The sequence below is a fragment of the Pisolithus orientalis genome (assembly GCF_024613125.1).
Source record: "Pisolithus orientalis strain OTSU chromosome Unknown F5J12scaffold_39, whole genome shotgun sequence".
Lineage (NCBI taxonomy): Eukaryota > Fungi > Basidiomycota > Agaricomycetes > Boletales > Pisolithaceae > Pisolithus > Pisolithus orientalis.
This window is the reverse complement of record NW_026260820.1, coordinates 28,823-160,035: the sequence shown is the minus strand read 5'-3', so window position 1 is coordinate 160,035 and position 131,213 is coordinate 28,823. Positions and strand designations below refer to the sequence as shown.

At 47.6% G+C, this 131,213-nt stretch overlaps 39 protein-coding genes and 1 pseudogene across 40 annotated transcripts; 19 read left to right on the top strand and 21 right to left on the bottom strand.

Annotated features, from left to right (window-relative positions):
• Positions 1-345: 345 nt before the first annotated feature.
• On the bottom strand, positions 346-2,399 carry F5J12DRAFT_785554 (uncharacterized protein; the record flags this gene model as incomplete). The annotated part of the gene is made up of 6 exons (XM_051743261.1): positions 346-903; positions 979-1,135; positions 1,191-1,409; positions 1,501-1,615; positions 1,649-1,815; positions 1,996-2,399. 6 exons carry the CDS (start codon positions 2,397-2,399, stop codon positions 346-348), a joined length of 1,620 nt encoding a protein of 539 aa, XP_051596413.1.
• A 9,308-nt stretch (positions 2,400-11,707) lies between these two features.
• F5J12DRAFT_t178 lies at positions 11,708-11,780 on the top strand (annotated as a pseudogene). Its single transcript has one exon. The product of its transcript is annotated as a tRNA-OTHER (tRNA).
• A 3,272-nt stretch (positions 11,781-15,052) lies between these two features.
• Positions 15,053-18,888, bottom strand: F5J12DRAFT_785553 (uncharacterized protein; the record flags this gene model as incomplete). Its single annotated transcript, XM_051743260.1, has 12 exons — positions 15,053-15,142; positions 15,164-15,223; positions 15,278-15,358; positions 15,619-15,851; positions 15,899-16,183; positions 16,233-16,411; positions 16,593-16,642; positions 16,689-16,894; positions 17,234-17,410; positions 17,680-18,113; positions 18,560-18,632; positions 18,834-18,888. The coding sequence occupies 12 exons, from the start codon at positions 18,886-18,888 to the stop codon at positions 15,053-15,055; spliced, it is 1,923 nt and encodes a 640-aa protein (XP_051596412.1).
• Positions 18,889-24,556: 5,668 nt separating this feature from the next.
• Positions 24,557-25,393, top strand: F5J12DRAFT_726017 (uncharacterized protein; the record flags this gene model as incomplete). Its single annotated transcript, XM_051741688.1, has 3 exons — positions 24,557-24,722; positions 24,777-25,003; positions 25,310-25,393. Coding segments are annotated over 3 exons (477 nt in total), but the record flags the coding sequence as incomplete, so codon positions are not given.
• A 477-nt stretch (positions 25,394-25,870) lies between these two features.
• Positions 25,871-26,227, top strand: F5J12DRAFT_907142 (uncharacterized protein; the record flags this gene model as incomplete). The annotated part of the gene is made up of 2 exons (XM_051748881.1): positions 25,871-25,930; positions 25,985-26,227. 2 exons carry the CDS (start codon positions 25,871-25,873, stop codon positions 26,225-26,227), a joined length of 303 nt encoding a protein of 100 aa, XP_051596410.1.
• Positions 26,228-27,143: 916 nt separating this feature from the next.
• Positions 27,144-27,521, top strand: F5J12DRAFT_726000 (uncharacterized protein; the record flags this gene model as incomplete). Its single annotated transcript, XM_051741686.1, has 1 exon — positions 27,144-27,521. A coding segment is annotated over one exon (378 nt), but the record flags the coding sequence as incomplete, so codon positions are not given.
• Positions 27,522-33,182: 5,661 nt separating this feature from the next.
• F5J12DRAFT_896409 (uncharacterized protein) lies at positions 33,183-33,958 on the top strand (the record flags this gene model as incomplete). The annotated part of the gene is made up of 3 exons (XM_051747938.1): positions 33,183-33,357; positions 33,410-33,530; positions 33,592-33,958. 3 exons carry the CDS (start codon positions 33,183-33,185, stop codon positions 33,956-33,958), a joined length of 663 nt encoding a protein of 220 aa, XP_051596408.1.
• A 4,110-nt stretch (positions 33,959-38,068) lies between these two features.
• F5J12DRAFT_896407 (uncharacterized protein) lies at positions 38,069-40,852 on the bottom strand (the record flags this gene model as incomplete). The annotated part of the gene is made up of 7 exons (XM_051747937.1): positions 38,069-38,645; positions 38,707-38,741; positions 38,804-38,962; positions 39,065-39,147; positions 39,192-39,900; positions 40,329-40,649; positions 40,700-40,852. 7 exons carry the CDS (start codon positions 40,850-40,852, stop codon positions 38,069-38,071), a joined length of 2,037 nt encoding a protein of 678 aa, XP_051596407.1.
• A 1,805-nt stretch (positions 40,853-42,657) lies between these two features.
• F5J12DRAFT_785549 (uncharacterized protein) lies at positions 42,658-43,872 on the bottom strand (the record flags this gene model as incomplete). Its single annotated transcript, XM_051743259.1, has 6 exons — positions 42,658-43,022; positions 43,059-43,137; positions 43,193-43,460; positions 43,533-43,603; positions 43,737-43,772; positions 43,816-43,872. 6 exons carry the CDS (start codon positions 43,870-43,872, stop codon positions 42,658-42,660), a joined length of 876 nt encoding a protein of 291 aa, XP_051596406.1.
• A 126-nt stretch (positions 43,873-43,998) lies between these two features.
• F5J12DRAFT_726019 (uncharacterized protein) lies at positions 43,999-44,205 on the top strand (the record flags this gene model as incomplete). Its single annotated transcript, XM_051741689.1, has 1 exon — positions 43,999-44,205. A coding segment is annotated over one exon (207 nt), but the record flags the coding sequence as incomplete, so codon positions are not given.
• An 8,284-nt stretch (positions 44,206-52,489) lies between these two features.
• F5J12DRAFT_854957 (major facilitator superfamily domain-containing protein) lies at positions 52,490-54,500 on the top strand. Its single transcript, XM_051746659.1, has 12 exons — positions 52,490-52,559; positions 52,625-52,693; positions 52,747-52,775; positions 52,824-52,866; positions 52,917-52,983; positions 53,037-53,096; positions 53,157-53,223; positions 53,288-53,408; positions 53,459-53,715; positions 53,766-53,854; positions 53,911-54,012; positions 54,064-54,500. Exons 1-12 carry the CDS (start codon positions 52,527-52,529, stop codon positions 54,453-54,455), a joined length of 1,329 nt encoding a protein of 442 aa, XP_051596404.1. The 5' UTR covers positions 52,490-52,526; the 3' UTR covers positions 54,456-54,500.
• A 180-nt stretch (positions 54,501-54,680) lies between these two features.
• Positions 54,681-56,470, top strand: F5J12DRAFT_854947 (uncharacterized protein). Its single transcript, XM_051746658.1, has 13 exons — positions 54,681-54,825; positions 54,875-54,898; positions 54,958-55,014; positions 55,067-55,091; positions 55,144-55,191; positions 55,247-55,273; positions 55,323-55,357; positions 55,408-55,486; positions 55,536-55,646; positions 55,708-55,787; positions 55,845-56,047; positions 56,100-56,177; positions 56,238-56,470. The coding sequence occupies exons 1-13, from the start codon at positions 54,801-54,803 to the stop codon at positions 56,388-56,390; spliced, it is 945 nt and encodes a 314-aa protein (XP_051596403.1). The 5' UTR covers positions 54,681-54,800; the 3' UTR covers positions 56,391-56,470.
• A 1,539-nt stretch (positions 56,471-58,009) lies between these two features.
• Positions 58,010-58,485, bottom strand: F5J12DRAFT_854938 (uncharacterized protein; the record flags this gene model as incomplete). Its single annotated transcript, XM_051746657.1, has 1 exon — positions 58,010-58,485. Exon 1 carries the CDS (start codon positions 58,381-58,383, stop codon positions 58,141-58,143), a length of 243 nt encoding a protein of 80 aa, XP_051596402.1. The 5' UTR covers positions 58,384-58,485.
• Positions 58,486-59,124: 639 nt separating this feature from the next.
• Positions 59,125-59,989, bottom strand: F5J12DRAFT_907140 (uncharacterized protein; the record flags this gene model as incomplete). Its single annotated transcript, XM_051748880.1, has 6 exons — positions 59,125-59,213; positions 59,238-59,370; positions 59,398-59,544; positions 59,569-59,579; positions 59,601-59,638; positions 59,670-59,989. The coding sequence occupies 6 exons, from the start codon at positions 59,987-59,989 to the stop codon at positions 59,125-59,127; spliced, it is 738 nt and encodes a 245-aa protein (XP_051596401.1).
• A 152-nt stretch (positions 59,990-60,141) lies between these two features.
• On the bottom strand, positions 60,142-60,889 carry F5J12DRAFT_907139 (uncharacterized protein; the record flags this gene model as incomplete). The annotated part of the gene is made up of 4 exons (XM_051748879.1): positions 60,142-60,303; positions 60,361-60,648; positions 60,699-60,782; positions 60,830-60,889. 4 exons carry the CDS (start codon positions 60,887-60,889, stop codon positions 60,142-60,144), a joined length of 594 nt encoding a protein of 197 aa, XP_051596400.1.
• A 118-nt stretch (positions 60,890-61,007) lies between these two features.
• Positions 61,008-62,222, top strand: F5J12DRAFT_785546 (uncharacterized protein; the record flags this gene model as incomplete). Its single annotated transcript, XM_051743258.1, has 6 exons — positions 61,008-61,064; positions 61,108-61,143; positions 61,277-61,347; positions 61,420-61,687; positions 61,743-61,821; positions 61,858-62,222. The coding sequence occupies 6 exons, from the start codon at positions 61,008-61,010 to the stop codon at positions 62,220-62,222; spliced, it is 876 nt and encodes a 291-aa protein (XP_051596399.1).
• Positions 62,223-62,433: 211 nt separating this feature from the next.
• F5J12DRAFT_785545 (uncharacterized protein) lies at positions 62,434-63,130 on the top strand (the record flags this gene model as incomplete). The annotated part of the gene is made up of 3 exons (XM_051743257.1): positions 62,434-62,460; positions 62,513-62,885; positions 62,934-63,130. 3 exons carry the CDS (start codon positions 62,434-62,436, stop codon positions 63,128-63,130), a joined length of 597 nt encoding a protein of 198 aa, XP_051596398.1.
• A 1,758-nt stretch (positions 63,131-64,888) lies between these two features.
• F5J12DRAFT_854936 (Alpha/Beta hydrolase protein) lies at positions 64,889-66,596 on the bottom strand. The gene is made up of 4 exons (XM_051746656.1): positions 66,226-66,596; positions 65,736-66,166; positions 65,474-65,676; positions 64,889-65,366 (listed from the first exon to the last, which is right to left on the bottom strand). Exons 1-4 carry the CDS (start codon positions 66,414-66,416, stop codon positions 65,160-65,162), a joined length of 1,032 nt encoding a protein of 343 aa, XP_051596397.1. The 5' UTR covers positions 66,417-66,596; the 3' UTR covers positions 64,889-65,159.
• A 1,707-nt stretch (positions 66,597-68,303) lies between these two features.
• On the bottom strand, positions 68,304-69,637 carry F5J12DRAFT_854928 (Alpha/Beta hydrolase protein). Its single transcript, XM_051746655.1, has 2 exons — positions 69,467-69,637; positions 68,304-69,384 (listed from the first exon to the last, which is right to left on the bottom strand). The coding sequence occupies exons 1-2, from the start codon at positions 69,508-69,510 to the stop codon at positions 68,361-68,363; spliced, it is 1,068 nt and encodes a 355-aa protein (XP_051596396.1). The 5' UTR covers positions 69,511-69,637; the 3' UTR covers positions 68,304-68,360.
• Positions 69,638-71,197: 1,560 nt separating this feature from the next.
• On the top strand, positions 71,198-72,828 carry F5J12DRAFT_772879 (uncharacterized protein; the record flags this gene model as incomplete). Its single annotated transcript, XM_051742274.1, has 3 exons — positions 71,198-71,241; positions 71,297-71,965; positions 72,023-72,828. Exons 2-3 carry the CDS (start codon positions 71,491-71,493, stop codon positions 72,826-72,828), a joined length of 1,281 nt encoding a protein of 426 aa, XP_051596395.1. The 5' UTR covers positions 71,198-71,241; positions 71,297-71,490.
• Positions 72,829-74,277: 1,449 nt separating this feature from the next.
• F5J12DRAFT_896400 (Alpha/Beta hydrolase protein) lies at positions 74,278-75,559 on the bottom strand (the record flags this gene model as incomplete). The annotated part of the gene is made up of 2 exons (XM_051747936.1): positions 74,278-75,286; positions 75,369-75,559. The coding sequence occupies 2 exons, from the start codon at positions 75,557-75,559 to the stop codon at positions 74,278-74,280; spliced, it is 1,200 nt and encodes a 399-aa protein (XP_051596394.1).
• Positions 75,560-76,005: 446 nt separating this feature from the next.
• On the bottom strand, positions 76,006-77,761 carry F5J12DRAFT_367035 (alpha beta-hydrolase). The gene is made up of 2 exons (XM_051739071.1): positions 77,462-77,761; positions 76,006-77,392 (listed from the first exon to the last, which is right to left on the bottom strand). The coding sequence occupies exons 1-2, from the start codon at positions 77,647-77,649 to the stop codon at positions 76,396-76,398; spliced, it is 1,185 nt and encodes a 394-aa protein (XP_051596393.1). The 5' UTR covers positions 77,650-77,761; the 3' UTR covers positions 76,006-76,395.
• A 442-nt stretch (positions 77,762-78,203) lies between these two features.
• F5J12DRAFT_367008 (uncharacterized protein) lies at positions 78,204-80,076 on the top strand. The gene is made up of 13 exons (XM_051739070.1): positions 78,204-78,353; positions 78,414-78,437; positions 78,497-78,553; positions 78,612-78,636; positions 78,691-78,738; positions 78,793-78,819; positions 78,869-78,903; positions 78,958-79,036; positions 79,086-79,196; positions 79,258-79,337; positions 79,393-79,595; positions 79,658-79,735; positions 79,790-80,076. The coding sequence occupies exons 1-13, from the start codon at positions 78,329-78,331 to the stop codon at positions 79,937-79,939; spliced, it is 942 nt and encodes a 313-aa protein (XP_051596392.1). The 5' UTR covers positions 78,204-78,328; the 3' UTR covers positions 79,940-80,076.
• Positions 80,077-80,164: 88 nt separating this feature from the next.
• F5J12DRAFT_854896 (P-loop containing nucleoside triphosphate hydrolase protein) lies at positions 80,165-81,635 on the top strand. Its single transcript, XM_051746654.1, has 6 exons — positions 80,165-80,573; positions 80,638-80,766; positions 80,817-80,912; positions 80,969-81,136; positions 81,187-81,378; positions 81,441-81,635. Exons 1-6 carry the CDS (start codon positions 80,214-80,216, stop codon positions 81,501-81,503), a joined length of 1,008 nt encoding a protein of 335 aa, XP_051596391.1. The 5' UTR covers positions 80,165-80,213; the 3' UTR covers positions 81,504-81,635.
• Positions 81,636-81,741: 106 nt separating this feature from the next.
• F5J12DRAFT_854886 (serine incorporator/TMS membrane protein) lies at positions 81,742-83,804 on the bottom strand. The gene is made up of 10 exons (XM_051746653.1): positions 83,660-83,804; positions 83,537-83,598; positions 83,342-83,473; positions 83,183-83,286; positions 82,998-83,116; positions 82,387-82,933; positions 82,241-82,334; positions 82,119-82,183; positions 81,907-82,059; positions 81,742-81,852 (listed from the first exon to the last, which is right to left on the bottom strand). The coding sequence occupies exons 1-10, from the start codon at positions 83,754-83,756 to the stop codon at positions 81,840-81,842; spliced, it is 1,386 nt and encodes a 461-aa protein (XP_051596390.1). The 5' UTR covers positions 83,757-83,804; the 3' UTR covers positions 81,742-81,839.
• Positions 83,805-84,360: 556 nt separating this feature from the next.
• F5J12DRAFT_854884 (kinase-like domain-containing protein) lies at positions 84,361-86,298 on the bottom strand. Its single transcript, XM_051746652.1, has 5 exons — positions 85,914-86,298; positions 85,625-85,854; positions 85,355-85,570; positions 84,944-85,305; positions 84,361-84,892 (listed from the first exon to the last, which is right to left on the bottom strand). Exons 1-5 carry the CDS (start codon positions 86,206-86,208, stop codon positions 84,772-84,774), a joined length of 1,224 nt encoding a protein of 407 aa, XP_051596389.1. The 5' UTR covers positions 86,209-86,298; the 3' UTR covers positions 84,361-84,771.
• Positions 86,299-87,218: 920 nt separating this feature from the next.
• F5J12DRAFT_854882 (uncharacterized protein) lies at positions 87,219-88,475 on the top strand. The gene is made up of 5 exons (XM_051746651.1): positions 87,219-87,581; positions 87,628-87,777; positions 87,800-87,936; positions 87,980-88,182; positions 88,369-88,475. The coding sequence occupies exons 1-5, from the start codon at positions 87,433-87,435 to the stop codon at positions 88,402-88,404; spliced, it is 675 nt and encodes a 224-aa protein (XP_051596388.1). The 5' UTR covers positions 87,219-87,432; the 3' UTR covers positions 88,405-88,475.
• Positions 88,476-89,098: 623 nt separating this feature from the next.
• Positions 89,099-89,450, top strand: F5J12DRAFT_726031 (uncharacterized protein; the record flags this gene model as incomplete). The annotated part of the gene is made up of 2 exons (XM_051741690.1): positions 89,099-89,186; positions 89,278-89,450. The coding sequence occupies 2 exons, from the start codon at positions 89,099-89,101 to the stop codon at positions 89,448-89,450; spliced, it is 261 nt and encodes an 86-aa protein (XP_051596387.1).
• Positions 89,451-91,201: 1,751 nt separating this feature from the next.
• Positions 91,202-96,170, bottom strand: F5J12DRAFT_896395 (Ca-transporting ATPase; the record flags this gene model as incomplete). Its single annotated transcript, XM_051747935.1, has 10 exons — positions 91,202-91,424; positions 91,475-91,793; positions 91,889-92,888; positions 92,939-93,780; positions 93,842-93,921; positions 93,973-94,126; positions 94,172-94,523; positions 94,579-94,701; positions 94,754-94,888; positions 94,944-96,170. 10 exons carry the CDS (start codon positions 96,168-96,170, stop codon positions 91,202-91,204), a joined length of 4,455 nt encoding a protein of 1,484 aa, XP_051596386.1.
• Positions 96,171-97,256: 1,086 nt separating this feature from the next.
• On the top strand, positions 97,257-99,319 carry F5J12DRAFT_929251 (uncharacterized protein; the record flags this gene model as incomplete). The annotated part of the gene is made up of 8 exons (XM_051749486.1): positions 97,257-97,316; positions 97,341-97,646; positions 97,836-97,967; positions 98,196-98,446; positions 98,725-98,880; positions 98,983-99,038; positions 99,067-99,137; positions 99,170-99,319. 8 exons carry the CDS (start codon positions 97,257-97,259, stop codon positions 99,317-99,319), a joined length of 1,182 nt encoding a protein of 393 aa, XP_051596385.1.
• Positions 99,320-102,593: 3,274 nt separating this feature from the next.
• Positions 102,594-105,213, bottom strand: F5J12DRAFT_854852 (glycosyltransferase family 20 protein). The gene is made up of 5 exons (XM_051746650.1): positions 104,176-105,213; positions 103,916-104,123; positions 103,695-103,862; positions 103,413-103,640; positions 102,594-103,345 (listed from the first exon to the last, which is right to left on the bottom strand). The coding sequence occupies exons 1-5, from the start codon at positions 104,856-104,858 to the stop codon at positions 102,887-102,889; spliced, it is 1,746 nt and encodes a 581-aa protein (XP_051596384.1). The 5' UTR covers positions 104,859-105,213; the 3' UTR covers positions 102,594-102,886.
• On the bottom strand, positions 105,214-106,630 carry F5J12DRAFT_854850 (60S acidic ribosomal protein P0). Its single transcript, XM_051746649.1, has 4 exons — positions 106,455-106,630; positions 105,683-106,401; positions 105,420-105,548; positions 105,214-105,363 (listed from the first exon to the last, which is right to left on the bottom strand). The coding sequence occupies exons 1-4, from the start codon at positions 106,519-106,521 to the stop codon at positions 105,343-105,345; spliced, it is 936 nt and encodes a 311-aa protein (XP_051596383.1). The 5' UTR covers positions 106,522-106,630; the 3' UTR covers positions 105,214-105,342.
• A 77-nt stretch (positions 106,631-106,707) lies between these two features.
• On the top strand, positions 106,708-107,960 carry F5J12DRAFT_854846 (uncharacterized protein). Its single transcript, XM_051746648.1, has 2 exons — positions 106,708-107,883; positions 107,938-107,960. Exon 1 carries the CDS (start codon positions 106,887-106,889, stop codon positions 107,475-107,477), a length of 591 nt encoding a protein of 196 aa, XP_051596382.1. The 5' UTR covers positions 106,708-106,886; the 3' UTR covers positions 107,478-107,883; positions 107,938-107,960.
• Positions 107,961-109,266: 1,306 nt separating this feature from the next.
• Positions 109,267-109,653, bottom strand: F5J12DRAFT_854844 (uncharacterized protein). Its single transcript, XM_051746647.1, has 2 exons — positions 109,497-109,653; positions 109,267-109,441 (listed from the first exon to the last, which is right to left on the bottom strand). The coding sequence occupies exons 1-2, from the start codon at positions 109,555-109,557 to the stop codon at positions 109,323-109,325; spliced, it is 180 nt and encodes a 59-aa protein (XP_051596381.1). The 5' UTR covers positions 109,558-109,653; the 3' UTR covers positions 109,267-109,322.
• A 606-nt stretch (positions 109,654-110,259) lies between these two features.
• F5J12DRAFT_896392 (uncharacterized protein) lies at positions 110,260-114,021 on the top strand (the record flags this gene model as incomplete). Its single annotated transcript, XM_051747934.1, has 4 exons — positions 110,260-110,478; positions 110,937-111,540; positions 111,592-112,067; positions 112,126-114,021. The coding sequence occupies 4 exons, from the start codon at positions 110,260-110,262 to the stop codon at positions 114,019-114,021; spliced, it is 3,195 nt and encodes a 1,064-aa protein (XP_051596380.1).
• Positions 114,022-114,323: 302 nt separating this feature from the next.
• On the bottom strand, positions 114,324-116,011 carry F5J12DRAFT_915049 (uncharacterized protein). The gene is made up of 4 exons (XM_051749140.1): positions 115,103-116,011; positions 115,007-115,045; positions 114,577-114,951; positions 114,324-114,512 (listed from the first exon to the last, which is right to left on the bottom strand). Exons 1-4 carry the CDS (start codon positions 116,003-116,005, stop codon positions 114,414-114,416), a joined length of 1,416 nt encoding a protein of 471 aa, XP_051596379.1. The 5' UTR covers positions 116,006-116,011; the 3' UTR covers positions 114,324-114,413.
• A 375-nt stretch (positions 116,012-116,386) lies between these two features.
• On the bottom strand, positions 116,387-118,344 carry F5J12DRAFT_915048 (Phophatidylserine decarboxylase-domain-containing protein). Its single transcript, XM_051749139.1, has 4 exons — positions 118,122-118,344; positions 117,296-118,053; positions 116,969-117,245; positions 116,387-116,910 (listed from the first exon to the last, which is right to left on the bottom strand). Exons 1-4 carry the CDS (start codon positions 118,258-118,260, stop codon positions 116,885-116,887), a joined length of 1,200 nt encoding a protein of 399 aa, XP_051596378.1. The 5' UTR covers positions 118,261-118,344; the 3' UTR covers positions 116,387-116,884.
• Positions 118,345-119,843: 1,499 nt separating this feature from the next.
• Positions 119,844-121,469, bottom strand: F5J12DRAFT_785531 (uncharacterized protein; the record flags this gene model as incomplete). The annotated part of the gene is made up of 5 exons (XM_051743256.1): positions 119,844-120,167; positions 120,198-120,317; positions 120,374-120,502; positions 120,558-121,181; positions 121,326-121,469. 5 exons carry the CDS (start codon positions 121,467-121,469, stop codon positions 119,844-119,846), a joined length of 1,341 nt encoding a protein of 446 aa, XP_051596377.1.
• A 556-nt stretch (positions 121,470-122,025) lies between these two features.
• F5J12DRAFT_726048 (uncharacterized protein) lies at positions 122,026-123,251 on the bottom strand (the record flags this gene model as incomplete). Its single annotated transcript, XM_051741691.1, has 6 exons — positions 122,026-122,130; positions 122,190-122,404; positions 122,455-122,727; positions 122,791-122,853; positions 122,906-123,100; positions 123,155-123,251. The coding sequence occupies 6 exons, from the start codon at positions 123,249-123,251 to the stop codon at positions 122,026-122,028; spliced, it is 948 nt and encodes a 315-aa protein (XP_051596376.1).
• Positions 123,252-124,779: 1,528 nt separating this feature from the next.
• On the top strand, positions 124,780-125,229 carry F5J12DRAFT_896388 (uncharacterized protein; the record flags this gene model as incomplete). The annotated part of the gene is made up of 2 exons (XM_051747933.1): positions 124,780-124,887; positions 124,942-125,229. The coding sequence occupies 2 exons, from the start codon at positions 124,780-124,782 to the stop codon at positions 125,227-125,229; spliced, it is 396 nt and encodes a 131-aa protein (XP_051596375.1).
• Between the last annotated feature and the right edge of the window lie 5,984 nt (positions 125,230-131,213).

The window sequence follows — 131,213 nt, the reverse complement described above, 5'->3', positions numbered from 1 at the left end:
ATACCAAGGATCCACTGAGCCTTGCCTAAGTCAGAGAGGTCATACTTGGCTGATATTTGGACTTTGAGGCAGTCAATGGCCTCATGGCTCTTCAAGAGGATTAGTTTGTCATCAACATAGACAGCAACTACAATTAGAATTCCATTTCCATTTTCATCTTTGTAGAAAAGACTGTGGTCAGTGTCACTGTGTGTGAACCTCCAGTGAGAGTGTCTCTGGCCCAGCAAGGTCAATGTCATCAGCTGTGGACAAGAGTGGAGGCACCCATGTAAAGTTTGCCTCCAAGTCCCTTGCCACTTCTAAGTCAATCCCAGGTTCATTTCTTGTGTGCATGTGAGCATGCTGTCACTGTGTTGGCTTTCCAGATGCCATGTTTTGGGTATGGATGTGGTAGCAAAGGTTTGCATGAATTTTTCCAAGTGTTTCAAAAGTATTGATGGACAAGTTGCAGTGTCTTTGTGACTGTATGCTACCAAGGTCAGAAAAGAGTTGTTCAACATCCCCAGCATGTGGGAAAATTGAAAGGATTGTAATAGTGAGTGACTTGAGTGGATGTGTGTCTGAAGTGACTGGTAGGCTCTCCCACCAGCTGAGGCCATTAGCATGCCCCCCTGCGAATGGGGCATGGGATATATTGTAGTCTTGCATGTCCTTGATGAGTTTCTCTGCCTTTCCCTTGTCCCAGTTCCACAATTTTACAATTTCAAGTGCAACCTTGACCATGAACTCAATTGAGTGACCACTTGCCACTTGCCCAATGGCAAATTTATGACACATGGGGTGCAAGAACAGGGCAAGTGAGTGATGATCAGTATTGATTGCATGAAAGTGTCTGTTGAACACAGACTTTGCATGCATCCAGAATCTTGTGTTGTCTTCTTCATCCAGTTGAAGTTGTGACATCTGTTCTGCATATCAAATAAGCTCAAGCATGCAGTCAGCAAGCAAAGCCTGGTGTGATTCCAAGTTTCCAATTACATTGACAAGGGGTTTCACTGTCTTGATCAGCTGTTCAAGGTACATCCAGTAGCTCCACTTGTGCAAGACAATGTCAATGACATCAGAGGCCACAGGGCTCTGATTATTGATTTTCCTCTGTGCATTTGGATGGATGCAAATCTGGAATAGAGGGTTTCTGTAACCAGTCAGTCAGGCCCATTGCACACATCGAAGATTCGAGATTGACCCACTTGTGTGCCTTCACACTCAAGCAGTGCAAGATCAGTGCATAACAACATGATTCACAGTTTTGCTTCAATCTCTGCCTGACACCCAACCCCTTGGTTTCTTCATTGAGCTGCCCACCCCAATAGTGAGATGAGTTGAAGAATGTCACAATATGAGTGGTCTTTCTGATCACTTTCTTCATCAGAGGACAGGTGATGATATCACCAATCAGTGTGTTGGGACTGTGCAAGAAGCATGCAAAAGTCTATATAGTTCACCAGAGGATGTAATCTGAGACTTATGCAGGGTACTCATGAGAACCTATGGATATACTGTATTTCCTGGAATTTCTGGCAGAATGCTTGCATTACTGTTGGGTTATCAGTTGTGACAGCAATGAGGTTCTTCCCATCATCGATCTCCAACTTCTCCATGGCCTTCTGTGAGACTGCAAGGAGATTGCCAGCTGTTCCTCAGCAACTTGTCATGTCCTCCAGTGCAAGAACAATTGGATGGTGATTGACTTCCACTGCAACTGAGCCATAGAGACTCTGCTTCAGCTGATCCTCCCACCCATCCAAGAGTAGTGTAAGCTTCTTTCGAGGCTTTAGCCTGAGTAGGTCTTCCTCCTGTACTTGAACAGCTTCACTATCAAGAAGATTGTGGGACAATACATATCAGGATGGTGACTCATATGGGGGGCATATAGCATCCAAGAAATAATGGAAGAAATTGTCATCTGCAGCCATGGAGGGTATATTGGCATGAATAAACCACCTGGATGTCACCACTAAGTGTGTTGGAAGCCCAGGATGTGAGTAGACATACTGAAGGAGCCTGGTATTTGCATCTTCAATTTGCTTTGTCATTAGGGGGTAATCAACATAGTCATCAAGTGCCTCCTTGTGCTTCCTGATGGGGGTAATCTTGAGATCTGAGGCTGAAGATTCACCAATGGTGGCCTGAGAGTGGGTGGATATGGACTGAGTTTTCCCTTGAATAAAGGTATGTGCTTCTTGGAAAATCACTGGTGGGGCCACCTTGCAGCAAGAAACAATGTGCATGGGGAGATTATTGTCCCAGCCTTGAATGCATGCACCTTCAGAACCTTCATCATCACCACAGTGATTGCACTTCCAAAAGTAATGGCCAGATTTATTCTGGACTTTATCAATGCATGTAAAGTTAGCTTCAGAGAAGCCTGCAATGGGGTGCCCACCAGTGCTTGCCATCATCAATTGTCAACTCATTAACCAAGCAGTAGCCTACTACCACATAAGCTGTTTTTTAATAAAGTAAAACAAAATTTTATTTAAGTGGTGTGCCAGGTTCTGCCAGCTCCAATCTCAGAGGTTCTGCCAACCACACTAGCCTCACTGTTGCCACACCCTCTCATGTGCTTGCCTCTGTCTCACCACCCTCACCCTCTATCTCTGCATCACAGTTGGTAGGCTTTGTTTTTGATATGCATTGACAAAATAGCATTGCTTGTCATCTCAAACAGGCACTTTCCTGGCTTGGGATGACCTTCAAAGTGCCAGAGGAGGGATATGGATTGGATAAGGACCAGGAGGCCCAGGTGTCGAGCCAGAGCAATGAATGGCCACAGATGGTGCTTGTTGTTGACTTCCTGAGGTCTGTTCTTCTTCATTCTGTTCATGGTTTGACCTACTAATGTTTTTCTCTGCTTTAATATGAGTGTTTGGCTCGAACATCAAGCAGCTGTGATCATCAGGGATCTGCAAGCCATCATCAGCTGCCATCTCATTGTTTTGACTGCCCCAGGTGTGTCCTTCACCATCTCCACCATCTGACTCATTTCCAGGTTCATCCAAGCTTGTTTTGCTCTCTGGTAAGGCAACCTCCCTTTGAATCCCTTGTGCATGAGCTGCAGGCATTACATGCCTTGTTTCCCTAGTTACCATGTCTATCTGGACTCAAGACATGTCCATGCTATCCCCTTCATTGAAGACAGCATCATTTATTTCAACAATATGCCTGGTGGACCAATGTATGCACAGGGATGCCTTTTTATTCTTTGAGTATCCCAAGAGCGCACACTCAAGGGACTTAACATCTAGCTTTTGATACTTTTCCTCTAGAACATGGACATGCACCATGCATCCAAAAATTTGAAGATGGGTGACTGATGGCTTGTTCCTGGTGTATGCCTCATAGGGGGTAATGCTTTGCTTGAGTGCTTTAGTCAGTAGTCTATTTATTATGTGTGCTGCATGCAGTATGGCATCCCCCCAATATTTGTTGGGTTGACTGGCATTGCTGAGCATAGCACACATGGACTCAACAAGTGCTTGGTTCTTTCATTCCACTATGCCATTTTCCAGTGGTGTGTAGGCATTTGTAGTCTCCACTTCAGCTCTAGCAAAATATTCCTTGGTTAGTCCAAAGACTTTGTCCTTCATCTTGATTAACCTAACCACCAGATGGTGTGAGTGTCTGTCAATGAATGTTATGAAGTACCAATGGCCAGATTGTCCTGTAGTTTCCATAGGTCTGCACATGTCCATGTAGGTTCTGTGCAGTACACTTGGATTTTCTATACCTGACTTCAACCAAATAGGTTCCCAATGTTGTTTGCCATTGTGGCAGGCCTTGCACAAAGTTGTGTTGTGCTCCTTTAGTCCTGTCAGCTCCACCATGCCATTCTCAGATAGTCTTAGGACATTTCTGATGTTCGAATGTCTGAGTTGATGATGCCAGATGGTTAATGTAGCCTTAGATGTTGTCATACACAAGGTGAGAGTGGTGAAAGGTTCATTTGGGTTGAGCACATCAGGAGTACTGACAATGTATGCAGAATGACTGCCAGATATGATGCTTGCTTTGAGTATGTACAGGGATGTTTGTTTAGTAGCCAGAGCTACAACCTTGCCATCAATGTGCACCCTACACTCCTGCTATCCAAAGGTGACTAGAAGTCCCTTTGAGGCTAGTGCAGGCACCAATGCAAAGTTTGTGTCCAGGTCCAGAACATAGTAGACATCTCAGAGGATAGTCCCACTCATGCAGCCATCCTCAAGGTGCATGGAGACTTTGATTCTCCCTTTCCTGATAGCTTGTATGGTTCTACCATCACCAACAATCACTGGCTGCAAGGGCAATATTTTTCTGAATGTTGCAAACCACAAGCATTGGCAGCACATGTGTGCTGAGGCACTGGAGTCAACTACCCACTCCAATGCACTGGTCTTAGGGCATGCACATGCTATGAACAGATGAAGAGGTCCATTATCCTCTTCTGCAACTGTCACAACCTTGGCTGTGAACTCTGTTCTCTCCTTGGGTTTATCCTTGCTCCCTTGTGCAGATCCCTGTGGCTGCTTCATCTGCCTTCTTTTTGTAGCATTCATCCTCCACATGTCCAGTTTTGCCACAGAGGGCATAGTTACACTTCTTCTTCTTTTTCTTCTTGTCTGTTGCCTTTGACTTTTTACATGGGTTAGTCTTAGCAGTGAGAGCAGAATGCACTGTCAAAGTTTGTCATGTTCTTTCTTCTACCAGGACTTAGGATATGACAGTCTCAATGGTGAGCTTGTCATTCATGGACATAAGGATTGTCTGGAGTGTAGAGTATGACTGTGGGAGAGAGATTACCATTGCAATTGCTACCAGCAAGTCATCAAGGGGTTGGCTGAGCAATGAGAGGATATGGACTTTTTGCTGCATGGCATTTAGCTGTGTTTCCATAGGCTGGTCATCAGCAAGCATGCCACAGAACAGTTCTCCTATAGGATAGGCTATGGATTGCTTTCCCTTTCCTTCATACTGTTTGCTAAGCTTGGTCCAGGTCTCCACTACAGTACTTGCATACAGAACACTGCTAAGAGGCTCATCTTGAGTGTTAGGGTAATCTGTGCACATGCTTCTTTGTCTTTGATTAGCCATTCCTCATATTGGTCTGGGTTCATGTTCGCATCTGGAGCCTTCTTCTCCATGCCAGCAACTAGGTTCCAGAGGCCTTGTATACCTAGGACTTTCTGCATTTGAAACTTCCACATTTGATAATTAGCTCCATCATCTGTGAGGGGCATTATATCATAGAGTTGGCTCAAGCCTTGGGTGACCCTAGCACTAGTAGATGCAAACACTGATGTGTTTGTGCCTGTCAATGGGCCCAGTTGCTGGGACATTGACACTGACACTCCAGATGACATGTTTATAGGTTATTTGGTGGTACCACTCACATAATGTACCTACCTTGTACCATATCATGACCAAATGCGGTTGACAATTGGCCATGTTGCATGGACTGGCTAAGGTTGAACCCACCTCTGAGTTGTCATTGTGTCACACAGCATAGCCATGATCATTGGGTGTCACCATACTGCACAGTGTGGCTGAGGGGTTACTGTACTATATACACCTGTGGGGCAGACTGCACCACTGGCATTTGCCTGGCATAAACTGGGCATGCTTGCCAGCCCACTGGCATTGGTGTGCCTGCTATGTGTTCCAGCCAAACAGCATTATCCTGGTATTGACCTTGCATTCCTGTTGAGATCTATCCCAACCCACTGGCATAAGCACAGAATCTGTGCCAGTCATCTAGCATAATCCTGGCATGGGTTCCAGCCAGTTGGGATAGGCCTTGAACTAACCTGGTCTGCCTGCTGGCTCACCAGCATGAGCCTGGCATGTGTTGGCCATTGCCAGTGGGTCAGAAGGCATTCCATTGTAATTCTATTGGGCTGGTTTGAATGCCAGGCTAATTCCAGTAAGATGGGATAAATGCCAGGAAACATACCATTCTTATGCTAGTGGGCCAGCACAGATGCCAAGGTGGTGATGGTTGGTTGGCAGGGATGCTAAGCTAATTCCAAAGCTAATTCCAGTTGGCTGGTATGGATCACAGCCACCACACTATTTCTAGTGGATCAGAAGGCATGCAAGTGGGATTCTATTGTGTTCCTTTTGTGGGGTTGTTTCTGAGTAGGGACAGACTAACAAAAGGAAGATACTCAGGCTTCTATTGGGAGAAGACTGAAGTGCATGAAGGAAAAATAATGTGCCAAAATGACTGTGCTTATGTAAGATATTACTTGTGGAAGAAACATAATTAATGTGCATCAACAGTTCCACCCAATGTCAGTAAGCTGGGACAACTGCTGGGCAGGTGCCAGTGCACTGGGACACATACTAGCATTATGCTAGTGTGCCAGGATACATACTGACACTATGCTAGTGCACTGGTACAGATGCTAAGCTTGTGGTGGTGTGTTGGCATGGATGCTCAGCTAATGCCAGTTTTCCTGGGTGGATCCCAGAATCCAAGCTATTTCCAGTGGGTTGGAAGGCATACCAGTGTAAATCCATTGGGCCAGTATGAGTTTCAGCCACTTCCAGTATGCTGGGACAAATGCTAGGCTAATGACAGTGATCCAGGACACAGACCAGCCTTATGCTAGTGGGCCATGAATGGATGCCAGGCTTATGGTGGTTGGTTTGCATACATGCCTAGCTACATTCCAGGCCAATATCAGTAAGCCAGGACACATACCAGTATTATGTGAGTAGGCCAGAATAGAAGCCAAGCTGGCAGTGGTTGGTGGGCATGGATGCTCAGCTAATTCCATGAGGGCTGGATGGATCACAGCCTCCAGGCTATTTCCACTGGTTCAGAAGGCACACCAGTGGGATTCTATTGTGCCAGTATGAATTCTGGCCAATTCCAGTCAGCTGGGTCAGATTCCTGGTTAATGCCAGTGAACCAGGACATTGTAGAATATATACTACAGGACTATTAGCAGAGTGTAAAGACAGAATGTGGAAAGTGCTCACCTCAGTTGGGTTAAGAAGCCAACTGAGGTGTGACTATGCTACTTGAGTGCAAAAATGAATGTGATTATGTAATATGGCTAAATGCATACCATAATACTAAGTGGATGAAAGCATAATGTGAAAGGCAGAATATACAACACTCCCCCTCAAACATCACAGAGTCCAAGCTCATAAGCAAAGTGCTTGGCTTTGATGTTTGGAAGAGCCTTGGTAAGGGTATCTGCAACCATCCTGCCAGTAGGACAGTAGATGAGGCAAAGTGAGCCATTATCAATAGCATAGCATATAAAATGATAATGAATGTCTATATGTTTTGTATGGGCATGGTAATTGCTGTGGTGAGCAAGCATGATTGCAGACTGATTGTCACAATGGATTATGGTTGGGAGCAAGAGTGGGTGGAAAAGTTCTTGGATAAGGTGATGAAGCCAGATGGCTTCTTTTGCAGCATGAGTAGTGGCAACATACTTGGCTTCTGTAGTAGATAAAGTAATGAGTTCTTGTTTCTTTGAGGCCCAGGAGATCACTCTGCCATTGAGCAGGAAGGCATAGCCAGAAATGGCATGCCAGTGCTGCTGTGAGGCACTGTCTGCATCTGTATAGCCCTCAAGGCCATACCTATCACCTCCAAATGTCAATGCAAGCCCTTTTGTGCCTAAAATGTATCTAAATATCCTTTTTATGCCCTCCCATTGTGCTAACCCAGGATTATTGCAGACTTGCAACAATGTCACAACAGCAAAAGCCATGTCAGGGCATGTGGCAACTGCTAGGTGCATCAGCGAGCTGATGGCTTCGTGATATGGCATGTTTTTCATGCATGCAGCCTCAGCATGTGTTTGGGGCACTGGGCAGTCAAGAACTGGACTGAGGGGTCCATAGGCATTGTGAAAGGCCATAGATCTATAAAATTATATTTTAACAGCATAGAATTGATGTAGGATGCCTGGGAGAGTGAGAGAGCATGCATGCTGAGTGATTATGCACAACTTTTATTCTGAGTAGGGACAAGATGGGGCCTAAATCTGTTAATTTGAAATTTGTGGCCACTTCAGATTTGAACCTTTTGATTAAGCTAGGGTTATTGCCAGTAATGGTGCAGTCATCGACATGTGATGCAAGGAGTAGGATGTCCTGGCCTGTGTGCATGAAGAAAATGCCCCAGTTGGCTTCAGCACAATGCATACTGAGCATAGCAAGTGTGGTGCACAGCCACTCATACCACTTCAATACTCCTTGCTTTGATCCATAAAGTGCTACATGCAGTCAGGTGACAGGATTTTTATATTTGCTGTTAACTGAGAGTAACCCTATCGCATTCTCTCACATTCCTGCTCCTTCTTCATCAGGAGCACCCCCAACCCTCAGCACTCATCTTTGAGTGTTGTAGCTCACAAAAACCCTCCCAAAGAACAGGTTTGACCATCTAGGTACCGCATAGGCACACCACCACTCACTTTTTTTGTCTTTTGTGTTGGTTTTGGTCAGTTTTCACCACTGAACCACACTTTGACTCACACCAATAGGAATGGTGACCTCCTGTGAGCTGAATCAGACATTTCATTTGACACCCACATGTCATGAGTCCTTGAAATAAATTCTGTGTGCATTTGTGTCCTTATCAAAGCCCACCCAGCAACCATCTTTTGCATGCATGTCTAGTTTCAAACCATCTGCTGTGTGGACTTCGACATAGCAGCCCCAGATCAGTAGATTAGACAGATCTGGTTTCTTTTTATCCAGCATTTCATTGGGTGTCACTTTGTCGAGTGTGCAGGTGGAGGTTTGGTTCTTTAACCAGTTTGCATGCATTATGGCTTCTCCCCATAGTGACTCTGGGAGGCCACTTGCATTTAGCATGGCACATACACATTTGACAAGTGTGCAGTTCAGCCTTTTGGCAACACCATTATGCTGTGGTGTATCATGCACTGTGAGCTTCCTCTCTGTTCCTTTTAGCCCAAGATGACATGAAAACTCTTTGCTTAGGAATTCCCCACCCTGGTCTGAGCAAAGCCTGTTAACCTTTGTGTTGAACTGCATCAGTAACCAGTCTTCATACTTCTGGTAGGACTTGAAGGTTTTGTCCTTTGACTTCAGGAGGTACAGGCTTGTAAAGCAAGTATGGTCATTGGTGTATGACACAAAATGCTGACTCCTTCCTTGCATTTGTTTGGACAGGGGATGGTCTCCATAAGTCCATATAGATTTCATTGCAAACCTTGTCTTGGTGCAGGGGGTCTCAGATTTTTCCTATGTGTTTTCAGGTTGCCTTGGCATACTTGCATGTGTCACAAGATTCAATTGTTGCATGGGAAGGGTCTAGGCTTATTCTGGTTACAATGCTGTCCTTTAGCATTTGTTTAATAGTGTCCAGTGATATATGGCCAAGCCATGCATGGATGTCTTCCATGGTAGGGGTTACTCTTGAGTTTGCCAAGCCCACATAAACCTTCTGCATGGCTTTGGTTGTGTGGAGGCTGCTGCTGACTGGTACCTCCCCAAGGAGCTTCTTTTGTCCATTAAAGATCTTGCAGCATGAGTCATGGAAGAGTATGGCATATCCACTTGTGTCCAGGCAGCTAATGGATACCAGGGTCATGCCAATCTTAGGTGTATGCAGAACATCCTTCAAGAGGATACAAGTGGGCAAGTTGCCAATTTTAGGGATATGTACACATCTCCTTTTCCAATGGCTTTGAAGGTTTGTTTGTCTGCTGCAGTAATGGGTTTAGGAGTAATGAGCTTATAGTTGACAAAGTTTTCCTTGTATGATGACATGTGACAAGATGCTCCAGAGTCATATAGAGTAGTGTAGCTCAGTGGTCTCATGTATGCACTAGTAGTGAATGTCTCTGGGGATGGTTGAGCTTCATCAACCTTAGCTTCATAGCTGTTGTTGATATGTGTGAGCCATACCCCATCTGGGTCATTGCTACTGTCATCCTTGGCCACTGCTGCATGCTCTTTTTGCTTCCCTTTGTTTGGAGACTTCCCTCCACTTCATGAGTCATCCCCACTTGATCTGCATTCATGAGCTCATTGCCCATGTTTTCCACATTTGTAGCAAGTTCCAGTGAACTTCTTCTGCTTTCCTCCAGCTGAGTATGCTGCATCATCTGCATTGTTAGACTGCTTCTGCTTTGTGGCACAGCAGTCATACTTGTCTTGGACTGCATCCATGAGAGCTGCAGTTGTTAGGGTAGTGGAGGTGGAAACATTTGTGAGTGCAGACATTGCTCCAACAACAGAGTCATAAGAGCTTGGGAGAGATGTCATGACCATAGCCACTTCAGGTAACCATTTTTCAAAGCATTTAGGCTGAATAGTTTCTCCAAACTATCTAGCCTAATAGCCTCCCAGACCAAGGTCTGCCCAGGGACATCTGGTCATGTCCCAGGGCTATGCAGATTTTTAGGCCCTGGGACAGATGGGATTTCCCACATAGCCATCCATTCAAATGCAATTATTTGGGATGTCCCAAGACTGCCTTGGGTGACTGGGGTCCCTACTCCTGAAAGTGCAGCTTATATTAGCATTGAAATAGCTGCAGAAATCCTAGCCCCCTTGCTCCTCTGACAGATTTAATCCACAAAGTGTCCTTTGACCTATACATCCCCTTCCATCCCACCATGCATAGTAGTATACAATAGTACTTTTCATGTACATCTTTGCAATGTGATTCTGCTGTATTGGGACATCTCACTGGTTGCCAGGGAGATGACCCACCTGGGCCTCCACATTTGCCTTGAAAATTGCAATAATAAATTCAATCAATTTGTGTCTATACCTCATGCAATTTGTACTGTATGAAGGAAGAAGTGAATGGCTTTTGAACACTTGTGTGACAAGCCAATATCTCAAAGTCCCCCACATAGAACATGGGGTTGGTCACCTTTGCAACACCATCTGCAGAGGGCAGAATGTCCCAGATGAGCCTCTGAGGTTGTCATGGGGCATTGTGCTGGTCTGCAAAGGTAACTTAGAAGGATGTGCCATCATAGCCCTCTGAGGCTGGGATGGGACATCCCACTGTTCCCTCTGCCAAGCAGTGGGATGTCCCACAACAGCCTCCAAGCCTACATTGGGACATCCCACCCTCCCCACTGCCAACCAGTGGGATGTCCCCCAACAGCCTCTAAGGCTACATTGGGACATCCCACCCTCCCCTTTGCCAACCAGTGGGATGTCCTACAACAGCCTCTAAGGCTATATTGGGACATCCTACCCTCCCCTCTGGCAACCAGAGGGATGTCCCAACACAGCCTCTAAGGTGTTGAAGTAGTAATCTGCACTAATCCTACAAGCACCATAGAGAATCCAATGCAAGGTAGCTCCATGGTCAGAGCAGCTGCTTAACACTGAGAGGGTCCTGGCTCAATGCCAGCTCTGGTCACATTTTCATCAGGTTATCAGCTGCAGCTGGAACCCATGCATGCTCATTACAATGGGTCATGCAGCATCCTTAGTAAGTCCAGATCATGTGAGTTACATGGACACAAGGTGGCTGATAGTAAGGCCTCCTGGAAACACAGCAGTAAATCCTGATCCATCACATGACACAAAGTCAAAAGGCAATCAGACCATTTAGATGACCCTAGGGGGTGTGCACTGTTTTTACACTCCAAAAGTGGCCAGATGAAGGGACCACATTGGAGATGGTGCATTCTGTGCATTAACTCCATGGAGATATGTTCCCACAGTGCTAGTCTAAGCCCCAAGCTACTGACACTAGTACCCAGACCATATGGCTCAGTGGTTGCAGCACCTGGTAAACACCTAGGAGGTCACTGGTTCAATCTTAGGACTGGTCACATTTTCCTCATAAGACTACATTGGGACATCCCTCCCCCCCCCTCTGGAAAGTGGTTGGATGTCCCACAACAGCCTCTAAGGCTACATTGGAATATCCTTCTCCCCCTCTGGCAACCAGTGGGATGTCCCACAATAGCCTCTAAGGCTGCATTGGGGCATCCCACCCTCCCCTTTGCCAACCAGTGGGATGTCCCACAACAGCCCCTACACCTACATTGGGACATCCCTCCCCACCATCTGGCCAGCAGTGGGATGTCCCACAGCAGCCTCTAAGGCTAAGTTGGGACATCCCACCCCCCTGTCTGGCCAGATGTCCCACACCACTCTCCACATAATACAAGGCCAAAATGCTATCAGACCATTTGCATGATCATAGGATGCATGCACCCTTGTTGCACTCCAAAAATTTCCAGATTGAAGGACCATGTTGGAAATGGTGTATTCTGTGCATTGCACTCCACATAGTTTTGTTCCCACATCACTGGTCCATGCCCCATCCTACTGATGCTATCACCTAGACAATATACACAGCTGAGGAGTCAGAGCACCTGGTTAACACCTAAGAGGTTGCTTCAATCCCAGCTCTGGTCACATTTCCATCATAAGGCTACATTGTGACATCCCACCCCCCCCCCCCTCCAGCAGCCAGTGGGATGTCCCACAACAGCCTCTCAGGCTATGTTGAAACATCCCATCCCCCTTCCATAAACCAGTGGGATGTCCCACAACAGCCTTTCAGGCTATGTTGGGACATCCCAACCCCCTTTCCAGAAACCAGTGGGATGTCCCACAACAGCCTTTCAGGCTATGTTGGAACATCCCATCCCCCCTTCCAGAAACCAGTGGGATGTCCCACAGCAGCCTCTCAGGCTATGTTGAGACATCCCATCTCCCCCTCTGGACACCAGTGAGATGTTATACAAATGCCACAGAGGCAAATGTTGGACATCCTACCCTGTATCTCTGACATCCACATTGCCCTCTGCCCACAATTGGGATATATATTGTCACATTGTAACAGGCTCAATCAATGGCACCAATCAGTTCAAGTCTGATCACCATGATTTTTGGAGATTCAGAATCAGGGCAATGAGACACAGGTCTGCCTTGCAGATGTCCATTTCACATATAACCAAGATTGTGAGCCCATTATTGCATAATTCTTCACACAAGATTCATATCCTTTGAGCCCTGTGTAATTTCTAGAGAACAGTACCAAAAAATATGTGCAGAGATGAAAAGTCAGTGACCAGATGAGCAGTGAGCAGTGAATAACTGCATTTGAGTGGGTGTAGCCATATGCATGAGTAGTTGCTGACATGATCAGGTTCACTCAATGCTGTGCTCCAAATGTCCTATACATATCATTGCTTGAAATAGTCATGGCACCCAAAGAATGCTATTCAAATTGTATCCAGCAATCATACTCTGCAGGTCTCAAGTGTTGTATTATTTCTCAATCTCATGTCCTTCTACTATGATTTTATTTGAAGCAAGTCTTGAGATGTGAGGCAAGGGGACACAGGTAGGGGGTAGCACATGATTGGTAAGCAGCCACCAAGTGTAGATAAGACAATACTAGGTGTAGAACTTCAGATCACAACAACACACTGCATAATTGCATAAATTTTTGGTACTGTTCTCTAGATGATACACAGGGCTCCAAGGATATGAATCTTGTGTGAAGAAATATGCAATAATAGGCTTCCAATCTTACTTATATGTGCAATGAACATCTGGAAGCAGAGGGCTCTCTACTGCCCAAAAAGCATTGAAAGCCTGCTGGACAATTGATGTATAGAAGACCACTATTGGTTTGCTAAGGTGTACAGATGCCTAGATCACTTGCAATTTTGATTGTATATGTGAAATCAGCCTATGCTTTTTCATGCTTATACCGTGCTAGAACTAGTCTAATTTTTACACCAGGACCTACATCTAATTTCCCTGATTCTGAATCTGCAAAAATTGCGGTGATCCAACTTGAATTGATTGAGATATCAAAGTTATAATACTTAGCTACTACATGTGTGTGATTTTGGTTATTTGGCCTTGCTCTCAGTTTTGAAAATAGCTGTAACACAAGGAGCAACAAGGCACAAACACAGTAGCTAGGACTGCAGGAATTGTATATACAGATTGAGGCATCATGTACAGTGCCTAACAGCAATGGACATGTGATGGACATTGGTACCATATGTGATTTGACCCTGAACCACCCCTAACAAAGAGTTGATAAGTGGCCAGTACTGAAATGTAACAGTAACAGCTGGGGAAACTGACACGAAACTATGGGATGCAGTAGAGGACTCCCAGGCAATCAGGGAGAAAGAGGGAAAATGCCAATTGGATCACCCAATCCTGGTGTATACACTAAACCACCTCAAAACCCTTCAAACACAAAAGTGGGAATATCTCAACAATGAGCAAGCAGAATTGGGTGAACAAGGGCACCCCAGAAATGGGTCAGTGAGAGGGATTTGTGGCTCAAAAAGCGAGAGAAGCAGTGTGGATATGCATGAGGTATGATGAGAGGACCTCAAGGGGTGGGCCTTGCCACAAAAATGTGAACATCTCCATAACTACTGCACCAATCACAACAATCTAGACATCTCTGGGGAGTCATCATCTAGTAGTGCAGGTCTGCAAAAGAGTGAGAGATGTGTCAGAGAAACCACTGAGATACAGCCCCAAGATGATAGGGGTAACTCCAGGCAAGCGAACAAGCAGGTGACAACCTCAGGACAACAGCTGGGGTGATCAACATGGGCCTCAGGAAGGCAGTCAGGTACTTGTAGATAAACATGGAAAAAAAGGAGCCACCATGATCAGACCATTGGATCCTGAGCTATGCATGAAACTGTCTCACTGCCATCCAAACATGAAAACAGTGATATCTCAATAGCAGCTCCATGGAATTAGACAAAAGAGGCCCCCCAGAGAGGTCTCAGTGAGGGGAATGAGTGGTGTGAAAAGCGATAGGAAAGGCACAGGACTGAGTGGAGAGCCACAGACTTGTCCCCCAAATCTGATGGTAACATCATCACTGACACCAGTGACATCAATATACAAGTGGCACATGACAAATATGTTGTAGGGGAAGCAAAAACTACACTAGTAGTAATCTTCATTTATATACTCCTCAGTGAAGTCATCCCCATATTGTGCAGCATTACTCCTGTTAACCCAATGAGGTTCATCTGACTGGGTTGGAGGGTAGTAGTCATCAGTATATGGACTGTTGTAGTAAGGATGGTTGGTTTGAGACAGATCATGATGGAATCCTTGGTGAGACAGAGGAAATTGATTGTGGTGGCCAGAAGGTAATGCCTAGAGAGAATGCAAGTTGACAGTAAAACCTCTGCAAAATTGAATTACTCACATGATATGGGATATTAGATGGGCCAGGATCACGATAGTTTGTACAGTCACCCCAAGAATCCTACATAATTTTTCCTTAGTCTTGTTACCAAAAGTCAGAGACCTGGATACTCACTTGTTGTCTGGGAAAAGACTGCTGGGCTGGGCCAGCCTCCCACACGTGAGGACAGCTTGGAAGATTATCCTGATGTAGATCCTATATGATGCTTCATTAGTCTTGTTATCAGACCATAGGAACCAAACCCTACCCCATATTGTGGAGCCAGCATGGGAGGCTTGGATGGGCCAGGCTCTCAAGTGTGCACATTGCTTGGAATTGTGGATGGGTCACAACGCGAATCTTGTGCAATGGGGCACACATCCTGGCATTGATTGCATGGCACAGTTCAACAGTCAGACTGTAAAGCCTTGCAAACATCAGCAGATACCAGATATTGAGTAAAGAGCAGAATTCACCTGGGGACCAATAGTATCATGATTTGATGCCTCCATGCAGGGTTGCTTCTGAGAGGGAAAAGGGAGTTGTTGCTGTTGAAGGACCTCCGTGCCTTGCTGCTGGTGATCCATTTCCTTGAGGGACTTCTGCCACTCTGGATCATCTGAGATCTGCCACAAAACAGTACCATCAGTAGCTTTGACAAGTGTGATCTCACCCTTCAAAGGGTCAGCATCCAAAATATTGATCACCTCTACACAGAACTTCAGCATCCAACTGGATGACTAAAATGGGGAATACCTTTGTTCCAGCACTTAATCTCAATTTCCAGCACATCATCCAGACTATCTTGTTCTTCCTCATCATCAGTTTGCCTGTCATACAAAAGACCCAGTTTTCTCTGAAGGTAAGGTACTACAAGTTGATGAAGAGGGCCAGCCTTAAGTTTCTTGTACTCAAAACCAGGGCCCAGTGGAGATACACCATGGGACCAGTTGATGATAGTGAGGTGGCTCTTCTGCAAAAACTCAAGAAGTTGGTGCCAGGAAACTTTCTGGGGATCACCAACTTCAATGCCACATGTGACTGAGCAAAGGATTGAGATAAATGCATGTACAGCACAAGAATAACTCACCATGAAGATCTCTCAATGCAGCCAACATCTTCTCCTTCATCATGCTTCTGAATACTCTGTGGTTGCAGTCTCTTGGAGTCTCCTTTGTATGGCAACATAGTTCCAGTGCAGAATCCACATCTCCAATGGAACTGGTGTTGGCCACCCTGGCATCCACACCATCACTGTTCCTGAGACACCTACAACAATCCAATGAGGTTGAATGAAACATGCAAGAAATAAACTTACTTGAAAATCACAGTATACTTATCCATGAGTCACCAGACATTGATGCCACTTTCATTGATGAAGTTTCTTATCATCTTAGAGCCTCCAAATATGCCAGAAGTTTGACATCCTGCAGGGTCCTGTCCAACATACATTACTGCTCCAACTATCTCAATATCCTCAAGATTGGCCCACACCTCCACCTGTGGAACAATCAGAATCAATGGCTGCACAGTTGCAACCACATACCAATCCAGAAAATTGTGTCTTTGCATTGTCCACTCTAGCTGCAATAGATTTGACAGATTGGTTAGTTGGTACAGTGGAGGAGCTCTCACTCCACTCATAGACAGCTTTTAACTTTTCCCTCCTTGCTGCAAAGTCATCCTTTGGGATGCCTATCATGAGGGTGTTGTACTCCTTTGTAATCAAATTGTTGATTGAATTTTGATCAGCTGGTCAGGATGTTAGAATGGTAGATGTGAGAGGGAGGAAAGCCATACCACCATCTGGTTTGGGCTGTGTGGCCCAATACCACAAGTGGAAGAGGTTGGCCTCATTAATTTTGGTATGACAAGTTTTAACACTAAATCCCACAGCAATGAGTATGTCACATGTAGACCACCCATGCTGTCAGCCAAGTTCTTCTGCCATCATCTTGACGTCCTTTGCAAAAGCATGTATTTCATCTAATGCTGCTGTGGACAGATTCCCTGGCTTCTGGAGGTTTGGGAGTTGGGTGTCATGGTCACTGTGGTTTGCAGCATCAATGTCCTCAGCATCTATAGCCCTACCTTTGTCCTTCTTCTGAAGTCTAGTATAGATTGGGCCACCTTCTTGCTGAGGATGGACAATGTCCCCTACAGGATGGGCAGAGTCATGAGACTTGTATGCAGGTAGCAAGGATGGGGGAAGTGGGGACTGGGCACAAGAAATGGTCTGAGCATTGCAAGCATGTGCATCATCATCATCTAGGAGTCAACATGTCAACATGAGGCAGATGCATATATAGATGGTAACAGAACAGGATCACAACAATTTTTTATCTATTTAACAACCGAGGGAATGATGGGTGGCAGGAAACAGTCACAAGTATCCAAAGCACCAAGCTTTGAAACACAAGTGGGCACCAAGCCCACCATTGCATGACCAGAGAGGCACCAAACTCCAAAATCAAAAGAAATGAGAATTATCTGAAAAAAACATGAGAGAACAAGGGATACGAAATGGAATAACCTACCATGGGAGTTGCTTGAGCTCTCTGTCTCCTTGTCATCATTGCTACCAGGCAACCAGTCATCCTCTTTCTTGCTACTGGATGGAGGGTCATCCTTGTTCTTGCTACCAGATGGCTGATCATCCTCATTGTTGTTACTGGAAGGCTGGTCATCCTCATTTTCATTGTTGTCAGGATTCTCCTCCACCTCCTCCATTGCAGAGTCCTCATCATGGATTTGGTTGTCCAGGTGCAGGGAAGGGGAAGGGAGCATTGGGGTGTTCATGATGGAAGGATGAGGTGTCAAGGAGTGTCTTCTATCTCTCAGGCCAAACATGTGCTCTTCCCAGCCTTTGGGAGGCTGGACTGCATGCCATGATTTTGGTTTTCCAATCATATCCTCCAGAGTAGATTGCCATGAGTGGAAAACAACATTAGAGTAATGGATGAGAAATATACTACAAGATGTACCTCTGAGTGTTGCACTCCATTGTTAGAGACAACAGCACCACCTTTTTTTACTCATTTGGAAACTGGGGCATTTTGTGAGGATGGAATCCTTCAGTTGTGAAGAATGCGAGTGTTCAAGTCAGCAACAGAGTCCCTTGAAGGCTCCAGGATATCAGCAGAGCAGGGCATGGTTGTATGGGGGTGTTGAGAAAAGGGGGGAGGCAAGGTGAGTATTTAAGGTCAGAGCATGTCAAGCCAAGATGAACCACATGGGAAAAAAAATCCATCTAGAACATGTTGTCTCAGCATGCAAAGTTCTGGGTATAGCATCAGCAAGGACATATGTAACAATGAAAAGAGGACATGACATAAGGGGGATGAAGGAAAAGCATGCAGGAAAGAAGTGGTTGTAATGCATAGCAAGGATGACACACCTATTAAAATGGAAACATACAGGTGGAATTCCAATTGAAATCCAGAATGGCAGTATTCCATCTGTGTGACCCAGAAAGTGGGTTTCCTCAGGACTGAAAAACCACAAGAGTTCATCAGTATCCAGCAATAGAGAAAGGAATGGGCTTACTAGACAGAAAATGAATTGTTCAAGCCCCTAAGGGTGGTCACTGATGAGAGCAGGGTTGATGCAGTCTGATAGATGCAGTCCCTTTGATGTGATCAATAGCCAAATTGAGCATATAATGTAGACCAAATGTCAGAGGTACAATGACCTTTGGGCAAAGTTGTTGCTGAAATGAATCTCTGGTACTGAGTGATGAGGGTCATTGTTGTCTGTGCAATTGATCACCAGATCAACACCAAGACCACCCTTGAAGGCTCCAAGCCTTCAGGGGCTGTCAAGGGCACCAAGCCCATGACATTTAGCAGAGAGACACTCCAAGCATTCTGCTGCTAAGTGGTAGAGATTGAATGGTAGAAATTTATGAAGGATGGAAAGTGCTGAGTTGTGACTTGCTTCACAATCAGGCTGCCATACACAATACATGGCCTGGGGATTTATACTTTGTAGTAATTAATTGGAGACTACCATGAGAAATATTTGCCAACAGATAATACAATAGCTGTTAGTCTTTACATGGATATGGTAAAAAAAATTCTGGTGGGAGTATGCATGCAGTCATCTGCTAGATATGGAACCCTTGCTTCATGATCTGGGTGGCTGCAGACAAGAATAGTGGAGGGATCAGTTGAGTTAGGTGGTGTTAGATGTATCAATACTGGCAGTGCAGGAAATACCATGTAAATGGGGATTGAGGGGGATAAGGTGGCAGGTGTACACTCTGCAGGACAACAATCCTGAAACCCCCAGACTCGATGGGCATAATGCTGCTGTGGAGTATTTGGGTTGCAAGCTGGATGACCCTATGAAGGCTGCAATATGATCAGTCCAGAAATGTCACTTAAGAACATACTCACCTTCAGTGCAAGATCTTAGTAACAAAGCACTTGCTAGCATTTCAGTGTCTGCTGCATTCAATTCAAGGTTTCTGATCAGAGTAATTAGAGTGCCTGTGCCAAAATGTGTTAGTTGTCAGGAGTTAGTTAGAAAAACATGTACTAAGGTTGCTAGAGCTTATATCCAATCCAGTACTGGGCGAAGGTATTTTGGACATGGTGGGTCAGGGAATGGGAAGGAAAGGCTGGAGAGTGAATGCACAGAGAATTGTTAGTATGATGGCAGATCTCCAGCAGCAGGCTACCTTGATCCCTTTCCCCATTTGTTGGAAGCCATTGCAGGAAAACCAGAAGTTTGACCATGATGAATCATGCACTTAGATGTGACACATTAGAACCTTGCATGGTTGATCATGAGGAAACCTGGAGAAAATTTGTAGTAGAAAGGAGAACTTGAGATCAACAATCAGAATCACTGCCCTTGAAGGTAACATTGCACCAAGTCTCCAATACTGTAGAGGACCATGCCACATATTTGATTGGCAGGGATGGATATGAACAGATGTGTTGCTAACTCAAATCTTTGGGACTAAAAGGCAAGGGGAGAACTGCACTATTATCTATGCAATTGATCACTGAATCTGTACCAAGGGTAGATGAGTGGGGAGACAAGGGTGTCACTATAGAAGGCATATACTGGCCAGGCAGAATGATGGAGTGCAGCTGGAGGTGGGGAGAACAATGGACCTAGTACATGTAGTATGTGCTGGTAAATGGGTCAGTAGACTGCAAAGCATAATAACACATAACTTAAGTTGAAAGCACTGACCTACAAAACCTTCATTAATGTCACTGAAAGATGGGGGTCAGTCTTGACTGTCATTGTGTGATTGATTGTTGGATCCACTGGACACCAAGGCCACCCTTGAAGGCTCCAAGCCTTCAAGGCTGTCAAGGGCACCAAGCCCCTGACATATGGTAGAGGAATGCACTGAGCATTCCCCCAATGCCATGTGGAGAGCATACAAAAGATGAGAGTGTTGCTAAGTACTAGCTGCAGGTGGTGCAAATGTTTGTTTTGGCTGTGATGATGTAACAATTGTGCAATTGTGAAATGACATGTTAAAATTCTGTCATTCATCAAAACTTTAGTCACATTGGTAAAAGTGGCCAAATCTATTAACAAAGTAGCAACGGTGCACTAGTACTTGTAACTAGGACTTGCTATAAGTAGCTTATCAACATGTCATTACTGTAATGCATGAATGCATCTCCTGTGAATATTACAATAGGCAGTCCAGAACATTGAGGAATGAAATATGGAACACAAAACTTATATCTAATCACTCAATTATTTGACAATTTAGAGCCTAGACTCAATGTCTTCCTCAAGCACGCTGTAAGTCAGGTGTTGCATTCATTTGTGGTGCAGGTCATGTGCACAGCAGTACCCATAATATTTCTCACTACTACTAGTAAGTGCTACCTACTACTTCAAGTTGTTGACACCCCTCTGTATAAACCAATTCAGTGCAAGGTAAGTTTCCCTCTATCTTTTCCATCTTACTTTTCCAGATGGCCTGGTCACTCTTTCCATGAATGTTTGGAGTGTCTGTCTGTCAGGTCTTGGGGGTTTGGTGCCTGCAAGTTCTTGATAGGCTTGGGGCCTATCAAGATTTATCCTTGCAGTTTCTTGGGCATTTCTTCATTGAAATTCAGGTGTTAACATAGTCTATACATGTGCAGAGTCAATACACCAATCATCATCACCTCTTTGTCAAGAAGACATTTTTTGAAAGTAAGTTTTTATTCTCTTTCATTCATACTTTTCTTTCAAACATCCAGTCAACTTATGCTGTACTCAGAGCCAAACATTTGGAGCATTTGTCTGCCAAGTGCTCTGGGGTTTGGTGCCTCGCAAGTTCTCAACAGGCTTTGGGCCTATTGAGGGCAACATTCTCATTTCATTTCAGTTACACTGACCTTAATGCTACATGATTCATTTTTTTCTCCCCTCATCATCATCTCTGTCAATTTAAGTAAGTACTGACTGACTTCTTTTGTTTCCAGGATGAATGTAGCTAGCATTTGCCCTTATGAATTGTCATTGTGCAACTGCCCTGGTGATGGTGCATTCTTGCTGTCCCTAACTCAGCTCAAATTGATTATCATTATTTTCAGGGAGATGGGGTGCACTCAATGCATGTGTCCTAGCAAAGTGTGATGACCACTGGATCACATCACCAAACACTGACTATGTCCCCAACCCTTCATCTTCGATGGAGAAACAATCACACCCCTACATGATGGATGGTTCAGCCATATAGACTGTTTTCAATGGCCACAGTTGTTCACAGAATGCTACACATGGAATCCATGTGTCCCCTGGAAAGTGGCCATGGAGACAACCCAATGTGGAAGTGGCTGTGGTGGAACATTACCCAGTCAGTAGAGGATTTTGTGCTGGAAAGAGGGTCTGCCTTCAAAGTTGGCAGCATTCATGCTGACAAGTGGAAGTCAATGGAGACTGTTTATAATCAACTAGACAAACATTTGCAAGATTGGCTAAAGATGCACCCCCACTACAAAGGTCCTCTGAGACCTGATTCATGGCTGGGGTCATGTTGGTGATGTCTCCTGCAGCTGAAGGTATGATTTTTTTCTGGTTCAGATTTCATTAATTAAAATTTTCTCTAGCAAATCCCATTCACATTTTGAGACACAGTCATATTGGTCACTTTTTGTCAATGCCTCCTCCTAGATGTCTTTGGCATGCTAGAATATCTGGACACAGACCTCGACCCTGCTATGGGCACTTTCATCAATTCATTTGACTGCTGGATCTGGGCATTCATGACAGACCCCAACATTTGCCAGCACCTTTTGAAATACATGTGCCTGTCTGGATGGTCTGGAAACCCAATCATGTACCCCCAGACATGCAAGTGTTGAAGACCATCAAGATTATGTGCCCTCATGACATAGTCATGGATCCAGAGGTTTTTGAGGTTGGGCAGATGCTGAAATGGCACAGTGCCTGATACCACCCTGGTGAATTGCACCACAGGCACACTCAACAAGGCCCAGCGATTGGGCTCAAGCAATTTGTGGCTCCCTGGCCAGAACCACCACACACCAGCAGTGGTGTGGCCTTGACTCCCACAAGCACAGGTCCCATGGCTTCCAATGCTGCAAGTTCCAGTGGTGAAAGTTCAAGTATGGGAGCTGTTAGGACAGGCAGGGCTTGACAATGTAATCAGCCATGTACATATCCTATTCATTTTGTCTCAGTGTGTTTAACATTTTGCTCAGATCCCCCTGTGGGCTTGAGAGGAGCCAAGCCATTGGTCATTCTGAATCCCAAACTGTGGGAAGACCTTGGTGATCCAGCTGCTCCCCCTGCTATGTCCACATGGCACACTGCCCTGAAGGACATGAATAAGGATGCAAAAAGGGTTAGTCCCAACACACCCAAGGTAGCTTACTTCTTTCCCAGCCTGAGTCTGTTTGTGAGGGGTGAGTCCTCCAATCACTAGCAGAGGTGCCTGAGGAATTGGCTAGTCTCTCGAGCAGGTTGGATCACTCATCTTTCTGCCTCAGATGCATCTCCTGTTATCCCTCAGTCCTGGTGGGATTTCCTGAACACAATTCCCAAGCAGATTTCATCCACATTTTCTGGCAACTGACTATGCGAATCTGCCACCCTCTTCAGTCCCAAGCTTGTCAGCCTCCAACATGACATACCTAGCCATGTACAATTCCAGGATATTTCAATTTCCCTCACAGACCTCACTACCATCAATCAGATGATAAAAAGCAAGATTTTATGGGATTTATATGAACACAACTTCCAGTTCAAGTTGGTCACTCTTGACTGTGTGATGATGCCTAGCTTGTGGTCAAATTGGGATTCAGAGTGGGTCAATCATGTCTGGCAGGTATGTACAATTTTACCTCACCAGGAATGTGCTGTTTCTGAACTCTATGCAGATTTTCCCTGGTGATTTGGAACTCACCATGTGTGCTGAGCCTTTCCCTCAGAAAAATCAAGGCCTCAGATCATCCAACTTTCAATCAAAATGGGAGTACATAGAGAAGCTCTGGGCATTACTTGCTGTATGGCCAGGATGCCCCTTGGACTTGGCAGAGCCAATTATGCCATTAGTGGCATTGTCACATGTCTGGGCAATGGAAAAGAAGTTGGCTATATTTTATGTATAGTCATTCTTTGATACTTTTGGTTATCTGCCCCTTCTTCCCCACCTCATTCCAACTGCACTGTGTGGCTATGGTTCAAATAGTCAGTAACCTGCTTCATCATTCCCTGATACTATTTTTACTCTGTACATTTCCTGAATGATATTCATAGCATGCCACAATTGCAATCTCATTTTGTTCATCACACACTTGCTCTGTCTCTTTCCTCATTGCCCTTGCTAGTCATGTGCAAAGGTCAGTCCACTTTTCTACACTGGAGGCTAACTATTGGAGATGTGCTGGTGGCATCTTGGGGTTTCCTTCCAGCAACCAGGATTCAGTGTCCTGGTCACAGTCCTGTAACTTGGTGTTGCAGAATCATCATCTACCACCAACTCACCCAGACAGTTTATGCATCTGACCAAATTTCATAGATGTCTTTTTGTCAACCAAAACAGCTTACTAGGCATGGTCCCTCTGTACAAGTTACTGCCCCAATGAACCAGATTCCTGACTCACTCCATGTGGATGATCTTGCAGTCCTTGTTGACCATCAGACTGCTGAACCTTTGTGCTGTGTTCCCAGATCTGTGGGGCTTTACCTTCCTGTTGAGCACTTGCTCACCTCACCTGGCTGTAGCACTTTCACACAACACCCCAGTGATTCCTCTGACCCACACATCTGATGCCACTCTGCTTCAAGCACTGCTTGCCTGTTAGAGCCTTCTGTGGGTAATGAACATGACCTCTCCCATGATGCCACTTTTGACTGCTTAACTGATGGGCTACATATTAGCCAAGACCCACTCTTGTCACTGTCTAGGAATGCCTGAAAAAAAATGAAGCAGTGCAGTGGTGGTCACACACTGTCATCCCTTCCCTCCTTCAGCCATACCTTGCATATCAACAACTATCCAACCACTTCTGGAATCCTGTTGACTATGAACTGCCAACATATGGTTGTCACCAGACTCAAAAACTGAGAGTCATTTGCATTGATTTCAATGGTGAGATTTCTGTGTTCATTGTCATTTTCCTCTGCTTAGATGCATTCATGGCAGCTCTGCAATCAGTTGATCTGGCTGTCTGTCCTTGTGCACCTGCAGCCCTCCAACTCCTTTGGATGGGCTACTTCCCCTGTGCCCCACTGGGGCCAACACTTGCTGTTAGCCTGCAGCTTCTCAGCTTTGTCCAACAACTCTTCATGCACATACCTCCAAACACTTCAGCATGGTGTGAGTCCCTTGAGGCATACCTTGCAGTTATGGGTTATGAGGTGGACACAAAGGTATGGAATTGTCATGTTTTGTATCATTACCCCATTTTTTCCACTTTGTAAAACATACATTACTGCCATAGTGACTGTAGTACAGATGACTCTGCTATGTAGGTAGTATATCTTAATCTGATGCATGACTATTTCATGGTTATAAGTGCATGCATGTGTGACATGTTCTGTTTCTTGGGACTGCTGTAGTGTTATGTTGATAGGGTAGGATGTTTGTTGGTATTGTGTGTGGTGATGTTGCTATATTATTAATGCATACTTTGGTTGTTCTTCTCAGTCATGGATCATTGCTGATGATACTTGCAGGAGGGTATACACTGGAGGTTCAGTAATGCATATCACTGGTATTGTATTCTGGAAACATCCCTTGATGAATATGTCCAACAATAACTGCAAGAATCTGCTAGTCCACCATCAAACATCCCCTCTGCAATCCCATTGCCAAGTTCCCCAGACAATGATGTCCTCAGTTCAAAGATGAGGCCATCAGAATACCTATGACAGTGTTGTCCTCTATGCTTTGGTGGCCAGAGCTGGCAGAGCAATAATAGTGAACATGGGTATGTCACTTGGTGGATATAGTTTTGTCAACTGCTAAAATTTCCTTTGCTCTAGCTTTTCTGATGTTGATGCAATTGTTTGCATTGATGCTTGTTTTACTCAGAAGTGCAGAAGTGGGCATCCAGATGATCCAGTAAACCCTACAGCTACAGTCTTTCTTTCACAAGAAGATATTTGTGCTATGGAGCATGAGGTTAATGAGTTGTCAAAGTCAAAGTCTTCAACCCAAGGAGGAGTGGACAGGCTTTGAAAAAGAATTACCTTGGTGATGGGGAGGATGAGTTTGAAGAGGGAATGAAGATAACAATGTCAGTGCTGAAGGGTTGTAATGAGTCCTTTACTGCAGCTGATGAGAGGTGCCAGAAAGTGAGTCTTAATCATTTATTCTGACTCCATTGGTCTGATGACAGTGTGGGCAAGTACCAAGTTCTTTTCAGATACTGGTGGAGGCAACATTATGCACTTGCCCTCATCAAATCTCTTTTTGGCCATCTCCCAGATAATTTTCATATTGGGCTGTTATGTGACATAGGTTGTCAACTGGAACAGAGCTGCAGGAAGTGGGGTTTTCTCAAATCATTTCTGCCACATATTTCTTTTGCCATCTCAGTATTTCATGCCTTTGGTCATCAATGGGTGTGTCGGCTTATCTATCACCCCTGAAAATGTGAAGGATTTGGGCTATCTGATGGAGAGGGATGTGAGCATTTTTGGAGTTCAATCAAAGGGCTGATACCATCTCTTCATGTTTCTGGGGTATGTGTGCAGTATGCCACATCTGTTTCAAGCTAACATATTATTCAGTATCACCAATGCCTCTTTGTTATTGACTCCCAGGTGTGCCACCTGGACATGAAGAGTCTCACTGGTTTGGGCCAGTGGCTTTTGTGTCACTGGAATCATTTCCAGGAAAAGAAGGCTGCTGCAAACAGAGGCCTAAGGAGATGTGGAGTTGATATCCCAACTCTTCAAGCTGAATGGGTTGCTCAAGTCTCTGCACAGACAAAGCCAGCTCCTTGTAAGCTGCTGATATAAATAATGACTCCTGCTCACCATCAAATTAGGTCACAGCTCTAAAGCTGCTGAGAATATGATATTGCAAATCATAGCAACTCAGAAATCATTGGCAAATTATGAGGCCAAGCTAGAAGTGCTGGAGAAAGATCTTCTCCATGGGGTTTCTGACATGACAAGCTTGAATATCCAAATGGCAGAGTGTCATCAAAAGGTTAAGTGTTTTAAAGAAGCTTTGCAGAAGCAGAGGGCAACCCTAGGCATAAATGGGCATTCAAATCTTGCTAGTATCCAAAAGAGTGCTTATCTTCAAGTTAGTGGCAGTGTATTTTCTACATGGTTTCATCTAATTGAGACCATGTTCCATAGCTTTGCATGCATGCATTAGCAATCAAGAAACATATCAGAGATCATCTGCACCAATGAAAGTTTGAGTTAGAATGACTGGAACACTCATATTGGCAGACTCTCAGTGGTAAGAGGTCATCATTCATGAATACCCTTGTATTTGACTTGCCTTGAAGAACAAAGACTTCAAAACCACACAGAAGCATCTGTGAAGTGACAAGAACCAGGAATAGCCAAGCTTGCCAGTAGCTACAATAATCTGTGTCTGCAAATTGTAGGCCTCATACACAAGGGAAAAGCTCCTCAGGGGTCAATAGCCCCACTCCTGATCCCAAGGGACTCTTTGTTTGAACTGGATGTGGATGATGATATTTGGCAGGATATTGGCCTTGGGGATGATTCAGATGGGTTACTACCCCCATGGTTAGCTGATGAAAAAGTGCACTCAGGGATCAGATCACTCCTTGAGCTGAGGTGTTGTGAAGAAGAGGAAAGGTGCCTATTGCAGGAAAGAAGAGCTTTGACAGAGTGGTTTTCTGAAGAGTGGGGTCATGTGCAGAAAACCAGACAGAGTGCTGGTAAGAGACATGTGTAATTGCATTACCATGACTAACACACATTGCAGATGTTGATCTTGCATATGAACTTGACTGCAGAGCATTGAAATTAGCAGGTCTGTGCATCTTGTGGAAGAGGCAACTTAGAGGCTATCCTGCAACACCTAATAAGAAGTGGGGTGCAAGTGATGAAGAACTGCACAGCATGGTGCAGGGTGATCATGTTATATATCTTGATAGTGATAATGAGGAGAGGTTTGATGGATTGGAGTCAGAGGGTGAAGAGGATGAGGATGAAGTGATGAATGATGAGTTGCTATGTGTTGCTGAAGAATTTGCCCTGGCAGATGAATATCACCAACAAAGTGATATGCCACTGGAAGAATTCTGTTGGGGAGAAGAATGGGAGAATGACCTACTGGATATGGATCCACCATCATCTCCAAGTAAAAGAGTTCAATACAGATAAGGGTGATAGAGACATATTATAATCTATTTGGTGTGTTTAAATAGAATTTTTTTTGAGCATCATGTTTGCAAGACACATGCTGGGTAAAATGTAGAATATCCCACTGGTTGGCAGAGGGGTAGGTGGGATGTCCCAATGTAGTCTTAGAGGCTGTTGTGGGACATCCCACTGCTTGCCAAAGGGGAGGGTGGGACATCCCAATGTGGCCTTAGAGGCTGCTGTGGGACATCCCACTGCTTGCCAGAAGGGGGGAGGGATGTCCCAATGTAGCCTTAGAGGCTGTTGTGGGACACCCCACTGGTTGGCAAAGGGGAGGGTGGGATGTCCCAATATAGCCTTAGAGGCTGTTGTGGGACATCCCACTGGTTGGCAAAGGGGAGGGTGGGATGTCCCAATTTAGCCTTAGAGGCTGTTGTGGGACATCCCACTGGTTGGCAGTGGGGAGGGTGGGATGTCCCAATGTAGGCTTGGAGGCTATTGTGGTACATCCCACTGCTTGGCAAAGGGGAGGGTGGGACATCCCAACATAGCCTTAGAGGCTGTTGTGGGACATCCCACTGCTTGGCAGAGGGAACAGTGGGATGTCCCAATGTAGCCTTAGAGGCTGTTGTGGGACATCCCACTGGTTGGCAAAGAGGAGGGTGGGATGTCCCAAGGCAGCCTTAGAGGCTGCTGTGGGACATCCCAAGTCCCCTTATGAAAGTCAGTGGGATGTCCCATCCCAGCCTCAGAGAGCTATGATGGCACATCCTTCTAAGTTACCTTTGCAGACCAGCACAATGCCCCATGACAACCTCAGAGGCTCATCTGGGACATTCTGCCCTCTGCAGATGGTGTTGCAAAGGTGACCAACCCCATGTTCTATGTGGGGGACTTTGAGATATTGGCTTGTCACACAAGTGTTCAAAAGCCATTCACTTCTTCCTTCATACAGTACAAATTGCATGAGGTATAGACACAAATTGATTGAATTTATTATTGCAATTTTCAAGGCAAATGTGGAGGCCCAGGTGGGTCATCTCCCTGGCAACCAGTGAGATGTCCCAATACAGCAGAATCACATTGCAAAGATGTACATGAAAAGTACTATTGTATACTACTATGCATGGTGGGATGGAAGGGGATGTATAGGTCAAAGGACACTTTGTGGATTAAATCTGTCAGAGGAGCAAGGGGGCTAGGATTTCTGCAGCTATTTCAATGCTAATATAAGCTGCACTTTCAGGAGTAGGGACCCCAGTCACCCAAGGCAGTCTTGGGACATCCCAAATAATTGCATTTGAATGGATGGCTATGTGGGAAATCCCATCTGTCCCAGGGCCTAAAAATCTGCATAGCCCTGGGACATGACCAGATGTCCCTGGGCAGACCTTGGTCTGGGAGGCTATTAGGCTGGATGGTTTGGAGAAACTATTCAGCCTAAATGTTTATGAAAAATGGTTACCTGAAGTGCCATAGCCATGTAGCTTTCATCTGTCAGGGCTTGGCCCATTGAGGCAAGTTGTTCATGTATTTGCTGCATTTTGTCAAAGTGTTCCCTGTTGTTTCCTTTCTCCATGCATTTTATAGTTTGGAGCTTCTTCAGCAGTTCAACTGATACAACATGAGAGCACTTCTCACAGAGGTTGGATAGGTATGTCCAGATGTTTAGTGCAGTAGCAGGACTCTTTATTTGGATGAACAGTGTGTCAGGGATCATGCTGGCAATTTGTTGCTTGACAATGGCTTGGCCAAGCCTCCATTCTTTTAGGGCACCTTGGTAGTTTATCACTTCCTTTTTTTCCTCTGCAGAGATAGGTATCCAGTTCTCACTCCAGTTTGCTAGTGTCTTGGGGTTGACTGGCATTGTCTCAGTACCATCTATGTACCTGAGCAGCCCATGAGCATCCAAAGACCACATTAGCCTGTCCTTGTATGTTACCCAGTTCTCTCCATCTGCTGAGAGCTTTGGTACCTTAAGGAAATCATCTCCAAGCTTGGATGTGAATGACATGTTGCTACAAGCTCCCAGTTAGTGAGCACCAGGGCTCATAAGCTGTAGAATATATACTACAGGACTATTAGCAGTGTGTAAAGACAGAATGTGGAAAGTGCTCACCTCAGTTGGGTTATGTAGCCAACTGAGGTGTGACTATGCTACTTGAGTGCAAAAATGAACATGATTATGTAATATGGCTAAATGCATACTATAATACTAAGTGGATGAAAGCATAATGTGAGAAACAGAATATACAACAGACATCTACCAGCCTGGATCTAATCCCAAGTGAGTGGTGGTTGGTCAGCATTGATGCTGAGCAAATTCCAATTTGCCAGGATGGATCACACCCTCCAGGCTATTTCCATTGGTTCAGAAGGCACACCAGTGGGATTCTATTGGGCTGGTATGAATTCTGGCCAATTCCAGTTAGCTGGGTCAGATTCCTGGTTAATGCCAGTGAGCTGGGACACCTACTGGCCTGAATCTAGGGGACCAGTACAGATGCCAAACTAATGGTGGTTGGTTGGCATCAATGCTGAGCTAATTCCAGTTGGCTGGGATGGATCACACCCTCCAGGCTATTTCCATTGGTTCAGAAGGCACACCAGTGGGATTCTATTGGGCTGGTATAAGTTCCAGCCCAATCCAGTCAGCTGGGCCAAATGCCTGGTTGATGGCCATGAGCTGGGACAGATGCCAAGCCTATGGTGGTTGATTGGCATGGCAGCAAGCTATTGTCTGTTGGGCTTATATATCAGTGTCCCATGTAATATGGCTCAGCTGGACCTGCAGTGTTCTGTTTGGAACAGTGGGAGCATATTGCAGTGTATCATGCAGATTGGACTCATCCCAAATAGGAGTGCTGATGTACTATGTAGGGCCCATATTTCATTGTACCATGTCCTTGGGGTGGGCCCAGATATTATGATCCTGTTGGACAGGCTGGACAAATATTGCAGTGTTTCATGGTGTATGGTAGGCCCATGATGTGGTGTCCCATATGTTTTGAGTCAGCCTGTGTATCATAATCACTGACCATGTGGTCTGGCACATATGCAATGGTCTCATGCATAATAAGGAAGCCAATATCCCAGTGTGCCATCTGACTGAGGTTGGCTCAAGTTGAAGTGTTCCAACAATTACTGGCCAAGCCATAGTCAACATGTGGGAGAGGTAGATGGAAAATAACTTGGTGTGGGGCAAAGTCCAAGGTCTGGATGCCACCTGAGAGACATACTCCTGAGGTAATGAAACCATACCATATGCCCCTGTTGATGCCTGGCTGAGGAAAACTCCAGGCACCCCAGTGACCATGAAGTTTGATTGAAATATTTGGCATTTTTATGCCAAGAGCCACTTGTCATACTCTTCAACAGTGCATGGTGAAGGGGGTCCAGAGTGGCAAGCATATGTGTCTGCAGGGAAGCCTGAATGATATAGAGTGTAAATGAAATGCTCAAACTGACCTGCAAATCATTGGTGATGGCACCAGGAAGGTACCACAATGCAATGGTATCACTGGCACTGTCAAGTCCATGATGTCTGGGTTTGAGACCAGACTGGAGACCAAAGAGAGTGTGAGGCCAAGGGGTCAGGGAACAGAGGGTAGCAGGGAGTGGAGGGTGGACTGATTGGACTTAGCAACTGAGAGTGCAGTGCTATTCCCTTGCATCGGATGCAGTCCAAGACAGAGACAGAGGCAGAGGTTCAGGGTGAGACTTAGTTGATTTCAGACTGAGACTACAGGCTAAGTAGATACAAATTTATATACTAATGATGAAGTGTAGTACAGAGACCAGTAATGCTGGTCTTGTAAGGGTTAGTAACATGACTGAATAGTGGGCTGTACCAGGGAACATGACAAAGACCAAGGGACCAGGACAGAGGAGAAGGTGGGTTGGGGATGAGGCTGGAGCAGGCTTGACTGAGTTAGCACCTTGAGTGTACACTGCTTTGCAGTGATGTCCAAGCTAAACCAACTAGAGGTTAGGCCAGGTGAGTCTAAGACCAGGATGAGTAGCTGTGAGGCCAAGTCCAGTTGGGGTTAAGACACAGTTATGACAGTATCCCCCTCTTGGGGGTCAAACCCATGAGACCCTTGTGAGAACAATGGGCTGAGTCCAAAATGTGGCTGAGTTTGAAACACCTGGTACTAGTGGCTCACTAAGCCCTTTGTGACTTTCTTTCACATTCTAACCATCACGTCTGACCTGCAACTGACCACCACAACTGACAACAACAATGAAGGCCAGGTCATCATTGACTGGACCCAGGAGTTGGACACTGCTATCAAGTATGACACTGATGATGAGGAGGGAACAATGCAGGTGAAGGTGAAGGAGAGAAAAAGACAAAAGGTGGCTGAGCAAGCTTGACAAGAGGAGCAGGCTCAACTAGAGGCCAAGCAACAGGAGAGGGAGTGAGCTGAGGCCAAGAGGGCAGAGTGGGAGGCTGAGGAAAAGAAGGTGCATGAGGAAGAAGAGAAATGTGAGGCTGATGTAGGGAGTGGTATACTCCCTGAGGCCAAAATAGGGATGCCAACACCAAAATTCTGCTGTTACCAAAGTCAACCCCTATCAGAGTTCCATGTCTGTTGTCTTCAGAATTATTGCATCAGCCTTGTGCACCACCTCACCTGTTGAAACTTTGGAGCTCCCCTGTCCATCAATAACACACACCAGTCATTGTCCCAGAATTCCATGTCAACATCAACCTGAAATATGGCTATCCAGAATTCCACAGTCATGTTTCCTCATCCTTCACCTCACCATGTAGCCAGAAAATCACACAGATCATCAGTAATAAACTCTGGTTACCTCTCTCATTCCATTCCTACAAATCTTTCTCCACAATGCAAGAACCCCTTTGCATCTATGGCCTCTATCCTTCACATATGTTACTCTATGGTATGTGGTATGGTTCTGTTGAAAGATACCCATCTTTCCCTTTTGTTTCTCTCAGTTACTGCTTTTCAGTTTGTTTTCACATGATTCTGTAGTGTGTTGACATCTGTCATGTCTCCCTTTATTTTTTGGAATTTTTACTTCACCTGCCCCACATTATCCTGATCAGTACCTTACTCTCCATGTACTATATAATTCTGCCTCAGCAATGGAAAAATACCACCCATCTTTTGGAGTCACTATCTGAGTCGTCTGTGTGTCTAAGTGTTCAAAGTGTCTGCTGTGTCATCTGCATCTACTGTGTCTTTTGTATCCCTTGCATATCTGTGTCTTGCCTTCATGTCTCATGAGTCTCAAATTACTTCCTCATGCCAAGATTGTCACTTGGAATTTTGTAAACAAGTCTATTCAGACCCAAATTGTCTACAACACTGCAGAATTAAATTCCACACCCTACATTCAACTTCCTGATCGACTCTACCATTGTATTCTACATCTCCTTCCTACTCAGCACCCCTTGGGTCAAGCCTAGGGATTACCCTACAGCTTTCCCCCTAATTGCATACTACCCAGAGGTAGTGTCCCACACCAAGCATAAACACCAGGCTGAGGCTGAGAAGGGTGATGAGGCTGGGGCTGAGGCTGGCAGTAGTGAGGCTGGTGGTGAAGTGGGAAAGGTGGTGATGGACCCTGGGTAAGTACCTTAACAAACTAGCACACATTCCCTTAACCTCTTTTCTTTCTTCTTTTTACAGTTGTACTTGCTGTGCCTGGGCCAAGGCTGTCTGTAAGTTTCTCATGGATGGCAACAAGAAATGGGTTGCCTGCATCCAGTGCAACCTGTCAAAAGGCAAGTGCTGGTGGCCTGGGGATGGGAAAGATGTCAGGTACTCAGGCTTGGAAGACAAGCTCAAGCACCTGATCAAAGCCATGGGGCTGATCACCAACAACCTGGCCAGCCTCTTCAATGTTCAAGAAAATGTGGTTGCAAACTCAGGCTGGATCACCAATGCCCTGGAGACAATCATTGACAAATCGTATGGGTATGGGTTGCTGGCCACCCCCTCAGACTTGGGTCTGTCTGAGCTCAATGCCAACAAGTTGCATGAGGAGGTGGAGTGACTGCAGGCTGGGGGTGAGGACAAAGAGGCCAAGGGAGAATACAAGGCCATGGCCAAGACTGAGTAGCCTAGACCATAGTAACTTGTCCATTTTTTCCCTCCACTGATGCCAGTGTCCAGTCCTGGCTTCATAATAGAGTGAGAAAAAACAAGAAAGGAAAGAAAGGAAAATACAGTAAGTATGAGATCAGGAGAAAACTAGATATAGAGAGAAAAGAAACTGAGGCCAGTTGAGGCCAGTCCTCACTTGAATGGGCTGGGTTTGTTTGGATAGTGGTTGTGGTACTCTTGTACAAGCTCTGATGCATTGTCTAACTCAGTGGCTAGTACCCACATGGTTTCTTCATCTGTTCCTTCATAGCCAGACCACCAGACTAGATACTGTAACCAGCACTTGCAATGCCAGTTGACCTTAGTGTCAAGGATTTCTGCTACCTCAAACTCTAGTTTGCCATCAACATCAACTGGTGGGGGCAGTGGTTGAGTCCAGTTTGGGATGATGTTAGTTATGGCCAGCTTGAGCTGAGAAACATGGAAGACTGGGTGTACTGCATGCATGGAGTTTGGTAGGTGCAGGGTGAACAAGTGGGTACTGGCTTGAGCTATGACTGGGTATGGTCCAAGGTTCCTCTTCAAGAGCTTCTTGGAAGGCTGGGTTGACCAGAAGTATTTGGCCTTGACATATACTTGGTCACTGACCTTGAAGTCCAGAGCTGGCATGCATTTGGCATCAGCCAGTCCTTGGTAACACTGTTGTGCAAGGGTCATCTCCTCACAAAGGTACTGGTGCAGTGAATTGAAGTTGACTGCATATTCATGAGCCCAAGCAGAAGTGAGGTCATGCTCTGGGTACACTGAGATGTTAGGATGATAACCCTTATTGGCAAAGAAAGGTGAAACACCAGTAGTAGTGCTAGGGGCATTATTGTAAGAGAACTTGGAAAGGGGTAAAAGGTTGGCCCAATTGTCCTGCTGGTAGTTGCAGTAGATTCAGAGGTATTGTTCAAGGGTCTGGTTGATTCTCTTGGTCTGGCCATCCCCCTCTGGGTGATAGCTGGAGGTAAAGTGAAGGTGCATGTCCAATGCCTTACCAAGAGACTGGAAGAAATGGGAGATGAACTCTGAGCCTTGGTCTGAAGTTACATGGGCTGGGACTCCATGCTTAGAGAAGATGTGGAGTAGGAAGAGTTTTGCAAGTTCAGGGGCTGTGATAGTATCATGGGTGGGGATGAATATGGCCTGCTTCAAAAGCTGGTCAACTGTTGGAGCATAAAGTGCCCCTGTGGTACTTGACCACTGTGCGATGTTTTGGCTGCTTACATAAGCTGAAATAGTGCACACACTCATAGTATTTTCTACTAGTATTCCCTCAGTAGTTTGTTCACTACTGAGGGTAAATCTGTTCATATTACAAGTATTCTACTATACTGACATCCTGTAGTAGCCTACAGGTACAGTAATACACTCAGTAGTTCATTCACTACTGAGGTAGCCTACAGATATTTCTACAGGTCAACAATGACAAGAATGGAGGTGAAGCCAGTTGAAGCCAGGAGTTGTTCTATGAAGTCCATGGATATGGAGTTCCAAGGTGTCTTGGGAATGGGTAGTTGTTTAAGGGGGCCATAAGGCTGATGCCAAGGGACCTTAACCTGAGCACAGGCAGTGCAGGACTGGACATAGTCCTTGACAAATGTCCTAAGGCCAGGCCAGGTATACTCATGCCAGATGAGTTCTAGAGTATGAGTTTGGCTGAAGTGGCCAGACAAGGGATGGTCATGTTCAAGGCACAAGACTGTGAGGCAGAGGTCATTTGAGTCTGGTACATAGATCCTTCCATCAAGCTGAAGGAAGCCAGTGTCATCTAAACTGACCACTGGGAATTGGGGGTACATCAGTAAATCACTTTTGCTGTCCAGAGCTGTCCAGCACTGGACAGATTCCCTAGGACTGCCAGCACACAAAGTGGTTTACTGATGTACCAGACAGGTGGGTGTGTGCAACTGGGTCATCAGGCAGCACCACTAGAATATTGTTGTGAAGCTTTTCAACATCCATTAGGGCTACTGCTCATAAGACTGGGTACTCAAGGTAGGTTGTGCAGAGTGAGACTGCAAGTTGCTCCTGGGTGAAGACTGGTCTGAAGTTCTTCAGGTTTGCTTGGACATAACCACCATCCCCCTCCTTGGGGTAGACATCCCACCATCTAGTTAGGGTGTCAGGCTTAGCCCTGAGCTTACCAGGCTGGAAATGGATGATCATATTGAACTGGGAGAGAAACTCAGACCAGTGAGCTTGGTGGCAGGTGAGCACCTTAGAGGTGGAGAAATACTCCAAGTTTTTGTGGTTGGTCACAATGTCAACTGGAGAAGCCAAGCCCTCAAGGTAATGGCACCAGGTCCAGAAAGCTTCAAAGATTGCAAGAAACTCCTTATTGTGGGTGTCATAGTTCAACTCTGGGGTGGTCAAGGTACAGGAGTAAAAGGCAACCAGATGTATCTGGCCATCACTGCAGGTAATAGATAGGATACCAGTGACAGCATAGTCAGATGCATCAGTCTCAACTGTAATAGGCGCCTCTGGAGTGAAGTGAGTCAAGACTGGTGCAGTAGTAAAAGCAGCTTTGAGATTATTGAATGACTGGTGGCACTCCTCAGAGAAGTTCCAAGGAGCACCTTTGCAGGTGAGCCAGGTTAGGGGTAAAATGATGTCTGAGTAGTTAAAGATGAACCAGCAGTAGAAATTAGCAAAGCTGAGGAAAGACTGTATGTCCTTAACCTTGTGGGGTTCAGGCCAATTGCAGATGTACTGGACCATTTCCTGTGACATTGTGAGGTCAGCTGGAGAGAGACAGTACCCAAGGTACTCTACCAAGTCTGAGTGGAACTCACATTTCACTGGCTTGGCATACAGACCATGTTGCCAAATCCAGTGGAGTACCTCCCAGACTTGCTGTCTATGGGACTCCTTATCTCCAGAGTAGATCAGGATGTCATCTAGAGAGACAACCACTGTAGGAAGATGATTTAAATGAGGAGAGAAGTTTAGTAGGGATATCTGAGGGGAATGAGTAGGCCAAAAGGGGCTTCTATAGCCTGGGAGTGGATCCTGGTAGTTGTCCAAAGGCTTCTATGGCTGTCTTGATGCAGGGAACAACCTGCTCAAACTCATCTCTTGTTTGTGGTAACTCATCTCTTTTTTCTAAAGGAAAAAAACCATACACAAGTAGCACTACTGCTGACTAAGCAACCAGAAATGCAAAATCTAAGTGCAACTCATAGAAAAAAGTATCTAGAATGAAAATGAAGTAAAACAAGCAAAATAAGGCAATTCCCCTGGTAGGGAAATTACATTTCCTACATCCCAGGGGTACTCGAGATCTTGACTGTCTCCAGTCAACCCAAAGGTGGCTCGACTACACAGGAACCCAAGGTCATGAGGGAGGGGGCGAAACAACAACTCATCGACGAAAAACGGGTGGTCGGAATGCCGCGATACGAGACATGACAACAGAAGGGAATGCAGTGAGCACCTTGCAAAATGAGTGGAGGGAATCCGCGTGCCTGATCCTGGGATATCCACAAATCTGCCCAAGGGTACCCTCATTCACCAAAAACCAAATGTGGCCACGAGTTCTGCAGCGACGACGGAAAAGGTACCATTCTGAAGCTGTCGAACAGTAGCATCGGGATCCCGAAAAGCGGGAGATCCGGTCGAGAAACGGGCGAGATAATCAAAGAGTCGTCCGAAAGTATCTCCAACCACAAAAATGGGCAGATCTCGACAATAGCTGCGCGGAATTTGACAGAAGAGGTGTCCCCAGAAAGGGATGCGCAAGGGGAATGGACTGCCGGGAAAGCGAGAGGAGCAGCGCTCAGATGCGCGAGATACGGCGAGAGGACCGCAAGGGCAGGGAGAAGGGGTCGACTCGCACAACAACGGCTGGAACGATCAACACGAAGTTCCGTGAGATGGTAAAGGACTCGTAGTCGAATAGAGAGAACGAGGAAACACGCCGATTGGATCAGCCGATCCTGAGTTATATGTGAAACTGTCTCGAAGCCCTCTGGATACGAAAACGCGGATATCTCGATAACGGTTGCGCGGAATTTTACAAAGTAGGCATCCCCAGGAAGGGTTCAGCGAGCGGGATGAACGACCCGAAAAGCGAGAGGAGCGACGTAGAACTGCGCGAGCGACTATGGCAAGACCTCGAGGATGGGCCTTCGCACAAAAACGCAAATATCTCCGGAGCTACTGGACCTATCAGAACAATCCTGATATCAACATGGAGCATTCGTCGTGGAATACAATCCTCCCCAAAAGCGAGAGGCGCGACGCGGGAACGAGCGAGATACGACCACAGGACCCTGAGAATGGACCTATCCACAAAAACGCGAATATCTCCTGAACGGCTGGGCGCATGTAAACGAGCTTGGTACCGACAGAGAGCTGACGTCGAGTAGTACGAGCCTTCCAAAAAGCGAGAGGCACGGCGCGATAACGAGCGAGATACGCGCTCGGTACGAGGGAGGTAGTATCCACCTTGACGAGCGACAAGCAGTGTTGATGGTGGCCTCGTCGACAGCGTGCCTTGCCGGAACTGTATCTGCGGATGGGAGGAATCATGTAGAGTGTGGGAAGGCGCCGGGTGCGATGCTAAACGGCGTTCCGTGGGGAACTCGAGCCTGGGGGGGGGGGGTAAAAGATGAAGGGCGAAACAAGAAAATTCGAACATATCTAATGTACCAAAAATTCCGCGTTACGATGTAGGTAGATCCATACTAGATACTGTAAGATCCATAAGCAAAAGAAGTAAAAAACAACATAATGGAATTCGTGCGACATGCAGCGTTAACGCGCTCTTCGAGAGCGCCGGGGCATGCGACTGCGGCTGCGCGACCGCTTCGGTTTGGAATGGATGTATGAATACGCCTTCCTCGAACGTGAACGAGAGCGCCAGTGCAAGGACGACGACGACGATGACGAGGAAGAAGGGAGTGAGCTATTGGTCGAATATGAATATGAGCGCCTTCGAGTGTGATAACGCATCGAGCTGCGGGCATATGACTGGACTGGTATGAAATCATCTTTCGAATGTGTGTACGAGCCTGTTCGAGTCTGCGAGCGCGAGCGTGAACGAGGATGCGAGGGCGACCGGCCTCGGCCACGTGGCGACCTCGACTGTGGCTGCGCGTGCGGTGAGCTACGAGAGTGCTCGGCTGACGAGCAACAAGACTGAACAGGTGGTGGGTCGGGTACTGCTGGCTCGAGCTGGAGAGTAGGTAGGGACTGAGTAGACACGATGCTCGTCTGAGCGGGTATGTGCGATGGTGCGTTGAACACGCATCGAGAGGGTGCGGCTGTGAGTGAAAGCGAGCGAGCGGGCGATGAGCCCATACAAGCCTCGAACTGGCTTGTCAATGAAGACCAGTTGGCGAGACGGTCTCGTAGAGTCCGTCCGGCAACTTCTCGCGGGATTTCCAGTCCTGTAGGTAGAACAACGCGACCGTTTACAAGTAGACACTTTCCCGAAGCTAAATATGACTTGAATGAATGGCAACCTGCCCGAATATGTCCCGAAAGTCCGCAGAAGAAGCAGAACGAGTACGATCGGCGGGGGGAATGATTGTCTGAGGCGCGCGATGGCTGCGCGCGTGAACTGTTGGCCTCGCTGCACTTCCAGACGCCATTTCCGAGTGCGAGAACCTGTTTAACTGAAGCCATAAGGCTAGACACAGTAACCCTTCGACTTGGCGAGTCAAGATACTTGAGTACCTCGCGTCTGAACTTGGGCGGGAACCCACTAAAAAAGCCGAAGCTACATAGGATGATGGCTTCTTCTGCTTTTCGAGCGACACCAAATAATGACAATAATTGCGAAAATACTCGCCCAGAGAAGATATCGAGACGATGTCCGAGCCTTCGAACGCACTTCTGAGTCTGAAAAACCGGTCCCTGCAGGATTCCTCCAGCTCCGGGTACAGCTGGACTACGGCCGAGGTAAAATGAGCCCAATCTCCATCATTACTATCCACAAAATGTGACCAGAGGTCAGCTGACTCGAACGACGCGTATTTGAGAACAAACTTGATTCGCGTGGGCCCATCTGCATCTGCAAAACTACGCGAGCAAGTGAGCAGGTTATACCACTCCCCATTTAGAATTTCTCCATTTAGCTCGCTTGTGAATTATGAGAAGTGTACGGCTTATTTACCACGGCCGTATCGAGATCCTAGCGCCGATGTCATCTTATCAGTGTTGTCATTGGAGACAAGAACACTGATTATCATGTGTAGTACTAGTCATCATAGATCATTACGAGCTTATGTACACTGGGAGTAGTGTTCTATGAGTTCCCTTCCACGCACCAAAATGCTGGCAGTAAATTCCGAGAAACGGTCTAGTGTAGTAATAGGTCCCTCGCTCCTAAGGTCCTGAATATGTCGAAGGGCATTGTTGTAGTGAGGTTCATATACATCTGCCTCGAACTTGGCCTCACGGCCCCTGACAAGGTTTGTGAGCCCCCACTGAATGATGGTGATGGTGAAGGTGATAAGATGATCGAGATTTTCTGTGTTGGGGGGGATGATGGAGGACAGTTTGCAACAAGGTGAGAATACAGCTTCATGAATGATGGTGCTCATGGTGCAGCAGTTGAAGAAGCCAGTCACCATTTGTCCTGTTGGAAGCTACCAAAAATGTTAATCTGCCATAAAGTTGCACATGGGGAAAGACATACCAGAACCTCTTCATCAACAAAATCCCATCTGACGAGGAGGGGTTCCACACTGGTTCTCCATGTCTCAGTGATCTGAGTCATATGTGGTGCATTAATGGGAATGTGCAAGTTATATGAATCCTTGAGAGTTAATTGAGTGACAGTCTTGAACATACTGGTGACCTCATGAAGTGTGTGTTTTGCATTATTGTGGAATGTCTTCATATTTTTCTTTGAATCCAACCAAGTTTCTACTCTGTGTCAGTAATGAGTCGTTCCTGGTATCTGGTACTCACTGCCTGAGGACCTGAATATGCCTTCCGCAAGATGAATTGCTAAGTCTTTGATATACTTGGAATCGGCAGTCATCCATATCAGTCACTCCATCATGAAGTATTGACGAAGTTCTTTCTTGGCTTTGTCCTTGAAGTGCTTCACAACATAGTCAGGGATATGCATAGTTGTGGTTGGCTGGAGATCAATGGGGACTAATGCCAGGGCATTGGCTGCAGGGGGATTTCTGGTAGGGAGGATGGGTAAATGGACATGCTTGGTCAGCTGGGTTGAGTTTTGAACTGGTCATTCCCTATCCAGAATGATGTGAATATGGTCAAATTCCTCACCTCTGGCAACTTCCCCCTGCCAGTTTGGCCTGTCCCCTGCCATTGCAACATTGTTATGCCTGAGTGCAGTGACTTCTTCAAATGGAATAGGCACGAAGCACGTGAGGGGGAGTCTACAGGCCGAACTTATCGTAACCCCTATGGCTCAGTTATCTCTGAGGTCTGACAAAGGTTCTGTCTTCTGGTGGTCCCTAAGGTTGTCACATGGAGAGAGAACAAGGATGAAAGAGAAGGAAGTTAGCTGAGTTGCAAGCTATCGAAAAACTGAGGATACATGGTGTAGTACTCAAGTTTATATACCTCTAAAGGAGAGTACTGTACCAGTTGCAATGCATATCTGCAGTAATCAACAATACAATCAGTCAAATAAATAAGAGGGGAGGAGTCATACGGTGTCATATGATGGGGGTAGGGAGGCAATGAAGGCTACACCAGCTGCGCAATCAATGCGCAGCAAGGAGCCTGACACTGGATCTATAGTACAACATATGAGCAATGAAACTGAGTCATTCAGAACAAGAAAGAAACAAGTCATCCATCAGAGAGGGCAGTGGGACACCAGATCACGAGGCCATGACATTGACAGGTATTGGAAATACCTTGACAGCAGGGGATCCAAAGGAGCCCTCCAGCATATGAACCCCTAGGACAGTGATGGTTATGAGGGATGCAATGAGGCACGTGATGCACATGACCATGAGGAGTTGAAAAAGGAAAGACCCCTGACAAAGGCGTAACAAACATGAGCAGACAATACTCTGTCATGTGGCATCCATGACTGTGTGTTGTGGGTGGAAATCACCAGTTCCAGGTGACGTGGGTTTTTGGTAAGTTGTTTGATCTCACGAGGTGCAAAGATTGATGATGGATCAAACAGAGATGCGGGAGGATAGCTGATATCCATAGATGGTGGGTGATAGACATTCACTGATGGGGGATGATATGTGGTATTTATTGTGCTAACATTGTAACAATTGATTTGAGTGTCAAGCTCTGGGGGAACATGGTGGCTGATGTCAAGACCATTGTGACTTCCTTTGCCTTGGCCAGTCAATTCCAAGTATCCCTGTGATAGAATGTTCATTAGTTAGTGAATCGGTGGGTCTATCAAAGCTTACCTTGTCTCTGAAAATTTGCCAATCCATGGTGGTGGGAGCGATGGAAGAGGGAAGAAACCAGATTGAGGCACACAAGATATCATTTGATCATCATATATCAAATGGAGGGTAAATAGTACATTTGAGGCACTACATAGCCACATTTTTGAATGTGTGAATGGCAGAGCTACTGCAAGGCAATTGGCTAATGTTCATAAATAAAATGTGCAGGCCTCACCTTTCGTTTCCAAGTCATCAGTTATGTGCTATCTACTGGACCCATAAGGCCATCCTTGCTGTCATTTACACCTGACTCCACATATCTGTCACTGGCATTGCAATCCAATGAGCCATCAAATTTGCTTGACAAGTCGTGAACACAGCATTGCACTTCCTCTTCAAGTTGATCAAGCCAGGTGTTCATAGTCTGAAACATCATAATATCCTTGTTGTACACCTCACAGCCAAAGGCTAGGAAGTTCTCTGCATTGTCTATTTCCACTGCATGATCCAGATCCACATCACCTTGTCCATCCCCCAGATACTTCCCATACTTCTTACAGTTGGCTTGATAGATATATTTCATAAAATTGCTGTAGTGCTCAGCTTCCCTGAGCTCCCAGGCTGATGACAGCACTCAATAGTGCCTAGTCTTGCAACCTGCATGTTTCATCAAGACTGCCTCTTTTATCACCATGTCTAGAAGGTCCTTGATACTGTTGCAAAAAAGGAATTTCCCCTGTGATGCAATGAATTAGGATTCCATGATGTTAGAAAGAGCAAGGGAGTAATACATCTCTAGCATCATTTGGGTGAATAACTCCTGCTCCCCCTCTCAGAGACTTCCTCCCAAAGCAGAGCTCCAAAGCCTCCCCAATGTCCAGCTTGGGATAAGGTGAAAACTTTATGCGAGCAATCTTTGCAGTCTGTGGACCCCTCCCTGTGGTTCTCTCTGGAGCCATAGTGGTGTTGGGAGTGTCCTCAGGGCTGCCAGGTGATGATGGAGCAATGCTTGAGGGTGGGGGGGAGGAAAGCTGACTGCTGAGTGGGGCTGGATAAGCACTGCATGAAAGAGGTGATGAGGGCTGAGTGCTACATGGGGAGGACCCAAGGGGTTTGTGAAAACTGGATCACATTGATACAGGAGTCATGGGGGGTTCAGCTTGAATCATAAGAGGCAGTACTTCCTCAATCTGCAGCTGGCTCTGGTGGGCAATTGCAGAGGTGCAAGTTGGTCAGAGTTTGAAGGACTTGGCAAAATTTCTACACTCATGAGCCACAGACTGGTCACAGAGTCTGTCTGTCTTCGAGTTACAATGGCAGAGACAGGATACATACTGCCAGAACTGGCTCATATCTTGGAAGTTCCAAATCCTGGAAGGTTTGTATCGATGATATTGACTCAGTTTCTACTTACAAGAGTTCTAGATATTGGTGTCCAAAGGTAGCTTGCAAAGTGTTCTTTGAGACCCATGATATGTTGATCCAGCATATCAGGACATGTTATCCACTCATTCCATTTCATTCCTTGATAGCACAAGATGCTCGTCTAGCTTCATTTGGTTGATTTTCACACTCAAGGGCTAGGTACCATGAATGATCAGGGTATACTTTCAGGAACAAACCAAATACATTTGAGCAGTTTCACAATGGTCCTTTAAAGCAAGAGCAAGAGATCAATGTGTACTATCCATTTCAGTCTCGGGCAGAATGGTCTTTAGCCAAGTTTCTTGTGGAGAACCTCACACAAACTCAGATCAAGAGATTCCTCACTTTGCCCTGGGTACTACCGGTTTTACCTCAATAAAACCATATCTCACTTATTTTCCTTAGTTCCATGATAATCCCCGGCCATCCTTTACTTCAGTAGAAGAATTGCTCAGGTGGATGGATACCCTTCCCTCAGGGCCAAAGTGGTGGAGTACTGTTCTAGAAGTCGAAGGTTGCAAAACAACTGATTCTATACAGCTGATTTGGCATGATGCAGAGGAGGTAGCAAGGTCCTTGTTTGGAAACCCTATCTTTGGTGCCAATATGATGTTTGACCCTATTCTGATCACCAATGCTCTTGGATGGGAGTACAGTGAATGGTTCTTGGTGCATGAAGCCCATTGCATCCAAGTATGTTCATAGAGCAATACAACTTCACTATGGAAACTAACAATGGTCTTCTGTTAGGATTCCCTTCCAGAGGGTGCCATAATCGTACCTATTCTCACTGCATCTGACAAGACTCCTGTGACAAGGATGACTGGAGGACTAGAAATGCATCCCCTCTTAATCAGTATCAGCAATATTCCAGGGAACATCCACATGGCAGCCACCTCACATTCATGCTGATACCAAAGTTTGATGTCCCTAAGGGAATCCAAATGATCCTGCAAATGCATGTCTGGCACAAATGTGTTGATATCATCACCACAGGCCTGAAACATGTTGCAGAGATTGGAACCATGATGCCAGGCCCCCATAGATACTGATGCTATTGTTTCATGCCACTAGTGACATGGACTGCTGGCCTCCCTGAACAGCTAATGATCACATGCATCTCCAAAAGCACTTCCCCTGTCACAGAAGCAACCCATAAGCAGTTCAGTGACAGTCACTCCCATTCATCTTGTACAGGCGATCTCACTCTCCAGCGCATCAAACAAGTTGCTTGGGGTACTCACCCATGGAATAATCTGAGCTGCTTTCAAAGAGAGGCAAAGACAATACAGCTTAGCAGTGTCCACCTTCCATTTTGGAGAAACTGGCCATTTGCAGACCCCTCCATCTTCCTTCTGCCTGAAATCCTTCATACATGCCACAAGTTTCTTCGACCATGTCCTCTCATGGTGTAGAGAGTTACTTGAGGATGACCTCAATGTGCGATTCAAGTGTCACCACAAACATGTTGCAGTGAGGCACTTTGTAGGTGGTGTTCCACACACCAAGCAAATAATGGGCAGAGAACACCACAACATCCAGCATACCATTGTTCCCATGATCACTGGTTGTGTACCTCCACAGTTCCTCCATGCCATGTGTGCTATTATCAGTTTCATATACCAGGCACAGAGTCCCATACACACAGATCTTTCTGTGAAGGAAATGGAATCATCGCTGCAGGAGTTCCATGTGCACAAGGATGCCATTATCGAGGTGAACACCAGAAAGACAAGATCAGCTGGTACCAAAAATGACTTCCACATTCCAAAGTTGGAGCTTTTTCACAGCTTTGCAGTGGCAATTTGTAATAATGGTGGACTAATACAATATACTGCAGACATCAGCAAATGCCTTCTTATCACCCACTGCAAGCATCCATTCAAACATACTAATAAGAATAAAGACTTCACAGAACAAGTCATCTGATTACTCGATTGTGAAGAATCTATGCAGCAGTTTGATGTATACTTGTTGATATGCTTGAGTAACATACCCCTCATCAATGCTGTTTCCATGGAAGAGGAAGAAATCACTGCAACAGATCCAACATTTGCATGGGTAGGGCATCTGCTTGTTCAAACTGCAGATGTGAGAGCCCAAATCCATCACAGAAGTTAATTATGTCATCGAAATTGTAAGTCCTTGGGGCGCCCAGAGAAGCTTGGTGCTTCGGCCAAGCCTCGACACGGAATTTTGAGGCCAAGCATGATGTCAGGGGAGGAATGCGAGTGCGAGTACTTGATAAGTGAGTGCGCATGAGTGGGAAAACACAAAAATGCAAGCAAAGTGACTGCAAAAATGAGACTGACAGGTGAAATCTGCTAAACTGAGCCTGAAAATTGCAAAAAGAAAGCTGGAGACTGCAAAACTAAATCTGGGAAGGTTGGGATGAGTGCCAGGCTAAGACTGAAGCCCCTCATGGTGGGCTCCAGATGTAGGAAAAGGAATTTATGTTAGATTTGGCAAGTCGCACATAGCCCATTCCGAATGCATCTGCTCTGGGTCGTGAGAACTAATTTCCGCTTTAGACCCTTTTCTTACTCAACACTATTACTGAATGCGCAAACTAACTCTCTGCGTCCTTATGTTTATTGTATTTACAGTGTCTTGCACTTATGTGCAAGTCCTCTTGTTATCCACAAAGACCATAGCGCATCTCAGAACAAGACAATACTTATTGTAAATGGGTTCAACACCTGGTGTTTCACTTCTATTGTTACATTACAGTATTTAGTTCTGCACTGTAGACCCCATCACCTCAGATGTTGTTGCTGTCTGCATGTGACTGAGGTGAGTACGATATCCTTCTGCTTACTTTACTATGCTTACCGCGCACCTAGTTACTTGTATAGGTAAATATATACAGACGTTGTTGCTGTCTGCGCATGACTGAGTTACTTGTATAGATACTTCTGTGAGGTTATGAGCCCCAAGCTCTAATAGCCTACAAACGTCTCACCATCGTTTCGATATTCTCGCTGTTAAATCGACCCTCATCTCCCTGCAATGACCACTGCTATCCCCATCACCACCGATACACTCCTGGGCAACGTTCCGAAGCTCGATATCAAAGGCACGAACTGTGCGATCTTCTCCCTTCGCTTCCAGACCGCTGTCGAAGCTAAGGAGCTATGGTCCCACTTCGATGGAACCTCTCTTTGCCCTGCCGGTATGACCTCCACTGATCAGGATGGATTCGTGACAGTAGTCCCTCCTGACACTGATGAACTCACTAAGTGGCAGAAAAGCAAAAATATGGCGAAACATTTACTTACTCAATGGATCCCCAATTCCACTGCCCTTCGGGTGCATAGCCTTAGCAGCATCACTGCCATGTGGAATGAGATTGTTTGCAAGTACACTGAGAAGGGAGCTTATGCTCAAACAGATCTGCAAACAAAGTTTTTAGGCATGCAATGCCCTGCCGACAGCGACATCCACCAATTCCTGGATGATCTGTGTATGAAGAGAGATGAGTTGGCAGCCATTGGCGTACAGATCGAAGAAAAGGACTATCGATCGACCATCATCCAATCCTTACCCAAATACCTCGCCAGCTTCGCATCTGGTCAGCTCGCAACTGCTCGTTTGTACAGCCCAATGCAAACTGTCAACCCCAATATTCTCATCTCCCTTATTATCGAAGAATCAGAAAGACGAAGCTGCAAGGAGATGCAGCACTCATGTCCTAAGCAAAGAACCTGTGAAGGCGATGTAGCCTTGGCCATGACCCCTGGAAACTCCTCTAATCGAGGACGAGGGAGTTGGAGAGGTCGAGGAGGAAGCTCCAGAGGGCACACTCGCCAGTGTGGACCCTGCTGGAACTGTGGGTTGAGGGAGCACTACAAGTCTCAATGTCCTGATCCTGATAAAAAGAAAGAAGCTACATCCACTGCTACAAATGGATCTGCTCACGCTGTGACGCTTGACTCTGATGAAGAGGGCGCCTTCTCGGCCCACGCCTTGGACGAGCTGGATGATGAGGTGATGCTCCCTGATCTATTGAGCATATCCTCAGACAACGATGATGAATGTTGGCAACACTTCACCACCTGCAACAAGGACTGGTTCAGTGAGGTGGAGGAAGTGGATGGTGAGGACTCACCTTGCAGAAACAGCTCGAGTCCTGATGAGCCCACTGAAACCTCCCCAGAGTTCACAAACCTTGTAAACGACAGCCCTATTAATGCGCGTGTCATCGAACTCTATGATTCTGGATCCACTCGTCACATCTCCCCCTACAAGGAGAGATTTGAGGCCCTAACGAGCATACCACCTAGGTCATTCTCAGCAGCAAACAAACAACTCTTTGATGCCACAGCTATGGGGGAGATGGTCATAGAAGTACCAAATGGGTATGATGTGACTAAATTGAGACTTACAGAGGTGCTATATTTGCCCAAGGTAGGATACACCCTCATATCCATCGGCCGCCTTGATCAGCTAGGGTACTCCACCACCTTCGCTGAAGGCACCTGCATCATCAGGAACCCCACCGATGACATTGTTGGACATGTCCCCAAGTCCAAAGCTGGTCTCTATCACGTCATTCACAACAACAATCGCAACCAAGCAAACTCCATGACTGAAACAGTTACTGTCATGGAGCTTCACCGAAGGATGGGTCACATATCTCTGACTGCTGCCTGCCACTTAGCTGAAAAGGGACTCGTGTCAGGACTGAAATTTGACTTGTCAAAGGACAAACTGACCTTCTGCGAAGCTTGCATATATGTGAAGGCGACCAGAAAGCCTGTCGCAAAGGAACACGTCAGAGACTGAGCTACTGAATTCACAGAAGAAGTGCATACCGACCTCTGGGGACCTGCACCTGTTGAAACTCTCGGAGGACGGCGTTACTACATCTCGTTCACCGACGACAAGACATGACTCACCTATATCCATCTCCTCCATCAGAAATGTGAAGCTTTCTTGGCCTATAAAGATTTCAAGGCCTGGTGTTGCACCCAACATAATGCCTGCATGAAGACTCTTCATTCCGATCAAGGCAGCGAGTACCTAGGAAAAGAATTTGTGATGTACCTCAGGGCAGCTGGTACAAAGCAAAAACTCACCGTACACAATACCCTGCAGCACAATGGCATTGCTGAGTGCCTTAACCACATGTTGCTGGAGAAAGTACATGCCATGCTACATGAGAGTGGATTACCTTGTGCCCTTTGGGGCAAGGCAGTATGTCATGCTGTCTGGTTGAAGAACAGAACCCCCACTAAAGCACTTGATGGAGGAACACCTCTCAAAGCTGCGACTGGGAAGAAACCTGACCTTAGTTGAGCCCGCACATGGGGCTCAAATGTCTGGGTACAAATTGAGGGTGGAAGCAAGCTGGGAGGACGCATTGCTGAAGGTCGATGGGTTGGAATAGACGATAACAGCCCCAATGGATGTCATGTATACTGGCCTGAAAAGAAGTCAGTCACTGTCGAAAGCAACGTGTACTGGGACCCCTCCTCAGCTGAGCCATTACCTCGCGAGGGGGAGGAAGAAGATGTGTACTTACCAAACGCGATGCTAATGTCTACAGCACCCATCACAGAGATTGCTGCAGCTCCATCACCTCCACCAGTCACTCCAGCTCAACCTGTGCCTCCACTGCTTCCAGCTGATCCACCTGTCACGAAACGAATCTGAAAACCCAGCCAGTGCCTCGCAGAGATTCTCACTGGAAAAGGTAGTACCAACCATCGTGGTACACCTGAAGTACCAAAAGGAGTTCAGTTACCTACCATTGTCAAGGAACATTCAAACCCTGTCAGGCTCGAGGGGGAGCAAGAGACTGCTGCAGCCCTACTCGCATCTATCATTGAAGACTCAGATGACGACCTATGTCGGATTGACCTTGCTATGGCTATGGACGAGATTACTGCCGAAACAGAAGCTCTCGAGCCCAGCTCGCTAGCTGAAGCTTGTCGCTGTCCTGATTGGCTGCAATGGGAAAATGGAATAAGAGAGGAGTTAGTGACATTACGGGATGCAGGAACTTGGGAACTTGTCAACTTACCCCCCAGTGCAAATGTCATAGGTTCAAAATGGGTGTTCCAGGCCAAGAAGGATGCCACAGGAAACATCATGTGGCACAAGGCCAGACTTGTCGCCCAGGGGTACTCACAGGTCGAAGGTGTCGATTACTTTGATATGTTTGCACCAGTAGCAATGCTCGCATCCATCCATGTTGTACTTGTGATGGCTGCTCACTCTGATCTACAACTCCATCAGATAGATATCAAAGGAGCGTACCTAAATGGCACACTCACCAACAACGAAGTCATTTACATGTGCCAGCCTCCCAGATTCAAATCTGCCAATCACCCACACAAGGTCTGCCACCTTCGCAAAACTTTGTATGGCCTAAAGCAAAGTGGTTGTCGCTGGTACCAGAGGCTAGTCAAGATATTAGTAGACGAGCTCAGGTTCACCCAGTGTTCTGTCGACCAAGCCATGTACTTCTGACGTCGCAACACTGGCGAGCTCATAATCATTGTTGTACACATCGATGACTGCACTATCGCCGCCACACTTTCAAGTGAGATTGATGAGTTCAAAAGGGACATCAGAAAGTACATCGAGATAACTGACCTTGGCGAGCTCCATTGGTTGCTCGGGATAGAGGTCACCAGAAACCGAGATGAATGCACTATCTCACTGTGCCAGCATCCCTACATCGAATCGATCGTCCAACACTTTGGCTTTGATGAGTTAAAACCTGTATCAAACCCCATGGAACCTAGCACAAAGCTGCACTCTGGTCAGTCACCCTCCACCAGCACTGAATACACTGCAATGAAACACATACCATATCACAAAGCCATTGGCTCACTGATGTATGCCTCCCTGGGTACCTGTCCCGACCCCCATGGAACCTAGCACAAAGCTGCACTCTGGTCAGTCACCCTCCACCAGCACTGAATACACTGCAATGAAACACATACCATATCACAAAGCCATTGGCTCACTGATGTATGCCTCCCTGGGTACCTGTCCCGACATCTCATATGCCGTGACCACCATCTCCCGTTTCTCTGGAAATCCTGGGATTCCCCACTGGGAAGCAGTTAGAAGAATATATTGTTACCTTCTTGGAACCAAGAATTTGAAGTTGACATACAGTGGGACACCCAACGCACTTGTAGGATACACAGATGCAGACGGAAGTATGGCGGAAGACTGCAGAGTGGTCTCAGGGTACACTTTCTTGATAAACAGTGGCACTGTGTCATGGTCCTCAAAATGACAGGAAATCATCTCACTGTCAATGACTGAAAGTGAGTATGTGGCAGCCACCCATGTGGCCAAGGAAGCCTTATGGCTTTGGTCGCTCATCGGAGAGCAGTTTGGGCCACTCACTGAACTGACCACGTTGTTCTCAGATAATCAATCAGCTATCATGCTCACCAAAGATCATCAATATCACGCACGCACCAAACATATCAATATCCGTTTCCACTTCATCTGCTAGGTTGTTGAAAACAGCAAGATCTGCTTAATCTACTGCCCCACCACCTATATGGTCGCCAACACCCTGACTAAAGCTTTACCGTCGCCCAAGGTGAAGCACTTTGCCATCAAACTCGGTCTACGTCCTACTTGAGGGGGAGTGTTAGATTTGGCAAGTCACATGTAGCCTGTTCCGAACGCATCTGCTCTGGGTCGTGAGAACTAATTTCCGCTTTAGACCCTTTTCTTACTCAACACTATTACTGAACGTGCAAACTAACTCTCCATGTCCTTATGTTTATTGTATTTACAGTGTCTTGCACTTATGTGCAAGTCCTCTTGTTATCCACAAAGACCATAGTGTGTCTCACAACAAGACAATACTTATTGTAAATGGGTTCAACACCCGGTGTTTCACTTCTATTGTTACATTACAGTATTTAGTTCTGCACTGTAGACCCCATCACCTCAGATGTTGTCGCTGTCTGCACGCGACTGAGGTGAGTACAATATCCTTCCGCTTACTTTACTATGCTTACCACACACCTAGTTACTTGTATAGGTAAATATATACAGACGTTGTCACTGTCTGTGCATGACTGAGTTACTTGTATAGATACTTCTGTGAATTTAAGAGTGTGAAGACTGGGTGATGGATTATCTGAGGGGATGAGTAAGCCAAAGGGGCTTCCATAACCTGTGACTGGATCCTGGTAGTCATCTGAAGGCTTCTATGGCTGTCTTGGTGCAGGGAATGACCTGCTTGAGCTCGTCTCTCATCTTAGGGTAACTCGTCTATTTTTATTAAAGGAAAAACCTATACACAAGTAGCACTACTGCTGACTAAGCAACCAAAAATGCGAAATCTAATTATATTCACCATTGCTTGCCGAGCTCGCAAAGAATTCAAAAACTGTCTAATGTGCATGCTGTAATTTGGCTGAATTTACTGATGAAGTACATCTGCAAATCGCTTAGTGCTCTAAGAGCAACGTTAGAGCGCTTAGCATCGGTAACAGTGCGTGCCGAGCTCTCAAACAATTCAAAAACTGTCTGAAGCGCATGCTGTAATTCGACCGTCTTGCAGATGCTACCCTGGAGACGAAGTCGAGAGATCAATCCTTCTCATTCCCAGACCGCATGGACGCCCTCGACAATCCTACTCAGGACGACCTCTCTGAGCAGGATTCTGCTATCCTGGAACGCGTTGTCTGGAGGAAGCTTGATAGATGTGTTCTCTTTATGTGCGCCATGTTCTACTTGATGTCTTCCCTCGTAAGTCGTGCTTATGCGTGTCGTACATTCGAAGGCCTGCTCAGTTTAGCTTCCCGGACATTCAGGACAGGAATAACATTGGGAATGCGCGTATTGCCGGTATGCAGACAGCACTGAAAATGTCAAACTACCAAGTAAGCTTTGACGTTGAATGATGTCTTTGTGGACTGTCTGATCCTGTCCACAGTATACCCTGGCTTTAACAGTCACTTATATGTAAGCACGTTCAAGGGAAGTTGCGGAATTTCTATTTGAACCACGTAGCCCCTACATTGCTATGGAGTTACCTTCAAACTTGATCTTGAAAGTTAGTCCTTAATTCTGATTGTATATTGTTCTGATCTTTATAATTCGTAGCGTGTCGGACCGAATCTCATGTTACCTGCTATGGTTACCCTGTGGGGCATAGTTTCTGCAATGCAAGGTACGCGACTTTCGGGTGATCAACATCTTACTCTTAATTGTGATTCTATCTAGGACTTGTTACTAGTTACACTGGACTCCTTTTATGTCGGTTTTTTCTGGGCTTGACCGAAGGTAAAATTAGAAATGTATAAGATACCAAATCTCTCATGAACTGTCATGTCCCCGTAATAGGCGGCCTCTTTCCCGGGCTTGTCCTTCACCTTTCTTCTTTCTACCCCAGAGAAAGATTGCAGATCAGGTTAGTCTAGGGATTTTACTACGCCAATGATAGTGCCCATGAGCTCATGATGTTTCCCTTCCAGGATCACGGCTTTCTTTGCCTCAGTGTCATTAACAGGCGCTTTCTCTGGCTTACTAGCCGCTGCTATACTGCAGATGGACGGAATAGGTGGAAAGCCAGGATGGGCATGGATATTCATTCTCGTATGTCTTCCTTTCAATATGGCCGGGTATGATATCCATGGGGCTTCCAGGAGGGATTGTTCACCTTCGTATTCGGTATCTTGTCATTTTTCGTTTTGCCTCGGTCCCCAGAGACCGTGCGCTTTTTATCTTTAAAGGAAAGATCGTATGTTGTCTCGAGACTCAAGAGCAGCAGGGCCATCTCCGATGATGATAGGCACGGCGACTTCAGCTGGATGGAAGTGCTAAGAGCAATTCGTTCACCGCAAGTTTTAATGCTCTGTGTTCTCGTATTCTTTGGAGGGATACTGTTTGGCGGGCTTTCATTGTCAGTCTCCGTATTTAATGGTATCCTTCTGCCTGACATTATATGCGCAGCTTTGAGCCAACAATCGTTGCTGGCTTGGGGTACACAGGCAATCAGGCACAGCTAATGAGTGTTCCCCCTTTCGCCGCTGCATTTTTAGGTAAGCATAAACCAGCGCTGTGAGTTGCTAATTACCAATGCATTGCCAACATGCAGCCTCCATGATTTCCGCATTCGTTTCTGATCGGTACGGATGCCGTGGCTTTACGGTGATATTTTTCGCAATCTGGTCCGTAATCGGGTTTTCCATGTTCTATGGTATAGTTAAATGTTCTGTATTCCCCCCAATATACTGACTCGACAACTCAGCGGCCACTTCTCAGCGTGTTCAATATGCCTCACTCTTCTTCTCTGTGACTGGTGCATATGCTAGTGCTCCAGCTGGCGTCACATGGCTCGCCAATAACAGCGCACCTCACATCCGTCGAGCAAGTAGCATTGCCTTCGCAACTGTTTCAGGTAATTTAGGTGGCGTTCTCGCCATCTGGTTGCTTGGTTTCCTGTCACCTGCTCCAAAATATACGGCAGCCACGATCATATTCATTGCCATGTCCATTGGCCAGGCTGTGGTCTCATCTCTCAATTTGTTTTACCTTTCACGGGAGAACCGTGCGAAGGCAGAGATGAGGCTTTCTATGGCGAAAGATGATGAATCCGACCATTTGGGAGATCGCAGCGCATGGTTCGTGTACGCTTTGTAGGTCAGGTTCACGCACCGCGCGTATATTCACAGTAATAGTGTACAGCTATATGGCTTGTCCTAGTGGTGCATTGTCATCTTTGTTGTCGTACATTCAATTGCGGGGTGAACATAGTTGAACCAATGTCTAGCGTAATGCCCAGCATCTGGTTCTTCCTAGGCGCGTATACGTATAGGTGACGGATCCGAATAATATCGGAATGATAACAAAACTATATTGGTTAGCCAAGGTTAGTCTCACGAAGAGTTTGCACAACGGCTAGGGTTGTCGAGCGGCTGGAATATAATAAGGCCAGACGCAGAAGTTCTTCTCTAGATCCAGTCCTTTGTTCCCCGGTGTTCCCCTATGGGCCCATATGACCAGATTCTAGGTAAGTTATCCTGTTGGGCTTGTCGAACTGATCAAGTTGACACAATCAGGTCCTCTTCTAATAGGCATTCTTTGTGCGTACCATGTTTCTGTTTGTAGTGCCCACTGCAACGCTGACCGCTCACCACTGAAGTCAATACATATTTGTATGGAATCGTCACATACCAATTCGCGTCATATTACCGAGCTGGTGAGTATGATTCCTGTTACAGGCGTTCCTATCACCCATATCTTTCCCATAGATTTCAACGATCGACTTGCCGTGAAGTCTCTGTCATTCCCCGCTGCTATGCTGCTCTTGCTCACGTCCTATTCGCAGATGTGCGGTGGCATTCTTGCTCGTCCTTGACACAGTTCATAGTATAGCGTGAGTCTCATGTCGTAGGGGCTGTGTCGGTAAGCATCCTCACAGTGTTCGGCAGGTTAATCTATATGGTTTGGGTATACATGTGTGTCTGGGTCCTCTTATGCTTCAAGGGGTACTAAATCTCCTGTTAGGGTCACGAACTACACAAATCCAACCGCGTTGCAGTGTCAGGAGTTGTCATTCTTCCATTGCGCTGCGACTGACCAATTTCTTAAGACTTTGCATGGCCATATCCCTTCACGCCCATCGGCACCGCGCTTGCCGCACTTGTAACACAAATATTTCTCGGTGACCGGTATGTGTCCACAACAGCATTGCCAAGCTGCTTATAGTCGTTGGCACAGGATATACCGCCTTACCCACAACAAAGTAATTTACGGTATTGTCATCATGATGGCTCTCCCCGCATTTGGTCTTGGAATTGCTTGCGGTATCGAAGCATGGTTCATCCATGTGTAGGGTGTTCTTGTTCCGATTGCCGTGCAGAATGATATTGACACGGTTATTTTTCCAAAGGCTTGCTGATGTGCCACGTGTCAATGGCCTTGCGACAGCCTGGGTTGTGATGCAAGTGATCGTGGACACATTCTTAACCGGTCAGCATCTGTGTCCCGTCCCATGACTTTGCCATCAATTTTCATCGCACCTCCTAGTTACATTATCTATTATTCTCGCTCGTGCGAAGACGGGTTTGCCCATTACGGACGGCGTTCTCAGGCGTTTGATACGCGGGGCTATCCAAACTGGCGTGTTTGCAATTATATTCTGCTTGGGCGAGTTGATCACTTTCCTGCTGCTTCCAAATGCAAGCTTCTATGGCATGTTCGGCGTTCCAGTTGGTCGAATCTACTCCAACGTGAGTTTCTTTTTCAGGCCTGTATCATCATACCAATAATGAACATGGACAGACTTTACTGGACACGCTTCTGGTGCGTGAGAAGCTTAAAAAGGAACTGTCGAGTACTGCATTCCAGAGGGCATCACAGGTATGTCGGCGTTATATCGGAGCAGCATCGACCGTCATCTCAATGGGGACCGACCAATAGGTGATGGGCTGGATACCGATGACAAGAGTGACGCCGGGACCTGCGGCCACTAGCCTTCACCTTGAAGTCCACCGCAGCTTGCATGATACAACAGACGTTACAAGTACATACGATGAGGGACAGAAGAACACCAGCATAGATCAGCAACATTAATCGTAGTTCGTACGGTACATACATATTTTAGGTAATTTTAGCTATTGACTCATGTAGTTGAGATGATTATAAATACGGAGTCCAGAAAGTGATGATGCTGCTTTGAAGAGAACAATCATGTTGCTGTTGGTCTGTCTAGATCTGTTTCGCGTCTCGGCGACGATTTCACTAAAATAATGGTAACCGACCGTGTCTGTTGCCTCTTTTCTAGCGCTCGTCGGCTGGGAAAACTGGAAATGCTTCTTTCCAGTGGTCACTGAGCGCTGATCTCCCACGTTCCGACAGATGAACCTCTTCAAGGTCTATGAAGACTGGACCGAAGGCCGCCATCCCACAATTGGAGGTTGGAAAACTTAGGCGTAACTTTATAGGAAGAGTTTCGCTCCGTCACGGGCATTTTGTGCCTTAGACCGGTATGTCTCATCCATTTACAGTCGTCTAGGCATTAGGTGAAGATATTAATCGGCATCCTCAGTTTCGCCGATCTGCACAGCTCACCTACAATATGATACATCCATACGCCCTTCTGGTAACATTTTCACTTGACGCGTATCAGGGACCAGGACAGGTTTCCCCAGCAAATTTGCGTGTTGAGTCCATGGCAAGTTTGTTTGATATCACATCATTGATGCCACGCATGCAACTCGTTTCATTATCCATCCTATGAAATCGAAAGCGGAATGAAGAAGTCAAGAACGTCCAATAGGAAAGAGTCGAAAACTAGTACGAAGGCGCTCGTGGAGGATACCTTCTGCTCCAGTCTAAGCTGGACAATCGGGCCTGTACCCCTCCGCTTTTTCAGGAAAGAATTGGGCCATGGGACGCGGAAGGCAGTCCTTGCAAAAGTCAAAAGTGCGATAAATGGTAGATCTATGGTATGGTCTTGCAGAGGGTATGGGTGACGGTGGTAAGTGGCTCTTTTCCTTTTTGCTGGAGCCTCGCATACTACATATGACTTTTCTCGTTATCACCGTGGTGCGATGTGCCAAGCTAACGCCAACGGCTTCGTCTATCTTCACACCCTTGAACATTGTCGTCGACCCAACTGACGGTACCAGTTCGAAAGTCAACGGTGCGTGTGCCATCACGGCTAGCGTCTGGTTCTTATGTACGTATCTTCTTTTCCCGCAATCTGTTACAGTCCATTGCTACGTTAGACACATTAAACTGGAATTTTCTGTCTGTCCTTATTCTTTCAGTCAATATCACCTGATAAATTGACGTATCCAGAGTAAGTTACTAGAAACACGGTAGGTCGCGCGATCGCGCATATAAAGAAACCCAAGTGACGAAGATGAAGGAGAGGGAGACAAAGAAAGGACGGAAGTGAGGCGACAAGTTGAAGGACGGCGTCCCAAAGCTCCGAGCCATCGCCATGATCAGAGCGACAACCTGCCAATCACGAGAACCAAGCTTCCACGCCTATCGCGCCTCTCCGTTGAGGGCTGTCGTCGGCAGTACCAGTGATGTCACTCGCTGAGGAACAACATCTGCAGTTTCGAACAAGCGGGCCGCTTGGATTACCGGCGCCTAATCATTTACGATACTTACGTTCCATGTGAGAAACACATCTGATTGGTCAAAAGTCTGCCTGGAGGATGGAGATCGTCTACCTAACATGATAATGGTACTAGTGATAATGATTACTATGATTATGACAGTGATCTTATCCAGATGCAGTCAAACTGATCATGGTTTGTAGGATTCTAATACATCATAGTGTACCTACTATGCTACCCCATCAGAATTACTAGCAAAATGAGCCCCCCCTGTGGAATGTGTTGAGTATCTCTTTGTCTGCAAAGTGATTGAGGAAAAAACAGTGGTAAAGCTCTTGTGATGCAGCAGATGATATGCTAGGTGGCACCTTTTCAGAACCAAAAATGGGGACAAGCTCTAGTGCATGTGAGATCCAAGTAATGGGCATGACCAGTCCCTCTTGTGTCTCTCCACCTTCCTCCATATGGGAGAAGCACCTTTCCAGGGTCCACATCTGCAGCTCAGGTTGCTGCTGCAGGGTGGCAATAACACAGAAGGGCTGTAGATAAATGAGGGGATGGTTGAGATACAGAGGGGTTTCAACCTTGGAGTGTGGACATGCACAAGGCTGGAAAATAGTGTGAACTTGTGCAACATAACTGGCAGCTGTATGCAGTACACGTATTAATACAGATCAATGCACATGTGAAAGCTACACACTGTCATTTGAGGGGCTGATTAAAACAACATCATAGCATCCATATGGGAAATCCTGAGAGGGGCACAATGCCCAAACAACTTGACTCAGAAGAATCATAGAATTGTGGAATGTGGAGTGCAGCTGAACACAGAGCTTATGCCACACAGCAATATGATTGAAAGTACAAATATCAAACTGGAGGTCAAGGGAATGCAATTGAAGAAATTCTAAATAATGGTCTTGAAAGTAGGGGAGCTGATATTGTTCAGCAATGTTGTTCAGTGACAGATTAGTTTCATCCAAATGTGACATGACATGGAGGGCAGTTTGAGTATGATTGGCGAGAATGCCATCAGCAAAGTAATTGCAGACTGGGCAGGGACCATGGAGTTGCCATTGCTCCTCAAGTAGGACATGCCCTACCCATGTGAATGTTGGATCTGTTGCAGTGATTTCTTCCTCTTCCATGGAAACAGCATTGATGAGGGGTATGTTACTCAAGCATATCAACAAGTATACATCAAACTGCTGCATAGATTCTTCACAATCGAGTAATCAGATGACTTGTTCTGTGAAGTCTTTATTCTTATTAGTATGTTTGAATGGATGCTTGCAGTGGGTGATAAGAAGGCATTTGCTGATGTCTGCAGTATATTGTATTAGTCCACCATTATTACAAATTGCCACTGCAAAGCTGTGAAAAAGCTCCAACTTTGGAATGTGGAAGTCATTTTTGGTACCAGCTGATCTTGTCTTTCTGGTGTTCACCTCGATAATGGCATCCTTGTGCACATGGAACTCCTGCAGCGATGATTCCATTTCCTTCACAGAAAGATCTGTGTGTATGGGACTCTGTGCCTGGTATATGAAACTGATAATAGCACACATGGCATGGAGGAACTGTGGAGGTACACAACCAGTGATCATGGGAACAATGGTATGCTGGATGTTGTGGTGTTCTCTGCCCATTATTTGCTTGGTGTGTGGAACACCACCTACAAAGTGCCTCACTGCAACATGTTTGTGGTGACACTTGAATCGCACATTGAGGTCATCCTCAAGTAACTCTCTACACCATGAGAGGACATGGTCGAAGAAACTTGTGGCATGTATGAAGGATTTCAGGCAGAAGGAAGATGGAGGGGTCTGCAAATGGCCAGTTTCTCCAAAATGGAAGGTGGACACTGCTAAGCTGTATTGTCTTTGCCTCTCTTTGAAAGCAGCTCAGATTATTCCATGGGTGAGTACCCCAAGCAACTTGTTTGATGCGCTGGAGAGTGAGATCGCCTGTACAAGATGAATGGGAGTGACTGTCACTGAACTGCTTATGGGTTGCTTCTGTGACAGGGGAAGTGCTTTTGGAGATGCATGTGATCATTAGCTGTTCAGGGAGGCCAGCAGTCCATGTCACTAGTGGCATGAAACAATAGCATCAGTATCTATGGGGGCCTGGCATCATGGTTCCAATCTCTGCAACATGTTTCAGGCCTGTGGTGATGATATCAACACATTTGTGCCAGACATGCATTTGCAGGATCATTTGGATTCCCTTAGGGACATCAAACTTTGGTATCAGCATGAATGTGAGGTGGCTGCCATGTGGATGTTCCCTGGAATATTGCTGATACTGATTAAGAGGGGATGCATTTCTAGTCCTCCAGTCATCCTTGTCACAGGAGTCTTGTCAGATGCAGTGAGAATAGGTACGATTATGGCACCCTCTGGAAGGGAATCCTAACAGAAGACCATTGTTAGTTTCCATAGTGAAGTTGTATTGCTCTATGAACATACTTGGATGCAATGGGCTTCATGCACCAAGAACCATTCACTGTACTCCCATCCAAGAGCATTGGTGATCAGAATAGGGTCAAACATCATATTGGCACCAAAGATAGGGTTTCCAAACAAGGACCTTGCTACCTCCTCTGCATCATGCCAAATCAGCTGTATAGAATCAGTTGTTTTGCAACCTTCGACTTCTAGAACAGTACTCCACCACTTTGGCCCTGAGGGAAGGGTATCCATCCACCTGAGCAATTCTTCTACTGAAGTAAAGGATGGCCGGGGATTATCATGGAACTAAGGAAAATAAGTGAGATATGGTTTTATTGAGGTAAAACCGGTAGTACCCAGGGCAAAGTGAGGAATCTCTTGATCTGAGTTTGTGTGAGGTTCTCCACAAGAAACTTGGCTAAAGACCATTCTGCCCGAGACTGAAATGGATAGTACACATTGATCTCTTGCTCTTGCTTTAAAGGACCATTGTGAAACTGCTCAAATGTATTTGGTTTGTTCCTGAAAGTATACCCTGATCATTCATGGTACCTAGCCCTTGAGTGTGAAAATCAACCAAATGAAGCTAGACGAGCATCTTGTGCTATCAAGGAATGAAATGGAATGAGTGGATAACATGTCCTGATATGCTGGATCAACATATCATGGGTCTCAAAGAACACTTTGCAAGCTACCTTTGGACACCAATATCTAGAACTCTTGTAAGTAGAAACTGAGTCAATATCATCGATACAAACCTTCCAGGATTTGGAACTTCCAAGATATGAGCCAGTTCTGGCAGTATGTATCCTGTCTCTGCCATTGTAACTCGAAGACAGACAGACTCTGTGACCAGTCTGTGGCTCATGAGTGTAGAAATTTTGCCAAGTCCTTCAAACTCTGACCAACTTGCACCTCTGCAATTGCCCACCAGAGCCAGCTGCAGATTGAGGAAGTACTGCCTCTTATGATTCAAGCTGAACCCCCCATGACTCCTGTATCAATGTGATCCAGTTTTCACAAACCCCTTGGGTCCTCCCCATGTAGCACTCAGCCCTCATCACCTCTTTCATGCAGTGCTTATCCAGCCCCACTCAGCAGTCAGCTTTCCTCCCCCCCACCCTCAAGCATTGCTCCATCATCACCTGGCAGCCCTGAGGACACTCCCAACACCACTATGGCTCCAGAGAGAACCACAGGGAGGGGTCCACAGACTGCAAAGATTGCTCGCATAAAGTTTTCACCTTATCCCAAGCTGGACATTGGGGAGGCTTTGGAGCTCTGCTTTGGGAGGAAGTCTCTGAGAGGGGGAGCAGGAGTTATTCACCCAAATGATGCTAGAGATGTATTACTCCCTTGCTCTTTCTAACATCATGGAATCCTAATTCATTGCATCACAGGGGAAATTCCTTTTTTGCAACAGTATCAAGGACCTTCTAGACATGGTGATAAAAGAGGCAGTCTTGATGAAACATGCAGGTTGCAAGACTAGGCACTATTGAGTGCTGTCATCAGCCTGGGAGCTCAGGGAAGCTGAGCACTACAGCAATTTTATGAAATATATCTATCAAGCCAACTGTAAGAAGTATGGGAAGTATCTGGGGGATGGACAAGGTGATGTGGATCTGGATCATGCAGTGGAAATAGACAATGCAGAGAACTTCCTAGCCTTTGGCTGTGAGGTGTACAACAAGGATATTATGATGTTTCAGACTATGAACACCTGGCTTGATCAACTTGAAGAGGAAGTGCAATGCTGTGTTCACGACTTGTCAAGCAAATTTGATGGCTCATTGGATTGCAATGCCAGTGACAGATATGTGGAGTCAGGTGTAAATGACAGCAAGGATGGCCTTATGGGTCCAGTAGATAGCACATAACTGATGACTTGGAAACGAAAGGTGAGGCCTGCACATTTTATTTATGAACATTAGCCAATTGCCTTGCAGTAGCTCTGCCATTCACACATTCAAAAATGTGGCTATGTAGTGCCTCAAATGTACTATTTACCCTCCATTTGATATATGATGATCAAATGATATCTTGTGTGCCTCAATCTGGTTTCTTCCCTCTTCCATCGCTCCCACCACCATGGATTGGCAAATTTTCAGAGACAAGGTAAGCTTTGATAGACCCACCGATTCACTAACTAATGAACATTCTATCACAGGGATACTTGGAATTGACTGGCCAAGGCAAAGGAAGTCACAATGGTCTTGACATCAGCCACCATGTTCCCCCAGAGCTTGACACTCAAATCAATTGTTACAATGTTAGCACAATAAATACCACATATCATCCCCCATCAGTGAATGTCTATCACCCACCATCTATGGATATCAGCTATCCTCCTGCATCTCTGTTTGATCCATCATCAATCTTTGCACCTCATGAGATCAAACAACTTACCGAAAACCCACATCACCTGGAACTGGTGATTTCCACCCACAGCACACAGTCATGGATGCCATGTGACAGAGTATTTTCTGTTCACATTGTGATGGCAGGGGACAGGCCAAACTGGCAGGGGGAAGTTGCCAGAGGTGAGGAATTTGACTGTATTCACATTGTTCTGGATAGGGAATGACCAGTTCAAAACTCAACCCAGCTGACCAAGCATGTCTGTTTACCCATCCTCCCTACTGGTGATCCCCCTGCAGCCAATGCCCTGGCATTAGTCCCTGTCAATCTCCAGCCAACTGCAACTATGCATATCCCTGACTATGTTGTGAAGCACTTCAAGGACAAAGCCAAGAAAGAACTTCATCGATACTTCATGATGGAGTGACTGATACAGACAACTGCTGATTCCAAGTATATTGAAGACTTAGTGATTCATCTTGTGGAAGGCATATTCAGGTCCTCAGGCAGTGAGTACCAAATACCAGGAACGACTCATTACTGACATGGAGTAGAAACTTGGTTGGATTCAAAGAAAAATATGAAGACATTCTGCAATAATGCAAAACACACACTTCACGAGGTCACCAGTATGTTCAAGACTGTCACTCAATTAACTCTCAAGGATTCATATAACTTGCACATGCCCATTAATGCACCACATATGACTCAGATCACTGAGACATGGAGAACCAGTGTGGAACCCCTCCTTGTCAGATGGGATTTTGTTGATGAAGAGGTTCTGGTATGTCTTTCCCCATGTGCAACTTTATGGCAGATTAACATTTTTGGTAGCTTCCAACAGGACAAATGGTGACTGGCTTCTTCAACTGCTGCACCATGAGCACCGTCATTCATGAAGCTGTATTCTCACCTTGTTGCAAACTGTCCTCCATCATTCCCCCCCAACACAGAAAATCTCGATCATCTTATCACCTTCACCATCACCATCATTCAGTGGGGGCTCACAAACCTTGTCAGGGGCCTGTGAGGCCAAGTTCGAGGCAGATGTATATGAACCTCACTACAATAATGCCCTTCGATGTATTCAGGACCTTAGGAGCGAAGGGACCTATTACTACACTAGACCGTTTCTTGGAATTTACTGCTAGCATTTTGGCATGTGGAAGGGAACTTGTAGAACACTACTCCCAGTGTACATAAGCTTGTAACTGATCTATGATGACTAGTACTACACATGATAATCAGTGTTCTTGTCTCCAATGACAACACTGATAAGATGACATCAGCACTAGGATCTCGATAAGGCCATGGTAAATAAGCCATACACTTCTCATAATTCACAAGCAAGCTAAATGGAGAAATTCTAAATGGGGAGTGGTATAACCTGCTCACTTGCTCGTGCATAGTTTTGCAGATGAACATCAGTAAATTCAGCCAAATTATAGCATGCACATTAGACAGTTTTTGAATGCTCAGGCAAACACTGGCAAACATTAAGCACTTGAAAACCCAGGTTTTTGAACACTTAGCTTTACTGATGAAGAAGGGAGGGAAACCTCTGGTGGGAGATGGACTTTCCCCTCACTAGACCTTGACTGAGGTCCAGAGGCTTGGTGTGGTGGCTGCCCCACTGCCTATGAAGTGAGTTATATGGGTGAAATCCCCATCAGGTGTTCAAAGTGAAACTAGTCCACCCCCTCCATCCAGAAGGATGGGCATCAAGCCTCCCTGAGCCAATGCTAAAAACAATCAGCAAGCCTTTAGAGGTATGTACAGCTGGGGGTACAACCCCATGGGCACTGGAGGGAGCTGTTTGGTCTAGGCCCTTCTGCAGGAGGTTTCCATTGGCACAGATATTTGGCCAGCCACCTCACTTAATCCTGACACCTTCATATACAAATCAGAGGTAATCCCCCAAAGAGGGTGGCAATGGCACACCAGGAAGCGTGGTGTCTGGCTGTTTTGACCCCTCTGGATTGGCTCCCTGTGTGGTCAGCAGTCCCCTTGTCAGGGTCTGTGTTATTGACCAGGGAGGTTTTTAGTCAGTCAGGGCCCCTTCAACACCTTGAGGCACAATGCTGTTTCTAGCATGGGTAGCCCAACCTGACATCACATGGGGTTGACAACCGGTACTCACTTATGAGTTTTCCTCCTACCTAAACAAAAAAAAAAAAGAAGGGAGGGAAAAATTCTACCGAGTTACCCTGACTCTATGATATGCGAAGTACAGTCGCGAACACACTACCAAGCATGGAACAAATTAGGTATCAAAACGTGCAGACCGTACACTGCGACACAGTCGGTAGAGCAACATTACTATAGTAAACCCCGTTCAAGGAACGGCGAACCTCAGTTGAACCATACTGCGGGATAAAAAGATCCGACAGTATTAGAGTGTGGGTACTTTCTAGGTTCTCGGGTATAAGACTGACGAACAATGTCAACCCAGCGGCCTAAGCGAGCCATTCCTGGATCGCTTTGAGTACATCAAAGCGCCCAGGATGCCAAGTGAAAATGAAATAATCATGGATCGCATCCGTCCCTTCGTAATATCCCACCTGGCTTGCTTCCATATCCTTGGCCATCTTATCTCTCAGCGTACGTATCTGATCGACGAGCCTTTCGGCGCCACCAGCAATAATAAACGTACGCGGGAATCCCTTTAAACCGTGCCTGGACAAACGGGCTCATGGACGCGGGAGAAATATAGCGATTATAAAATGCCATTCCCAGACCGAACGGGCCAAGATAGGCAAGCGCGCTGTACGGCGGATATCCCCCTACCCGTGTAAAAACTGCCGATAACGTCTGCGTTGTTAGTGAAGGCCGCTGAGCCTGGAGTCGCATGTGAGTTACTCAAGTCTGCCCAGGGCGAGACGAGTAGGAGATGCCCGGGAGGTGAGGGTAAAGGCACGTCCGCAGTGCCCTTGTTCTCGACGAGATATCGCGCTAGGGCGAGGGCGAGGTTTCCTCCAGCGGAAGTCACCTGCTACGATGACATTGCGCGGGTCGTATCCAATGGTACTGACGAGGTAGTTGTATCCTGCGAGCGCAGTCAAGCAATGCGGCTGGGAAGGGATGTTGATCGGGTAAAGGAGAAATGGACGAACGACGGTACTCTACTGAAAGAGCGTGTGTCGCATTGTCTGATAGTTCTACGAGACTCTGTGGGAGGGTGGATGTCATACACTTAGGGTGCGCAGAGAGTTGCGTGAACGCTCCCCCGTGTATGAGTAAGAATACTCTTTGGTTGGGTTCGACTGGGGAGGCAGGTTTCCGGGGGAAACCTTTCTTGGCATACCAGTACCCTGGAATGCGGACTGGCGCAACGTTGGCGACTGCTGAGAAGACCTTGAGCTCTGCGGTGATGAGATCGGGTACACCGTCTATCCAGGCTCCTTCTGCGTTCGACGTGGGTTCAATCGCACGATAGTCCGGGAAAGGCAAGAACGCTCCGACGCTGGGGGTGAGATCGTTGTTGTTAGTTACTCTTGTGTGACGACGTTAGTGACCACTTACGCGTTCGGCATGTCGGCGAGGCGTCGCACGACTGCTACGAGCATGGACTGGGTCCACGACCATGTTGGCCGCGGGCGCGTGAATAGAAAAGTAACTGCCCATACTGGCAACAAAGTAATGATAAGGAGCACTTCGGAAGTAATGTAAATGGTCTTCCATGGCTGCCTGGCGTATGGGGCGACCGCGGCCATCAGGGGGAGTGACTGAACCCACACCTTCGAGGTGGTATTAGTATGCGCTCGGGACTTGTGCCTAATACCCAGGGGATCGGCCGGGGAACTTGAACTTGCCCAAATCAGGCATTATAGCATCACATGACCGTGGCGCGATGACGCGCGACAGCACGTCCAGCGTCTGTCAGAACTCGGCCGAGAGGAGTTACCGGAAGGTTAAATCGCTGGCTAAGCGCGTCCTCAGCGCTCAGCGCCCAGCTGCAATCGGCTCCGATGCGAATACAAATGAACTCCACGTCGCGGCAGCCCTAGCAAGGCTGATAGGCTCACCAAATTTAAATGATACATGCTTCTGGAACCTTGGAGTACGGGTATCGAGTGACATTGTCAGATGCCTAAGGCACGAGAGACGTAGAGCAGACTATTATGACGGTGAGGGATTTAATCGTGGCTCACCATCTTCGAAACATGATAGTTATTTCACCGTTCTTTTCATACAGGTCGCATTCTCCGTAAAACCATCGAACGCGAATGCCTAGCGGAAAATGTTCTGTCCTCTTGTGATGGCCCGGGTTCCTTGGGTCCGGATATCAGGCATTCGAGCTTATGGAGTCTCGCATTACAGCGGCCGAAGCTTTGTCAGAGAAGCTGAAGCACTTGTCGAATGCTTGTTGACACCAGGAAAAGTGCTCAGCGAGTCTCCGCTTAGGTGTCCCACCGAGTTCATCTTCCTCACCGACTGAACGTGAGCATCTCAGTTAAATCTCCTCTCCTTTCTCGCCAAGAAGCCGGCCGAGGCACGCGTATGGGCGCGGCCTTCGGTATACTTCATTGGTGCCATCCACCATACTCTCAAGTGTGTTGGTCAACGGACGACGGTGCGAGCTTCTTTATACGACTACTTACCTTCAGACGCTCATAGACAGAGCCGTTACTTGCTTAACTATTTTTTATGGTTCTTCTGTGGTTGGTGGTACTAGGAATCGGTTGCTCTATGCACATCCTATTGCAGCTGATCACCCCAGTTGACACGTTCCGTCGTGAAGCTCGCCGGGCGCCTACTTGAGGACACAATATTCCACATCGCAACATCATCTCAGCTGGTTTTCATTTCGCCGAGAAGGTTTGGAACGTCAACAAAGCAAAGAATCCTCAGACGTCGCAATGCGAGACACGAAGGAAAGAGATTAGCCAGTGACTTGCATACTGATCATCTCACAAGGGTTTCTGACACGTCGAGATAGTTTATTTCTACAAAATATTTTGAGGAAAACCATGCTCTCTAGAGTAGCATCGAGCCGCCCTTGCCTGGACGGGATCCTGTCTTGCCTGGCTTCGCAGGGGCCATTGGATCGCATGTTCATAATGCTTGATTAAAGATCTTCGAACGAGGCGGACGAGTAGTAGAAGATCTACGAAGAAGACCCGTTCTCGGTAGGAGCATGCAGTTCTAATCCCACCGCTCAACAGAATGTTCCAGATCGTCCCAAATCATGCCTCATGTTATAATTCCCAACGAATCGTCTAATTTCACAACACGAAGTGGTTTGGAGGCGCTGACGTCTTGTGATGTACTTTCCAGAGTGCTCTCCACAATGGAGGTCGGCCAACGGAAAGATAACCACCACTTGCATGCGAAACTCGTGACAAATGCGCAGTCCATTTATCGTCGAGGATAAGTCAATCATAAATTGGGCGTGTACACGGGCGGAAGACCAGAATTGATCATACCTCATACCTCTCTGATCATGCATTTCACAGCCCGAGCCTGAATGGCAGCAGAACGCTTATTGGAAGACCTGTTCGGATAGAGAAAAAAATTGCAGCTGAAGTTGTACCAGGGACTGATCGCAATGACTACCGACTCGGATCCAAGGACATAGCATTTCAAGGATAATGTTGTGGAGTTATAGGCGCCAAGACTGACCAATACATTAAAAAAGCGTCCTGACAGCTGTTGTCTCATCCTGACATCAGCCACTGCTGGATTGCTTTGAGAGTCGTAGGACGATCGGGGTGCCAGGGGAAGATGATATAGTCGTGTACCGCATCGGCCGGTTCATAATATGTTACCTGCGCTTCCCCCATATCCCTCACCATCTTATCTCTCAACGAGCATATCTGGTCGCGGAGCACCTCCATTCCGCCTGCGATGATAAAGGTACGCGGAAATCCAATGAATCGGCATTGCATCAATGGGCTCAAAGATGCGGGAGAGACATAGCGGTTGCACGATGCGATGCCGGCTCCAAATGGGCCGACGTAGGCAAGAACTTGGTAAGGAGTGTCATGGTAAGGAGTACCATGTGAGTTTCTGTAGAAATTACTGATAATATCCTTGTTGTTCGCGACCGCCGAAGAACCGGGTGTTACATGCGAATTGCTCATGTCTGTCACAGGTGAACTGACTAAAAGATGTCCAGGTGGTCCAGGAAGAGAGACTTCGGTACTACCCTTGTTCTCTACGAGGTACCGAGTCAGAGCGAGGGCAATGTTTCCGCCAGCGGAGTCACCAGCAACGACGATATCTGAGGGATCGTATCCCATGGTATTGACCAGAAAGTTGTATCCTGTGAGTGCGTCGAGGAGAGCAGCCGGGAATGGATGTTGCTCGGCATATGGATATGTCGATGAGAGGCGGTACTCGACTGCTAGTGCATATGGAGCGTCATCAGTCAACTCCACTAGACTACGGGGAATAATGGATATCGGGGACCTAGGATGCGCGGACAGGTGGGTAAACCCTCCCCCATGTATGAATAGAAAAACCTTTCGACCCGCTTCAATAGGTGTGGGAGGTCTCGGATTCAGACCTCTTTTCGCATACCAGTACCCTGGGATGCGTATCGATGTAACGTTGGCCACCGATGACCAGATCTTGAGTTCTGAATTTATGAGGTGGGGTACTCCGTCCATCCAGACCCCTTCCACACCAGGCCCAGACTCCATGGTGCGGTAATCTGGATCGAAGGGTACCTTCGGTAAGCTAACAATTTTTAGCATATTATCGTGAAGGATCAGTAAGTTTCGCAGTCTCCAAAACAGCGAACAAGAAGTGTGCTACTTACAATGCACCGACGGAACTCAGCCTCCGTGTGAGGGCTACTCTCATCGCATGCCTCCATGACCAAGTCGGTTTCGGGCGTGTGAACGAGAATTTTACTGCGTGTATCGGGAAGAAAACGAAGACAATAGTGACCACATGGAAAGTAAGATAGAATGTTTTCCACGGTTGCTTGATCCACAATGCCAACGGCATAGCGACGGCCTGGAGACGAAGTGGCTACCAACTGGCTAGGCGAGGACACAGAAGTTGCTAAGGACGTTGATATTTGAGACGGATACCTCATCATTTATGATGACCAAGGGGATCATGGATGCTGTGCAGCTTTGATTTGTTGCGACCGTGTAATTAGTGCTGGCAAAAACTATTATTCCCATGGTTATAAACTCACCCTAATTTCAAGGAAAACGGCGTTAGTACACCCAGGGCATGCCACATGCATTCCGGGAAATCTCACTCCTCAGATGTTGGCCATCTTCGGGGGATAGTGATCCCGGAGCCGCACAAGGCGGACTCTGCATGGCCTAGGCTGCCTGTTACCCTTTTATATTATCCAGGACCACTAGGTTGGGTTCCATCGACTAGGGTAAACACTGGCTCGGGCGAGTACACCGAGTGCCAAGGTTTCTGTCGCGGTCCGTTGGATTTACATGGCATCCGCTAGCTCCACGACTCTCAAACGGAAGTACTTGCCGCTTTTCGGGCTATTAGTTCTTCTCGGCGTCGTCGCAAACAATGCCACACCAGGATACTACAGTAGTGAGTGATTTAGTCGTGGCTGATCATCGATCATCCTCGGAAACTTGACACCTACTCCACCGCTCTGCTCAGGAGCACATCCTCCAGGAAAACATAGAGCGGTTCGCGCAAAATGGTCTGTCTTGTGATGGCCCTAGTCCAGGTATCTGGCATTTGGGCTTATAGTCTCGTGTTATTGTGGAAGCTCTGTCAGAGAAGCTGAAGCACTCGTCTAATTAGGGAAAAGCGCTCAGCGAGTCTCCGCTTAGGTGCTCCACCGGGCCATCAGAGTTCACCACCCCTCACCGAAACGTGAACGTATCTCAGGTAACTTCCCATAACTTTTCTGATTCTTCTCCCGTCGAGAAGCCAGTCGAGGCATGTATATGGGAGCTGCCTTCGGTGTACTTCATTGACGTCAACCACCTTACTCTCGAATGTGTTGGTCAGCGGACGACGGTGCGAGCTTCTTTATACGACTACTTGCCTTCGTCTGTCGCGAAGTTCGTCGGCACCTAAGTCGCGTGACTGATCAGCAACTAGACCGTATCACGTGATGCACGCGCATCGATTCCTTCCCCTTTTTCTCTTTCTCTCCTCACCGCGTTATTGCACGTCACCCCTGCCCAGGTTTTTTTTTGTCTCATTAATGCCATCCAAGATCTGGTTTCTTTATCATAATAATACACAGTTGAAATGTACGTTCATCCCGAATGACGAACAGGTTCAATCTGCCAGTTGTTTGGAGGAGCTCTCGGTCTTAATTGCTGCCCGCCTGTCGACATTACTCGCCAGATCAATCGCGCCAGGTAGCATCAACTTTTGGAAGGTTAGCTTAGTCTCAGATACTGGTCCGCGAAGGCTCACGCATTCACATGCAGCTTCACGAACCTCGACCACGCACGATTTTGCCCCCCAGTGTTCACCTGGAGGATATCGCTGAAATGGTGTTAGACACCGGCGAATCAGCTGACTCATATATTTCTCTTGGTGAGAACTTGGTCAAGTTAGCCATAGAATGGACTTCTCCTGTGCCCAAAGGTCAGCTTCACTCTTTCTCTGCTAACACCCTCTTCCTCGACTGATGACTTGAAAGGGGAAAAACGTACTCATGCTGAAGATAACATAGTGGATGCCGTGAAGCGCGCCAAAATCACGCAGGTGTCACCACCGCAGCTGGCAGACCCAAAATATTACAGATCCTTGAACAAAGACCCGGAGGAATGCGTCATCGAACACCGTCGTGTCTATAACTCCAAGGAACCTCTTGATCGCGAGCTTTCTCACTTCATGGATGACTTCCCTCCGATCTCACTTCAGTATGAAGGATTTGGTTGCTTCCTTGACATCTTCCGTGGGTACAAGGGTGTTCTGGGCACGGAGAACGTGTCATCCCAACAGTTACGATCGGCTGTCGACAAATTCGCGGAATTCATGTCGCTTGTCTACGAGGATGAACAAGCCAGAATGGAGGAAGGCTTACTTGCTTTGAATAAGATATTTTCTGCGCGTACCGATGGCCTCTCTTTTACGTTAATGGCCACCAACATTGACAAGAACAGCCACTCAGGTGCGTGTGTCCTCGGACCACACGGAGCAGGGTACTGCATCACCGAGTTCAAAAATGAGGCCAGTGTCTCAGCTATCCCGCACGTAGAAATGGTTGGCTATTTCGCTCAGACAATCAAGACAGCAGTGGAGAATGGTCTTTCTCCTTTAGTGATGAGTGGTTGGAGCTTACCATGTCTTGGGCTAACCATTATCGGTATGTCGTATCTTATCTTTGCATTTCATCCACAGCTGAAATCATGCATTGCACCAGGTTACACTGTCACGTTTTATGCTATGATTTTTCTCGGTCGATGGCGGGTGGTTAACCTGACGCCGGGACTGTCGTGCCTTTGGGCTTCGGGTGACGGTGACGACCGGATCGCACTCTACAACGCCTTCACAGCGGCCTCTGTCCTCCTTGCTCGCATCAGCCAAGAGGCCATGCAGGTGATTGACAATCCCCCCCCTGCGATTGAAGAAAGCCGCCGCAAACTACCTCCTATTACTAGCCTGCGCAGTCCTGACTCCGGCTCCCAAATCGAGTTCAAAATTGTCGATTTTTTTTACGACCGAGCTCCTGACCGCCACCTGTACGTCGCAGAGACAACTGAGGGCCAGCAAATCTTGGTCAAATTTACACGCCGTTACTCGTATGAATTGCACAAGTTTTGTGCGGATCGTAAACATGCGCCCGCTCTTTTGGGCTTCCAGAGGCTCCCCGGAGGCTATTTCGGCATTGCAATGGAGTATCTGAAGACCGCTACACCGATTTCGTTATTTCGACATGTCGAAAAACACAGTGAATGGGCTAAAGAGCTGTGGGAGCTTGTTAATTCTTTCCATGCCGAAAACCTTGTTCATGGGGACTTGCGGTGCCCGAACATCGTCGTCTGCGATGGAAATAGGGCAATGTTGGTCGACTTTGACTTTGGTGGAAAACAGGGGGAGGTATTTTACCCAGAAGGTCCGCTTAACATTGACCTAACTGCTGGACGGGGCAGCACAGATCTGAAGATTACCAAGGATGATGATCGTCGGGTCTTGACAAACACATTGAAGTGTGTGCGGATGAAATGAAGTTGCAAACTTATTGACGCGAGGAGGTGTACATGTGTGCCAGAGCAGCGGCCCCGAGACGTACTTACAAATTGAAACGAGACTTCAGACACAGATCAAACAACGGCATGTATATGTAAATTTATTCTCGTCTCCTACCGTATGATGTAGCCACGGTTAACGAGTGATTAATCTAATCGATACTGATTGGCTTTGAATAGTCCAGTTTTTGTAGTACTCTATAATGTCGGATAGGAATTACGGTCGACTCCCTCCCAACAGACCTCTGGTATAACCCATACTTCCTCACAGCTCACACATTTTCCATCTCCCGGATTGGTATGCAGGGATTTCTTATTTCTAACAAGGCAGCATGGGGTCACAATATTCTAGTAGACGGCCAGTTTTCTTTTCCTCGAGAAGATTATGAAACAATAATAGACCAAGAAGCCCTCAGGCGTCGTAATGCTAAACCTGAAGGGAAGAAAATGCAGGCGGTGACTTGCATGCTGATCATCTCCCGAGAAGTTTCCGACACACTGAGATAACGCGTTTCTACAGAAGATTCTAAGAAAAAGCCTGCTCTGTAGAGTGGCATCGAGTCGTTCATTCCTGGACGGAGTTCTGTCCCCCCTAGCTTCGCAGGGACCCTGGGTTCATATGCTCGTAGGAGAGATTCGGGATGTGGCATGATTAAAGATCTCCGAACAAGGCTGACAAGTACATAGTAGCGGATCTATGAAGAAAACCCGTTCACAGCAAGAAAGTGCAGTCGTAATCCTATTGCTCAACAGAACGTTCGAAATCATCCTGACTCCTGCCTCACGTTATAATTTATCACTCACCCCCTGACAAAAGGAAGGCATCTATTGCAAGTCGAGCCACTGGGGCATCGTGCTGAGAGATTCCTAACGAATCGTTTGCACAAAACGGGGTGGTTTGGGGGCACTACCGCAACGCACCAGCAGCAAACAGCAAATTCCGAAAATTGCGCCTCAAATCCGTGTGTTCTGCAATTTCCTATCAAACATACAACCTTTCTACCTGCGTGCAAAACTAGTGGTCAATACGTAGGTCCCTCTGTCGTCGAAGATAGATCAATCATAATTGGCCAATCATTGAATATGTACACAGGTACAAGACCAAAATTAATCATACCTCCCTAGTCACTGTATCACGTCGTGTGTACAACGCAAACTGCAGGAATGATATAATATTGCTGTTCACATAAGGCATATGATAGCATTAAGATCTCGTATTTCATGCATTTCACAGTTCGAGTCTGAACGACGGCGGAACGTTCATTGGAAGCTTCGTTCGGACGGAGAAGAAACTTGAGACCGAAAATTGCACCAAAGGCCGATTGCAGTGGTCGTCACTGTAGCCACCAAATTGGATCGAAGGCACAGCAATTCAAGTTATAGGCGCCAAGACTGGCCAATACATAGAAGCACCCTGGCAATCGTAGTCTCATCCTGACACCAGCCATTCCTGGATTGCTTTGAGAGTAGCAGGACGATCGGGGTGCCAGGGGAAGACAATGTAGTCATGTACCGCATCGACCGGTTCATAGTACGCCACCTGCGCTTCACCCATATCCCTCACCATCTTATCTCTCAACGAACGTATCTGGTCACGGAACACCTCCATTCCGCCCGCAATGATGAATGTACGCGGAAATCCAATGAACCTGGATTGCATCAACGGGCTCAAAGATGCGGGAGAGACATAGCGATTGCACGATGCGATGCCAGCTCCAAATGGGCCGACGTAGGCGAGAACACGGTAAGGAGTGTCATGTGGGTTGTTGTAGAAATCACCGATAATATCCTTATCGTTCGCGAGTGCCGAAGAACCGGGTGTTACATGCGAATTACTCATGTCTGTCACGGGTGAACTGACTAAAAGGTGTCCGGGTGGTCCAGGAAGAGAGATTTCGGTACTACCCTTGTTCTCCACGAGGTACCGAGTCAGAGCGAGGGCAATATTTCCGCCAGCGGAGTCACCAGCAACGACGATATCTGAGGGATCGTATCCCATGGTATTGACCAGAAAGTTGTATCCTGTGAGTGCGTCGAGGAGAGCAGCCGGGAACGAATGTTTCTCGGCAAATGGATACGTCGATGAGAGGCGGTACTCGACTGCCAGTGCATATGGAGCGTCATCAGTCAACTCCACTAGACTACGGGGAATAATGGATGTGGGGGACCGAGGATGCGCGGACAGTTGAGTGAACCCTCCCCCGTGTATGTATAGAAAAACCTTTTGACCAGTTATAGTGGGTGTGGGAGGTTTCGAGTTCGAACCTGTTCTCGCATACCAGTACCCCGGAATGCGTATCGATGTAACGTTGGCAACGGATGACCAGATCTTAAGTTCTGCGTTCATGAGGTGGGGTACTCCGTCCATCCAGACACCTTCCACACCAGGCCCAGGCTCGATAGCGTGGTAATCTGGGTCGAAAGGTACCCTCCCTAAGCTGATGATTTTTGGAAGATTATCGTGAGGGGTTGGTAAGTCTCGTGTCCTCCAAGACGGTGGACAAGAGGTGTGCTACTTACACTGTGGCGATAGAGCCCAGCCTCCGTGTGAGGGCTACTCTCATCGCATGCCTCCATGACCAAGTTGGTCTTGGGCGTGTGAACGAGAATTTTACTGCGTGTATCGGGAGGAAAACAAGGGCGATAGTGAAGACGTGGAAAGTAAGATAGAATGTCTTCCATGGCTGCTTGATCCATAATGCCAACGACATAGCTAGGGACTGCAGGCGAAACAACTACGGAACGGTAAGGCGGGGACACAGAAGTTGCGAAGGGCGTCAATGTTTGAAACGGACACATGATTTATCACAACCGGGGATCATGTAGCTTCGATACCGGGTGCGACCGTCGGGTGTGCAGTACAAGCTACATTATCAGTACTAATGGCAACCAAAACTATTACTCCGACGGATATAAGCTCACCACTGCTCACCACCCACTTCAAGGGAAACCCTCGGCGTTCATCCGTTGGGTCGCAAATAGTAGTCTGGATACCAGACTGTCTATGAAGCGAGTACTGGTTTGAATGCGATAAGCTCTGGTAAGCTTGTCCGAATCGGTAGTCACCAACAGACCAAATCATAGAGATGAGTAGCTGCGTGGCATGTGCCATCACCATCCGTGAGCCGAATACGCGTTAAATCCCCCGTAAAACATTCTGAAGCAATAGGCCGAGGCCTTGAGGGACTAGCTGAGAAAGTTAAAAATGAGACGAGAAAAATTCCTTCAACAATCCTTCGAAAAAGGCCAAGAACGATAGTCCACAACAACTCGATCTAGAAATGAGACTAGATACATATCGTAATGGCCAGAGATAGAACGCGAGATGCACTACAGTAAACGATTTTTCATATACTACATACTGAGCTACAGAGGAGCGGCGAACGGTGAGACTGACTGAAAGAACTATTATATTCACCGGGGTCGAGACGTCGACGCATCACGTCCAACGAGTCAAGGTAGGTGTGTGATAGCATTGCAAACCTACCACAAAGCCGAAGTCGATGGAAAATCGAGGAATACTATGCTGTCCTACCAGTGACCAACCTCAGGTAAGCCACTTTTGCACGGCTGTAAGAGTAGCGGCACGGCTAGGGTGCCAGGGAAAGACGAGATAATCGTGTATCGCATCGTCCGCTTCGTGATACGTAACGTGGGCTTCGCCCATATCCTTGACCATCCTATCTCTCAGTGTGCGTATCAGGTCAAGGAACCTCTCAGCTCCTCCCGCGGCAATAAACGTGCGGGGGAAATTTTTGAACCGTACTTGCATCAATGAACTCAGAGACGCCGGTGATATGTATCGGTTACACGACGCCATACCGAATCCGAAAGGACCAATGTAGGCGTATGTGCGATATGGTACGCGTTTCGGATCTCCATAGAAGCCCCCGAGGATGTCCATGTCGTGAGTGAGTGCAGAAGAGCCGGGAGTCAAATGAGAGTTACTCAAATCTACCGAGGGCGAGCTGAGGAGGAGGAGTCCGGGTGGACCGGGAAGAGGAACTTTGGTAGTACCCTCGTTTTCTACGAGGTACCGTGTCAAAGCCAGTGCGATATTTCCGCCAGCAGAGTCACCAACGACAATGATGTTCGAGGGTCTGTATCCCATGACGCCGACAAGGTAATCGTACCCAGCAAGTGCATCGAGGAGAGCAGTCGGGAACGGGTGCTCTTCAGCAAACGGGTAGGATGATGAGAGACGGTATTCAACTGCGAGCGCGTACGGCGCATCATTGACCAACTCCACGAGACTGCGAGGTAAATTAGATGTCATGGCCTTGGGGTGCGCAGACAACTGAGTAAACCCGCCCCCATGTAGGAATAGGAAAACCCTTTGGTTAGGTTTGACTGGCGCAGTAGGTCTCGGGTCCAGACCTTTCCTTGCATACCAGTATCCTGGGATGTTTATCGAGGTGACACCAGCCACCGCTGACCAAATTTTGAGTTCTGCAGTAATGAGGTGTGGTACCCCGCCTATCCAGACACCCTCAGCGTCAGGGTCGACGGTTCGGTAGTCTGGTAGGTGATCAAGTTTTCCTACACTGGAAAACCCGAAATACGGGGAGTAGTTTTAGTACTTTGCAAGGAGGGATTGAAACGATGCTACATACACGACTGACAAAGAAGTCAGGTGTCGCAGAAGCGCAACTACCATAGCATGGCGCCACGACCATGTGGGCCGAGGCCGCGTAAAGAGATACGTTATCGACCACGCTGGCACTAGCAGAAGGATGGTAGAAAGCTTGAAAGCGAGATAGAGCGTCTTCCATGGCTGTTTGGTGAACAATTTGAGGGTCATTTCCGAGTCAGAATTTGACAGATTATGTCGAAACTGACAGAGTGCTCAGTGGTTGTTGATTATCTTTCCTTGTTGCTGTTCAGTGGGCATCGTAGGTCGCAACATGCCGAAGGATTCGGCGTTATGTAAGTTGGTCCTGTGAGAAGATCATTTACATACCATTTCATTTTGACTGGAGGATTCCCAAACCACGACACCCCTTGGCACCCCCTGGCTGTCACAGCGAATGAAAAGTCCAAGCTATGTAGCTAACTTTGGATTACCACCAGTCCACTTGCTGTCCAGCACAGACGGACCATGTGATACCCCCGAGCTTTGTGTCCCGGTAAAGAATGACCTACCGGATGGTCGGAACTAAGGTTAGTCTCTTGAAATTTTTATGTACATACATCTGCAAAGCGGTCGAATTACAGCATACACTTTTGACAGTTTTTGAGTTGTTCAAGAGCTCGGCAAGTACTGTTATTCAACTCGGCAAATGCTGAGTGCTCTAAGAGCACTAAGCGTTTTGTAGATGCAGCGACTCAGGAGTGTGGTGTCAAAATGGCAACTAGCGGTCTGCCGATGAGAAAATGCGTCATCCAGCATTCAGGGCCGAAAACTTGTTCGGAAAAGCATAATAATATAAGGTCGGGGGACCATATAGGCTTCATTCTCGGCTAGAGTCACGTCTTCTCCCATGGGCCTGTACGATCAGACTCTCGGTGAGTCGTCTGCCAGTCCGCTCAGCTGGACTCACGGAACTAATCAAGTTGGGCAATTAGGCACTCTCCTAGTGGGGATTTTCTGTAGGTATTGTATTCGTATTCGTATTGCCCACTGTGACAATGACTACCCACCCCGAAAGTCAACACCTACTTGTATGGAATCGTCTCGTATCAATTCGCTGCATATTACCAAGCCAGTAAGTGAGATTCTTGTTGCAAGCGGTCCTATCACCCACTTCTTGTCTCTTGTCTCAGAATTTAACGACCGACTTCCCGTGAAGTCTGTTTCTTTCTCCCTCGTGCAATGCTGCCTTTGTTCATATCCAGTTTCCAGATGCATGGTGTGGTTCTTATTCTTCCTTGACACATTCCACAGCATAGCGTAGGTAGTCTTACCCTGTGGAAACGAACCTTCATGCATCATCACGTTTGACAGGGCAATCTATATGGCTTGGGTATATATGTTCGTTTATGGTCCCCTTGTGTTTCGTGGTGGATTAAATTTCTGTTAGGGTTACGAATTACGCAAATCCAACCGCCTTGCAGTGTCAGGAGTTGTCACTCATCTTTCCGCTGTACTGTAGCTGACTCATTTTTCAAGATGCTGTATGGCCATATCCCTTCACACCCATTGGCACTGCAGTTGCCGCATTTGTAACACACATGTTCCTTAACGACCGGTATGTGCGCAACAGTGTGGCAACAACTTCTTAACAGCTGTCGATGCAGAATATACCGCCTTACCGACAACAAAGTGCTTTATGGTATCATTACCATGATGGCTCTCCCCACGTTTGCTCTGGGCATTGCTTGCGGTGTCAAAGCATGGATCATCTTCGTGTAAGTTATTTTCATCCCAGGTGCCGTGCAGAATGATATTGATACGTTTGTTTTCCCCAAGGATCGCTGATATGCCACTTATCAGTGGCCTCGCGACGGCCTGGCTTTCAATGCAAGTGATTGTAGACACTTTCATAACCAGCCAGTATCTGCGTCTGGGCCCATTATTTTGCCGCAACTGTTGACACGTTTCTAGGCACACTGTCCATTGTCCTCTGGCGTGCAAAGACAGGTTGTGCGGCGACAGACACCCTTCTCAGGCGTTTGATACGGGGAGCTATCCAGACCGGCTTGTTTGCAAGTATATTTTCCTTGGGCGACTTAATCACTTTCCTCGCCCTTCCAACCACGAATTTCTATGGCATGTTTGCAATCCCGATTGCTCGAATTTACTCAAACGTGTGTTGTGTCTCTTCCTGATGACTTTATCATGCCAGCGATATTCGTAACGAATACGACAGACCCTACTGGACACGCTTCTGGTGCGTCGGAACCTCAAATCGCAGATGACGAGTAGTGCATTCGAGAGGACATCGCGGGTGCGTCATGTCGCGTCAGAGTGCATCAGGCTGTCATCTTATTGCGGGCAACAGGCGATGGGCTGGATGCCGGGGGAATCGGCGATTCCAAGCCCTGCGGCAACTAGCATTTACTTTGGCGTCCACCGGAGCTTGCAAGACAACTCAGAAGCTGCCTCACTTGATGGTGAGCGGAAGAATGTCCTTGGCTTGGACCCAGTATGAAATGTGCGTGACGAGGCAAAGATATGCGCGAGAAGGAAACAGATACCCGGCTTTGGCGAACTACGTGGAAACTCTCAAAGTCGCATACCATAGAGCTCCGCGAACTTGTTATGATGATTCGTACTTGGCTCCCAAAAGGCTATTCAATTGGATGGAGGCTTGGTAACTTACAATGCCTAAGGAATGCCTAAGTAGACAAACTTGCCCTGTAAAATTAAGCACCCGTTTGTAGCTTCTTTCCACAATCGAATGGTTGGGAAGAGTTCTTCGTACGATGCGACTACACACACTCATCCCGACTCTTCCAGCTGATCTCGTCTCTGCGTTTGAAAGCTGCGGAATCAAGACAGATACGGATCTCCTTTTCTTCGATGGGTCTAACATTGAGTTATTTGCAAAATTACCCCGTGGGCTCGTAACTTGTGGGGAACTCGACAAATACGTGTCGCTGGTCGCGGAGCGGGCATCTGCTCCTGGCATCCGCGGTGACGAAGAACTTGAGTCGGCACTCCGCAAGCAGCGTGAATATGCTTTAGAAATATCTTCTGGAGTGAGCGAGTTGGATGAACTCGTTGGAGGATTTGGTAGTGGTCGAGTATTCGAGATTTCCGGAGAGAAGGAATCGGGCAAGACGGTGAGATGAACTTCAACGGGTAGTATGATCTTTCACTTCTCAATGCCCTCACGAATCCTATTAGGCGTTGGCGTTGCAAATTTCGCTACGACTACTGATCGCATATCCTGATACATCTGTGCTTTGGATGGATACATGTGGCGACTTTTCCGTGGACAGGACTACTCGAGTGGCTAATCAGCTCGGTGCAGAGGTGACGCCTTTCATCCGTAAACCCAAGCCTTTGAGCCAACACCGCGAGAGGATGTTTCAGCTGTCCTTGAACGACTACAGGTGGCTCTCGTGCTGAATATCGGGGATGCCCAAGGCCTTGTTGCAGACCTTCGCGAGAGAGCAGACGTAGGTTATGCCTTGCTAGAGAGACCTGTTTTGGCGTCGAGCTGATGAGAGGGTAGGCTGGTTCCAGGGCAGGCGGACCCAGGGTGCGATGCGTGATCATCGATTCCATTACGCCTCTCCTCGCACCTTCTTTGAGCAATATTTCCGCCCATGGACACGCAACGATGACGACCTTCATGCAAGACCTTCGCGATTTTGCTCGCACGCACTACTTCACATTTCTGGTAAGCTTCTGGCTTGCTGATTCCATGACATCCATCCTACATGTCTACAGGTCGTGAACGACACGTCCGCGGTTGTGCAACAAAATTCCAACTCTCCGTTCGTATCTGCGATTCGGAAACCAGCTTTGGGCCCTTCGTTTACTTTCCTCACTGATTGTACTTTATGGCTCGTTAAGCATGGGGATGTCGAGGGAGAGCCCGCTAGCATGCATGAGGCTGAGGTCATTAGGTCAAGAATGATGGTAAGATGCATTGAGGAAACTGTTCCGTTTCCCGGTTCTGATAAGTGCGGTACACTTTTTAGCAGTCTAAGACGTGGTGCACGTTCAACATCCGTGAAGGCATCCTGTATTCGGCAACCTCTTAGTCTTCCCATCGACGTCCATGAATCTCTGGTTTGCATATTTGGTAAATCAACAAGTCTTGTAAGGTCTCGCACTGACCCTGCGAACGAAACATTTGATTTTGTGGACGCGTGCCTATGACTTGGGACAATCAGCAAATGTGGGATACTGTATTCACTCGATTTGAGGGAAATTGAGGTGCCCCCTGCCCCATGTCTTCTGATCTCGCCGTTTTCTTATGTCCATGGAACTCGCGCCCAACAAGGGACTACGACATCAGATCAGATAAATATCGTGTCATTGCATTTCCCAACAGCACAAAACAGAAGTAAAATAGTGACACTCCGGGAATCCAACAGCTAATCTCCAAACCTGAATGACATAACGATTAGGAGGTGCTCGTTTGCCGCCAAAAACCTCACTCACCGATCAGGCATAAGTACCGGTGCTATTAAGCTCCAAATATACAAAAGCATGCACACCCAACTACTCACGATCCGCATCCACATCGCGATGTGTGACTGACCGATACGGACAATCTGGTCTGAGTTGCTACCTTCTTCCTGCGACACCACGTTCCTTAAAAAAATCATTTGCAGATTGGCGGGAATGTGCTGGAATTTGATACCCCAACTTACCAATCCGTGAGTAGCATTGCGACGTACATCGCACCGATCGCAAATATGACGTGGAACCATGAATACTATTAACAGGGGACTACCGTCAACAGAGATAGGGACACAAGAGAACGTAGACGTACATTGTATCGAGTGCCAGTGCGTTCATCATCGACCGTATCCGCTTCGTCTTCGTCTTCATCCTCGTCTTCCCTCAATGCTGACGCGGGGATGGCACTAAATGGATAACATGTTAAAAAAGCACCTTGGTGGCGTCTGAGTGACGTACCCTGCCTCGACGGCAGCCAGTAGAGCCTGGTATCTTGGTGATTCCATGCGCTCCGGCTGGGTACTCACAACACCCATTTCCGACTGAGTGCCGTCGTCGATTGGAAGCTGTATACTACCGTTTTTCCTTCCCTTTCCAACTAACGCTCGACTCTGCGTCGCCGCCCGTGAAGTAGAATAGGCGATTGCCAAAAAGGTGAATACAGCACCCAGTACGACGGTCGTCATCCTCGTTGTGCTCGCCCGACTGAGGGGGTTGCACGTGCCATGCCCGTAGTTCGAGACGGCGGATACGATGAGATACGTGCAGTACGCAGCCACCATACCTGCCTGAGCGAGACCCGAGCGTGGGTTACGCTCCTGAACGGCGGGGTGTACACATAAAATCGTGATGAGGACACACAGTGCAAGGTTGAATGAGATGAAGAATTGGTTGAGTGTGCATCCCGGTCCTGCAAAATAGGCGTAGAGTACGCCTGTTAAAGAGATAGTCGCAATGTACATGATTGCGGTGGAGCCGACAAGAATGCATTGCCATGAGGTCGAGTCTGTCGCCTCCCATTTCTCGAGGCACATTTCTGACCAGGTGTGGGCGAAATCAACCAGGAGAACAAGACCGAGCAGGATAAATAGAGTAGCACCGAATGAGGGCGATGTAATTTCCCCAAAACATGAAAAAGCCATTGGGAATGAAGAAGTTGACGACGACCAGAACGAATCCATAGAAGGACCTTCGGGCCCCACCACCTAACGTCTTCGTGATGAGCGGGCGAGGGTACGGAGGAGACCTAACTTACCCATTCTGAATAGCCGCACGCTTGTCTTTAGAGTCATTGACTCCAATCAGGGAGAAACTTAAAATGGCATGGAAGAGAGTAAGTGCGAAACATATCCGATGGACCTATGGTGTCAGGGTGAGCGACAGCGAGAACAGGAGGGCGAAGCATGACACTGACTGCAAGTACTCCGTAACACTTTCCTTCCGCACAATCCATCTTGATGTAGTCATAACTCCACTCTTCGATCTTTCGTATAGCGAACGGCGTCTTCATGAGCCACGCCAATAAGGAGTTCAGAATGAATATGATCTGAAGGGGAGGTGGAGGACATCATTATGTATTCCGATAGAGAATAATGAGAGTAAGGCTCACCGCAAAGCCAACGCGAGTAGCAATCGAGGAGTTGCAGTTGCATGACTTGCAGAACATGGACGCTGCCATGTGTTGCATACATAGGTTACGACAGCATAGTAAATGAATATTATCCAGGCTCACCTGCTGTACTAGTGAAACAAAACGCCAGACCACCGAGGCATGACGATGCTATGGTCCCCAGTGGCCCAGCTAGAGGAAGGGAGAATAACAAACCCATTGCTGCGAGCTGAGCGTTGCAGGATCGCAACGCTAATAGCTCGATGGAGCACTTGCCTCCTTTTAGCAAGTCTTTCGCACACGCTTGCTTACCCATCTACTATCTGATCTATGTAGTACTGTGTAGTGGTATAGCCATCTATCCATCCAAGGGGAAAGTGTCCTTTCAGTTTCAACTTGGATGTCCCTTCCGTCCATCAGCATCACCTCTATTCTCACCTCCCGTTCTGGTCAATAGAGTGAAAATAGTGCAGAGACATTGTGTTGACAAGTGTAAACCTTTTTGTTCCCGTCCATGGCACCATATAGTATATGCAAGTGCCGCACCTATGGTGTTGGATGCCAAGTGTACCTTGACTTGCCAAGAGTGCCTTACCCTAGCAAAGCAGGTGGTGTATACTGATGTCTATGTATCATTAAACTTGATCAAAATTCGCTGAAATCCACGAGCCGACCTCATTGGTTCATTCGATCAGCAGGCTAGCTCCTCTAGCTTTTACTTCCTGTATGCCTGCGGTCGAACAGGGGGAGGAATAGAGTGACACCTTATGACTTCGCGACGCTTCAGTGAAATTACACCTGACGAATTTGCAGGTGTCGGTAGGCCACGTAATACCACCTACTCAGCTTGCCTATCAAAAAGGAAAAATCGTGGGCGTCAAGAGAGTTGTGGTTAATGAAGGTTGGAACATGCCGGGGCAAGTTTATGGATGAGACGTGTCCGATTGTAAACGTAAAAGTAACCAATCAGGTCTTACGGTTGTCGCTGGCCGCAAGTACCACAAGGTAAACGAGGGTAAACGCCGCGGGGAGTACAGATACTCCACGGTTATCGTTACCATAAGATATCTAAGGTGTTGGGTGACAATATTCTAATAGCGGAACACGCAATGCCAAGACATATATGCCGTGCAGGAGGGCGATACATAGATAAGTAAATTAAAACACGGCCCGACACTCACGGAATAGAGAACACCAAGTGTTACATTCTAGCACACCTCATGCAACCCCCCAGATTAATAATTGGGATATTTTGTTGGGCAGGTATATTCGAAATCGGGGAATTCCAGTGCGTGGGGATCGAGCGCTGGTTTACCATAGGTCAAAGCCACATCTTCTTCGAGGTATTTTTCAAAGCTTCATGATCTTTAGCATATACAGCTGCCGAAAACGAATAGAGAAACGTACGCGCTGGCATCCCCCTCGCCCTGTAGTTTAGGACAGTAAGGTGCCGTTATTTTCCGGTCGTTGAGTCTCTCCCAGTTGACTTCGCTGAACCAGGGATGTATGAAGACATCACCAGTCCCATACCCCGACTTTCCGTACCGCTTGACGGGGTCACTCTCCATCAATTTTAGAATCAAATCCACAGTCTGTGGCGGGAATGCTGGCCAAGAGATGGATTTGGGTCCTCGGAGGATCCGTTCATATAGCATGCTCGTGTTGCCCGAGGGTTGGTAAAAGGGTGGGAAGCCAGTTAACATCTCAAAGATGAGTACGCCGAGGGCATACCAGTCAACGCTCCTGGTATATCGTTGTTGGAGGATTATCTACGAGGAGGTGAGTTGTGGATACTTGGTACAAGATGAGCAGCCATACTTCAGGGGCAAGATAATCTGGTGTGCCACAGAGCGTCCATGTCGTAGTCGAGCAACGCTTTGCGAAGCCGAAGTCTGCAATTTTGATATGACCGTCTCCATTAAGGAGAATATTTTCTGGTTTGAGGTCGCGGTATGTGATATCGAGTCTGTGCAAGTAGTTCAACGCAAGAGCTACTTCTGCTGCGTAAAATTTGGCAACGGGCTCGGGGAACCTCTGCAAAGATCCTTCAGCCATGCCGACCTCCATAAAACATGCCACAAGACGCACCCCCGATTTGCGCAGCAGGGTGAACAATTCACCACCCGGAACAAAGTCCATCACCATGTACAGATTGGAAGCATCCTGAAAGGCGCCCCATAGGTTGACTATGAAAGGATGTTGCACAGCCTCGAGGAGAGTTTTTTCATTGTTGGTGTGTTCCACCTGTTTTGTGCGAACGATCTTGTCCTTGCTCAGCACCTTGATGGCGTAGAAACGGTGGTTATATATACTTCTAACTGCCCGTGCAAAAATAAACCAGTCAAGGAAGGCATTGGACAGATGGATTGTCGCTCACCAAGGTGAACGCGTCCAAAGCTGCCGGTGCCGAGAGTTTGGTGGATGATGAAATCGACAAGTTTGTATGACGCCTTTGGACGTATTGGGAGGCGCTGGAGAGGGAAAAGGTCACCGGTTGATTCTGTGCTTGCCGATGTGCGACTGGTTGTTGCGCTGGTGTATATGGAATCTTTGTATAGGTGCTCCGGTGACTTGCCAATACGCGACGACGAGGATGGATACAGCGATATGTCTGTTGGTATATCTTGGTAGCAGCTGAAACGTTGGGCATAAGCACCGGCGATATCATCCATATTCTGTTAACTCGACTATCAGCGTTCTATGCAGTTGGAAGAGGGGAACGCCCATTTCATTCAGTGAATAATGATGACAACTGACACGGGACAAACAAAACACAAAGGACCCTGCCAATAGTGCAACTTCTGGTTCCGCGGAGTTATATAAATTACTATTATATTCGCTAGCTAGGCGACAGTCTTCAGTACTTCAGGCAGTGAATATACTAATAGTCTGGACTCAGGTGGGTACGTTTGTACTGTTAAAACTTTAGATCTATCACAATATAACAACCAGCGGCTATCGCATGCCTCCCAAAATTATTATCGTCTGACATGCTTGTGGTCTTGGCCTTCAGACGTGGGTTGCGATGGCCGGTCATGGTATTCACGAGGTTCTGCCAGTGCGGCGTGCCTGACTCCTTTCAGCTGAGCCCGCTCTCCACGAATGTTGTCTAATAGCAAACGAGCGGACCCTCCGTTAACAGTGAATGCTGATCACTTGTCTTTTCCAAAAGTACTGCAATCACTCCGGAGACCAGGTACCGTAGACATCCCATCTTAGCAGCCCGTTGCTTGCACCTTGGGTATATTATAGAATTTCCAGTCTCTCCCTCCCGAGTCTCCCTTAGACGGAATCCAGTAGTTCAAATTGCAGCGAGTGCTACTCACACAGACTGGCGTTCGTACTCGGCCACCGAGTTTCTGGCGCCTACACCTTCTGATTCAGGCCACAGAACTCCAGAACTTGAATACGACAGCGCCAGCCTACCGCGGCGCCCCTTCATGAAATTTCCGATATTCAAACCTATGGGCGTCAATGGCCGAATTCTATGCACGGCCCCCGTGGGCTGGACCGTCCGAAGTGCTTCCATTCAAATCCCTTGAGTTCCCTGACAAATCCACAACAGTTCTACTCTCTTGCCTGGCAGCATGGTAACTCCGAATGTGCATTCAAAAGCTCTTTGGGGACACTATAAATGAAAAAAATTCTCATTGCCCAAAGTTCGGGGCCAGGGTCTGGCACAGTTCCAAACAATCTCACAGGGTTGTTCGGAAGACGGAAAATATTTATTCAACCAACCTACGATCCACGTCGTATGAAGCATTACTGTGTTTGGTGTCGCGAATATTCCTCCGGTGTGCGCGTTGAGTGGGCGTTTATCACAAGTAATATTCGCTTGAAAAATATGTCAGGTGAGCATCTGCGACTTTCCATGGACTGTGTGGGACGTGTGAGTCATGATCAGGTGGGTCAAGTGTAGTGGACTTATATGTACGCTCGCAAGCGCCGGAACGAACCAGTGTACGCCATGCCCGACGGTGGTTTTGAAGTTGTCTTATTGCCGTTCATCTGGATCTGATATGCTCCGATTGCTGTCAGAAAGGAGGTCGACAAGTCTCCAAAGTCCTACAACATTATCATTTCGAAATCAGCGTGAAGAAAATTTCCCCTCGTCTGCTGCTGGAGCACGGGACGGAAAAACGACGTGCAAACCGAGGCATCACTGACGAAAGCGAAGGATGTAGTCAGGACCCACTGGCTCCTCAACACCGTCACACTACTCCACCTCCGATCGAGGATGCGTGCAGAGGATCAAACTGTGAGAGAGCAACGTCCACGGAATCCTTTCCGACAAGATACGTATGAGTCCAACTTTGTCTGTGATTCCACAACCTTGCTGCTTTTTGTGGACATTATGCACGCACGCCTCTTTCCCGATCTGCACCGCCGTGAAATCCGTGGTATGTGCCAAACCAATGCTGGATGCCATCTAGATTTGCCAAGGTCACGATTTGAAGGAATGCAACATACATTTAATGTTCCTTGCATTTTGCTGTTCACCTGCTCTGTCGATGTCATGGGTCTCCACCAAAATTGCACGGCATGGCCTTCAACAAGGAAGAGAACGGGCCCACAACATCTCCGTGACTATTCTCGAAACGGACACTGCCCAGGGAACATCGGCACCCTCGGTGGCGAATGTCGTCGTTGCGCCTATGTGGAAGGGAAGGAGCTAATGAACCCTGCTGTCAAATGACCACATCACGATAGGGTCAATAAATGATGGCATTTCTGCTCAAGGGGGGATTGGCTCTCCCATACGCGTGAATCAAGGAACTTTGGGAGGTAACTTGGTCTAAGAAGGATGGGTCCACGTACTTCCGATATCGCAGCCATGCGATGCAGGCCCGAGATCGATAATCACATAACAGGCGGAGTAGCGGCAAGGAGGCGGTACACTACCCGTAGGCTGTTTAAGGGAAAGGCTCACAACGTTCCAACGTTCACTTCTCTTGCACACGGTCAGTGACTATGACCGCAAGTCACACAGTATGTGCATGTCTTCCTAGGCCACATTCTAGTTTTACGTGTAGTGTAGCCAACCACGTGGCAGAGAATTGCGCGGATAAGCATGTGAGCGTTTACACCTCAAATGGGTTTCTTGCCTATTATTGGCTGACTTGCTATCTCGAAAGAGAAAAGCAACACCAAGTCCGACGGACGATTATAACGGCTGCTTCCGCCCCGACATGTAGAGTTTTCGAGACAGCCTCCCACAATGCGGAGGGAGAAATTCAACAACATTTTGAGTCAATGGGAGATGACGGTTACGTCGGATCCTATGTTGCGTGTGCTAATAGGATAGAGGGTGGGGAAAGCTGGCCATTGTTATCTTACGAGCTGGCATGCTGCGAATTTGCCTTGTGTGATGGGCCAACAAGTACTTGTAAAGGCAGTATTAGTAACTAGCGCCCCATCCGTCATCACGTGACCGATCACTGCACAGTCGAGCTCTTGAGGGTCCACTAGTACTGGGACCGAGACAGTCAAAAGGCGCGGAATTTTTTTTGGCCACGACCCTATACCCAACCACCACAACCTGTTTGAACCACAATGAGAGTGATGAAGGACTATTTGTGGCGGCAGCGCACCAAACTGGAGGCTACCCTTGCGTTCTCGATGATGGAGCCCTGGGAGAAGTTACTTTGCAGTGCGTGTCAAATGAAGCTTGTCAGTTTGAGTCAACTGTTGAACTGATCCATGCGCTTTCGCGTTTGCGGTTTGGTCAATGTGTCCGACAGTGATTATATTCACGTTCTTTACGCTGTTGCTGATATCTGGACTATACCAGTATCTTCCGGAACACGTCTTCATTATGCAGAAGCGGGCGTCCTACTACCTATGGGGTCAAGACGGAGACGAACGGTTGCTGAGGCAGTGGGCTGATCCGCCGTCGCCCTTGAAGGAGCTATAAAGTCGACCCGGTGAGTAGTTGGCCTATTATCACCTGTTTTGTGTCGTTGCTAAAATAAACGATGACTGTGTGACCACAGTCATACCGGTTGTGCTCGATATTCTTGGTTAACTGTCTTTGAGATAGATATGACCTGTAATACTCAAATTTGCTATTGGGGTTGGCAGATTTATGAGCCGTGCCTATAATTTTGTTCTCGCCCTTGCTGCAGCTTGTTGCCACGTGACACGCTGGATGTCGGAAAAGAGTTGTCCGCCTGCTCGTCGAAACGCAAAGCAAAGGCCGTCCGCGTCCGTACACACTTTATAAATAAAAGGCTTCTTCTGCCTCTCCACGCCGCTCCTTTTCTCACTCCCACCATATCTACCATAATGTTAACCACTCCGTCACGCCTACGACACTACCTCTGGCGAAGGAAAGTACTTATTGAAACAACGTTTGCAATAAATGCTCTCGAACCTTGGGAGAAGATGATACTCTGTGCGCGCATCGTGTCTTTCCATGCCTTACCTGCCCGTCCGTTGACGCGGGTTTGCTCGCGTGCACAGTCTCCGTCCTTTCTTTACTCGCTTTTCTTCTTTTCAGAGGGGTCTGCTGTATATTCCCTTCCCAACTTTTCATCGTGCAACAGCGTGCAGCGTACTATCTATGGGGGAACGACACTGCAGACCTGGCGCTGAGGTACCACGTGGGATCGGGGACAGTCAAGGACGTATAGACACTGGCGTGTTGAGGTCTGCCACCGCATTAATATTGTGAGTCTGCGAATCCGCTCGTTCCGTCTACTGGGATCTTACACACCTGGCGCATTTATGCTAGTGGCAGTCGCGTATGGTTTTCATTTGTATTAGCTGGTCGCGTCTTCTCCCGATGTCTGGGAATCGTTTTGTATCACACTTTCCATGGTTAAGAGGCATCTTGTCTTTATCTATCCACGGCCCCTATTTTGAGGATGCCATGCCTTATCTCCGTCGCCGAATTCGTCACAGGGCGCTAGCGCTACCCTCGGCTTGCGTTCGGGAGCAAGCTGCGTTATGGATTACCCCAGTCATCGCATTCCCCCTATCAGTTTTGAGACCCTGAACGTACAGTTAGGTATGATTGAAAGGGCTAACACCCAATAACTATTAATTATAGTATCTAGGACGCGTCTACCGTTGATCGTCTATGTGCTTTAAGTTGGCCGTGAGAGTTACCACACGCGATAAATTAGAAACCGTTGGGCTGCTCGTGTTATAACTTCATTCTAAATAATGCGTGAAAACTAGAGAAAATAAGATATGATGTTTGTAAGGAAATAGTGATGCAACGTGAATGTGGAAAGTATGGAATCAGTAAAGAGAAAGAAAAAGTCTATGAAACACAGTGAAGAGCGAGAATGGTCAGGGAGTACTTGCGTGTGCCGGAGTGAGGTGTCACGTTAGGAAAAAATCGTGGGAACGGAAGTCCGGCCTCCATCCCGGTCTTGCTGTGTGATAGATAATGTCATATACGGTCATAAGTGCGTTATCGGAAGTGGTGGTTTTATGCTTTCGTGAATAGGTAGTTGTTGAGGCATGTGATGACGGCGAGGCAATTCGATGCGTGAGTCGAAGTGGGTGAGTTGTGTAAGGTGGGTCTCCGTAAACGATACAAATCTGAGTGTCCCGTAATCGTACTGGCATGGTCCGAGGATGAGATGAAACGTGGCATGGTGGCGACGTATTGTTTACGTTGCATGGTGAAACAGGAACGAAGAGAAGCCCCCCCTCCTATACTGGCGACTGGAACTTACCACGACCACCCCACTTCTGGAAGATAGGGTCGTCCGACTTCGTGTCAGGGTGGATCTGAAACTTGCCCTCCCAGAGTGCCGCGGAGGACCTCGATGGGTCGTACCTCGCAGGGTCAGAAAGAGAACCGCGAGCTTGAGGTGCCCAACCAGCTCCAATGGAAGAGGCAATAAGCGTAGGCACCATCGTCATTATCGAAGGGCTAGCGTAGTACGTATGAGTATGCCCTTCCAAGAACGAGAACACACGTACAGAGGTACTTTTCGATGTTCTTGTAAGCGGGCTGAGCGGCTCTTGCCCACGAAAGATGAAGACCGGACACGACCACCGCGCACATTGGAAAACGTAGCGAGGTTGTCGCGGACAAGTTCGATTGCCGAGTTCCATTCAGCGGCATCCGGTTTCACAGTAGGGAGTTCTTCTGGGCGAGGAAGGAGCCGTGACGAGATAAAGAGTCGCTCGAACGGCTCATTGGGTAGCAAGCGAATCAGGGCTCCAAGCGGGAGAGAAACGGCGCCAAGCCCGAGGGAAATCCCCCATTCGCGAGCTCCAATACGGGTGACCTGGAATGCTGCACCGCCGATGAAAACGATTCACTATCTGGACGACAATTTCTGTACAACCATGAGATGTACCGCCGGGGCGGGAGGGTGCGGAACAACTTACCGATCAACGTGATAATAACGAAGTAGGGGTTTCGGAAGAGACCCTCAAACACGTTCAGCTGCTTGTCCAGCCGCCTCGAATTGATGGAGTTGAAAATCTGCGCGAAAACGAATATGTTGAACACCAACGTCTGTACAATGGTATCGTTCGCAGACGTGCTTTCAAATCCGAGGATCTTGAGACCAAGGAAGTGGAAGATGAGCACAATAATGATTTGATACGTAGACTGGAGGAGGATTTGCTTGTACATATCCACAGAGAACAGCGGAGCGCTAAGCTTATCCGGTTTCCGATCGAGGAGTGAGGGGGACGGAGGATCCGTAGCAAGTGCGAGGGCGGCGAAGGTATCCATAATGATATTGATCCACAGCAGCTGAACGGCCGAGAGAACCGACGACTCGGACGAGGATGCAACAGCCGTAACGAAGGTGACGACAACTGCAGTTACGTTCGTCGAAATCTGGAACTGCAGAAATTTGCGAACAGCGTCATTAACACAGCGCCCCCACATGATAGCCTTGACGATCGAGGAGAAGTTATCATCCATCAAGATAACGTCCGAAGCTTCCTTTGCAACCTCTGTACCGGCAATGCCCATTGAAAAGCCCACGTTGGCGGTCTTCAGCGCGGGGCCGTCATTCGTACCATCGCCTGTTACGCCAACAATCTCTCCGAGGGCACGAAGCTTCTCGACAAGAAGCTTCTTGTCATCGGGGGATGAGCGGGCGAGGACCTGAATCCGCGGAACTATATCGAGTATTTCTTTGTCGCCTAGTTGTCGAAAAACGGGTCCTTCCATGATGATACCTCCTGGCGTAAATATGCCACATTGGAGTGCAATAGACCGAGCTGTGAGAACATTGTCACCCGTGCACATTTTGATGGCGACACCGGCTTTGTGGCAATCTGCAACCGCCTCACGAACGCCTTCACGAAGAGGATCTTCGATCCCAACGATTCCGATGAGAGTCATCCCGGAAAGCAGGTGTTCAAATGGAACCTTGTATCGCGTAATGAGAAGCTGTAGCATTCAGAATAAGAACCGCTCACCTCTTGACTGTCAGTCACCATAACGCCAGCAGGTGGCCAACTGGCGAAATCGCGGTAGCAGATTGCGATGGTGCGCAGCGTTTGATTTGCGTAAAATATAATCGTGCGAGAGATGTTTTCTTGCTGCGGCTCCCGAATTTCAGCGACTTCCACCACCTCACTCTCGTTGTCGGGTTGCGGGCCGTCCTGAGACACGACGACGTGGTGTGTGCACAGCTTCGTAAGAATCTCACTGGCACCTTTGACATAGAGCCTGTGACTCCCGCTTTCCAGCCGCACGACCACACCCATCGCTTTGCGTTCGCTCGAAAATGGAATCATCTGAACCACTTCGGCCTTTTCGCGGACTTCCCTGTAATTCTTCCATTCCAATTCGTTCGCAAAACTCAGCAGCGCCGTCTCCGTTTTGCTCCCCACAAACACCGTCTTTCCACTCTCCTCATCTTTGTCTTCGAAGGCCGTCGAATTTACGGCAATAGCGGCATTGAACAATCTCCGCAGCTGCGGAGACAGGATCGTGTTCAAATGGCTCTGATCGATTGAGAAATCACGTTTGTGGCTAGCGTTAGATGCGGAATCATGACTGCTCCGTGATCCGAGATCGTCCGCCGCATTCGTTCTAGACTGGTTCTGTTCAAGACGGCGTACAAATTTGGCGTGCACGCCGATGGAACCTGCAACGACAGACATGACATTCTGAGTGAGTGTGCCGGTTTTGTCAGTGCAGATTACGGAGGCATTAGCCATAGTCTCGCATGAGCCAAGGACGCGAACGAGGAGATTTTCCTTCGTCATTCGCTTTGTGGCGAATGCGAGAGCGAGGGTCACTGCGAGAGGAAGTCCTATTTTCGAAAAAAAAAAGACTTAAGGATTGTAAACACCAGAACGAGGTATCTCACGTACCTTCGGGAACAGCAACGACCACGAGTGTAACCGAGATAATGAGTATCTGAACAAATGTCATGCCATTCTCGTTCGCGTTCCTTGGGAACGACTCAGGTTCAGTGCTGGGAGGAATCATGAGTCTGACTAACCTTTGCGGATTTCCCGTCCCAAGTTGGACAAAGAATCGGATCATAAGGCAAGAAAAGAGTACGATGCCCGCGATACTTCCAATTTTTGCGATCAGCTCTGCAAGAACGTTCAGCTTCAGTTGGAGGGGGGTGTTTTCAGTATCCGTGCGGAGGGCTTGGCGATGTGAGCTACGGCAAGTTTAAGCAACGAAGAACGTACCCATCATGATTCGACCATTGAAACTCTTTGTGCCCACTGCGACCACAACATAACGACCAACGCCCTCGAGAATTTTGCTACCACTGACAATGAAACAATCCGTATGCGTAGAAATATGCTGCCCTCCAGGGGTCCCCTTTGCGTCGGAATCATGGGTTTGTTCGCTCGCGACTTGCAAGGCAAGCGCATCCTTTAATGCGATGCAATGGGAGTATGGCGCCTTCTTAATAGCATCGGTTTCACCAGTTGCTGCCGACTCGTCACACATCACGTTGTGCCCAGATAAGAATATTCCATCGCATGGAACGATCTCGCCCGGTTCCAAAAGTGCGATGTCGCCCACAACAACTTCCTGCGAACGTCAGCTGAATTCCGACAATGACATGCACCCTGCCCTATAGACCTACCTTGACATCGATGACATGTTCAACGCCATTGCGAATGACCTTGACACCCCTTTCTTCCTTCTTCTCGTTCAGCGCTTTGAACTGACGCTCTTTCTGCCAGTCATTCAGAGACCCGACGATGACCTAATCGTTTGTTGTCGAGTGATGATTCAGAACATGACGCCTTCTAACTCACAACAATAAGTATCGCAATCATAATCGCTACGCCTTCGACCCAGTCGACAGGCGGATCACCCGGTGTACGAGGCGTACCAAAATCTTGAAACAAACCCAATGCCAATGAAATGACGGCCGCTATCGACAACAGTACCTTCGGGAAACTAAATCGCCGCCGGAGCACAGGAACAACAAACACCTGAACTTACCAGAACTTTGTCTTTGAGAGCTAGCCACATTAAGGCAAGTAGGGACTTGCTAGGACGCTGCGGAAGCAGATTCTCGCCGTAAACGCGCTTGCGTTGCTGTAATGTTGCATGACACGGATCGCAGTTATCCTCTGCGGTGTCGCCTACACCCGATGCGGGCGGGTGCAGCTGAGCAGGCGGTGGCAAAGGCTCAACGGCACCTGAATTCATTGCGACGTGCCTATCATGCCTTTGAGATGCACCGGCACCTGCACCAGGTGGGCCGCCGGGCGGACCGCCCCCTCCGCAGTCGGGTGTACCGACCATTAAACCACGTGTAGGATGGGTACCGAGTCCTTTCAAAAGAGTGTCTATGCCACCCATAGCCCCGAGAGCATCCAAGTTTTTTGGGTCCAGAAGACTAGCAAGCTTATAAGGTTTAAATGCGAACGGACCTGTATCGACAGGTTCATCTTCCAAACCCGTGTCGTCAATGACGTCTCCATTATCCTTTCCTTCTGTAGCAATGCCCCCTCCCGACCAGTGGGAAGACGCTTCTGGAGGTGGTAGAGTGCGATTAACAGTTTTGACGTGCACCTCCGATTCGCTCGGAAATTTATCGGGATGGGAACGTGATCTGAAATGTTCGGAAGCAGAGTCAACATAGGCAGGGGACGTGACAGTAAGGCTGGTAGCGTCTGACTTTGGCCTTCGCAGCGGGAATAAAGTGAGGTCATTGCTACCATGGTCAGGCTCTGTCTCATCTAGGCTACTATGACCCTCGTGAGAACTTGCAAATGTTGCAAAGCTTCCTTTTCGTCGATGAATGGGAGTGTCAACAACCGAAGGACTGAGAATGTTGAGAGAAGATAGGCCATTCCGTTCATCAGGTTTGTTATTACGAAGTTCCAGGGAGGTCATGAACTGAACGGATGATTGAGTAGATAGCGTGGGTGACGGGGGGACGCCCGAGCTGGAACCTTCGTAAGATGATACAAAAGTGGAAGATGGGGATAACGAGCGAGGAACGTCTAAAGACGTCCGACGGCCCGAAGATAGGTTTGGATAAGGAGACAGATATGCTCCTCGTTGGTAGGGGGGATAAGAATCATGGGATGGTTGGTGGGAAGACGGCGAGTCTGGAGGGTCGTTGGCACCACCCGGCTGGTCCGTGGTTTGTTCGTGGAGGGATACTCTGGACGATAGGTCGATGGTGACAATTGCAGGAATATTGTTATTAGCAGCCATGAAAAATGTCGCAGAGTGAAAGGAAAAATCAACCAGCGGTTACGCACTAGTTTTATAGCATCAGTAACTATGCGGAACTGATGCCGTGCCCTTCAGCGAACGTTCTTTAAGAAAACGCTTGCCTTACTTATTATGAACACGAAGAAATTCCGTGTAGAACACGGAGCACAGCCCCGAGATCTTTGGCATCCACGCCCTTTACACGCTTGGCAAGCACTTACTATTAGTTAGTTACCACCAGCCCTGCGCCTTTAATGGTGGCGTTCTCGAATTCAACTTTGTACGTGCTCATCGTCCGCAACAAGGACCCTCCCCGGGGTGCTGTAGTGACCTTACCACGTGTTTTTGTACTAAGTTGCCTGATATGGTCCGTCTCAGCGCAGATCATTTCCCTTTGGTCCACGTGTTACTGTAGACTGGCCCATCCAGTTACCAGGAAATCCAACGGTTCTGCCACCGCATAGGCTTGCTACTACGTACTGTCTATATCTACAACCCGCCTACAAACCTCCACAAACCTGGGGCATCAACGGCTGGCGCCTCTAAGGACGAATCGCGTGGAAGAGACTTGATAATGCCACATCCTTTGTGACCCCTGGGGCCGACTGGCAGCTGTGTTTCAATATTGAGAAGCTCATTTGCATTCCTTAATAATATGGCTTGATAGAATTCCGAACCTCCCTTTTCGTCATTCACCGTAATTTGACAGGTCTTGGGAGCTGTTGGAATTCACGATCCATAGGATCATCCTTGTCGTCATGCCATGCATCATTTCACATGTGGCTCCGTTACTTATCGATCGCACCCCTGTGCCACGCAGTCTTCGCAGCAAGGCATCTAGATCTAACGCGTGGTGGCGGCCCTAACCACCTTCTCACCTCCTGGCATCGTGTTGTGACGACTTTTTATTACTCGGTCATTATGTATTTTATCCTCGGAAGGTAAAACAAGTCTACTGTTCGCTTTGTGTGAGGCGTCCACCCCGCACGTTCCGCCCCTCTGGTGAACAGGGCTTAACGCAACCATTCACGTCAACCCTCCATAGGTATGTACCCACTCTCCTAATTCCTACCCACGCTCATCGATATGCCGTCCCAGCTGACCTCTATGTGGCGTCTTCCTGCCTGCATCTATTTTGCAGTCCCGGTACATTTGCTCCATATCTCTTAGCTTCCAAACGTGACCCACCCACCTATTCGGCGTTTCAACATCATCCATTCCTCTGGCTCGGGAGAGCCTTACTACGTGTCCTTGGCTTTCTTTCCGATGAGAATTTCTGACGAACTTTGGACAAGCGACCCGACGCCACTAGGAGCAGGCTCCATTGGATGTGGCACTGAGCCCTCCATCCTCGTTCCACGATGGGGCCCGGTTGCCTTTCCAGGGTCTCCCTCATACACAAACGACGCAATGGGAGATCGTAACTCTGAGGCTGGCACGCTGGTTGGTCACCTCGGACACGCAGTCAAGATGATAGTATGTTTGACCCTGTTTTGAGCCCATGTTAGAGCCTGCATGCGAAATGGTCCCCCTCCATTATCTTTCTCGCGGGCCCTGCGCGGTTCTGTGGCCAAACACGTGGAGACCAGCCAACTTTCTAAGAACAGGTTCTATGAACTTCCGAATGTTTGGCACCCACGTGCATTTGACTTTAACCTCCCACAGTTCGACGCCCAAGTACTGGTTGGCAAATCTATCACTGTAAGCGCTTGGTGGGGTGCAAACATTCAGACAACCCTCCATCTCCCTTATCTACTACCATTGGGGCTGGCGAGAGAAGAAGTTAATGCCATGCAGGTAAAATGCCCGACTTCCTCCACGCACTCGAATCAATAAGGAGGCCTGGAATGCCCCGTGCTGTCCTTGCTAGCATAGCCAAGTTCATCACATCTGCTTAGTGGGAACGGCACTCCCTACTTGTAGTCGTTGCTGCGGGGAGGGGCTCACGGAGGTAGGCTATGCAGCTGTCAGCTAATCGGCATACTTGGCGTTCTATTGAAAAATACAATGTATGACAATGCGTAGAACCGCAGGCGGGGACATATCCCGCTTCCGGTGTTCAATAACACCGCAGCTCCGATTTTCGGATCAGACGGCCCCCATCATCCCGGGTTTGGGAGACCTGCCAATACGTGTTATGTATTTCGTTTCCCTCCTGCCGTGCCCACTATTGACCATTCATTGACCGCCCTGAAAATCAGTCGTCTCGGTGACTCGCCACTGTGCACAGGGAACCAGGTGGCAGCAACCGCCGACCCAGTCTCTCGAAAAGGAAGGTGCGCACACGACACAGCCTAGACCTACTTATAAGTAGCTACCACGTTTTCCATCGGAAAGTTCTCTGCCCTCAGGTTTTTCTCAATAGAAAACAGCACCACGGCAGCTTTGATTATATACCATCGTCTTCCGTTAAATCCCTTAAGAAGGCGTTGAACGCCGCGCATTCTAGTACACATGCGTTCTATCTAATTCATACCCCGAGTAGTCTCTTAGAACATTCTCTGCACCCATTTCCAGAATTCCTGCAACTGCGATAGCTATTATACGGCCGAAGAGCGTGGATGGAGAACGAGGCTCGGGAGTCGGCTGTGGATTTTCGAATCAGGCTTGGCAATGAAAAACTTGTTTTTCCGGGAGACCGTCTCAGACCGTCCGTCGCCTGGAATGATGGCTTCCTTGCTGATCCACCGATTCCACCTACAACGATCAGGTATATTATCTGACTGTGATCAAGCTCGCTCGCTCTTGGTGTTCCGCAAGTTACAATTTCATACCGCCATCCGGGCCCCTATGCAAATGATTGATGGGACAGGTGCAATAATGTCTGGGCGACGGGCATCTGCCTCCCACAGGACACATGTCAACAAGGTAAGGCGCAGCCTACGACCACCTTCAGATCATATCATCGATCCCATCATAAGCAACGTATACCTTGTCACTGTCAGGGTGTCTGGGATTTCAAAAACAGTGGGTTAGGGGTTTTTCTGGTACTGTAGCAGAACGCTGCTATCCAGGATGATCAATGGAAAACTTTTGTCCTTGTCCCGTTACTAGCTCACCCTCGTTTCCCTTCTCAAGTCGATGATGTTCTCTTCCCTATCCTGGCTCACTCGGAATTCAAGAAGCGAGCGCAGCGGCGCAGCACATAGCCATACCTTACTAAAGGTATCCATCGTATTCAAGTGAGATAACGGGTGTTGATTCCCATCACGCACCGTGCAGTGTTCAATGGTGAGTCTCAGTTCGGAACTTGCACCCCTTCTAGCCAGAACAGTCTTTCCATCAGATTTATCTGTTTATCCTACGATGGGCAAGAAGCCATTGTTAACGGAATAAGTACGTTTGGGTGAAGCTTGTCTGAGATCATGGCTTACATATGTATATCCCATCGGAATGACTCGACATTGTGAATGTTTCTCCAGTAACTTGGACACCAACACTGGAAACCAGGTTGGTAGTCCAACCTCGGCAAAATCCCAAATAACGTCACAGCAACCCAACAAACGTTCGACCACTATTGTCATGCAATTAATTTCTCAGTTTTAGAAGGCCTTGTCAAAACTGTTGTACTAGGACGTGGCAAACGAGGTTGTGATTGTACACTCGTGTCATGCCCCCATTTAGCAAACAATGGGGAAACCTGTTGTGTCTGGAGTGAACCGAGCTTCTACTATTTCGGTGATTCTGGAGTTCGCTGTTTGGGCGCCTTGATAAGTCGTCCTGAGGAGTCCTTGATCAGAGGCAAACATCCTGTACATTGAAGTTCTCACCTTGATACTGCGCGCAATTCACTTCCGATTAGATAGGAAAGTGGCGGGCACCCTCTCAGAGACGCTGGCTGCCGCCTCCGTATGCTGGTATCCACTTGTCACTGGTGCTATATACATCGCGATGACATCACCGGTCCATGTGGAGCCGCCCAGGGTCCGGACCTTTATACCGTATGCGGCTAGAGTCGACCATCCATCGGGCGGATCTCCAGTTTTTATATTCAAGTGAATGTCGGCGACTGGAGCATAAGGCTGTGGTATGATTTGAACGCGGTACATACATAAGGGTATGTGCACCATGCGTTGTTCCGTGCACCCACCTCGGCTGTCGTAGAGAAACGATACAATGACAGGTAACATGCAACGGAATGCAGGTAGGCTGTACCGCCTTTAGTGCTGGCCTACCCACCGGCCGGAAGATTGTACAACAAAGTCGCCCGGTATAACATGCAACGCGCAAGGTGGATGGATCGTGGAATGTTGTCGACCGGTGGCAACGATCATGCTGAATATCATTTTTCATTCGAGTCGCCTGCCGACCGCACTTGCATCGTGTTGTACCTCTCGATCCCTTATCCAATACGATAGGTACGATAGGCAAGGCTGTTCTGATGCGCTCTGTGGCCTCGTTCCCCGAGTTCCGCGCCTGTTGGTCCTCTGGGAGCCACACGCGGTCCTGAACTTTAAGTCGGCTTGGCTGGTCAGATGAAGTGTGGATGTTGTTAAGGTGAGCTGTCCGCTAACCACGGTGTATTGCGCTTTGCAAGGATCGATCATGGTGAGGCCGCTGCGGAATGAGCGACTCGTCGGCCACCGTGTACCAAGTATGCTCGCTTACGGCCACATACACAGCATCTCAACCCGAAACCATCACAGTATATAAGTCCCTGTAAGGGAAATGACACTCGGGATGGTCAATAAAACCTTCAAAATCCTGGAGAGGTGTTACCAAAACAATTCCACAAAATTTTATCCGAAAGGATTCAATCATCGAAATGGGCAAGGTGATCTTGAATTCGATTGCCATCGCAGAAGAGCATAGGTTCAGCGTGGCCAACATGGCAAGAATACAAATTTCGGTGACTGATGGGTGCACAAGGGCATACCTCGAGCTCGAACGGCGCCTTCCGCAACGGAATAAAACAGGAATCAGAGTGATGCCATCAGTTCGACCTCCCTCTGGGGCATGTATTCACAGGACGAACGTTTTACATCGCCTCGCCAGAGAAGTAGAAGTTCAATCTGACGATTACTCATAACATTTCCTTGCGAACAGTTCGCCGCGCCTTGATACGCAGAATATGAGTACTAGGTGGCAATGACAGAATTCAGGCACGTTTGATCGTCTCTGGCGATACAATGTGTCCAATTGGGGCGACAGAGATGAGGGGATATGCCCTAGACAGCTGGACAGAGAAGGACTAGTACGCCTGAGCATTGAATAGCGAAACTGGTCTAATATTGGCCCCGAATGCGAACCATGTTGAGATTTGTTCCCCTGTCCAGCGGAACCGCGCAGGAGAAACGGCCAGTTGTGGACGTGGCAGGCGAGCTGTGGGAACGGCAACTCGACCCATAACCCCTAATGTGCTCACTGACGGCAGCGGAAGCACACTCGTGCAGCATGTTGTTTTGAGCTCAGCCGCCAAACAGAAGTATAGTGCTGCGGGGTATTTGTGTCATCCATGATGTAAATGCTGAAATAAATAAAAACTGATTCGTCAGAGTGAATACGGCTCCAGTGGGACTCAGAAAACGCCATTGGCATAGAGTACGGTAATTTGGTATTCGCTGACGAGTCGACGATCGTTGCTTGATCGCCGTGGCCGGCGCTGCATAAACTATCCACAATGTAAGTCACAACACGAGCAATGAACAAATAGACGAGACTCACCCAGAAATCTTTCTGAGCAGCGGAATAAGTCTGAAAGGGGTTAATCATAATTAATCATTAGACTCATTTGTCTTCGTCCTCAGGTGACTGAGGGAGTATGTACTACGGTGCCAAGTGACATTATCAGCCGTCTTCCATTGTTCGCGTCCCGAGTTCAGCAGTGAAACTTACTTTGAAGGTGTTGTTGCTGGCGGCTTCGAATCTGCAACGTTCTGTTAGAACATTAGCTTTCCCGGCCCGATAGGCGAGTTGACTGTACCTTTCGAACGTGACTGTGTCAAACATGCTCCCTGCAACTCCCTGCGCCACGAGTGAGGAACGAATGATTCTCGACCTTCTTATTCGCTCAGAGTGACATCACGCATTCTTTAGCGCAACGTTCGCATACCAGACTGGAGTGAGCTGCGAGCATCAAGCTTCCAACGAGAATCCATTTGAGTTGGAGGAAGTGACCAAAAACACGTTGATCAGGTTGACACACTGCCTCTGAGACCCTTCATGTCGTTTCCTATCCCAATTTAGTCGTCATCGCGTCATCCCTCGGCACCACCGGGGAAGGCCATGCACTTGGGGTTCTCCACACGGCGGAGAGTGCGAATGATAGGAATGACTCTAATTCCGAACAGCAGCATGAACCTTCTAGGTTTGTGTCCATTGTGACTACCTGACTGCTGCATCCCTGACGGTTCAGAATTCAGAGAACGTGTCGTCCGCATGTGCAACTTCCTTAGTAAAGTCCTGTCACGCGACAGAGCGTCCCCCAAGAACACGTAAAACCTCGAATTGCATCTATGTACAATATGCTCTAAGGGAAACCCACTATACGAGAATATGGGGTAAGAGGAGAAAAATATACACTGCACGCTCTACGGATCAGCAGGCTGGAGGTGCCTACGTAAAAAAGGAATAACCATATAGAACAGCCAACGGATAGACAGGCCCGGTATAGCACGACGATGGGAAATGGGTAACGCCACCAGTTCGCTAAAGGACGGGACCGGGACCTGAAATACGATACGTGCAAAAAAAATAATCAAAATCCCCTGCGAAGCTCATGCTGCAGGGCTTACCACCTGTGGGGCAGGTGCTTCCCCACTTACGGTCGTCGTAACCACCCCATTATCTGCGTCACTCGAGATAATTTCTGGGGTAGGAATCGGGGGTGTGACTATTTTCGGCTGCCCTCCGTTGACGAGTTTTCCTGAGGGTTGTTCTTCCTTGTTCACAGTCGGGAGTGCATCGTTCACCTTAATCCTACTCATTTCCCGGATGAAGCTCGAACCCCAGAACGCCGCAGAGTACTTGTTGACGTATTTAAACAGCTTGCGATGCTTCTCCGCTCTCGAGTCGACATCCATCGTGACAGCTTCATGGATCGCGTCCGCCACCTGCTGTGAGTCCCACGGGTTCACGACAATCGATCCGTTTAGGCTCTGTGCCGCACCGGCGAACTCTGATAGAATAAGAACACCTTGGCGGGCCTGTTGGCATGCAATATACTCATATGAAACCTATCAATGCAATTGTTTGACGTCAACGCCTTCACGTTCCAAAGATGAAGAAACGAGGAAGCCTTACAAGGTTCATGCCATCCCTGGTGGACGATACAAGACATACGTCACTGACGGCGTACAGGGCGCAAAGTTCGTCGAACGGTAAACTCTTGTGCATAAAGTGAATCGGCATGAAGTCCACAGTTCCAAATCGGCCATTAATGCGACCCACAAGTTCGTTCACTGTGGAACGAAGGTTTTGGTATTCCTCGACGTCTTGACGGGAGGGTACAGCGAGCTGAACTAATACAACCTGCGATAATCTATCATGAGAGGGTGACGTCGTGGCTTGACTACGGATACGTGCCTTTCCGATCCACTCGGGGTGCTGGGATAAAAATAGCTCGAGAGCGTGCAACTTTTGAGGGACACCTTTGATGTAGTCGAGACGGTCAACTCCGACGATGAGCTTGACGCCTGCGAAACGCTGCTCGAGTTGAGTTATGCGAGACTTGACGGAGTCTTTTTTGAGGTTCTATGATTCAATAGGGGTTAGAAGCGTTCCTTTTGCCTATGGTGGTGACTTACTTCGATGAACGATCCGGGTTCGATACCAATAGGAAACGTGCCGACATGGGCTAGCCGTCCTTCGAACTCGACACCGTTGGGCATTGTAGGAAGACCGAGAATACGTGTGCAAGAAGACAAGAAATGGCGGGCGTAATCATACGTATGGAACCCAATAAGATCGCAAAACAGGATGCCCAGTAATATCTCGCGGCGTACAGGTAAAATCCTGCATGCTTGTCAGTGATTGTCTTCTCACTTCAAGGACAGAAATAATATACCTGTAAATTTCACTACTTGGGAAAGGGGTGTGGAGGAAGAAACCAATTTTGACGCCAGGTATTTGTTCCGTATTTGGCGAGCAGAGTTCTTCGATCCCTTCCGTAATCTTGGACAACTCGCGTTTCTGCCATTCGCCACCAGAGGAGCCGTCAACGAGACCGCGCAGCATCATAGGGAGGAGCATGAGGTGGTAATCTTGCACCCATACCATCGCCCCGGGAGTGATATGCGACCGCACGGCCTCGGCAAAGCGCATGTTAGCCTGACGGTACGCTGTCCAGTTCTCCTCGTCGAAATTCATTTCGCCGGGATGGTAATGGAAGAGCGGCCAGAGGATGGAATTCGAGAAGCCATTGTAATGGCGGTCGGCGATATCATCTTCCAGATAGACTGCCTGACAAGAGTACTCTTCCATGAGACGTTTGTCGACGTGTGCGCGATCCTTTGGAGGGATGAAGAAGCCAGGCCATCCAATCCAGGTGAAATTGAGGGATTTCTTGAAACCTGAGAGTGCAGACACGAGGCCGCCCGAGGACATCTTGAAGTGGTAGTTGCCACTAGCATCCTTGGTGATAGTAATAGGGAGTCTGTTAGAGACGACAAGGAGATGGCTTCCGTTGGACGAGTCCATGTTCGTTGAGGACGAGTCTGAGGACAAGTGAGGAAAGATTGAGGAGGACATGTGCCGGCCGTCGATTGGATATAAGTACTTGCTCGATTTCTGCTGAGAAGACGCGAAAGGACCCGGATTAGGGAGATTATCGGATCTGCTGTGCACAAAAACTCGGGACCAATGTGATGAGCGATGAGCTAGTGATCTGGCGAACGTGCTACAATTCCAAGTTTCGCAGTGGCCCAAGCTTTAAATATCAGAACAAGACCTTGGCGATGACGGCCAGCTCCAATGGTTGTGGGCTTACTCGTTCGGACGTCGTCTGCCCCACCCTAATCATAGGTCAAAACTATTCAATAAAGCGATGACGCAAAACGCTCCGAGCCCGGTCCCCTCCGCCAATCACCTGCCATATTAGACAGACAGCCGCCAAAAACTCATTTCTAATCGATTTCGCGCGTTTGCGTGGTTACATACATTTAGAATTGCTCTGTCATGGTGATGATGCATTACATGAAAATAGTGCACGGTAGTTAACATGACAAGTCGTAATCTAGTCAAAGAGACCAAAGCCCTGCACAAGCCAACATTTAAAATTACGTGCCAGGCAGTGCAGTTCCGCCGACTTACCATGTCGTCGTCTGACTCCTCTTCCTTCTCGGCGGGTTTCTCTTCTTCCGCAGCAGCAGGAGCAGCCTCTTCCGCAGCGGGTGCAGCAGCAACCGCGAATGCTTCTGGGTTCTCCAGGAATGCTTTGGCCTAAAACACCAATTGGAGTCAGTTCCGCCAAATAAGGAAACAACGTAGAAAGAGGAATTAATAGGTTGCAATGCAATGTATCCATCTCCACCAGGTCGCCCACGCCAAACGATAGTACCTGTGACGCAACTGACCTTTTCGGCACCCTCAAAGGTGTAATCAGTGGCAAGAGCAACGGCGATAAGGTTCTTGTAGGAGTTGACAAGGGAGTGCATGACCGACACAATCGTAGGGTAGTGGAGAGCCAACGAAATGGCTGCAATCGATTTGACACCGGACAGGAATCGGTCGATGAGCTCCTTCTCGCCCACATCAAGAACAGATGGGGAGAAGACGTTTCCGGAGTCGAATATCTGAACGACGGTCATGCCATACGTGAACGGCGAGATGTTCAGCATATTCAGCAACGTAGCTTCGGACGGCCCGACACGGCTGCCAGCAGTGAGGACTTTCACCTCTGAGACGATTTCGATGGTACCACGAGCGATCTTGGTAGGGATACCGAGGGCCTGGAAGAAGGACGTCTTTCCTGGTTCCATACCAGTGTTGCCAGCAGGAATGAAGACATCCGTGGGGGAGAAAGCGCCAGCGCGAGCAGGCGCTTTAACTTTATTGGCGACGATAACCTCCCGAACCTCCTTGAGATCGCTTTCGGTGAAGACGAAACCGATGTTACCCTTGACATGTGGAAGCAGCTTCTCGAACTGGGGGAACTCCGAGAGGATGGAACGCAGGGCACGGCGAACCATCGTGTTTTTACCCATCAACACGACGCCCTTGCTACGGAGAGCGACACGGATCTGATGCATCTGGTTGGAACCGACGTTGTCGACATTGACGATGAAAATGGAGGCTGTAATTGGCGTTGTGAAGCTGAAACAACGCCAACGGCGCAGTAGAACGTACGGTACTTTGAAATGAGATTTCTAAGTTTCTGGAAGTAGAGTTCCTTCTGTGCGCGAGTTGCACCCATTTTGGTTACGAGTTGATTGCCTCCCTCTTGGCCTCTGTCGTGCCAAAGGATTTTTCAAGGCGAGTGGTCAAATAATTTGTGTGATGAGGAGCAGCTTGGGTGATCATCCCAAGCCACCAGAATAAAGTTCAATCTCCGCCGGGGGAAGCCGACAGTACAGTCTGACTACTATGTAATCTAACTCGTGGGAAAGTCGGTGAATGTGCCATGGAATGACGTTCCGATGGAGTGTGTCGAGCGTCGGAACCCGTGGCGGTCTTGACGGTATCTCCGTACCACACAGGTCGACATCCTTGATAACGTCAGGCGCTAAAGTTGCTTGAGTTTTTCCCGTAGTTTCACTGCACAGACCTGCCAATACCCGTATGCGAAGGCGGTTCTTGGAATTAGATCCTGCCAGTTTATTTTCTTTTAACATGTCGTCCAAGGGTCTCGACCCTCGCCCTACAGCTGTGCACATGCGGGTCTGGAGCTCGACGCACTTGGCAGTCTTGGAGGACCGGGTTCGGCATTCCGCGGTCCTTTCTATCTCAAGGCCTAGCAAACATATATACACGCCCAACAAGTTACGGCGACCGCAGAATGGAGAGGGCTGGTATTTTCAGTGTTCCCGTGATGTCGTTCACTCATGGTGGAATGCTCGAGCATACAGTTCAGTTTCTCGAAGACAGAAATCTCAACTTTCTCGAGAGCAGCGTGATATGCTCGTGGGTGCTATCGCACTACGTATTCATGACGTCAAACGGGTTCGCTCATTCCCAAAGCTCCTTGCGTTACTTGTGGATGCCGTAGTTGGATTGTATGGCTCTCCGTCTCCCGCCTACCTGCGACTGCACGTGGAGGGTTTACTTCTCTTTTGGTGTCAGAACGGGCGAACTTCGGAGGTCACACGCAATGCGCCTAAATACTTTATGCCGACCTGTTTCCGCGGTCTTTGTTGCCTACGACATCGGTAGTTCCGAGAGCGCTGTTTAAGTTCTTCCAATCGTTGAATCCTTATCGGCCGCCGACCACTGATCACGGTAGTGAGCTCCGCATTCCGGCAAGGAGCAGCGAGAGTCGCGGAGAAGTTTCACGGCAAGCTAAACCGATCTTCGAAACTCTATCTCTGGTATCGGCTTTATCTCCCCTCCTCTCGGAGGGGATCCCACGATACCTCGCATTCCCCAAGTTGTTTTTCTTTCTGTGCAATCTCTTATGATTACCTCGCGTTCGAGTTCTTGTTTGGGGAACTCTTCAAATATAGCCGCTGCGCTCGTTGCCAAACGTATTGTCGCCAGTCGTCGCGCCAGCTGCTGCTTCTCGTCTCACCACCGTTGGTAACCTCTTACACGGCGTCTCCACGCAACGCTCGCCGACTCCGTAGGTCGCTCTCGTTCATCCAAGACCTTACTAGCCAGCATGGGTTCCAACCAGACAGAGTTACCGTGAACATTATTGTCAGGACGATGGTCAGCTGGAGGGCCATGTTCGACAATGTCCAGCCACGTGCTCTGTTTGATCACTTGATCCACGGTGGGTGTCCTCCTAGTGGTCGCTCCTCTCAGCACCTGCCGTTTGGGCTGCACCTGCGCCTGCTGGTTGGCTTTTCATGATAGGGAAAATTGGGCTGTCATCAGATGAATTTCGAGCGACATTGAAGCCCTTAAATCGTATGTTCGTAAAGGCGTTTTATGCGACAAGGGATGCTCGAGGCTGCTCAGAGGGGTCGTTGATATGTTGAGAATAGAAGAGGGAAGACATGGATCTGCGAGTTGGAGGGAAGGGGAAGGGAATAGGACTTAAGCGTGCAGCTTGAAAGGGCTGGGGAGTGTATTTGAAACTTCCCTTACCATTAGCCTGAAGAGACCGAAATAGGTGCAATGAATGGAATCGGAGCGAGGAGCATGCAAGGTGGATATGCCGGTGCACTCTTGTGAGACCTCTGCATGTTGGTATCCGTAGGGTGGTAGTGGCAAGATTCCATGTTGCTGCTACAGAGGCAATGTTCGATTTTAGTTAAAATACAAGTTATCTATGACGGTCAACGCACAGCGACGCACAAACCGAACTCGGCTATTACAGGGGAGTGCATAGAATATCAGTGAGATATAATAATAATAAATCAAACGAGACCAGCCCAAGTTCATTTCAACTCTACCCTCTTCAATGTTTCATGCAATACCCAGAGATCATCACCTTGGTGATCTTCGGATTGGTGCTGTCTCGTCCATGCATCAGCTCAAGATTAAGCTGACTATTCGGGTAAGATGTTTCTCCCAGTTTCCTTCCCCAGTCGAAGTCGATTAGCATTACCCTTTTTCCATCGCAAATGATGTTCAGGCTCCGTAAGTTGCCATGGACAAGCTTCTGAGCATGGAAACCTTTAACGAGAGTCCACAGCTGCTCAACCCATTTGCCGTGTTTTTCAACATATGGAGACTGAGATCGGGAAAGCAGGTTGAACAAACTCCACTGCTATGCCGAGAAAGCCTCCGGGGAGCCTCTCGAAGCCCAGCAGAGCGGGCCCACGTCCACGATCCGCACCAAACGTGTGCAGCTCACGAGTAACGGCGTGAAAACTTGACCATGATTTCCGTGCCTTCAATCGTCTCGGCAATGTAAAGGTGTTGGTCGAGAGCTCTGGAGGGGAAAAGCTTGAGAATCTTGAACCTGACGCGGGTGTCAGAATGAGGACGGCGTAGGCTTGAAATAGGAGGTAAACTGCCGTTCCCTTCGATCGGGGGAGGGGGGCTGCAAACCAACCGCATGGCCTCTCCTTTGATATAAGCGAGGAGGACGGAAGCCGCTGGGAAGGCGTTCTAGAGTGCGGTCCTGTCATGACCCCCGCCCGAAGCCGGGGTGCACGACAGTCCGGGCATGAGGATAACTACCCGCCATTGACCAAAATAGATCAAAGCATAAAACGTGACATAGGTACCTAGCACAGTCAGTTGTCAGCTGTGAATGTCATACAAACATAACAAAAAACATACTGATAATGGTTAGCCCAAGGCATGGAAGGTTCCAGCCTCTCATCACCGAAGCAAACTGCATTGTTGCTTCCCTGGCTGCCTGGGAAAAATGCTGGTCATTTCAATTTCAACATATGGAATAGCTGAGAAATCGACCAGCTTATTTTTGAAGTCAACGATGCAGTACGCTGCTTGGTGTGGTCCGAGGAGGTGGCCATCTGGGCTGCTATCATCAGCTACCATTAGCTGAGGAGGGAGATCATCGGTGTGTGCGGAAAATATGTTGTCCAAAGTCACTAAGCCGCAGCTTCTTCTGGCTTGTTCATTGGGGTAGACAAATGACATCTTCTCTGCAAAGTTATGTTATCAACAGCTAATATTAATCTTGCAGGTGAAACTTTTTCTACGCCTGGGGCATTCTTGCGCCCACGGAAGATGTCGAAGAAGTGACCGAATCCTGCGTACTGAAGTGACCACGGAGTGAGTAGGTTCGTCGCCAGTATCGTGGATATCACGACGGTGGTCGAGGATGCATTTCGGGTCTGCCTGCCAGGCTCTGGAAGAGTGCAGCTGGGCCAGACTTGACGGGGTTTCATTTGCGATTCTCGCACTCTTCGCCAGCTCCACCACGTCGCCCTCACGAGCGCTCTTTTTCCCTTTCGAGTTATCAGGAAGGCATTGTCAGAGATATCAGGACTGGACTTACCGGAAACAAGTCTTGCAACAACTATATAACGGTGACTCCGAGGAGGAACGTCGGTAAAGAGATGCAATAGGGCTTCCGATGGATCAAGACTCTATCAAGGTTCTCCTCAAATTGTCCGTTGTATGGCACGGAAACCTTGTAAAGAACAAGGTTACTTTCGTCTACGCCACCAAGGATCCTCTTATACTCGCGCTCGATGGCTTGTCTGAAGTGCCCGACAGTTTTCACAGTAAAAATCGAGACGGGACCGATGGTTTTACTGCGCAGGCCCCATACTCAGCAGTTAAGCTTGGTCAGGTGAGCGATGGTAGAGGGCCGAATTGCGGGTACAGCTGAGAAGCGAAATTCACTGCAAACCAAACAATAGCACTAATACTGTAAAGGCGCAGCCAAAGAGAATTGACAGTGAAGAGCCACTTCATATTGTCGGACTCCGAGAAAATATCGGATAATTTAGTTTGGGCGTTAAGCATCGTTTCGACGTTCGGCTTCCGTTCTTTATGGCTATCTTGAGAGGTTCCACAGTTTCTGTCCTTGAAACACTGCGTTCGTGGGAAAGTCAAGTCAGTGAAGTTGTTTTGCAGAACGCGGCAAGGTGGCAGGCATATGCAATGGAATGTTGCGATGGACTCTGTCAACCGTCCAAAACCGTGGCGGTCTTGACGGTTTCTCGCATCACAGGTAAGTCTGGAGACCTCTCTGACGACCTAGAGCGCTGAAGTTACCTCAGGTTTTTTCATAGTTTCACTGCACAGGCGCGCCAAACCAATAGGCTCCCGTCCGCGAAGGCGGGTTCACCAGCTGGGCTTGCAGTAGGGCCTACTGATTCATGTTCTCTTGACATCTCGTCCGAGGGCCCTCCTTCAGACACTCGCCCTACCGCTTTGCACATGCGGGACTCGAGTTCGAAGCACTTGGTAGTCAAGGAGGACCGGGTCCCATTTCGGCTATTGGACGCGCAGGTCGACGCTGTAGCTATCGATGCTCTCCGATCTTTTTTGTCTCAAGGCCAAGAAGATACCCATATATATACGCCCAACAAGTTACGGCGATTGTACCGCTCCGCAGAATGGAGAGGTCAGCTAGGGCAATTGGACTCTTCCATGTTGAGCGCTCTGATATCCGTATTTGGATCCTTATGCCTCGGTTCCCGTGAAGGGCGTGCGTATAGTTCGCCACTGCTGTCTCGCGTGCAAGGAGAGGTCGCTCCGAACCGCAGTAGCTATTGGTCGTTCCTCTTGAAAGCGGCATCCTTAAAGGTGCAACGCAGGATGGCGCTCACTGATTCTGACCGGTTCTGGTTGATGCAAGCTGCGCTGGCCGCTTCGGAAGCTCTCATTGCCAGGCCATGCGATAAAAGTAGGTGTTAGATTTTATCTACTTGGCTCCACCTGAATGCCAGATGTCTAGTTTCCCAGAAACAGCTAGCTGTCCTCATAAACCGCGCACGTACTCACTACTACGCAATCCGGAGTCATTCTTTTCATCCCACAGTCCACGTTCCGTATCTACAGACATTGCTGGACACCCACGATCCGCGCTACGTCGAAGTTCTTGCCCGGGACATGTCATATGTGTTACGAACCCACCGTTCCTGTCATCCCAAGATTCTGCGGGTACTTTATCAACTGATCCTCGAGCACGGCACGACTTTATCCAACAGAGCTCGAGAAGTCGTGCTTTCGTCTCTTTGGACACGCCTGCAGGAGGTCCGCCGTTATCGAGAGGAGAACGATGGTACAACAATGAGCATCAACACTTACCGTCCTGATATTCCAGTGGGCGTCTTGTGCGTTGCGCGTTGCCTGTCGGGCTTCTTGGTTGAGCCGCTCGATTGCCGTTCGCCACACTATTACCGATCATGGTTCATTGAGGAACTTTTCACTGTTTTGTCGCCCTCTCAAGAGTTGTCTCAGCGATGGATGGCGCTGACCCTCGTTGCAGCTGTTTCAATCGTGCTCGGATGTGGCTGCTACCGGCAGCGCTTTACTAGACGACGGGCCCTTGGAACAGCTGCAGTCGGCTGCGACTTCCTGCTGGCAAGTCATCTTTGGGTTGGCCACGGTAGAGAAGCTGGTGAAAACATCCGCCCTGTCCTCAACGGAGAGATCTGTACCAGGAAGGAACAATATTCGGGATGTTCTTTGCGCCCTGTATGAGAGATGGTTGCAAGTGATTGACGCACAAACTGTCCCTCGCGATATCGCTTGTGCCGTCATGGCGTCGTTCTTCAGATTAGCTGGTATCGTGCATGATGCCTCACTCGTTGAGGGTTGCCTTGCCCTATGTGATCTTGGAACGTTATGGGGACCAGCATCCTTCAAAAGTCTTACGAAACATTATGACCATTCGAACACCTTCATGACTGCTCAGTACCTCGTTACTCTCCTGCGCCTGCATGGCCCAAATGCAGATATGGTTCTTAGGACTATCGATGCCATTTCGACAGACGTTCAGTGGCAACGCGGTGTGGTCACCATTGCCGTAAGAGAGCTAGCGTCAACCGAACCCGTACTTGCTCTCGCGGTTTTCGATATTGTGAAGAAGGCTGGAGTGGATGTCGACTCCAGCGTTTTTAATGTTCTTGTGATGTCGTTCACTCGTGGTGGGATGCTCGAGTATGCAGTTCGGTTTCTCAAGGACAGGAAATCCCAACTTTCTCGAGAGCAGTGCGATATGCTCGTGGGTGCTATCGCACTACGTATTCATGACGTCAAACGGACTCGCTCATTCCCAACGACCCTCGCGTCGATCGTGGACGCCGTAGTTGAGTTGTATGGTTTCCAATCTCCTCCCGTCTACCTGCGAGGGCGCGTGGAAAGTTTACTTTTCTTTTGGTGTCAGAACGGCAGAGCTCCGGAGGCTGTGGATATGGTTCTTGGGATTACACGCAGCACGCCTAAATACTTTATGCCGACCTTTTTCCGCGGTCTTTGTCGTACGCTGCTGCGACATCGGCAGTTCAAGTGCACTGTCAAAGTTCTTCCAATCGTCGAATTCTTGTATCCTAGTATCGCACGCCGGTTGCTGATCACGGTAGCGAACACCGCATTTCGAGCAGGAGCAACAAGAGTCGCGAAAAAATTTCATTGCAAGCTCAACCGGTCCTCGAAATTCTACCTTTGGTATCGAGCGCAGCTTAATCTCCCCTCTGAAAGGAGGATCCCACGGCGCCTCGCGTCCCTCAAGTTGTCCACCTTCCTGTGCAATCTCTCTCACGACGACCCTACGTTCGAGTGCATGTTTGGGGAGCTCCTCAAGTCCGGACGTGTGCTCGCTGTCAAACGTGTCTTCGCCCGCGTCACGCCAGCTGTCTCTCCTTCTCGTCTTACCGCCCTCGGCAATCTTCTCTTACACGGCATCTCCATACAGCCAATCCCACGCAACGGTCGCCGACTCCGTAAGCTACTCTCGCTCATCGAAGACCTTACTAGCCAGCATGGGTTCCAACCGGACAGAGTTACCGTGAACATTATTGTCAAGACAATGATCAGCTGGAGGGCCATGTTCGACAGTGTCCGGCTACGCGCCTTGTTTGATCACTTGATCCGCGGAAGATATCCGGCTGGTGATTACTCCTCTCAGTACCTGCCGTTTGGAACTGTACCTGGGCCTGCTGGACTGCCTCTCATGGTAGGGAAAATTGGGCTATTGTCACATATGGATTTCGAGCGGCACGTGAAACCTTTATATCGTATGTTTGTCAAGGCGTTTCATGTGAGAGGGGATGTTGAGGCTGCTCGGAGGGTCGCTGGTATATTGAGAGTGGAAGAGGGAAGACATGGATCTGCGAATTTGAGGGAAGGGGGAGGGAATGGGACTAAGACACGTCGTAGGTAGAAGTACGGGTCGGTCGATGGGCCGGAAACTGATAGTATATGTTTTTCTACCCTGGACTTCTAAGGAAATGAGTAAGTTGTGAATTTTAGGTCTGGTCTGACGCGGTATATGTACACGGGAAGGTCTACCGTTGCATAAGTAGAGTACTTCCTCATTGAAGGTTGCGAATTGGAATTGTTAGACTTGCAATCGTGGAGTATCTTTCGTGAGTTCAGGGGGTCTTACCACCTTTCTATGCCACAGGCTGCTTCATTGACTCGATGTTGTAATTCCCAGGCTTATACGCCCTTCTATCATAGGGCATGCATCAATATCTGTCAAAAATATGGCCAGGCTTAAGCTAAAGATATGCGTCGGAAGTGGCAGTGATAGGGCCGACGAGTTCCCCCTCACTAATCTGTGTCTGTGCCGGTCCTCGTACACGCGAGTGCAGTGCCTATTAATATTTCCCGTTCAACCATATCCATAATAGGAGAATTTCCATAGACATCCTGAATGACCATCAGAGACATAAAACGTGGGTATTCATGTCGCGTGCACGGATGGAACACGTACCGAATCAGATGGGCACAAAGTCAGATTGATCGTCAGCAGCACGTCCTCCAATTCCAATACACAATATTCATGGAGCGATTTATATAACGAGATCAACTCCGGGCCGTCCAGCACACCTTCATTATCGAACTTGGACAGTGTCGCTTGCAACGCAGGTCGCCCCTCGAGTTTTCGGGCGCGAAGCCATTTCACGAAAACATTAGGAATGTTGTAGTAAACCTGTTCGAGCGACAAATGTTCGAGGTGGGACCAGCGGTCCGTGGGGCACAATGGACTATCTTCCTCTTTCGGGAAGCAAAAAACAACGAAATCAAACACATTCATTTCTATATGACGTGCACCGGGAAACGCTGCAAGCAACAGCGTCCTCGGTACCTGGATGATGAGTGTCAGGAGAGGTCTCACGACATAGAAGGCAAAGATGCTGAACGTTTAGGAATTTGTTTTCAAGATCCGCGAACATTTGAGACTAGGCAACAGTGAGGTTCTGAGGTATGTAGCTAAAATAAACAAGCCTAGGGGTCACGATGGCGGCCAAAAGTGACTGGGGATCATCGAGCATGACCGTAAGAGACTCGAGAAGTGGCATGTGAATAGTGTTGGGAAGTAGAGCTCCACAACTTGAACCAGACATTGTCAGCATTCGGAGTGACATTATCGATGGCAACAGTGCCCCTGATGGAGAACATCGCAGGCTAAGGGATTTGAGGCTAGCGGCGGCCGAAAAGTTATGAAGTCCGACGGTTTCCCTAAGATGCAAATGTTCGAGCGTAGGGGCATGCTGAGAATCAAGAAATCGTGGATAGTCAGACATTTCTGTCCCGTAGATGGAAACGTGTTTCAAAGGGGGAAGCATCATGTTCCAAATGCTTTTCAAGATGACATGCTCTAAGTGCTTGCTGTTACGCCGAACAATGAGGCTACGCCAGCGATACCCATAAGAGATAACAAGACCAAGAAGTTCAGAAACCTTTGGAACTTCGTCCTTGGAACACCAGCCGTATATTTGAATGTCGAGTGGACATTCACGACTTCTCTTCAAGTGTGTTATTACCAGAAAGGCAGGCCACCCGGGGCGTATCCCAATAGTAGTCCAGAGACCTGGGGAAGCCAAAACCACATCTCTCCAACGACCTGACACACTAGCCAACTTCCTCTTAGCAAAAGGACCACAGCCGATGACTGTCAAAGAGATTAGCTGATAAAGAGCTGTGTTAGGAAGACGGCTAATAGGGGGGTTTATGGTGTGCTTGAGGAGTTCGTCGATCCTGTTTCCCTGCGCCCGGGCAGCGGAGCGGACACTGCAAAGGCGTTTGAGGAGTTGTCGTTCTTGCCCTTCCAACAGTGTTAGTTCGGCTCGAACCTTAGCAAGTTCAGCCATCATAGAGGCGTCACTGTGATAGCAATCAGTAGTGTCAGTGTCGTCCATGGAAAGACCAAAGCGTGAAGAGACCTGAAGTAAGACACGTGATTCTGTGTCGTGTGCCACTCCGATGCGAGGCCTAGCCAAACGGAGAAAAGTGCAAATCCATCAACACATATTCCCATTGCTGCAAGCAGCTGCAACTTCCAAGCACAGCACTTACGGTAACCTACGGAAGTCCTACACCTGGTGAAGGGACGGGACTCGCAAGATCGGCCGTTGAATATTTCACGGCGGCTTATCAGCTATCACTTTGCGATGGATTTCAACACTTCTTTCGACCGCGCTCATACGACAATAAGATTAGGTAAGGGTTTTGAGGCTAGTGACAGCCGAGTTCTCAAGGTGGAAACGTGTTTCAGAGAGAAAAACATCATGTTCCAGATGCTTTTAAAGATTATTTATTGTTATACCAAACAGTGAAGCTACACCAGCGGTACCCGCAAGAGATAAAAAGGCTAAGGCGTTTAGAGACCTTCGAAAAATCGTCCGTGGAATCCCATCACTGTATCCCTACAACCAGTACGGACCGCAAAGTGTGAATAACGTGTAGCGTGGTTTAAAGGAAGTTCCGTTGTGTGTTTAACTTCGCATCGACGTCACAAATAGGAAGACGGAAAATGGGGGGTTTTATGGCGTGCCTGAGGAGTTCGTCGATCCTGTTCTCTACACCCAGACAGCAGTGCGGACGTTTCGAAGGCATTCGAGTAGTTGTCGTTCTTGCTCTTCCAACCGTATTCGAGATTGGGGACGTAAGGTACGCAGGACGGACGACCAGCTAAGGGAGTAGATCCTCCAAAGTGAAACTAACCGAACACAGTTCCTTTCAACCCCTGGCACATTGTTCCAGCGGGGGTGTCCACACCACACACTAAGCCGAACCAATTAAGATGGCATAGCGGTCGTAAAACCTGAAAGTGTCACATCGTATGCAAACATGTCGAGACACCACCTTGCTATCGTACACACCGGATATGCCAACCCACGCCTTCGATCCTGCCAAATCATTGCCATCTTGATCGATTGGGGACACAGCCACGCCGCCGCGGAAGACGAGACATTGGGTAGACCCTCCGAAGTGGAACATGCCCAGCTCATCTCCCTTCTTGAGCACCTGACCCTCATTGACGGTAATTCCGCAAGCTGACACCTCACATATGCCAATACCCACGAAGCATATCAAGCCAACAGGCTCGTCAGCTTGGACGAAAATCAAAGCACGAGAAGATATGACCGTGACGAAGTCCTGCGAACGGGTAATGACGTCGAAATCTTCATGGTCATCATCCAAGCAACCAGCGTAGAAGGTTGGTGGTGGTTAGAATGCTTCAGGCCTGAAATGAGGCGTGTCTTCGTAACAGTACCATTGACAGGACTGCGCCAACGGTGATAGTCGAAAGATGCAAGCATAGGCTGGAAAAGAGTCCCGCCGACGAATATGCCAACAAGCTCATCCTCAGCGAGCATGTGGTTGAGGGAGTAGGGGGGTATTTTTAAGCCAGAATCCGTCTGTCTTCTTGAGGTTGTCGTAAGGTTGGCAGACGGTGGACGTGCATGGAGAGTTGAAGATCTTTGGGTCGTCAGGGAAAACGACAGCACGGTACTCCTTGACGAAGAAGTCCCATGATTGAAACCGTAGTGAGGATCGCTTGTATCGCAAATATAGAAGTTGTCGGACGTATCCTGCCCAGGATTTCCACCAGCGTGCTGTACAATGGAATTGAGCGCTGCAGTACTGAGCCAGCCTCCCTCCCCATTGTGGATGATGTTGGTGGAGTCCGCCGACGCGAGGTACTTGTTCCATGCTGTGAACACCGTGCAGAATCCCCCATTGACTCCAGGATGGGTGAACGCGCTAGAGCCCCCGGGAGTGTTGCAGAAACGCGAAATGATAGCATAATAGGGAACAGCGGCCGCCATATCGCTCGCACCCCCACCATAACTGGGTGCTGCCGTCAACTGCGTGTTGATCATTTCCAAGAAGTCCACATAGTCTTCAATCTGGATTGAAATAAGCGGTGTAAAGGTAGAGAAGACGGAATCATATACCTTTGCTAGGTCCGCGCTGAGGTGGGGGGGGGGGCTTGCTCGAACATCTGGTTGAACGCAACGTAGACCACACCCTCCCTCTCAATATAACCGTTAAATTCCTGCACTATAGGGAGCAGTGCGCGAACAGTATAAACATGCGCCTGGCCAGGGGCGAAACGGTAATGGGCCCATAGGCGGCGGAGGTCAAACTTAACGTTGGCTTTGTCCATTGTCGTCTCCAGATTCTCTTACCAATAATGCTCTGGTATCTCATGTCGTTCTTCAAATTAGAGAGCGAACCGTCCGAGTTGAGGATTCGCATCATGTCGCAAATTTCCTAGATCCATGACAAGTCATTAGCATACCTTAATAGGAGCGGTTTTCCCACGCTGCCTTTTAATGACTTGTAACGCCACCCACTTTCCATGAACATGCGGTTGAAATCACGTGCCATCTCATGATTATGACTTTGATAACTCATTATTTTACCTAATCATGGTATTATATTGCTGCGGCCTAATAAGTACTTATAACGGCATGACAACGGCGAAGAACCCATAGCAATACCAGTGGAACTCATCACAATGTATACTAACCATTATTATTTATTAATATTTTGACGATCCATTGTTATTTCATTTTGCCTTGGAACACTCATGACAATGGTTAAGATTCCATTCAGGAATCACTACTTATTGATGTATAGACGAGTGGTAGTAATAATTGGAGAGTTCTACCTAATAATGCCAGTGGTGTGAGTGGACATGTGAAGCAGACAATGAGCAACTAAGAGCAGTAAGGGGAGGAAAGGACAGCAGCTCAATGTAAGTATGGGGGTCATTGTGATGATGACACAAGGATGAAAGCAAATGCATACACTGTTGACAACCATCAGATCATAGCTTACAGTGTAATTAAAATACTTATGAGATTAGTGAACCAATGGGAGTGGCAATATGGGGCGATGGGATGAGGAAGATAGAATAAGTGTTGCATGAGAGGCATTCATAGCGTCAAGCAATAGGACAATGGAGCTGGCATTGACACACAATGCTGTCACAAGTTGTCTGGAACCTCGAAAAAAGTTAACATCAAAAGTAATAATAGTGTCATGGGGGAAACATACCTTGACCCTTGAACCCACTCCCCAGGCAACAGACAACAACAAACAAGCACAACAGGGTGGATAACAATGACAACACCATACAACAATGCAATGAACCAGGACAACAATGTGGGAGACAACAAGGCATGAGAAGAGGGGTGAGTTGCTTATAATATAGCCAGTGGAGTTTGAATGACTTAGAAGAAATCAGATCAGGTAATTCCAGAGGACAATGGCAACAATGTATGATTGCAGTGAATGAACATATTACAAGTAGATCTATGTGATCTTGAAACATGAATTGCATCTAATATAATGGGATGCAAGCTAAATCAAAGACTGTAGAACATATAGAAACCTGGCACATAAGTGACACCTGGTACTGCTATTAATTCAAACCTTTGTCTTCTTTGGTTTCGAGGACCTTGTAGCAGTAGCATGGTGACCACAGTGGGTGGGTTCCAGACCTGGTTCAGTAGCATGAATATCAGTTGTAAGACCCTCAGGAACCACCTTGGGAATGGCTGGAATCGCCTTTTGAGTGGATGAGCTGTGCCAGTGACTCATGACTGGAATTGCTTGTTGGGATCAAGATGTTTCAGCCTCAGCTGGGCCAGACACATTCATCTGACCAACAGCAATGGTCACCACTGACACCTCAACACCACTGTTTGAAATCAGCTGCCCGATTGAGATAGAAGGGGACAATCAACAAGAAGCACCAGAAATAGTTTGAGCACTGAGATCAGCTTGTGCAGCAGTGACACTAGCTGGATGAGAGTGAGGGGGATTGAAATGAGTGACTGAGCTGGCAACAGGTGATGGAGTGTGAGAGACCAATGACAGATTGGAGTCACATAGATCTGAATCATGGCCACCAGGGGCATTGAGGTCATGCAGTGTGGAAACAGGTGGGGTGTGACTCTCAGCAGGGTCAATGTTGTTGAGTTTGTCTAAAAATTCATCTTCCCAAGTATGTGGCTGCTCCACATTAGCAAATACCTCAGATTTGACATTTGCCAATTGAGACCCCTTCCCAGTTGAAGAAATTCATACACTGACAGCCCAAGGAGATGCTTTGAAAAGCTTCTTGAGGTAGAAATCATATTCTGATCGGTAGTTGACCTGTATTTCTGCACCAGTAGCACTTAATTCAGGATCATGTGACAATAGGAATTGAACCTTGGTATGATATTGATGTCAGCATGTACTAGCACAGTGACCACAGACACCCTCACCAAGATGCAGGCACCAGCAATCAGGCCCTCAGTAATGCTCAGCACACCCATCTTCTGACCCCTGGCTGGGGGCCATCCACATTTGTTTTCTGTGAGGATCAATTTTCCAAACATCAGGACACAGATAACCTATGGGCTGAAATCAATTTTCAAATAAGAGCAGCATTGAACCACGCATGCTTACCTTAACTAGGATGGGACTCTTCAAGAAGCCTCCAGTAACCATCTGCTTAGGATCTGCAAAGAGAATGGGTGCAAAGTGGGGGTATTCTCCGACTCCATCCTTCTTCAAGAGTGCCAGGCATGCCTTGCTGTCCTTCTTACGAGCGGGCTTTGCAGTAAAGAGATCTGGTGAAATGTTATATGGAGTGAATAATGCACCAGTACAGTCCTTGATGACTTTGGGGACATTGGATCTCTCCTGACCATGCACTTGTATGAACTTAAAACAAATTAATATGTTAGTGGTCACCAAGGTTGGAATTACATGTACCACAGAGCCAAATTGCTTGTAGGTTACCATCAACTTATGTAAATCTGCAGGAATCATCTTGTAAAGCTCAGTCAGAGTGCCCTTGAGCTTCCCATCCTGTGATTTCCACCATGCTGGATTGCATTGATCAGTATTGGGATTTGGAGCTGCTGGGAAAAGGCTTTGAATGATGAAAAAATGATACAGTAGGAGGTATTTCTTTGCTTCTTGCTCAATATGAGTTATGAGGCTGTTTGACTTGCTAGACATGTTCCTGGACTGCTTGGAATGCTGGCTATTGGCTTCGAAGAGAGCCTTCCTTGTCTGGTGCAGTTCCTTGCAGCATTCAGTGTATGCTCATTGCACAACACTGAGAGCCTAGCATCATGTCAGCACTAATGCCTGGTGACTCATCATGAACAAGAATGTATAAATACATACTGCTCACAGCTCAGCAACATCAGCTTGAGGTCTGGGAACATGAGTAAGTCGCCTGTGCTGTTTGGTATTGCTGTCCAGGTCTTCCAAGTCAGTATTGTCTGTCCCTTCATCAAGGTTGAAGTCTTCAGGACCTCCATCCTCAGCATCAGAGTTGAAGGTGTCATAAGCAGTGCTGGGTGCCATATCAGTGAAGGAAATGGATGTCAAGGATCAGAGGAAATGGTAAGGCCACACAGGGATGGTTGTGAACCTTTACAAGCCTCCCTTTATTCTCCCTATTAAGGGCCACAGATGTTGCAAATCCCAATGGAGGTTGACACCTGCCAGTTGGGTGCTCTTAGATGAATATGGAAATTTTGAATAGTACAAAAAAAAGCAATATGTACATAGTAGTAGCCTCAGGGAATCCACATGGTGGACCATCAGCAGGTTGGATGTCAGCAGTTGGGAGCCAGTCTGAGGACATAATAAAGCACAATTTGACAATGCCATCAGCAGTAGGTGACTACAGTATGAAAGTTGCTCACCTTAGTCCCTTTTGATATGTAATTGACCATGTGTTCCAGGGATTGATGTTGATGTGGTATGAATCATGAGTGAATAACTTATATGCAACGACACAAGGTTGTGGCATTGTCACGTGAATTGACTTGACATTAACTTGAATCTGAAACCGACCTTTTGGGAGCTTTTTTCTTGCTTTCTTTCTGGTTATAATATTACAGCTGTTTTATTCTGTTCATGTAATGTTACAGATTCTAGTGTAGACAACAATGCTGGTGATGAACCCAGCCCCAGAATACATGAGAAAAACTAGTGGAAGAGAGAGCAGAATGCTTTGGCACTGTAAGTGGTTTGAGATGAGTTAGGGATAGGAGCAATAATGGGGAACTGCAAACTCACTGGGAGAAATATGAATCCTTCATGGGCAGCAGCAGCTGCATGATGAACAGCTGCAGAACCCTGTGGCAACTCTGCTATATACTGGAAAATAGACAGGAAAGATGTAACTGTGCTCAGAACAGAACATGAAATGGCAACTGGACCTCCAATGTGTGTGATACCATCCAGTCCCAGGAATGAGATAAGCATGACAGAGGTGCCGAGGATAATGCAGACTGTGCAAGCAGAAAGCAGGGAAGGAAAAGAAGTTAGGAATGAGTATGACTATCATCATAATGATTAACCCTCACCACAAGACAGGTACAAGCACTGATGACAAACAGTGGCACACTACTCTGCATGCTTACATTCCCCTCCACATCAAAATGGCTGCTATATCTCACTCGATCCACAAACAAGAATGGGATGCCAAGGCACAGTATACCAATCAATATCTCAACTGCCATGCATAGCATCAGGGTCTGCCTTGATGTGTGTGTGGTGATGATGTCTTGTGGGAGTGGTTTGTGTGGCCTGAAATTGACCTGATGCCAATGAGCTGATGAAGAATGTTAGCCTGTAAGAACATAACACCAGTGAGGGGTATGGTGCAAAAACTCACCAGCGCATAGAAGAACATGAGTGACCATGCATGTGTATGAAAGAGTGGATTGCTGACTTGGATCTGTCAAAAAAAATCAGACAAGTAGAACTGAATGGAAATGTCCCAGCCTCACCATTGAGTGGTCTCAATGGTTCCTGACACTCCTCCTGACTAAAAGGCAGCTGAATTGGTTGGGGATGGGCAAGCAGCCAATCTGTGTAGGACCAATGTAGTACATCCACAGCCTCCTGCCAGGACCCTTGGGAGAGAACCACATGGGCAGGATGGGTTTTGACATAAGACCAGTACCTGTACTTGTCATCTAGGCCTGCCAATGCACCAGATCAGCATGCAAAACTAGAGGAGAACGAGTACAACTCACAATTGTCCTCTCCTGAAACTCCCCCATCATCAGTGGGTGTGTCGTTCAGAATCCACCTACACCTATGATCCACCCAAAATACGATCAAGTCTCCCATAGCTACACCCTTCTGTCTACTTCATGCTGACACCTTGTGACTCCTCTGAATCCACATCTCACACCTGTCTGGAACTTGTCAGTCAGCCACATTCTCCATGGCACTCTCCATAACCTCTCCACCTCCTCTAACCTTGCATGACTCCTCGGATCCAAATCCATCATAGTGCAATTTTCAGGGTTTCTGAAATACTGAATCCCATGAGGTAACACATTCAAACCACCTGCTATCTATGTAAGGTCATCTCACAGAATTGTAGTGATTTTGAGTTGAGCCGTTGACATCTAATCAAGCTGGTCATGCCCATTGAGGTGTGGGCTGTGCATCTGCTGGTGGGTGCGCAGTCCTAGAGGCACAGCATGATTGCATGACTGAGTCAGATGCTGTGTGCCCCAGGAAAGTGGTGATAATTGGGGGCATCTATGGGTGTGAATTAAGAAGAGGGCAATGTTTGCTGTAAGGAAATGCTTTAGTCAGAAGATGAGACAGAACCAAGAGATGTATGAAGAAGTAGAAGGCAGCCTTACTCCTGATTTCTTCTAAAGTAATCCATTGAATCACTTCTGGCTGCACTGAGATTATATCCAGAAGGTTGACAAGAAGGTCTGGTTGACATCAACACCACACATACTTCCAAGAAGCAGGTACTCACTATGAGGATATGACTTCATGCATGAGTGGAAGGCTAGGCAGGTTCCCCTCAGTGAACAAAGATTGAATGGTTTCACACATTTAGCATGTTGGAAATGGTTTAGGTTGTACCACTTACTCTGGCACATGGATGGTCTTAGCAGGAGATACAGTGGCAATGGCTTGTGCTACCTTCGCAGACACCCATGCCATGCTACTCAACATGATGGAATGGGGATGGAGTGTGAAAAAGCATGTATAGTGGGTTGAACCATGGGCAGGATGGAAAGTTGCAAAGAGGGACCAGTCGAGTACACAGACTTCATCTTGCTCACAACATGTGTTGTGAGTTTTGTATACATACATGTGAATGTGAAAAAAACAAGACCAGATACTGCATTCTGTACAAAGATCTGATGTCGCCAAGGAAAAAAGTCAGCAGGTAAGTGCATGATGAATTGGATACAAAGGTGAAAGGGTATGCTCAACTTCCCAATACTCATCTGACTCGAATGCATTCCATTGCAACCTTGACTGGCCAGCAACACATCTGTTGTATCTGCAGGTGCAAAGTGTCACCAATGCTCATTCTGTTTCCTGACGCCTTACCATATGCCTGTAACCTCATGTCAGTAGTGTATCCACCTTGAGTATCTTCAGTGCTCTTGCATCCTCATGGTCTCCATTTGTCCAGTATCTGTTTAAATTAGTAGCTTCTGTTCTTGCATCATATGAAACTCACCTTGTGCCTCATTCATGAATTCCCCTCACTGACAGTCAACTGTTGGTCTCTTGCGAGGCATGACTTTTGACTCCCCCTCCACACTCAGTGACTTCAACTCGAAATCTCCTCTTCCACACTCAGCAACTTCAAATCTGCCCCTTCCCTGCCCCACCCATGTCCCCCTATGCATTCAAAATTCCCAACAGTGCTTTGACACCCATTGATGTGCCTGAGACTGCTGAGGCAGTGACAGACATGTTCAGTGATTTGTACAGCTTGGTGGTATGTCTTCCATTCTGCTTGTGTACTAGTCTGTCGATATTGACTCACCACTAGAATTTTTCTCCCAACAGTTCACCCCCCGAATTGGTTGCTCCTGCTGCCATCACTATGCCCTCCACCATAGACCCTGCTTTACTCTCCCTCAATGCTTATCCCCCTCCTGATGTCCCAGCTGACAATGTTCCTGTCACTGAGACGATTAGGTGTGATGTGGACATTGACTTCCATTCCATTCTGACTTTCTGCAACACCCTACAAGCTGTCATCTATGCACTGGACCATTTCCTTGCTGAACAAGTTGTGTCTGAGAAGGTCCTTGGAAAACAGAAGAGGGAGGACTAGGGAAGGGAAGAGGAGCTGAATTGTGGTTTCTTTGCCTTTGAGGCTTCAATAGCCTTGTAGACCTATATACATCCCATTGCCCTGTAGTTTCAACACTTCATTGGTCAGAGTGTATCTCTGTAGTTGTACATAAAAAAAACAAGACCATTGTCCACTCTGGCAGCCTGCTGTCCAGCATCTGGTAGATTGAGTTTTGTGTGGTGGGCATAATGAGTAGTGAAACAGACCTCACCATATTCCCCCAATGACCCCCTGCATCAGTGCACCTACTACTTACCACTTTGCTCCACAGCAGGGGGGAAAAGAGTTGGGCATGTGTTATGCCCAAGTGTGGTGACTTCTTCAAATGGAATAGGCATGAAGCATGCAAGGGGGAGTCTATGGGCCAAATGTGTTGTGACCCCTATGGCTCAGTTATCCCCAAGGTCCAGCAGAGGTTCACTCCTTCTGGTGAGTTCTTCTGAGATCACACAGAGGATGGAACAAGGATGAAGGAGAAGGAAGTTAGCTGAGTTGCAAGCTATCAAAAAACTGAGGATACAAGGTAAAGTACATGGGCTTAAATACCCCTAAACACGAGTACCATACCAGTCACATCAGGATGCATATCTGCAGTAATCAACAGAACAATCAGTCAAATAAATAAATGGGAAACAAGTCATATGGTGTCATATGATGGGGGTAGTGAAGGGGATGAGGGCTACACTGGCTGCACAATCAATGTGCAGCAAGGAGCCAGACACTGGATCTATAGTACAACATACAAGCAACATAAATGAACCAGAATGAGTTAACCAGAGCAAGAAAGAGACATGTCGTCCATCAGAGAGGATGGTGGAATACTGGATCAGTGGGGAGGCATGGTCTCCACAGGTATTGGAAATACTATGACAGTGGGAGATCCAAGTGATCCTGTGAGCATATGAGCCCCTAAGACAGCAATGATTATTAGAGACACAATGAGACATGTGATGCACATGACCATGAGAAGCCAAAAAAGGAAAGACCCCTGGCAGAGGCATAACATCACCCCCCCCCCCCCCCTAATGTCCTCAGACCTGTGAGGATGAAGAGGAAGATGCATTCACAGGGCAAGAGGAAAGGGGTCTGTGAGTAGTATAGATGTGGGAACATGTCCTAGCAGTGATGGGCAATGGTGGCAATGGAGTTGGCAGCTCCTCGAGGGCTGGAGTAAAGCAGGAACCACATCCATTGTGGCATGACCAATGTCCGAGGTAATGACACTGGTAGCACACATGTTGATAGAGGATATGGTTGCTGGGGACGATGTCACACACCAAAGGTGTTTGGTGAGGTGGACATGGATGTAGCTGATGAATGGAGGTGAAGACCATAGCCCTCATGCGAAGAAGGACAGCCAGCAATGTCAGCAGTCATCCCTCACACAAGAACAAGTTGTCAATAGCAAAGAAAAAGGAGGAGGCAGGTTAAGCACCAATAAAGTTCTTAAGTGCCCATGTATGGCATTCCGGTTTTCGATGTATCTCCACCAATTCTGCAGACACCAAAACCATTCCCACACTCGCTTGTAGTGCTCAGCCACGCGATCCTACCTTCCAGGATTGGAAAGGATTTGCACACTCCACACATTTCTACAGCACTCCCTCCAAAAGATGCTCATTTTGCTAATTCTTCTGATATGGCTGCCTCCACATCAGTCATTTCGCTTGTCCCCTTTGCTAGGGACCATGGCTACATATATCTACCAGGAGTTCCTACCAGCTTCCATCCTGAAGCATCCTGGTACATCCCACCCTCATCTGCCCCCTCTCAGCCCATCCAGCTTGGACAGCGTGTTCTTTTTGTCAGTATGACCTCCAGGAGGACATTCTTTGGTCGCCTCAGGTCTGTCATTTGCTTGGAAAGGTCTTATGTGGTCGTTTCAGTCTCTCCAGTCCAAGAAACATATGGATCCTTCCTCCCTGCCCCCTGCAATGTCTTCATACCAGTCTTGTCTGTCATTCTTCCAAAATTGCGACAGCTACAGTATAATCTACTGTTCTCCACTCTCCCTGATCGCATCCATGACGAGTATGATGCACATCTTGCCTCCTTGTTGCAAGATACAGCAGAAGACACTCCCCCTTCATCCTCTCTTCCAACAGAGCCTCATTCATGAAGTTTTTATTTGCTTCACTGAGAGGATGGTTTGGGGGGGAAAGTTGTGATCCCCTATGCTCCTGTCACCCCACAGACCCCCCAAAGCTTGACCCCTGTTGACACCTGACTCACCCTGTCCGCTTTTGGATGTACTATATCAGCATCAGATCAGCGCTGCCTCTCTGTCATCCCACTTTGGCCTAGAAGTGATCTCTTTGAGATGTGACATGCACAGCCTCCCCCTAATGTGATTCCAGTGCACTTTCCCAGTTCCTGACATTGCTTGACTCATACTGTGACATTCTGACTGTCTTTGACTCACCTATTGCAAATACTTACCAATCTTTTGACTTTGCTTACTGATTCTTCGCTTTTTGGCTTACTTATCCTTACCAATGCTTACCAATGCTTTCCAAGATGATTACCCATCGCTTACATTCCTTACTCATCAGTTACCAATCACTTACCAAGTGTTTGCACCTTGTTTTCCATAGGCAATGCCCCTGTACTGTATATAAGTCACTGTACTTAGGTAGCAAAAGAAGAAGACATCAGAGAGCCCCTCTTGCTTGCAATTTATCATCTCTCAGTAAATCATTCATCAGCTTCGATAGTTGAGACTTTATTAAGGGTCTAGCTATCATCTACTTCACTTATCATCATCTATCATCCATATACTTTGCTCCAAGCCCTCCCTGAGCTCAGTACAGCTTAGGACATTGAATTAAGTCACCATCCATCCTTCTGTAGGCTGACAGCAGTCTACCCTATTGCTTTCTATCACATTCTTGCTCCCTCTTTGTCAGGAGCACCCCCAACCCTCAGCACTCATCTTTGAGTGCTGTAGCTTGCAAAAACCCTCCCAAAGAACAGGTTCTACCATCTAGGTACCACATAGGCACACCACCACTCGCTTTCATTGTCTTTTGTGTTGGTTTTGGTTGGTTTTCACCACTGAACCTCACTTTGACTCACAACGGGAGACTGTCCTCCAAGGTAGTACTGAAGTTGATCCACAGGGATGGGGATGAAGGGAGTCGCAGGGAGAGGGTCAGTGGTATGGACAACATTATGATAGTTCTTGTGAATTCCAGCCCACAATGCATCCTGCAAAAGCACCTCCCAAGTGGAGTTGTGAGTTCCAGTACCCAGCCTAGCACCAACCTCTTTAAACAAGTCTCCAGAGTCCACAAACCCTAACTCCACAGCACGCCACTCCTTCTCTTTCTCCTGATCCATTATGTCTTCTTTTCCAACTGAGGCCAATGATTCCTCTTGCTTTGGTTTGATGCAATCTAGGATATGAGAAGCCAGTGGCACCAAGAACTCACTGATTTGTTGGTTTCACAAATGATGGTAGGCACCTCCTGTGATGGCTTCAGTAATCTCCAAAGACCCATGTTCCAGCATGTCAATCATGATAGCTTCCAAAAGTGGGGCCATGCTGTTTAACTTATGAGTATGAATTTTTGACACAGCAGCATTAATCATGTCTGTCACTTGGTAGATTTGAGACAAAAGAATTAAATGGACTCCCCTCACTCTGTCAACACCAAAAACAACTATGCTGACCTCCCCACCAATGAACCCTTTTATGACCCCACAGATGACAGGATCATTCCCCCCATCACCATCTATGCACCATCCTCTCCCCCAACATCCCCCACCAGTTTTTATGTCTTGGGGTACTCCTCCCCCTTGTCCCAGCCCTGTTCACTATCACCCCCTGTCTCCAGGGCTTGTGGACTGTGTCCACTCCAGGGGATCTCAGTTAGGTGCATCCCCACTCCTTCAGCCAGAGTCCCCCTTGGCGGGAACAGTAACTGAAAGGGAAAGGGTAAAGCACACCCTGACAATGACTCCGATAGTGGAACAGCCAAGGCCCCTGCCACTGATGCTTCCAAATCTGCCAACCTTCACACAGCCTACACCACCTACTCTGATGGTGCTCAATGCACAGCCCTTGACCTCCTCGCAACTGCCACCCTTGCCCAGAATGATGAGCCAAGATTACCAGTCTCAGCAAGTGACTACTTGGACATTGTTAGGGCACTTGACATTTTCCACGACAGGGACAACATTGATGAGTGCTTCTGAAGCATGTTCTTTTAAGTGTTCTTTGGGTTCCCATGTATTGGATGAATGTGGGAATCCTTTCCACTTAACCAGATACTTTTGCTTGCCTCTATGCCCATCAACCTTGTGATTGATGACTGACTCGACCTCCCACTCAATTTCATCATCTACCAGTTCTGGTAGTGGTGCTGCAGGCACAGCTCCATAAGTGTCATTTTTGGTAAATGGGAAGATATGAGATGCATGAAACACAGGATGGACCTTCCAGGTCAATGGTAGGTCCAATCAGAATGCCACTGGGGACACAACCTGAGTCACTTTGAAGGGTCCAAGACATTGGGGTGCAATCTTGTCACATTGGTTTTTGATGTGAAGGTGCCCAGTATCCAGGAGTACTTTATCTCCTACCTTGGGCAGCACATATGACCCTTTTGAGTGCAAACGCATCAGATCCTGTGCATTCTTGTGTGCAAGGGTGGTGACATCTTGGTTCGAAGCCAGTTGCTCCAATCTTTCATCAACCAAGGGGACTGCAGTTATCTGAACTTCTGGATAAGGGGAGGGGTCATATCCCAGGAGTAGTGAAAATGGAGCCATTTGATGAATGGAGTGGACCTGGGAGTTATGGGCAAACTTGGCAGACAGGAGTTTGGCAGCCCAGGAATTCAGCACTTTGGCACAGTACAACCAAAGGTACCCTTCCACCTCTTGGTTTACACATTCACTTTCTCCATTGGTCTGGGGATGGTACCTGGTGGAAAGTTTAGGGGTCACCCCTATCACCTTATAGAGTTCTCTCATAAACAAAGATGCGAACTGTGGCCCTCAGTTGGAGATCACTGACTCAGGGACTCCATATCGGGAGTATATGAATTGATGGAAGAGTCAGGTGATGCCAACAGAGTCTATTGTTTTATGACATGGAATGAATAGGGCAGCTTTTGTCAACCCCTGATTGACAACCATGAGAATTGAGTCATATTTTTGACTTCTGGAGACTGGAAGGTTGGTGACAAGGTCCATCGATATCTGTTGAAACAGGAAGGCGGTTTTAGGCATGTTGTGAGGGACAATGGGCAGTGTTGGTGGGTGAGTCACGACCTTGGTAGTCTGACATATGGGGCACCCTGCCACATAAGCTCATATATCCTTACTCATACCTTCCCACCATACTTCCTTTCTCATCTTGGCAAACATAGCCTTTTGTCTGGGGTGTCTGGCTGACTCATGGTCATGGTAGGAGCACATACAGTAGCACTGGTCTTTGGGAGGGATATACAATCGTGTTGTTCCAAACTGTTTTGTTCCATCTTCTGCGATCATAACATTGTCCTTGGGTTCCAGACCTGTCAAATCCTTTGGCATGTCATTCTTGATGTGTTTGTACAGATCTGCAGATATCACATAAACTCCACAAGCTCCTTTTATGGGTTTCCTCAAAGGGCGAGTGTCAGGCAGCCAATTTCCCTTTGACTTATCCTCAAACAGGTGGGAACATGGCTTGGAGTTAGACTTGGAATGCTGAATCTGGGCAGGCAGTCATCCAATATGACAGAGACAGTTAATTTTTAGTTGTTTTTGTATTTTTGTAACAGAAAAAGAGGGTGAAACAAGGCAAATTTGGGGATCCACCCCCTCCGAAAGCCAAAGGTCCAGGGGAAGGACCATGGCCACAGGGGCAGGCTCCTCCAGGGTTCCCTTATGGGAAAGAGTATTGGCTGGGACCTGTAGGTGCCCAGCCTGCCAGGAGAATTGGATAGGGTAGGACTGGATGGTAGTGGCCCATC

Excerpts from the sequence above, each read along its gene's own strand:
- F5J12DRAFT_915049 (XM_051749140.1), bottom strand. The coding sequence starts at position 116,005 with ATGGACGACACTGACACTACTGATTGCTATCACAGTGACGCCTCTATG. Across the intron at positions 115,046-115,102 it reads AGTCACTTTTGGCCGCCATC|TCTCAAATGTTCGCGGATCT; the intron begins GTGACCCCTAGG and ends ACTGTTGCCTAG. Across the intron at positions 114,952-115,006 it reads TTGAAAACAAATTCCTAAAC|GTACCGAGGACGCTGTTGCT; the intron begins GTTCAGCATCTT and ends CTCATCATCCAG.
- F5J12DRAFT_854886 (XM_051746653.1), bottom strand. The coding sequence starts at position 83,756 with ATGGGTTTGTTATTCTCCCTTCCTCTAGCTGGGCCACTGGGGACCATA. Across the intron at positions 83,287-83,341 it reads AGTGTTACGGAGTACTTGCA|GTCCATCGGATATGTTTCGC; the intron begins GTCAGTGTCATG and ends CTGACACCATAG. Across the intron at positions 82,060-82,118 it reads GCAATGCTACTCACGGATTG|GAACGTGGTGTCGCAGGAAG; the intron begins GTAAGTTGGGGT and ends GATTTTTTTAAG.
- F5J12DRAFT_854844 (XM_051746647.1), bottom strand. The coding sequence starts at position 109,557 with ATGCAGTTTGCTTCGGTGATGAGAGGCTGGAACCTTCCATGCCTTGGG. Across the intron at positions 109,442-109,496 it reads CCTTGGGCTAACCATTATCA|GTACCTATGTCACGTTTTAT; the intron begins GTATGTTTTTTG and ends TGACTGTGCTAG.
- F5J12DRAFT_915048 (XM_051749139.1), bottom strand. The coding sequence starts at position 118,260 with ATGGACAAAGCCAACGTTAAGTTTGACCTCCGCCGCCTATGGGCCCAT. Across the intron at positions 118,054-118,121 it reads CGGTTATATTGAGAGGGAGG|CAAAGGTATATGATTCCGTC; the intron begins GTGTGGTCTACG and ends GCGCGGACCTAG. Across the intron at positions 117,246-117,295 it reads ACCACCAACCTTCTACGCTG|GACTTCGTCACGGTCATATC; the intron begins GTTGCTTGGATG and ends ACCCGTTCGCAG.
- F5J12DRAFT_854957 (XM_051746659.1), top strand. The coding sequence starts at position 52,527 with ATGTGCGCCATGTTCTACTTGATGTCTTCCCTC. Across the intron at positions 52,867-52,916 it reads CTTCAAACTTGATCTTGAAA|CGTGTCGGACCGAATCTCAT; the intron begins GTTAGTCCTTAA and ends TATAATTCGTAG. Across the intron at positions 52,984-53,036 it reads CATAGTTTCTGCAATGCAAG|GACTTGTTACTAGTTACACT; the intron begins GTACGCGACTTT and ends GATTCTATCTAG.
- F5J12DRAFT_854896 (XM_051746654.1), top strand. The coding sequence starts at position 80,214 with ATGCGACTACACACACTCATCCCGACTCTTCCAGCTGATCTCGTCTCT. Across the intron at positions 80,767-80,816 it reads CTAATCAGCTCGGTGCAGAG|GATGTTTCAGCTGTCCTTGA; the intron begins GTGACGCCTTTC and ends ACACCGCGAGAG. Across the intron at positions 81,379-81,440 it reads TCATTAGGTCAAGAATGATG|CAGTCTAAGACGTGGTGCAC; the intron begins GTAAGATGCATT and ends TACACTTTTTAG.
- F5J12DRAFT_854928 (XM_051746655.1), bottom strand. The coding sequence starts at position 69,510 with ATGAGAGTAGCCCTCACACGGAGGCTGAGTTCCGTCGGTGCATT. Across the intron at positions 69,385-69,466 it reads CTGAGTTCCGTCGGTGCATT|CTTACCGAAGGTACCCTTCG; the intron begins GTAAGTAGCACA and ends AAAAATTGTTAG.
- F5J12DRAFT_367035 (XM_051739071.1), bottom strand. The coding sequence starts at position 77,649 with ATGACCCTCAAATTGTTCACCAAACAGCCATGGAAGACGCTCTATCTC. Across the intron at positions 77,393-77,461 it reads CTGACTTCTTTGTCAGTCGT|TGTAGGAAAACTTGATCACC; the intron begins GTATGTAGCATC and ends CGGGTTTTCCAG.
- F5J12DRAFT_854846 (XM_051746648.1), top strand. The coding sequence starts at position 106,887 with ATGCGAAGGCGGTTCTTGGAATTAGATCCTGCCAGTTTATTTTCTTTT.
- F5J12DRAFT_854852 (XM_051746650.1), bottom strand. The coding sequence starts at position 104,858 with ATGTCCTCCTCAATCTTTCCTCACTTGTCCTCAGACTCGTCCTCAACG. Across the intron at positions 104,124-104,175 it reads CCAAGTAGTGAAATTTACAG|GATTTTACCTGTACGCCGCG; the intron begins GTATATTATTTC and ends ACAAGCATGCAG. Across the intron at positions 103,863-103,915 it reads AACCCGGATCGTTCATCGAA|AACCTCAAAAAAGACTCCGT; the intron begins GTAAGTCACCAC and ends ATTGAATCATAG.
- F5J12DRAFT_854884 (XM_051746652.1), bottom strand. The coding sequence starts at position 86,208 with ATGGATGATATCGCCGGTGCTTATGCCCAACGTTTCAGCTGCTACCAA. Across the intron at positions 85,855-85,913 it reads CTTTGGACGCGTTCACCTTG|TTAGAAGTATATATAACCAC; the intron begins GTGAGCGACAAT and ends TTGCACGGGCAG. Across the intron at positions 85,571-85,624 it reads CCCTGCTGCGCAAATCGGGG|AGGTTCCCCGAGCCCGTTGC; the intron begins GTGCGTCTTGTG and ends GGATCTTTGCAG.
- F5J12DRAFT_854936 (XM_051746656.1), bottom strand. The coding sequence starts at position 66,416 with ATGGCCGCGGTCGCCCCATACGCCAGGCAGCCATGGAAGACCATTTAC. Across the intron at positions 66,167-66,225 it reads CTCGCCGACATGCCGAACGC|CGTCGGAGCGTTCTTGCCTT; the intron begins GTAAGTGGTCAC and ends TCTCACCCCCAG. Across the intron at positions 65,367-65,473 it reads CGGGTAGGGGGATATCCGCC|GGATTCCCGCGTACGTTTAT; the intron begins GTACAGCGCGCT and ends CACGGTTTAAAG.
- F5J12DRAFT_854850 (XM_051746649.1), bottom strand. The coding sequence starts at position 106,521 with ATGGGTGCAACTCGCGCACAGAAGGAACTCTACTTCCAGAAACTTAGA. Across the intron at positions 106,402-106,454 it reads AAATCTCATTTCAAAGTACC|CCTCCATTTTCATCGTCAAT; the intron begins GTACGTTCTACT and ends CGCCAATTACAG. Across the intron at positions 105,364-105,419 it reads AGGAGTCAGACGACGACATG|GGCTTTGGTCTCTTTGACTA; the intron begins GTAAGTCGGCGG and ends TGGCTTGTGCAG.
- F5J12DRAFT_367008 (XM_051739070.1), top strand. The coding sequence starts at position 78,329 with ATGGGCCTGTACGATCAGACTCTCG. Across the intron at positions 78,739-78,792 it reads GACACATTCCACAGCATAGC|GGCAATCTATATGGCTTGGG; the intron begins GTAGGTAGTCTT and ends CACGTTTGACAG. Across the intron at positions 79,037-79,085 it reads CACATGTTCCTTAACGACCG|AATATACCGCCTTACCGACA; the intron begins GTATGTGCGCAA and ends CTGTCGATGCAG.
- F5J12DRAFT_854947 (XM_051746658.1), top strand. The coding sequence starts at position 54,801 with ATGGGCCCATATGACCAGATTCTAG. Across the intron at positions 55,192-55,246 it reads GACACAGTTCATAGTATAGC|GTTAATCTATATGGTTTGGG; the intron begins GTGAGTCTCATG and ends AGTGTTCGGCAG. Across the intron at positions 55,358-55,407 it reads AAATCCAACCGCGTTGCAGT|ACTTTGCATGGCCATATCCC; the intron begins GTCAGGAGTTGT and ends CAATTTCTTAAG.
- F5J12DRAFT_854882 (XM_051746651.1), top strand. The coding sequence starts at position 87,433 with ATGATCAGGTGGGTCAAGTGTAGTGGACTTATATGTACGCTCGCAAGC. Across the intron at positions 87,582-87,627 it reads CGATTGCTGTCAGAAAGGAG|CGTGAAGAAAATTTCCCCTC; the intron begins GTCGACAAGTCT and ends TTTCGAAATCAG. Across the intron at positions 88,183-88,368 it reads CCTCGGTGGCGAATGTCGTC|CCATGCGATGCAGGCCCGAG; the intron begins GTTGCGCCTATG and ends CCGATATCGCAG.